Source organism: Pelobates fuscus, chromosome 5 (genome assembly GCF_036172605.1).
Source record: "Pelobates fuscus isolate aPelFus1 chromosome 5, aPelFus1.pri, whole genome shotgun sequence".
Taxonomy (NCBI): domain Eukaryota; kingdom Metazoa; phylum Chordata; class Amphibia; order Anura; family Pelobatidae; genus Pelobates; species Pelobates fuscus.
The window spans coordinates 284,626,978-284,771,156 of NC_086321.1; the positions used below are offsets into that span (position 1 = coordinate 284,626,978).

Below are 144,179 nucleotides of genomic sequence, written 5' to 3' on the forward strand. Positions count from 1 at the left end.
CTCCCTCCCTCCCCTGCCTGCTGCCCGCACGGTGCCTGCAGACGGGGAGGAGAATCTCTGATCTCCCCTCCGGTCCGTGAGGGCACATTGCAGGGCTGGCACTTGCCCGTTGCCCCCTCCTGGATCCGCCACTGGATATAATGTGCATATGAGTTGGAGAATAATTAAGTTAAATGTCATGGAAGAACAGAAAAGTAGCAGTAAATAGATAGACATAGATATTGTCATTCTGTAAGGTACAGCAACGCCCAAGAGATAAATCAGCCTGAACTAATTCATGAAATATTAATGATTTCCCACAAAACACAATTAAGGTTAAATAAAATGGGTATCAAAAATATAGGAGACCTGAGTGGAGTTTTACTGAAGAGCAAGCTATTGAGTGTCTCACATTCTCTGTTTTTGTTGCAATGCATTAACTTGGGTTCTCCCTAAGTTAAAATGGTAATCCAGATGTGGAAACAAGCTCACTGTTCCTAGAGAGGTATTAGCTACAGGTCGCTGATAATGCCGTAAGAAGGCTGAAACGATAGGTTGCTCTATCTCTCATGCAGAGAGAACTTGCCTTATGGGTGGGATCAGTCTGATAAGTTTTTATCTGCCCTCCGGGTTATCATTGTGGCGGAACCCACCTCGCCACTGTGAACTGGAGAAGCCTGGTTGCTAGCCTCCTGCCCTGCGACTATGGCCCCTGGGAGATATTGCCCTTTAAGGGACTGAGTTGGGACTCCTGGACTACTATTATACTGTGCTGACCCTTTAAGAACTGCATTTGGGCTTATGGACTTTTATTGTACAGTGCTGGCCCTTTTAAAAAACAGTGTATGGGGGGGGCGGAGCCTAACTGCGAAGCGGAGAGGTCGCATGGCGCCGAAGCTCCAGAGAAAAAATTATAGTTTTACTCACAACAGACCAGCAAAACCTTCCAAAATTGACACAAATACCGGCAAGAGATAGCAGATCGGTCATGGGTCCAAAATCCAAAAAACCGAAGCCGGACCAGCAAGGACATAACCATGATATCGGGCAATGTGGAGGCAAATGCACGGAGCACCAGGGCCCAAGATGGCCGCCCTAGCCGACACATACTCTGACTTATCCGATGAAACCTCACTGGAGGAGGACGAGCTAGTCATGCCGAAACCACCGGCTGCCATGACCAAGCCCCAAGCCCCAGATGGGGCGCCGATCACAACATCGGTATTAAAGTCCCTGCTGGCTAACCTACAGTCCACGCTACAAGGGGACATAGCCACCCTTCGGGTGGAGCTGCAAGGCATAAACTCAAGGCTGGGCGCCATGGAAGTCACCTCAGCAGCCCACAGCACGAGTATCACCTCCATACAGACGGAAATTGCGCACCTTCAAAAACAAAACGCAGACTTCGAAAGGAGGTTCGCCGCTGTAGAAGATGAGCGCCGAGCAGCCAACATAAAAGTAAGCCCGATGACATACCTACCGAGGAACTACCGCACTGCGCACGCTGGCTACTGGCTGAACTACTCTCACTGAAAGCTGCCAAAGCCATCCAACTAGACGGCACATTCAGGATCCCGAAACCGGCCAGAGACCCAGCGACGGCCACATGCGACATGATCATTCGCTTCCAACACAGAAGGGACAGGGCTGCAACCCTAGCAGCGACCAGAAACCGGACACAACTCACGTTTGAGGGCCACGCCTTGTCTTTCTTCGTGGACCTCACGAGAGGCATGTTGGCCTGGAGGGGGTCGTTAAAACCCTTCACCACGCTACTCAGACAGAGGGACATAGCATACAGATACCTAATCCAGAGGGGCGAAGACAAGCATGTGGTTCACGATCTCCAAGGAGCACGGGACTTACTTCAGGCTTTGGGCCTACCACAGGATTCCATGCACAGCACGGCATCCCAGACGACCACGAGACCTCCACACAGATGGGACCCTGCACGGGCACCAACTTTTGTGCCGCGACGACTCAGGCAGGAACCTTTTGAAGGAGCCGGCACCTAGAGACCCGGAATGACCCACAAACTGTTTCCATGACACTATTGGGACAATGCCTAATACATCGTTTAGTCATAATTGTTTGGCAGTTTGACTCACCATTTTGACTTTACCACTTACTGAGCAGTATTAATGACTTATTTAAGTCTATCTTTCTCAGTTATGGTTCACCAATTTTAAAGATAGAAGTTTGGGTTTTCGTTTTTCCTTTGCTTTATGAGTCAGATTGTCTATTTAGCCTCTAGTTATGCCAATAGTAAATAACAAATATGTTATTTACTATTGCAAAAGCAAATTTGCCACAAACTTGATGGTCTAATACTTATTACTTTGTTTCCACTTTATAAAGCCCTATGCGATGAAACATGTTGTGGATTTTTTAAATCATTTTAATTAAAGTGATTTGGGCTACTTTTATACTGTGATTGTCACGATTGGGAACCTAAGACGCTAACAGGTCACAGAAAGTAAAGGGTGCAATACCGGTCCTTAGAATGGCCGGGTTAAGCACACTAAGAATAGTCAGGAGACAAGCCAAGTAAAGGGAGCCAGAAAACAGGAGAACGAGAAACAAGCCGAGGTCAGAAGAATGGAGAATACGGGAAAATCGGAATAACAAGCCAAATAATCGGTAACCAGAGAGACGCACGAACAGACTGCAATACAGGTATCACAAGACCACAACAGGGCACTGAGAGACAGGAAAGGTAAGTATATAAATCCAATGGTTAATTCTGATTGGATAACTTCCAATCAGAATTAACAATCACACGTGGGAGATATTTACACCTCCCACTGTGATTATGGTACTGTGACTTTAACGCTGGGTCACGTGACCGACCCTGGCGTTCGTAAAAACGTGCGGGCTCCCAGCGTGCAGCGTTATAAATGCTGCTGCTGGGAGGCGAGGAGGAGGACGCAAGCGGCGCCTGGAGCTGAGAGGACGCCGCTCGCTGACAGGTAGGGGAAGGGGAGACCGCGGTGCCCTGACAGTGATTGTACCATTTTCCTTTTTTAATGCTTTTTTTAAAAAAATGTTTGGTCTGGCATCCTGTTTATCATTACAGAGAGAATCTCACGTAAGAATCCTAGGTGGGGATTATACCACTCACGCCTTATTCATTGAGTGGTGTGTCTGCTGAATCAAATGTGAGTACATTTATTTGTATTTATTACTCCTGGTTTAGTGTACACAGTGAGCACTATAGTCATTTTTTTGGTTCATGATCCATATACCTGTGAAAACTGCACGACTTAACTTCACTACTACATGTATCCTACAAGTGGAGATTATACCACTGTACACCCATCAAACTAGAGCTGGTCTTAGCTCTATAAAATGTGAGTAGGAACATATAAGACTTGCACTTTAAAAGAACCATAAATTGGAACATATTGCACTCTTGGCTTACTTCTTTGTTTTATCATTTGTATCTATACGGTTCCCAGAAAACTTTGGATCTGGTATCCCCATAGAAAAGGACAAAAAGACTCCTCTATGGGATTTGGCTATTTGCTTTGCAAGTTTACACACCCACTTTGGACTTTTATATTTGCTACTTGTTCTTTGTTTATTTGTTTTAGTGTTTTAATATTTTTTTGCTCATTTTTGCTCATTTGCTCACAATTGGCACAACCTTTTCCTGATTTGCTGCATTATTCTATTTCTGTTGGGTCTTTGAGGTAGCCACATCTTTTAGTTTTGCTGCCGCTTTTTCTTTTTCTATTTGGTTGTACAGAGATGATCCTTCTGTTTGCTTTCTATCACTTATTACTTACCTATCTGTAGACCTCACACGTTACTTAAGTTTTATTGCAACATCTGCTTAAATCTGCACTATGCTATATTACAGAACTGGCCCTTTATTGGTCCCCAATGTTCTTGCAGTCTACAGATATATTCTTGTTCTACATACATTATAAAAATGTGCTGATCTATATGTACACTTATTATCTTCGACAAACTAATTCTGTGTTATTTCAGTGTATATCATGCAATCTTTGTTTTTTAACATGCACAACAAAAGTAAAGATTTTTTTAAAAAAATGTTACAAACATATGTATCAGTTCATGACTGCTTGGTTTTGAAACTGTAAACGTATTGCTCTGCACTAATAGAAAGGGAAATAACTAAATATTGCATGATAACAAGGGGTACAGTAAAATTCTCTATGACTGAAAATCTTTTAAATCATCGAATCCCCAAAAATAGCATACATATAAAGCACAGATGTGCAAGAAATTGTCTGCTATTTACAGATTAAAATAATACATGAGTGATCTTAAACAGACCTCACTATAAGCTTGAGGTGTCAAAAGCTAAGGTACTCACACCATACAAAGAGTACCTAGGCACCATTAATGAGCATACAAAAGACAGATAATAAAATTATCAGCCTACTGCTGTACCATTGGCCGATTAGGTGAATAGACAGAACATGCCGGTGGAAGAGAAATAAAGCAAAGTCATTGAAAGTCCGGACAATACAAAGATGTGCAGGGGACCATTTATTTCCCTGGAAGTGCATCGATGGTGGTTAAGACACAACATTAATTAGACACCATAGCATTTGGTACATTGAGAAATTCTGCGTTGTAATGTCAAAACTAAACAACTATAGAGAATAATAGTGCTATGTGAAACAAGAAGTGGAAAAATAGGAAGCAGTACAAGAAAGACCACCGCTGATAAGTATAAAAACATCACTTATAGAAGTTGTTAAAGGATAACATTTCGGGGGCGTGGCCTGACTGTATTGACGACTGGATGTGATTCAAAGGAGCTCCTCATGAATTTAGGAATAAACTTAGCAAACTCCTCTTTAGGCTCTCATTCTGGGGCTGTCAACAAAAACTTGGATTTCTGACATTTGCGGCCTAGCAAGTGCTGTGGATGGAAGTGGCAGCTGATCCCTCTGCCAGGCACATAACAATAGCTAACAATAGCCCGGCTGCATAACAATAGTGTCGAGATGGCACCCTGGTTCAGCAGGGGTGATCCCGGTCCCCACCCTAAAGGTACCCAAGCCTTATCGGGGACATGAGGTAGTGCTGCAATCACCAACAATTCTGACAGTAACACACTCAACGTGGCGGATGCCACATTTACCCTGGATCTCTGCAAAGAAATGTCTTCTGCTTTACATAGACTGGATACAATATTCAAAGACTTCTGGGAGAAAATACACTCCAGGCTGATCATAACTGCTCCGCGAACTGTCCAGGCACCTGCAAGTCCCCCCACTGTATCAAATGCCAAACAGTGATCCCCATCGTTAGAAAAGTGTGCCAAAGGCCACATCAGCACGCATGACAAGGCCTACATCGATGCTAAACAGGGCCGCCATGAGGCGGTGACAACCGTAACGGATGTATGTGTATGTATGTATGTCTGTGTATGTATGTATGTCTGTGTATGTATGTATGCATGTATATGCATGTGGTCACTTCCTCCCAGCTCACTCCGCGCAGGAGGAGCGCGCGCGCAAGTGAAGAGGGAGTATGTGTCTGTCTGTCTGTGTCTGTATGTATGTATGTATGTCTGTATGCATGTATGTCTATGCATGTATGTATGTCTGTATGTCTATGTATGTATGTCTATATGCATGCATGTATGTCTATGTATGTATGTATGAATGTGTATGTATGTATGTCTGTGTATGTATGTGTATGTATATATGTATGTCTATGTATTTATGTATGTCTGTATGTCTGTATGTATGTATGTCTATGTATGTGTCTGTCTGTAAGTCTGTGTATGTATGTATGTATGTATGTCTGTGTATGTATGTCTGTGTATGTATGCATGTATGTGTATGTATGTATATCTGTGTATGTATGTATGTATGCATGTCTGTGTATGTATGAATGTGTATGTATGTATGTCTGTGTATGTATGCATGTATGTGTATGTATGTATGTCTGTGTATGTATGTATGTCTGTGTATGTATGTATGCATGTATATGTATGCATGCATGTATATGTATGTATGTATGTGTATGTATGTCTATGTATTTATGTCTGTCTGTATGTATGTGCCTGTCTGTAAGTCTGTGTATGTATGTTTGTATGTCTGTCTGTATGTCTGTATACATCTATGTGTGTGTATGTATGTATGTCTGTCTGTGTATGTATATGTATGTCTGTGTATTTATGTCTGTCTGTATGCATGTATGTCTATGTATGTGTCTGTCTGTAAGTCTGTGTATGTATGCCTGTATGTATGTCTATATGTATGTATGTATGTATGTCTGTATACATGTATGTGTATGTATGCATGTGTCTGTATGTCTGTGCATGTCTGTCTGTATGTATGTATGTCTGTGTATGTCTGTCTGTCTGTATGTATGTGTATGCCTGTCTGTCTGTCTGTATGTATGTATGTCTATGTATGTCTGTCTGGATGCATGCATGTATGTATGTCTATGTCTGTCTGTCTGACTGCATGTATGTCTATGTATGTATGTCTGTCTGTATGTATGTCTGTGTGTATGTATGTCTGTGTGTGTATGTATGTATGTCTGCATGTCAGTATGAATGTATGTCTGCATATCATTATGAACGTATGTCTGTGTGTATGGATGTCTGTATGCATGTATGTCTGTCAGTAGGTCTGTATATATGCATGTATGTCAGTCTGTATGTATGAATGTATGTCTGTATGCCATTATGAATGTATGTGTGTATGGATGTCAGTGTCTGTATGTCTGAATGTGTGTATGTATGTATGTCGGTGTATGTCTGTATGTATGTATGTGTCTTTATGTCTTCATGCATATGTGTCTGTATGTATGTTAGTATGTGTCTGTCTTTTACTATGTATGCCTGTGTGTCTGTATATGTGTGTATGTCTCAGTATGTGTGTGTCAGTATGTATGCCTGTATGCGTGTATGTCTGTTTCAGTATGTGTGTCTGTTAGTATGTATCTGTGTCCTTTTGTATCAGTGTGTGTGTTTGTGTCTGTGTATGTATTCCTGTGGGCAGTATTTGGAGGCGGACTCAGTGGGCGGTATTTGGAGGCGGGCCCAGACCCTGAGCTGAGTTAGGGGCCCCAAAATTTCTGGTGGCGGCCCTGATGCTGAATATACCTGATACAAGCTTGGGGATTCTGCAGCAGGCTGGAGAGAGGAGGGGATACTCCCCTCCTCTATTACCTATTACCAGCAAATGTGATGCGGGGCCTGAAGACCTGTGCCATATTGGCAAATGTGATGTGGGGCCTATTACCAGCAAATGTGATGCGGGGCCTGAAGACCTGTGCCATATTGGGCGACTGTGTCATGCCTATGGCAGGCATAGGCTGACCGGAGTGTTGGGTGTATAGCCGTATCTCTTACAACTTACCTGATATACTGCAATTTTCCTTTATTTTTATTTTCATATCTCTATTTACTTTTCCTATTCTAGACAGCAATTTCTATCCTTACATGTTCTGGATTTTAATATGTTTCCTGTGGAGCTATCCAGGTGGAATACTTATCTGTTTACTATTTCCTAAGCATATTTCTATCTTATTCGGCTCATAACTTGATGTATACTTGTCTGACTTACTTTGTTTTAAAAAAAAAAAGTGCAGCATTCTCGATAGTACATGTTACATATCTATAATGTATACCATTATTTATATATTCTTGTAAAATGGCATTAAAGCCTATGTGCTTGGCCCTGCGCTGCAAAAATAAAGAATACCAAAAAAAGATAACATGTACTGAATACATGAATACAGAAAACAAAGTAAAAATAGAATACAAAATACAGAAAACGCCGGTAGTGCCAAATGTCTTAGAGACATTAATAAATTGAGTAAAATATAACTCTTCATTTAGTCCAATAGGGACATAGTACTAAAAGAATAAATCCACTTAAATTCACACTTAAGAAGGAAATGGTTTACTCTACCCTTCCTGATACCTACGTGCAATTTTTCAAGAGCCTGAAATTGGAAATTCATAGGATCTGGTGCATGGGTCATTCCCACATGTCTTTCAACTGGAGTACTAATATTCAGAACAATAGAAACAGAGCTCACAGTCCCCAAGAAACTAGAGCGTGCTACCTGGTAGTAGATAAAATATAATAACAATGAATAAACTTCCTAACCCCCAAACTGTAAATTGATAGGTAAAAGTAGATAAGAAAAATCAATCAGAAAAACTCAACCGACATCATATAAAAACTACAGTGGTGTAGTGCCTAAATGCAGTCACGAGGTGGAGCCAAATCAAAGGCTTAAATCCCAAGGGCCAAAGCTCCAATTTATAGTACAGTACTAAGTGCGGGAGCAAAGGATTGGCAAGAGTTTCAAATTAAATGGATATAAATGTATCTAATGTTAAAAAATATACTGTTTATAGACAGGAATGAAACATCCTACTCAGACAGAGAAAGGAAATCCTTAATTGAAAATAGTGAACGGATCCTAAAGGTATTGTATCGCCACAAAAACACCAAGTGCAAACCATGCAGATACACTCTCTCAAGTTACTGAGTTAATATAGTGGAGAATACATTCTGGTATGTTTTTTCTAATATAGACCACAACTACAAGTGATAAAATATATCAGATGGGGGGTATTGCAATGACAAAAACATTGATTTCAGCAATGTAATGAAGTGCGCTGGTACAGCAGAGGACGGCCCAGAGGTGGGTTACACGAAGAGTAACACGCACAAACCGCCACAGGAATGGAGAAAAAGTGAGTATATATTTTACATTGAATCCACCATGTATCTTTTTGATTTACGGTGTATTCAATGTACATTGGAACAATTTCGGGTAAGTGAAAATGTGTTTGATAGGCTTACTAAGTTTTTTCCCTTTCTTTGCTTTGGAGTTTCTTTCTATTTATTTATGTTTCCTATGTCTCTGGGACATACACATGTTAATGCAAGCTTCTTGCTTTTCCCACCCTTCCTCTTAAAAAAACTATTCGCACCATAATAACTTGTTTTTGTGCCTGGAGGTCCAGGATGCTGTCTTACCTTAAGGGGGCAAATTGTTTATGAAAGGGTGTATAGATGGTGCCTGTTCGTTTAGCTATCTTTTTCCAGCTAAGTCCTTGGCTTCAACGAGGAAGCCTTGCACTGGGCCATCAATACCTTTTAAGTGACTACCTTTCTCACAGTCAGTTTTTTTTATGTATTTAGTCAATCTAACCACCAGTGACAACTCATAAATAATAATAACATGCCAGCAAATAGTACAGGAACAGCGTAGGCTACAGTTCCAATCTAATTTGCCATCAGAGGCCACACACCACAGAAAGGCCATATACATGTGTAATAGCTACCACAATAGTTCTTCCATCTTAGTGGAAGTGTGGACCACACTGAAGAAAAAACATTTATTGCACTGACTGTGGAAAAAGCTTTAATTCATTCATGGTTGGTCATACCCCATAGGCATCATACAGGAGAAAGGGTTTAATATCTGCACATACAAAATAACATTGAAGTTTCATTTAAATCGTATTGCTCTTAGAGATGTGAATCGTCTTAGAGATGTGAATCGTCTTCATAGAAGGGGTCTTCAATTGCTCTATTCTCAACTGTGCATTCTCTGATCACTGAACATGATTTAATTACACAAATATATTCTGATTGGTTGAAAACTGCAACCTTTGTCAGGTTAATTTTCTTCTTTCTATGTCTCTCTACAGCTCTTACTATAAGACTCAGCAGTTAAAAAAAACATAAGTTGCAAATCTTAAAATTTTATATCCATATCTGAAAATGTCCCAGTATAGTATTTGATGCAGAATCCCTTTTACCATCTCCACCGGAAATGCTAAAAGAAATGGCAGGTGTATGCATGTCACGTTTCCTACAATCTAGTCTCATATTGAAGGTAGGCAGATGTAGTAATGTCTTCTTCATAGTAAACTGTGCGGTTCCTCTGACTCTGTTTTTTCAAAGATGACTTGTTCACTCCTGTATCTAAAAAAAATTAAATACACATTACATATAACTTTTTTCATGCATTATAAGTCCGAAATCCTGTTTTGAGTATGGTTAAAGACAAAAAAGTACAAAAGTAAGTACAGTTAATAATTAGTAATATAATTAAGTAATCTATTATGCGGTACAAGAAAATGATGCACGGTCACATAAATGCGCAGTGATACAAATATATACATTCCATTACTTACAATCAAAGATCACTATAGGCATATCTGTCCTACAGCACTCTTTGGCCATTTTCATGGTACCGTATTGTACTAATTTAGATTTTATATAACATTTAATATAAGCAGTGTTTGTTAGCTTTAAAGTTTTTTTTTAACATTTATTTTTTACATCAATTTTACAGTTAGATTTGTATGTACTACAATTCACTTGTGAAGATCCCCACTTTACCATCATTTTTACTTGCCTATTTAATTACCGTATTTATCGGCGTATAACACGCACTTTTTTCCCCTGAAAATAGGGGGAAAATCGTGGGTGCGTGTTATACGCCGATATCCCATAATTACTTACCTGTCCTGAAGCGTGGGCCGGCTTCACAGCTTGCACCGCGGTACAGGAACTTTAATTTCATGTTCCGGTTTCCGGCGGGACTGAAAGGAAGTGTGCACAATAGTGTGCACACTTCCTTTCAGTCCCGCCGGAAACCGGAACATGAAATTAAAGTTCCTGTACCGCGGTGCAAGCTGTGAAGCCGGCCCACGCTTCAGGACAGGTAAGTAATTATGGGAGGGGAGGGGGGGAGAATACTATGGGAGGGGAGGGGGGGAGAATACTATGGGAGGGGAGGGGGGGAGAATACTATGGGAGGGGGAGAATACTATGGGAGGGGGAGAATACTATGGGAGGGGGAGAATACTATGGGAGGGGGAGAATACTATGGGAGGGGGAGAATACTATGGGAGGGGAGGGGGAGAATACTATGGGAGGGGAGGGGGAGAATACTATGGGAGGGGAGGGGGGAGAATACTATGGGAGGGGAGGGGAGGGGGGAGAATACTATGGGAGGGGAGGGGAGGGGGGAGAATACTATGGGAGGGGAGGGGGAGAATACTATGGGAGGGGAGGGGGAGAATACTATGGGAGGGGAGGGGGGAGAATACTATGGGAGGGGAGGGGGGAGAATACTATGGGAGGGGAGGGGGGGAGAATACTATGGGAGGGGAGGGGGGAGAATACTATGGGAGGGGAGGGGGGAGAATACTATGGGAGGGGAGGGGGGAGAATACTATGGGAGGGGAGGGGGGAGAATACTATGGGAGGGGAGGGGGGGAGAATACTATGGGAGGGGAGGGGGGGAGAATACTATGAGAGGGGAGGGGGGGAGAATACTATGAGAGGGGAGGGGGGAGAATACTATGGGAGGGGAGGGGGGAGAATACTATGGGAGGGGAGGGGGGAGAATACTATGGGAGGGGAGGGGGAGAATACTATGGGAGGGGAGGGGGAGAATACTATGGGAGGGGAGGGGGAGAATACTATGGGAGGGGGGAATACTATGGAAAGGGGGGGACACTATGGGATGAGGGGGGAACACTATGGGATGAGGGGGGAATACTATGGGATGAGGGGGGAATACTATGGGATGAGGGGGGGGGGAATACTATGGGAGGGGGAAATTTCCTGGAATTTCTTTCTAAAAATGAGGTGCGTGTTATACGCCGGTGCGTGTTATACGCCGATAAATACGGTATATGTTTAATGTAATAGCTACCTCTTTCCTTTATTTGTCATCATATAAAATGAAATACATGTGTTATAACCTCTATGCATATTATTCTATAAGGCTTACATATAAGCAAACATCTCTCTCCATGCATCTTCTAGGTTACCCTTATTGTATGAGGGAGGTCATCTGTAACTTCACTTATGTCAGAAGCAATACTAGTGCAGTGCATATTCATGCATCCTAAATATATATATTCATTTATTAATGTTACCTTTTTCAGAGTCCACAGTTCTACCAAAAAGGAATACTGTTCCAGCCATCAATGCAGCCAAGGTTAAAATAATTAATAGAATGGCCCACCAGCGTGCCTAAATAATAAAAGTACATAATTATGTATTGTCTGTATTAACATTAAATTTGGTGATATGTCAAAAAGAAACTTTGCATTTCTTTATTTTTAAATTTCAGTTTAAAGGAACACTCAATTGGGGGGAGAGGTGGTAATTCACTATTTAGTCGATTAAATTGGCATGAGTTTTTTTATGCATGCTTTCTTTGTGATTAACTGAAATGATAGCTCGCAAAAGATGCAGATGCAGCTCTTGCAAGCTCACTCCTTTTCCCTGGGCACATAGACTTAAAGGGACACTGTAGGCCCTATTGCTGCTTCATCTCATTGAAGTGCTTGTAGTGTCTGGAGTCCCCTGGCGCTGTCCTTCTATTTAGCGTTAAACTATTTTTAGATTTGGATGCTAAACAAGAGTTTCCAGTAGCTCATCCCTCTCTGCTGATTAGGCTAATAAGGAAGCATTAGCCTGGCAGGAATGAAATGTCAGCTGATCACAGCACCCATTGCTGGTATGAATCAGTATTATTATTATTATTTTATTATTTATATAGCGCCAACAAATTCCGTAGCTCTGTACAATGGATGTCTTTAAGGAAGTTTGTAATCGCTGCCTGAGCTTCAGCTCCAGTGGAACAGGACTATAGGAAGCCAGGGACACTCATTAAGTGTCAAACTACTCAAAAATGGTATCAAGAGGGGGCGGGGCCTGACTGCCATGGAGGGAAGACGTGCCTGACTAAAGCTCCCTATGAAAATTGATAAAATGGCTAAAAAGGCACTCTTTAACTCACCACACAAGACCCCAAGCGACTTACCACCTCCAAGTTCCCACGGTGAACCGGTAAAGCGGCAGCAGAATATACCCGCGAGGGCATGCGGCCTGGTATGTGCCGGGCGGGAGAGGCGGCTGACCTCCCAACCTGGAGCCATCCGGAGACTAAAAGCTATGAATGGGCACCCAGCAACCCCCCCCTTGGACCGGTGGGGGTGATCCCGGTCCACCCCAGGGGGTCTCTCCCGACACAGTGCTTATGACGGAGAGAACGACCGGAGAGACGAAGAGCTCACCCACAATGGCGGAGACCACGAGTTCCCCAGGCAATCATGGGGCCAGGCCCGTCTCTGAGTCCAACCTGGACCGCATCTTCATGGACGTCTGGTTGAAACTCAAACAAGTACTGCAACTAAACGACACTCGTCCACCCAGCTCAAACCATCCACCTAGACAGTCACCCCCTGATCCTCAACGGCGGGGAGCTGAGCCAGCGAAACACAAAACAACAAAAAATGGCGTCGGAAAGGAAAGCGTGTACCTCACCCATACAGAACAACCCCACGAAGGACACTGCAGAAATCAAGCAAGGGCCCGCTCCGGGCACCCGCAGCCACAGGGACGACCCCACGAGGGCACCAAGGTACCAACCGCCCCCACCCACTCCCGATCACTTACCGCACCCAAGGGGAGATCCAAGGGCATCCACAGCAGGGAAAGACTCTGCCCCAACGAGGCATCGGGTGAATCAGCTAGGGCGCACTGCAAGCCGAGTTCCGCGACCGGGAGACCGAATAGGTCACATGGCACTGCACTGAGGGAAACGATCTTACTAAAGCCGACCCAGCCAAAGAGGGACTCAATCCTGGGGAACCCCAGGGGACTTTATTGTATTACCGTGCCCCGCACTAGACACACACAAGTTTAGCCTGCTTACTCAATTTTCATTTTTTGTATTAATCGTTCCATCAAGCATGCAAAGTGGCATAGTGCTGCACAAATCAACAGCTAGACTACAGACAAGGTAAAGGCTACATATAGGCAGAGAGTAGAACATAACGTTGGCAAACCAGTCTGTTAATGAGACACTGATATACAGAGAGCTCAGGGTCCTACGATGCAAAAGGTCACACTGCAGGCATTACTACACGATTAAAACATCATGACAAGCAACTCAAGGCCACTCTAGTACTCACTCACAGACCCATGCACTCTAACACTGCTCAACAAGATATATTTTAACCTGTTATATGCCTAAGCCTGTTTAACCCTCACAATGATCTTGAATTATACGAGCCCACCTAAACCTTACTAAATTGCTTCATCAGCCTGTTTCACCTATGCTGGACTTATATTATATACATATATAAAAAAAAGTGCAAGATCTAACATATACCCTATGTTACTGAAAAGCATGAGGAACGCCGTTGGGGTACCACATGCTCGCTTGTTATTTTTTCATGCACTGCAAAAATAAAGAATTAAAAAAAAAATAGTATCAAACAGTTGCGAGAGCATAGGTTCGATGCTACCATAGCATAGGTGGCTGCCTTTGGGTGTTCTGGCCCTGGGGGCAGACACGCACCACTCCCTCTACTGCAGGTCACTGCATATAGCGTGGCCCCGTGGACCATGAGTATTTTATTTATCCCCTATCAAATCTGGGAGCAATGTGCAGATAGCTGTCAGACTGTGTAGAGGATAAACAAGGCCTAACTACAAGAAGAGGTAAGCAGGCACAGTGGAGATACACATAAAGTGACTGGGGGAGAAACACACAAAGGAATTGGGGGGTAGACAGAAACACACAAAGGGTTGGGGGAAGAAAACACACAACGGGGCTGTGTGGGGGAAAGAAACACACAAAGAGGCTGGGACTAAGTAAGAGACACAAAAAGGGTTTTGGGGAAGTAAGAGATACACAAAGGGGCTGGGTGGAAGTAAAATACACAAAGGGGAAGAGTAAGAGACGCAAAAGGGGGATAACATACAATGAAGGGGGTGTAAGACACACAAAGTGGCAAAAGGGGGGATAAGATACCCTAAAGGTGTTAAGAAATTCAGAGTGGAAGTGGAAGAAAACCTCTCCAGCGGTCTGATTTATGTTTGGTTTGTCCCATTAAGTAAGAACTTTAAATGTCTCTTTAACGGAACATCGCCATATATGAAATAGAAAACATTATAAATGTGTATACAGAATATTGCCTGCTGTGTGTACAGAATATAAATTAAAATATACATTTGTGCAGACATAAGATAGATAGTCACTCTAAGCACCATCATTATTGCATTAATATTTTTGTTATAGTGCACACACTTGGCTTTGGTCTGAGACAGTCTTTTAGAGCTGTCACTCAGGCAGCCAGAACAGGTAATCCAGTCTGCCAAATGTTGATTTTGTGCAGGTGTTGCATGCACAACATGAGCTGAGCTCTTTCTCCTCCACAGATCTCCACAGATCTCAGACACAGTTTGTCTGCTATCCGTTTACAGAACAATTCCACTCATTCTAGGTGATGAGGTGAATTGTTCTTGGGAATAAACTAATCCCATAATCCTTCCTGCCGTTTATTCCTGGCTAGGTTTTTTTTTTTTTTTTTTGCCTTAACAAATGCAAACCAACCCATGGGTGTTAGAAGCGAGAGGGAAATGTAGTGGGAGGGATAAGAAGATCCCCCCCCCCCCCCCCCCAACCAAGTTATGATGGAGTAGCCCTAACAATCATATGTTTTACTGTTTAATAAAGATTAGGAAAAAAACATACTTTAAAGAACTTGGATAGCTTATTCATATGGATTTTAAAAGAATTACATTTTAACAAGAATATGCAAAATTATCAGTGAAAGACTTGAATAATTGATTATCTTCATGTGAAATGACATATTTATGCCAGCGCGATCAGATAGCTAACATAAGTCTTTATTCCATTCTACTGATATCCTCTACAGTAACAGCTGTAGGGATAATAGTAATTCATGTAACCATATTAATATTCATATTAATATACATAGTGACAATTATTATAACATTTTCATAATTTTTCATACTTTTCACAATTTTTTTTTATATTTTGCCCCACAATTACCTATACACAGTGTAGTCAAGAGTACACGGTCTACATAGAAGATCTCAGTTGCAATTAACAGCACAACTGTTTAATTATTGGTAATTGTGAGTTATATTTAATGTAATTGTGTTTTTGTATGTGCTTGTTCGACAATAAATGTATAGTTTTTTTGTCCTTTACGCTACTTTCTTATTATCAAAAATAAACTTGAGTATGCTCTTCAGTGTTTTGTTTATCTTTTGTCCACTTATTTTTGTCTGCATATACGCGATTACCTTCATCCATGCTGCTACGTCTTCTGATTCAATTAAATGCAAGAAGGAGTTCTTCAGGCGTGCAATAGGCCCATCAGCATCAACATATCGACAGATGAATAACTTGTCACAGTAGCCTTGCCTGTGCCCACACGGTGAGCCAGGAGGAAGATAGATAGGTGTGTTGTTGAATATTGGGTGCAGTTCTGCAGATTTTGTACTTCTACAAGAATATGGATTACCTGTAATTAAATAATACTATGGTTATGTGTAGATGCCCTTAAGAAATACATTGTAATTAATATTGTGCTAAAGATATGATATGCTCAGAAGAAACTTGTTTATATAAATGACTATAAATCACTGGTTCCATAATTAATGTCAGAACTCATATAGGATTATTCTGAATACATATTATACAGGTACATTCTGGAAAAGATTGTCTCTGAATTGAGTCAAAATAGTCACAAACTGGTATGTTTTCAAATGTCCTCTAAATTCCCTCTAAAAGCATCAGAGTATCTCCCTAATATCACCTACTAAATACATACAGTTTTCACAAAACTGTTCCAAAATGCATACCAAAAGATTCCTATAGAAACAATTTGATTAATACATGACATTCTAAAATGAAATTCTCAGGCAGTTGTTGAGTATATCATGGCTTGGGTTGTGGGGAATGATAATAATTTATTGGAAATTATCTTGGGTATAATTCTAATATTTTGGGAATTCTGGTTGGCGGTAGTGCGTCCATAACTAGCATATCCATGGGTTGTGTTTGAATTTTCCCCTTTTTCATAGCGTGCGTTAATGGGCAACAACAAATAAAGCTAGTTGTATATCACAGCCCAAACATGTCCGTATGGCAGGCCTACATAACTCACCACATGCATCTCTGAGGTAAATTAAAAGGCAGTGGTGCTTAATGAATTGTGTAATTGATAAGGAATTGAAACGCTTTGGGAGATATTTTAGCAGAAACAAAATGATATCGAATTAGTAAATACGAGACAATTTCTGAATCTGACTTCAAATAGCCTACACTTAATATCAAAATTACAAAATTGGGGGAATTTTTCCTTAATCGTACAATTTAAAGATAGGTTCACAGCTTGCTGAAAAACCACTCAACTCCCGACTTTGATTTTACTGAATAAAATGAAAAAATTATAAAACTTAAACAAAGCATAGACATGGACAATACGAAGGTGCAGGAATACACTGGTTTAATTAAAGAACATTCTATTCATCATTCTAGACATGTTTATATGCTGGCATCAACATATAGACACATCAGGGCACTATACAATAAAAAAAACAATTTACTTATTGTCATAGGTACTACAATGGTGCGGCTTTGAAACTGAAGTCTCAGATGTGATGCTCTTTAGCCCTGGATCTCTACAACTGATGAAGCGGGCAAGAGGATTATAGTGTTTTTGTTTTCCAATTTTTAATTTTACATTAGGCAGCTTCTTCCCAAATCAGCCACACATTGTAATAAAAAAAGATCAGTAGTGCTCTGCCAGGCTACATAGCGGTGCTCTCTAGGTGACTGTCAGGAAGGGTGCTGGGAAGCAGAACTTTGCTGCACACCCCTCTATAACATTGTAGGACCATATTGAATAACTGGCTCTGCAGCATGTGTTTGATTTTAGTCATACATTCATTGATATTACAGAACGCATCAGCAGCATGCTGTTCATGGGAAGAGAGGATGGAACATAACATAAAAAGACAGGGAAATGTCATGCCATATCCCCACCTCTCTGTTAGTGTAGGAGTCATTGAATTTTCCTTTGTGTTTCTGGAAGCCAGCAATGCCCCTGATTACTAACCCATAATAAAAGCAGCCAAGACATTGAATACTATGGTACAACTTACCTGGAACCTGACAGCATAGCTGGCATTTCTCGTACAGGTCATTACCATCACAATCACACTGTTCTAATCCATATTTCACACAAATTGATTGACGGCACATCTGCAGAATGCAACATAGAAATGTTAACTTTAACGTATATAATTCAGTGACATTGATATATTTTACATATAAAGTATTATAGGTTTCACTAGGCAGTTAAGATAGAGACAATTAGGGATGTGCATGGGCAAAAAATGCAATCTGGTTCAGAAATTGGCATAAGTAAAAAAAATTGTCTGATTCGGCAATTCGGACCAATGGCATTCAGTTCTGTTCTACACTTCCGAAATTCAGGACTTCGGCACTTCGGCAATTCAGCACTTTGGCAATTTGGAACTTTGGTAATTCTGACCCTAACCCTAACCATACCCCTAACCCTAAACCCTAACCCCTAAACGCTAAACCCTAACCCCATAACCCTAACCTTACCCCTACCCCTAACCATAATCCACTTTGGAACTTCAGTAATTCAGAACTTCGGCAATTCAAAACTTCGGCAATTCAGAACTTCGGCAATTCAGAACTTCGGCAATTCAGAACTTCGGCAATTCAGAACTTCGGCAATTCAGAACTTCGGCAATTCAGAACTTCGGCAATTCAGAACTTCGGCAATTCAGAACTTCGGCAATTCAGAACTTCGGCAATTCAGAACTTCGGCAATTCAGAACTTCGGCAATTCAGAACTTCGGCAATTCAGAACTTCGGCAATTCAGAACTTCGGCAATTCAGAACTTCGGCAATTCAGAACTTCGGCAATTCAGAACTTCGGCAATTCGGAACTTCGGCAATTCGGAACTTCGGCAATTCGGAACTTCGGCAATTCGGAACTTCGGCAATTCGGAACTTCGGCAATTTGGAACTTCGGCAATTTGGAACTTCGGCAATTTGGAATTTCGGCAATTTGGAACTTTGGCAATTTGGAACTTCGGCAATTTGGAACTTTGGCAATTCAGTTTGGTTCGCCAATTCGACAATTCAGTTTGGTTCGGCAATTCAAACTTTGGACATTCGTAAGCATCTGAATGTCAGAATTGCATGAAATTTGTCCGAATGTCCATGCAGAACAAAACGATTTGCACATGTCTAGAGACAATCCTCATCAGCAGTGGTTCCCAACCTTTTTTGGTCCTAGGCTCACTACAATAAGAGAAAAAAAGCCAAGGCACTCCTTTATTTATTTATTTTTGTTTTGGTTTTTACCTTAATTTATTAATTTACTTTTGAATTCTTACTAGAGAGATATACATAGTTCTAGCCAACCTGTTTTTAGTTTTAATGAACTGCCACATGGGCATCTTAATTTTAATGTTTTAAAACATATCACAGCTTTTTTTTTTTTTTTTTCCAATACTTCTTTATTCAAATTTTTTTTTCATATTTTATATTACAGTACAATTCGAAAAATACATACATTACAAACATACATATTGCATATTACACCAAATGATATAAATAGTTCCTACTGTATAGAGAGAATGCGTTAATTAAGGTGCAACAGGCCATCCCCCACGCAAACACAAAGAGAAAACATGCCAATAAGAAAAGAAAAAAGAAAAAAAAAAAAAAAAAAAAAATTAACTGAGGAAGTCGTTATTTTATTATATACCCAGAGTCTGTGGAAATATGATAGGGAGTATATCCCTAGAAGATAACCACAAACTAAGAAAGCTATTGTCCATAGAGGTATATCTACTGAGTGGTCAGACCCCCGTCCCCTCTCCCGTCACATGAAAAATTTATAAATTGCCATATAGTAGGGAACAGGTGTTTAACCAAAGTAAATACCAGTCTCTTTTTTTTGAGGCCAGTGACCAGGTATTAAGAATATCATTTTCCATTGTTAATTGAAGTTTAACTTGTTTAATTAGAGAGGCCTTCTGAAAAGGCTCGGAAGATTTCCATTGTCTAGCAATGGTAACTTTGGCTGCAATAAAGCAGTGAGTAGCTAAACATCTGTATTTACTTGATTTGAAAGGCCAATTCAGATGAAGGAGGGCCGAGGCTGGATTTTTGTTTGTATCATTAAACGAAGCCTCATTCATTGATATTTCCGAAAAGATATTGAAGGTCCAGGCCCATAATGGCTTAAGTGCTGGGCAATACCACCAAATATGAATATATGTGCCTGAATAGGTGCCACATCTCCAGCAAGTTGAGTCTTGAGAAGTGTACATTTTAGCCAACCTTGTTGGAGTATAATACCACCTATATAAAAGCTTAAAGTGGCACTCAGTCAGGTTCAATCCATGAACAAATTTGTTTACCCAAATTAAGGAGGAAAACCAGTCGTTTGGGGAGATCACTAGATTAAGTTCCTTTTCCCATGTTTTAACCAGTCTATGCGGGAAGGGATCTAAGCCTTTAAGTAGCGAGTTGGCAACCGAGATAATCTTGGGTACAGTTTGAAAAGAGAATAGAGTTTGCAGCTCTTTAGCGCATGGAAATGTAGATTGAACAACATGTTTCTGAATATAGTGTTTGATACGAAAGTAAGTAAATATTTCTTTAGATGGAATATGCAAATTATCTACTAACTGTTGAAAGGGTAAAATATTATCACCCTGCATAATATCCGCTATAGTTAAAGTGTCCTTATTAGGCCAGTGTCTCAATGATAAATCTTCTACATTAGCTTCTAATATATTTAATTTGCAGGTTCTAAGGATTCGATTGGTTAAACCCAAGATTTTCTTAATTTCTGTCCATATTTCCAAAGTGTGGGCCAGCGATATTGGGGAGTACGGTAGCACTCTCGAGAGCTTACCAGTATCTGACCAGATATAGGAATAAAGGCTAGAAGCGTGTATAGCTTCGGATTCCATTTTATACCAGGGTTCAGTAAAAAATTGTGGTTCTTGTAAAATGTAAATATGTCGTATAATGTTCGCATGATAAAGATTTATGATATTTGGGAAGTTTAGCCCTCCCTGGGACAGTTTTCTTGAGATATTTTTTTGACTTATTCTAGGCTTTTTATTATTCCAGATGAATTTATTGATAGCCGATTGGATCATTAAAAGCCAGCCTTTAGGGATTTTGAGAGGGACCATTGAAAACAGATACAGCCATTTCGGTAAAATATAGGAATTAATAATATTGATTCTACCTGTCCATAAGGTCTCGAGGTTTTTCCATTTTTTTAAATTTTGATTCATATCTTTCATTAAGTGCATTACATTCCTCTCCATTATATGAGAGGCATTTGCTGGAAAACTGAGACCCAGATAATTAATTTCTGTGTCAGTCCAAATAAATTGGTATTTTTGGGATAGTCTTTCAACCTGTGTCGAAGATAAATTGATGGTTAAAGCTGTGGATTTAGATACATTTAACTTGAAATTAGAAATATTAGAAAATGTATCTATTTCTTTCATGAGTGCGGCTAATGATTCCTCCGGAGATATGAGAATAACCAAGGCATCGTCAGCGTATAGTGCAATCTTTATCTCCTGAGTTTTAGTGGGGACCCCCTTAATTAAATGGTTGTTTCTAATGTTAACCGCGAAAGGTTCGAGAGAAAGAATATATAAAATCGGTGACAGGGGACACCCCTGTCTTGTTCCGTTTTTAAGATCGAACCAGGACGAAGTAATATTGGGACCTACAGTTCTGGCCGAGGGGGAAGAGTACAGTACCATAATTGCAGTATATATCCAACCTTTAAAGCCGTATGCCTTAAGGAGTTCTCTAAGGTAGTCCCACCCGACCCTGTCAAACGCTTTTTCTGCGTCCAGGGACAGGGCCAGGAGGGGCTCCTTATGGTCTTTTGCTGAACCGATAATATCTATAAGCTTTCGAGTATTATTTGATGCCCATCTTCCGGGGATGAACCCTATTTGATCTGGGTGGATCAGTTTTGTAATGACCGTTTTCAATCTCTCAGCAATAATGGCGGAATATATTTTCATATCTACATTGATTAATGCGATCGGTCTGTAGTTTCTTGGGTCCCTACTATCTTTTCCAGATTTTAAAATTGGGACGATATTTGATTGTAATAATTCCTTAGGTATGGCCTCATTTTCTGCGAGTTGATTAAACATTTCCATAAGAGGTTTTAAAAGATAGGATTTCATATATTTGTAATATAAGTTTGAAAAACCATCAGGACCAGGGGTTTTATTTGTAGCTAATCTCTCAATTTGAAATTGTACTTCTTCGGTTGAAATCTTTCTATTTAAATTGGTCAAATCCTGGGAAGAAATTCTCGGCAATTGGGAATTTAATAAATATTCCTTGATGTCTTTGGTTTCTGGGGATAGCCTTAGATTGTAAAGGTCTTGGTAAAACTGGTTAAACTTTTGTCCAATCTCAAATGGAGTGGAGTATACAATATGGTCAACCACCAGCTTTTCTACCCTGTTTTTTGCTTGTTGATTGCGTAATCTCCTAGTTAAACCTTTACTCGCTCTATTACCCGAGACATAATGATTTAATTTTAGTTTATATATATTTTGCTTAATTTTTTCCTCTTCTTTTAAGTTAATTTGAGTTTGTAAAACTTTTAATTGGGTTCTCAACTCCGGAGAAGATTTTAATTTATTCTTTTTAGAACATGAGTAGAATTCGATATATAAGTCAGGCAGTATTGTGCCGTTCTTTTTCTTAAGAAAGTGGTCTATTTTAATTAGATAGCCCCTCATTACCGATTTATGAGTGCACCAATTTATTAACGGAGAGGTATCTCCCGGGTCGTTTTCTGCCCAAAAATATTTCAATAATTTGGTAAGGTCCTCCCTATTACTAGGGTCTTTTAAAATGTTATCATTTAGTCTCCAAGTATTACGATGTAGAGGGGGAGAATCCCCAAGATCAAATAGGACGAAACTGTGATCTGACCAAGTGTTTTCCCTTAGATTAATATGGTTAAAGAGCGGAATGGTGTTGGCATTTGTTAAGCAAAAATCTATCCGGGAGTAAGTACCATATACCCCGGATAGATGGGAAAAATCTTTTTCAGAAGGGTGTAATAGTCTCCACATATCGTATAGATTATATTGTTTACAAATATTATTCAATTTTTTTGCTTGTTTGATAGCTCCTTTGTTGTTTGATAAGGAAGATAAAAAAGTTCTATCCATAACTGGATCACTAACACAGTTAAAGTCCCCGGCAATGATCAAATGTCCCCTGCAGATTTTATCGACTTTATCCATTATCAGGGAAAATTTGGTCATTGGATCGACATTAGGTAAATAAACATTAACCAGAGTAAAAACTCTATCTTCAATCTTACATAATAGAATAATGAACCTCGCTTCTAAATCCAATTCAATATGGAGAATATCCAAGTTAATATCTTTTCTGAATATAATTGCCACACCTCTTTTTTTTTTTTTCTGTTAGTGAGGCCTGAATCACCGTTGCAAAATTTTCTCCACCCCAAGTTTGTTTAGTGTCTTTAAGCCAGTGCGTTTCTTGTAGAAACGCTACCTGTATGTTTAGTTTCATCAACGAATCATACAGTCTGTGCCTTTTCTTATTTGTATTAAGCCCCTGGACATTCAGGGATAAAAAGTTCAACATAGAAATACATATAGACAATATTTTTTGACTTCCTGAAAAAAACAAAACCAAAGATAGCTTGGCACGCTATCATTTAAATAAAAAAAAGGAATGCGACACCCAACATGTATACCGTCTGATGGAGGGCACTGAATAAGCCCCCCATCTACATTCAACCATTTAGGTAAAAACCTAATGCTATTGTAGTCATTGAAAGCCATATAGGTACAATGAAAATCGAGTAGCATAGCTACACAAGAGGGGAACCCTGAACCATGCCTGAGTTAGAAACCCGCCCCTGAATTACCCTCCCTTTGTTGTGCTGCTTCTCTCCCATTATATAGCAGGGGGAGAGAGACAATGAGAGGGAAAGAGAGAAAAAAAAAAAAAAAAAAAAAATCCCCAAATTTTTATTTAATTTATAAATATCTTAATTAGTCTATCATTATTTATACATAGTGCACACAATAAGAATATTTAGTGTGTAAACGTTAATTGCTAGTGACTTAAGCTTGTGAAAAAATTGGTGAATTTGTGGTGAATTATCTCACTTGGGACAACTCCCTAATGTTAGCTTTTAAAGTGTTAATTGATTAGCAGCAGTTTTACCTAAGACCTATAAAGTGATAGTGAATTTACTTAGACATGGGTATCCTTCTTATAATACAACACCTATAGGATACCTATGGTGACTAATTTATATTTTTAATACATTATGCAATATGTGAGCGCAAAAAGTGATATCCTATGTTATTTCCCCCTTTTCTTTCCCTTTTTCTTCCCCTTTTCTCTTCCTTCCCCCTTCCGGGTGGTTTTACCCACGAATATAGAATAGGGACAAATTGTCAAGAAAAAAAAAAAAGGCAGAGCATTCTTTTGTCTATCAATACCTTAGTCTTAATGCCTATAATATATATCTAATTTGTTCTTGCAATTGCTATATAATACGTTACATTTGTATATACATTCACAAATATATAATATATTATATACCGCCGCCTAGGGCATTGAGAACAGCATTACCTGTCTTTTTTTTTTGCTTTTTGTTACCCCCTTTTTGACATATTAATTAAATCAAATAGGATTTACTTTAGTACATGTAGAATAATATTGGAGTTATTTACACATGGATATCCATCTAGTGGGGGACACCCAGGCAGTGTCTACATTATCAAAGAGTAAGATAATTAGTATAATTATAGAGACCCAATGAAAACAAGTGAATGTTGCTTTTTCCTATGTTAAATTGTTAAAAAAAAAAAAAAAAAAATTTGCCTTAATTAATATAATTTTCAAATACCCTCCCCTCCCTCTCTCTCTCTCATCACATTTCTCTTATTCCACTTTCTGACCACCCTTAAGGGCGTTTTCCCCCCTATATTATACGATTATAAATCTACAGCAATAATTTATTGTTTTTGAGCCAATCTATTAGAGATGCATTGGTCTCAAATATTTCTCTCTTGCCTTCAAAGGAAAGGCTGAGTTTTAGAGGGAAAAGCCACTTGTATTTTATATTGTGGCTTCTCAGAGATCGAGTGGCAAAGCTGAATGTTTTTCGTTTTGTTCTAGTTTCGAAGGATAAGTCCTGAAATACTTTGACTTTCTGAAAAGGACCTTCAGAGACTGGGTTGGTTCTTGCAAGTTTCAGGATGGTTTCTTTGAAGTCAAATGAAAAAAAACATGCTATAATGTCTCGAGGAGAATCATTTTGAATAGCTTGTGGTTTGAATGTCCTATGGCATCTTTCTATTATCAAATCTGGAGATTTAAAGGGGACACCCAATATGATTAAGTACTCCGACACGGATTGCTTAACATCCTCTTGACTGCCTTTTTCTGGAATATCTCTAAAGCGTAGATTTTTCCGTCTAGAGCGATCTTCTAAATCAGATAATTTGCTTTGAAGATTTAGAATGTCCCGCTGAGTTTTATCGTGATCTTCTGTTAAATTTTTTACTTGGGAGTCTAGTTGTTTGAGATGGTCTTCAAAAGTTTCCATTCTTGCAGCGAGAACTTTTATTTCAGATTTAATATCCAGTTTGATTTCTGCGGCAGTTGAAGCCAATTCTGCTTTGAACTCATCCAGGTTGGTCTTAAAACTAGTTTGGAGCAAGGAAATGGTTATTAACTCTTTATCAGGATTACTTATTGGTCCTGGATCCAAAGTTTCCAAGGTCACATCCATCTCATTTAATCTATGTTTGGAGTTCTTATGTTGCTGGGGGGAAAAATATGTTGTGAGTGATTTATCCTGAGATTTATCTTGGGAGAGGTCTTTTTTGTCTTTCCTAGAAGAGAGTTTGGTTTCATGTGTTTTTTTCGTAGCCATGTTATAGCAATTCACAGCTTATGGAGAGAACAAGCCCACCAATCAATCTTTATTAAGTCTTTGGTCCGACTTGCTTAGATCTTCCTTAAGTCTTTTCCGTTTTCTTTTAGTTTTTCTTTTACTTTCTCTTTCTCCCTGCTACCTACAACCTTCTGTGAACTTTTTTTTTTTTTTCCTTTTTTCCCCCCCTTTTCCAGCACTGCTCCCCTCCTCTCGTCCTTTCTTTTTTTTTTTAAATGTATTGTCGAATTTGCCTGATATCTATACTGTGATCAAGGTTCTTTCAGCCTTTGCCCCTTATTGCACAGTAATTGATGCCTCAGCCATGGCCAGAAAGAAAAAAAAAAAAGAAAAAACAAATACCAAACCTGTGTGCTTATAGCGATATCGTGTCTCTCTTGTTTTTTTTGTTTTGTTTTTTTTTCCCGTATTTTTCCTTTTGCCTTTTTCACTTATTGAGCAGGATTAAGCTCAGAGTATAGAGAGTTCAGGGTATAAATGTCAGCACTTTTGGGTTTACACTCAATATCAGGCAATTAAGGTATGCGTTTGTACTCGCTGCTACGGAGTGCAGAATTTTTTTTAAAGGTTTCAAGTATATAAAGTTCTACTTCACCGTATTATTCCCAGCGTATGTACAATAGGGATACATGGTACACTTCCAGCAGGGCTTCAAAACGTCAACCAAGTGGACACAAAGCGAAGTATGTTTTAGAGAGACAGCACTCCGAGTCTTGAGCTGCGGCTGTTGACACACAGTTTTCGGCGGTTATCGTTGGCACTGTTGTTCGGTTCTGCTTCCGTTCCGACACCAGAGGTCAGCATGGGGACACTCCTTGAGGGGAAAATAAACAGGTTGTATGATCGATCTCTTGCACAGCGCGGGAGAGTTTCAGGCGCGGCTACCTCGGCGAGGCATGGCGGGCATGGCGGGCTCCCCTCCTACTCCGTCATCACGGTGAACGCACGCACTCACGCCCACACGTCATGACGCCTCCTACTGAAAAGTGACACTTACTCTTTAGATGTAAACCCAAAACATATCACAGCTTTGATGTCAAAGTATCAGCAGCACAATTTCAGGCTGAAAACCACTGATCATTAGCATTATTCCTATCTGTCTCAGAGAGCCTTCTTCTCCATTTAGTGCAAAGAAACATGGTCAAAAATACAAAGGGAAATTGCTTCTTTCTTCTTCCAAAATAAATAAATAAAAAAACATATCTATACTAATTTGTGTACATTGTCTTCTACCAGTTCATGGACATTTGTGCAGCTAATTAAACATTTTATAAACTAAATAAATAGATACGAACTAATCAGCAGAGGTGACAGGAAGTCTACCATAGAACATCTAAAGCAACACTGTAGGCACCATAACCATGTAATCTCATTAAAATAGTTACAGTGCCTCTAGTAGTTTAATACTTAGGAAGTAAAGTTCGTTGGAACTCAATTTGATCATTTAAAATAAAAACGTGTTGGCACTTTAAGGATGAATAAAATAGGTGTTTTATTGGTTAGGTCTTGATAGATCAGAACAGCTTTCAGCAGCAATTAATTTTGAATGGATAACTCCAGAAGAGCAGATCCTCTTTTCAATACTTTAAACAATGTTTCAATAAAAACAAAGAAAAGGAATATCAATGATGTATGTTTAAAGTGCTTTTTGGTGATTCTTTGGCACTTGGGAGTTGTTGCACCGCTTGACCTTTAAAAAAAAAAAAAAAAAAGCGCCAATCCACCTATATATTTTCCTGGTTTTCCAGGAAATCTATTCAGTTTTTTCTAGAATGTTCCAATAAAGAAACTATGCAGAGTTTAAGTAGGATGAATAATGCAGGCAGGGTCGGACTGAGAACCCTCAGGGCCCCCGGGCAAAATAAATCAAGGGCCCCCTTACAGGCCCCACCCATACTCCGCAGCAAGCGCCACCCATGTCCCGCCTCCATGCACCGCCTCCAGCCACACCCTACACAATCTTTAGACACAAGGAACAAAAGTGCAATAATCCCTTCGAGGCCCCAGTAGAGACTACAATTGAGGGCTAATGGGCCATGGAGGGGGGTCTTTCTAGCAGAGGCTATCTCAGTGTCCTTTAGAGAGTGTGTTAGAAAGAATCCCCTCCAGGCCCTATTAGAGACTACAATGGAGTCTAATAAGCTTGGAAGGGGGTCTTTCTAACAGAGGCCATCTCAGTGTCCCTACTGGAAACAGTCGCCTCCAGGCCCCAGTAGAGACTACAATTGAGGGCTAATGGGCCATGGAGGGGGGAGCATTCTAGAAGAGGCTATCTCAGTGTCCTTTAGAGAGTGTGTTAGAAAGAATTTCCTCCAGGTCCCATTAGAGACTAAAATGGGGCCTGGAGGGGGGTCTCTCCAACACTCTGGTTCCTATTCACAATATAGCAACACAACATAGCTCACTGATACCTAGGCCAAGTTGGCTCCTCTTACCTTAATTACTGTTGCTGGGTGGCAGTCTGTGGGCTTGCTGGAAGGCTGTGGGCTTACTGGCTGCGGCTGGCAGGCTGTGGGCTTGCTGGCAGGCTGTGGGCTTGCTGGCTACTGCCGGCAGGCTGTGGGCTTGCTGGCTACTGCCGGCAGGCTGTGGGCTTGCTGGCTACTGCCGGCAGGCTGTGGGCTTGCTGGCTACTGCCGGCAGGCTGTGGGCTTGCTGGCTACTGCCGGCAGGCTGTGGGCTTGCTGGCTACTGCCGGCAGGCTGTGGGCTTGCTGGCTACTGCCGGCAGGCTGTGGGCTTGCTGGCTACTGCCGGCAGGCTGTGGGCTTGCTGGCTACTGCCGGCAGGCTGTGGGCTTGCTGGCTACTGCCGGCAGGCTGTGGGCTTGCTGGCTGCGGCTGGCAGGCTGTGGGCTTGCTGGCTGCGGCTGGTAGGCTGTGGGCTTGCTGGCTGTAAGCCTAACTGGTGGCCTGTGGGCTGGCTGGCTACTGGCCAGCCTGTGGGCTGGCTGGCCGGCCTGTGGGCTGGCTGGCTTGCTGGCTACTGGGGCACTTGTAGATTATTTAAAGAAATAATCCATGCACAATAACCACTACTGCTCTGTGTAGTTGTTATGGTGCCAGGAGGGCCGGGCCCCCCTTTCAGAGTAAGTAGTCAAACCGTTTAAGAACAGTTTGACAACTTACCTGGGGTCTGCTGGGATATGAGGCTGTAGTAGGGTATAAGAGCAGTTTATTTCGTAAAGTTAGTGTGTGCTATTCCTGTACAAAACCTAATTTGGTGTTCAGCTACATTTGCTGAGTACAACGATACCCCTATTGTATGTCTTTGGCACTATATCGCCATATAGGAGACCTGTCCATTTCGGTATTTACAGTAGAATTCTGAGAGACGGATTTGATGGGCCTATGTTTCAATTTGGGCCACTATGGCAGTTTGACTGTTGGAAAACCCCCCACAAAGGCCTACCATTTGTAAAAGTAGACGCTCCAGGGTATCTCGTATGGTGCATATTGTGCCTTAACATGCCCCCATTTTTTCACCAATGTATGTCAAGGTTTGTGGTAAAAAAATATTTTGCCCATTTTTAACATCCGCATTACTTTCTTGCTGGGCATTTTGTATATTTTACATGTGCCACCATGATCAAAGCCCCAAAATTATGCTCAGCTAAGTCTTCTGAGTAAAATGACACCCCCATTGTATGTCTTTGGCACTATTTCCTGAAGCTACAGCGCCATATAGGAGACCTGTCCATTTCGGTATTTACAGTAGAATTTTGAGAGACGGATTTGATGTTTCAATTTGGGCCGCTATAGCAGTTTGACTGTTGGAAAACCCCCCACAAAGGCCTACCATTTGTAAAAGTAGACACTACAGGGTATTTCAAATGGCATATTTTAAACCCTAGCGTAGCATCATTTTTTTGTAGTAGGTTGTAGTTGGTGACGTCCAACTGAATTCCGGGACTGCCAGTAAACAGTGGGATGTCAGGCGTGAAATCATTTAGGGGTTCCCAGTCACCAGCGTCATGAGCCAGGTCAGGGGACTTGGCGCTTACAACAGAGGGCCCTGCAGTATCTGGCACAGTCTTATCACCACTCTCAGAGGCAGTGTCTGTGGCGTCAGAGTTGGTTGCTAGTATATCATAAGCCTCCTCAGCAGTGTACCTTCTAGACATTATGAAGGTGTAACTTTAACACATTTTTTGTAAACTGTTTTTTTTACTTTATTTTTTTTTTTTACTTTTTTTCTTTTTTTTATCCTTTTTTCATCTTTTTTATAGTTTTTTTAAACTTTTAAAAACTTTTCAGAACTTTTCTAAACTTTTCTAAACTTTTCGTCTCTAACTAGCCTAACACTCAATTTCCCAAATTCCCACTAAAGTCCACCCACTCCAGCTACCTAAGTAATTAACGTTAAATTAATTAAATAACAAATTACATAAAATTAACCCCTAAGGGTTAAAAAAAAAATCAAAATTAACCCTTGAGGGTACAAAAAAAAATTAGATCACAGTTAAATACTGTGATCAGTAAACTGATCACTGCACGCAGTGATCAAAAGGGCAGGGAAACTGTTTTAAAAGTTATAAAATTACTTTTAAAACACAGATACTCTTTATACTAAATTGACACACAATGTTTCAGCACCGATCCGTCTCTCTCCACTTCTCAAACCACACAGAGGTGGAGGGAGGAGGATCAGGAATCCCAGCAACACTGTGATCGCTGTGACTGGCTGTCACAGCGATCACATGTGCTGGGACAGCTCTATTGGCGGTTGCTGGTCTGCCTCTGACATCGAGGCACCCAGCAACAGCGTTAACCCCACAATCGCCGCGATCGCGGCGATCTGGCGTTAACGTTAGTAAATGACGGAGATTTTCCGTCAGTGGTCCTTAACGCACGGACAAGCTTGACGGAAAATCTCCGTCTTCGGTTCGGGAAAGGGTTAAAGACTAGGGGAGAGTCAGAAGGGTCAAGGCAAACTGTTCCATAGGAGTGGAACTGCTCAAGAGCAGGTTTGTAAGCGTGATTTAGCAATACGAGTACAAGCAGCAGACAAGAGAAGGTCACTGGCAGAGTGGAGTGTACCTTTGAATTATTGAAGAAAAGTGTGTGTGTGGGGGGAGGAGGGGTGGTAGAGTTGTTGAGAACTTTGTAGGTAAGAGTTAATATAGGACACAGGAAGCCAATGTAAAAGGTGACAGAGTGGTGACATGTGAGAGTAACAATGGGAGAGAAAAACCAGCCTGGTAACATTCATTATGGACTGTAAAGAGACAGTATGGTTTCTGGAGAGATCAATTAGGAAATAATTTAGGTAATTAATGCAAGAAATTACAAGAGCATAAACAATTAACCTAGTATCATCTTGGGTCAGAAAGGGGTGAATGCTGGCAATGGTTTTAAGATGGAATTGGTGGGATTTGGCAACAGACTGGATATGAGGTTTAAAGATTAGGCCCATATCATATAATAATTTATATATTGAGAAAATAAATAATATTATTATTATTATTTTATCATTTATATAGCGCCAGTAAAATTCCGTACGGCTGTACAATGGGTGGACTAACAGACACGTAATTGTAACCAGACAAATGGACGCACAGGGACAGAGGGGTTGAGGGCCCTGCTCAATGAGCTTACATGCTAGAGGGAGAGGGGTATAGTGACACAAAGGGTATAAGTAGGGGTAATGAAATAGGTTGCTAGAAAAGTATTCACTGAGAACCTAGTAGGTTATTTTTGACAGTTGCAAGAGAGGAGTCATGGGGGGGAGGAGAATAATAAAACAGATATGAACGTTTCCATTTTAAGACTAAATAATAAGACCAAAGATGTGTTCAAAAGGCAATAACACATCGAAGAGGTTTTGAGAAATAAAGTTAGATGTATTTAGTGAGCAAATAATGTCTAAAACAGATAGAATGGCAATATCGTGCGAGCGTATATACTGTACACCTGGTAATTGTGAAAAATGCCAAATTGTGTAAAACTAAAAGTAGTATCTAGCTGAGTTATTTTTTCCTGTTTTAATATTTTGACCTAAAATTAGCAATTCTCAATTTTGAACAATTCCAATTTAGAGAATAAGCCTAACTACATTCAAATAAAATACATTGCAATACTTTGATTGTAATCAGATGCTTTCCAGTATGAGGACAATCTTAAAAAAATAATTGTTAGTGCTAATACTTTTTCTTTATTTCTCTATAATGGTTCAGCCTGTTATTATTCAAATAGTTCTAAAATTCTAATAAACCCCAAACTTGATGGAAATGTACAGAGGTTGAACAAATTATATATTTCTGTGTAACACGTTACAAAGTAGATAATCTGGATGACTCTTCAATTCAAAATAGAAAAACATAAGAAATGTAAAAATATATTGCAAAGTTGATTTGTTTTCCCTTTGTAGATACTGTGTTTTTTAATTGTGTTATTATTCAGAGTACACTTCTCGTGTTTAGTTCAATTATTAAAACATTACCCCATTCAAGCATATTCGTGATCCAAAGTTGCACAATGTGTAGTTGTTCTTCGCAGGCGGTTTGGGGCATTTGGGTGACATGCCAGTGCAATATGTCTCATATGTGCATTCTGCTTCTTCTTGGCAGCGCTCCTCTGATGATTTGTGAGTACATGCGTGATTGCAGCACAGTCCTTGACTGGGACTACAAGGAGGACATAAAATGAATTAACTGTGATCCCACTTATAAGTCATTGCCAGTAACATGTTGCATATTGTGTGCTGGCAAACTCTTTTAGCTATGGTGATTTCGGGCACACATACAAAATATAAACCCTCTGCAACTGTTATTTTCTGCACCAGTTACATATAACACTTCAGATTCATAGCAATTAATTACACAGAGAAAAAATAGGTTCAGCCACATAATGGTAATAAATTAGGAAGCTATCTACTAAACAGTGCCCTCATTTGGTATTTGAAATAGGCCAATCCCAAATAAAGTTAGCGCATTCGGGAGCTATCTACTAAACAGAACTCTAATTTGGTATCATTCAATAGGGAAATTCCCCATAAGAGTACCAAATTAGGGAGCTATCTACTAAACAGCGGAGAGAGCAAAAATAAGAAAATATATTTTTCCTAAATTTTCTGTTTAATTTGCTTAGCAGAGAAGTGCCTAATCTGGTACCCTTCAATATGGGAGTCCCACATAAGGATACCACTTTACTAGCTACTAAACAGCTGAAAGAGCAAAAAATAAGAAAACGCCAGTTTCTTAACATTGCTGTTTCAGTAGCTTAGCAGATAAGTCCCTAATTTAGTACCATTCATTATGGCAACCACAGGTAAGCATACCAAAACAGGGAGCTATCAACTAAACAGCTGAAATTCAAAATTAAGAAATAAAGCCATTTTCTTCATTTCGATTTTTCAGTTGCTTAATAGATAAGTCCCTAATTTGCTATGCTTATGACAATTATTATTTTATTATTTATATAGCGCCATCAGATTCCGTAGCGCTGTACAATGGGATAAATGTATCCTAAAATTTTCATTTCTATGTGTTTCAAATAGATTCATTTTCATTTCAGATTCTCTCACGTTTGAAGGTTAAAAATTCTTACATTTCATCAAAATGTAAACAGAATTGGATTTGGAATAAAACAAATGCACATGTCTAATCTACACAGAGTACGTATAAGACTGTCCTTTGAATGTTTTTCTATATGCCTTCTAATGTTATATCTTTGGGAGGAACATTTGAAGCGTATAGATTCTTACCTGCATTGTTTACCAGGTCTTAAAGTGCATTGTAATGGATCACCTAGTTTGGCTCCATAGCAACAGGAATCGTTACTCCTAGATCCTACATCGCATTGCTCTCCTTCTTCCACTATCTGATTGCCACAGGTTGGACGACCACTCTCTGAAATAAATCAAAATGACGCTTAGAAATGAGCTGCAGATAACAACTGCTTGTCCTGTTTTAATTTTTAATGTTATCCTTATAAATCAATGCCTTCCCTATTTGCCATTGTATTTACTTGCTTAGAATAGAATAAGCCTCAGTGGTCTACTCTTTAGTTGTTGTTTTTTAGTTCAGCATAGCAAGGGTAAGTCCTAAGTATAAAGTATGGGAACTCACCAAGATGCAGACCCCCTAGTCCCTTTAATGTATCACTAAACCCAACACACCAACAATGAAATATGTTGTATTGATCCCTTACAAGACTAACTTTAGGGACTCAGGCAGCACAGTTAGAAATAGACTCTCTTGGTTAGTTAAGTATGAGCTCACACTCAAGGTCACTGATGGCAGCCATGTGAGATCGAGGTTTAAAATAATCAAGAAATTAACTGCTGAATAAATATATCCTACCTCAGCTGAAATCCATGAAGTAAAAGGGAAGGCCCCTTCTCCACAACAGCTATGCAAACAGAAATCCACTCAGTATACCACCCAACAAACAATTAGTGGGGGAAAGAAAAGAAACACTTCACAGAACACGGCAAGAGAGCGCAAATAATATATGGCACACAAAAATAGGGGAGTGCGTATCCAAACATACAAAAAACACTTGCAAGAATTTCATCCCTTAAAAGGCATTTATTCTGGCCTAAGGCCATGTTAGGCACAAATTGAATTAGGTGGTTCTCCTGTTTTGCACATTTGGGTTTGTCCCTCTTTGTAACTCTGTTCCAGACTGCCTAATGTAAATTTTGTCATCAGTGCGCACAGCATGCTGGTGACAGATGTAATGAGTTTCCCCTATCATCCCTGTCTCCTGTGTCATTCTGGCTCACAATCCTTCCCTCCTCTCCACATTCAGCTTCATTGCTTTATTTCCTCTAGTCCCTCCCTCTAAACTAGAGTAATGGATGAAAAACACTGGGTAAGTGGCGTCCACATGCAAGCTATAACCAAGCACACATTTTTTTTTGTGTGCGACATAGAGTTTTCTTTGTTTGGCCTGTTAGTATCACAGTTACGGTTGCACTGGGTTAATTCACGCTGCCATTGTTTTTTTTTAAAAAATGGTTGTAATCACTATTTTTGTTAGTAAAATTACTTAGATAGTATCACCACTGATTTATTTCTCTATTTTATTGTGCAGTTCAATTCAAAGTGAATTTCAAATTTAAGGTCAAAGCATCAACTGGAAGCATAGCTGAAATAGAGGATTTCTCCAGTTCAGCTTTTTTTAACCTTTCACTTCAAATTCTCTTTGAAATTATTGTTTAACTGAATAACCCTGTTAGTGAAGAATGCAGATTACACCTTTTTGTGCCTGAATAATATTGTTCTCTATTGAGTATGATAACTTTACTGCACTTTAATTTATGGTTTACCTAAGCTTTATTAAGTATATTTTTTATTTTACTCTGTTTTATGTGCTTCATATTAAGCTCATTTGCTACTGTATGTATGTACTGTATTAACCCCTTAAGGACAGAGCTTCAGAAGCTTGACTTACGCTTAATGACACAAGCAATTTTTGCATTTTCTTGCTGTTTGCGTTCAACTGCAATTTGCATCTCTCTCATTTATTGCACCGACACATATTATATACTGTTTTTTAAAGGACAGAAAGGGCTTTAATTTGATATAACATATATATATATATAAATGCTTACTTATTATAAAAAAAATACAGAAAAATGCAAAAAAAAGAAAAATATTGTTTTTTTTTTACAGTTTTTGCAATCATAATGTGTGCATAATTAGTGCAGGTTAAGGAAAGTAATTAAAAATAAATTCATTTATTTGTTCTGATTTACAGAATATATAATGTGTCTGGGATTGTAAGTTTTTTTTGGTAGTTACAGGTCACAAAGCACAAGGAGTAAAATAAAATTTTAATGTGGAGCGATTTTAGAATTTGGTATGTTTGTCTTGTAAGCCTAGTAGCCATAAAATAAAACAAAATTGGCACACAAAAGTATATATTTATATAAAGTAGACATCACAGGCTATTTACCTAAGGTTGTTTTGACACTTTCTACGTAGCCATTTTACCGCCAACCTCTGCTAAATATTGGAGTAAAATTGTGTTTTTTGGGGGTTTTCGCACACAAACGTATAACAAAGAACTTCTCATGTGTATTTTGTAAAGTTGGTGTGTGCTATTCCTGTACAAAGTTTTATTATGTGTTCAGTTACTTCTGCTGAGTACAACGGTACCCCCATTGTATGTCTTTGGCACTATTTCGTGAAGCTACAGTGCCATATAGGAGACCTGTCCTTTTCAGTATTCACAGTAGAATTTTGAGAGACGGATTTAATGAGCCTATGCTTCCATTTGGGGTATTATAACAGTTTGACTGTTCAAAAACCCCCACAAAGGCCTACCATTTGTAAAAGTAGACACTCCACGGTATCTCATAAGGTGCATATTGTGCCTTAACATGCCCCCATTTTTTTACCATTACATGCCAAAGTATGTGGTAAAAAATAATTTTGTGCATTTTTTACATACGGATTGCATTTTTGCTGGGCATTTTGTATATTTCATATGTGCCACTAAGTTCAAACCCCCCAAATTATGCTCAGCTAAGTCTTCTGAGTAAAAGGACACCCCCATTGTATGTCTATGGCACTATTTCGTGAAGCTACAGTGCCATACAGGAGACCTGTCCTTTTCAGTATTCACAGTAGAATTTTGAGAGACGGATTTAATGAGCCTATGCTTCCATTTGGGGTATTATAACAGTTTGACTGTTCAAAACCCCCCACAAAGTCCTACCATTTGTAAAAGTAGACACTCCAGGGTATCTCATAAGGTGCATATTGTGCCTTAACATGCCCCCATTTTTTTACCATTACATGCCAAAGTATGTGGTAAAAAATAATTTTGTGCATTTTTTACATACGGATTGCATTTTTGCTGGGCATTTTGTATATTTCATATGTGCCACTAAGTTCAAACCCCCCAAATTATGCTCAGCTAAGTCTTCTGAGTAAAAGGACACCCCCATTGTATGTCTATGGCACTATTTCGTGAAGCTACAGTGCCATACAGGAGACCTGTCCTTTTCAGTATTCACAGTCGAATTTTGAGAGACGGATTTAATGAGCCTATGCTTCCATTTGGGGTATTATAACAGTTTGAATGTTCAAAAAAAAACCACAAAGGCCTACCATTTGTAAAAGTAGACACTCCAGGGTATATCATAAGGTGCATATTGTGCCTTAGCATGCCCCCATTTTTTCACCAATATATGCCAAAGTATGTGGTAAAAAATAATTTTGTGCATTTTTTGACATACGGATTGCATTTTTTCTGGGCATTTTGTATATTTCATATGTGCCACTAAGTTCAAAACCTCCAAATTATGCTCAGCTAAGTCTTCTGAGTAAAAAGACATCCCCAATGAATGTCTTTGGCACTATTTTGTGAAGCTACAGTGGCATATTGGAGACCAAGCCATATCAGTTTTTACAGAACTTTGAATTTTGACGCTGGGCCTATGTGCAATTTCCAAGCATCTTCGTAAGTTTTGAATTCAAACTACCCCACAAAGGCCTACCATTTCTTAAAGTAGACACCCCAGGGTATTTCAAAAGGCATATTTTGAACCTTAGCGTGGGATAATTTTTCCGCTAGCTTGTACCAGGTGTAGTGGTAATGAGCGTTTTTTCTGCCTTTTTGACACACAAAGTGAGTTTGCACAGTATATTTTGCAAACCTTATGTGTGCTACGACTGTATAATACTTCATATGTTGCTCAGCTATGTCAGCTGAGTATAAAAATACCCCCGTATGTACCTTTGCCAGGTATATGTGGACATCGGAGGGGCACATTTGGGACACAGCCATTCCATTTTTTTTCAAACTTTAAATTTTTACGCTGTGCCCATGTCCCATTTTAGAGTATTTTACCAGGCTATATAATCCAAATACCCCATAAAGCCATACCATTTCTTAAAGAAGACATCCCAGGGTATTTCAAAAGGCATATTTTGAACCTTAGTGTGGGATCATTTTTCCGCTAGCTTGTACCAGGTGTAGTGGTAATAAGCGTTTTTTCTGCCTTTTTGACACACAAAGTGAGTTTGCACAGTATATTTTGCAAACCTTATGTGTACCACCACTCTATAATACTTTATATGTTGCTCAGCTATGTCGGCTGAGTACAAAAATACCCCCGTATGTACCTTTGCCAGGTATATGTGGACATCGGAGGGGCACATTTGGGACACAGCCATTCCATTTTTTTTCAAACTTTAAATTTTTACGCTGTGCCCATGTCCCATTTTAGAGTATTTTACCAGGCTATATAATCCAAATACCCCATAAAGCCATACCATTTCTTAAAGAAGACATCCCAGGGTATTTCAAAAGGCATATTTTGAACCTTAGTGTGGGATCATTTTTCCGCTAGCTTGTACCAGGTGTAGTGGTAATAAGCGTTTTTTCTGCCTTTTTGACACACAAAGTGAGTTTGCACAGTATATTTTGCAAACCTTATGTGTACCACCACTCTATAATACTTTATATGTTGCTCAGCTATGTCGGCTGAGTACAAAAATACCCCCGTATGTACCTTTGCCAGGTATATGTGGACATCGGAGGGGCACATTTGGGACACAGCCATTCCATTTTTTTTCAAACTTTAAATTTTTACGCTGTGCCCATGTCCCATTTTAGAGTATTTTACCAGGCTATATAATCCAAATACCCCATAAAGCCATACCATTTCTTAAAGAAGACATCCCAGGGTATTTCAAAAGGCATATTTTGAACCTTAGTGTGGGATCATTTTTCCGCTAGCTTGTACCAGGTGTAGTGGTAATAAGCGTTTTTTCTGCCTTTTTGACACACAAAGTGAGTTTGCACAGTATATTTTGCAAACCTTATGTGTACCACCACTCTATAATACTTTATATGTTGCTCAGCTATGTCGGCTGAGTACAAAAATACCCCCGTATGTACCTTTGCCAGGTATATGTGGACATCGGAGGGGCACATTTGGGACACAGCCATTCCATTATTTTTCAAACTTTAAATTTTTACGCTGTGCCCATGTCCCATTTTAGAGTATTTTACCAGGCTATATAATCCAAATACCCCATAAAGCCATACCATTTCTTAAAGAAGACATCCCAGGGTATTTCAAAAGGCATATTTTGAACCTTAGCGTGGGATCATTTTTCCGCTAGCTTGTACCAGGTGTAGTGGTAATGAGCATTATTAAATTAATTTTTTAACTTTTTCAAACTTTTTAACTTTTTAAAACTATTTTTTCAACTTTTGTTTTGCTTATTCATTTTTTTAAAGTTTCCTAAACTTTCGTAAAACTTTTTTTTACAGATTTAACATTTTTCTAAGCTTTTTCTTTTACCGTTAACCCCTAACTAGCAGTAAGCAGCACTAACAGTAAATTCCCCATTTTCCCATAACTCCCACCCACCCCAGCTAGCAAAATATTTAATTATACAATATTTAAATTAGTTAATTAAATTAATTTAACCCCTGAGGGTTAAAAAATAAATAAAAGTTAATCGTCAGGGGTTAAAAAAAAATTAGATCACAGTATAATACTGTGATCTGTATTTTGATCACTGTAGGTAGTGATAGACTGGCAGGGAAGGGGTTAATTTTTATTTGGACTGGGTAAAGGGTTTATTTTTTTTTTATTTTTTTACTTAAACGTTATTAAAACTTTTTTTAACTTAATTTTTTAACTTTTTAAAGCTTATTTTAAAACTTTTTTTAACGTTAACCCCTAGTTAGCCTAACACTAAATCCCCCAATTCCCCACTAACTTCCACCCTCCCCAGCTAGCTAAATTTATAATTTTAAAATATTTAAATTAATTAATAAAATAAATTTAACCCCTGAGGGTTAAAAAAAAAAGAATTAACCCTCAGGGGTTAAAAAAAAAATCAGATCATATTAAAATGTAATCCCTGCCAATTGATCACTGTAGTCAGTGATCAATTGGCAGGGAAGGGGTTAATTTTTTATTAAAATGGTAAAGGGGGGGTAAAGGGGGGTGGGATTTTAAATAAACTTTATTTTTTGAACACCAGGGGGCAGGATCAGCACTGATCCGTCTCCCTGCACTTCACACTGAACCCGGAAGTGCAGGGAGGCGGAAGGTAAGTATACAGAGCACATGTGCCCGCTCTGGCATGCTGTCAGAGCGGGCACATGTACTGGGACAGCCCGATCCGGTGCTCCCGGTCTGCCTCTAATGCAGAGGCAGACCGGAGCACCATTAACCCCACGATCGCCGCGATTGCGGCGATCTGGGGTTAATTTTACCGCGTGACGGACGAGGTCCGTCATCCGTCGTTAAGGGTATCCCCTGGATGACGGACCTCGTCCGTCACCCGTCGTGAAGGGGTTAACGTGAACAATGTTTTGAATTAAATGCTCATCTTGTTTACCTTTTTGTACAAAATATGATGGCACTATATATATATATATAATTTTATCACATGACAGGAGGCTTCGTATTTTGCATAACTTTCTTTACTTTATGCCTCCAGCAGCACAAGTCAATCAGAAAACTTTAAACCAATCAGTAACAGGCATCACATCCATATATAAAGCCCTGACAGTCACATGATTTCCTCTTTCTTTGCTGCTTCCAGCCAAGGCACAGGTCAGAGTATTAAGCTCTCAACTGTTTTCTATATATAATGCAAATTTATCTTATGGTCCCTTTAAATTGTTTTGGCATTGTACCTTTTTACTTTCCCCCTGTCTGGGGCCTCCCTTTTTCATCTGCCTCCTCTATTTCCCTCTGCTAGATCCATCCTTCTCCCTGGACTGCTAGGTGGTTTGTTTCCCACAGTTTTTTCCCCTGCTGGGATCTGTTGCTGTCTGTCTGCTTGCCTGTTTGTCCCTCGCGATTCGCGGCATTTTACCGCGATCGCGCGGGACCACCAGGCTTCTCTAAGAGTTCCAGGGTACCGAGGGGTGGGTAGGGGGGCGCGAGGGGGTGCCGACCGAGACCGTCGGACCGCAATCGCGGGCCGCGGTCGCGGACTGCGCGGCGAATTTGCGCGCGAACGGCGGCCATCTTGGATCTCGCGATACCGCGAGATCCTCGGCGGCCATATTAGTTTCGCCAGTTCGTGATTCCCACGAACTGGCACAGAGTTCCTGCTTCTATAAATGTTTATATTTAGGTTTTATGTGCCATTAAAGTATTACATGAATAATTGGTCCTTCCCACAGGACACCTAACCTAGCTTTAAGGTAAAGTGTTTATATTCTTGATACAGTCGGAAATGAAAAGTTTTTGCCACATAATATAATGTGTTAACTACACACACTCCTAATCCCTGCAACTCAGTGTTAAAGGGCCACTGCAGATTACTTACCAGTAGGATGGTATTACACCAAACCAGGAGCAACTCCCATCAGGCTAAGCACACTTCTCACTGTAGTTAACCCCTGCAACTCTGTGCTAAAGGGCCACTGCAGATTACTTACCATTAGGATGGTATTACACCAACCAGGAGCAACTCCCATCAGGCTAAGCACACTCCCACTGTAGTTAACCCTTACAACTCTGTGCTAAAGGGCCACTGCAGATTACTTACCATTAGGATGGTATTGCACCAAACCAGGAACAACTCCCATCAGGCTAAGCACACTTCTCACTGCAGTTAACCCCTGCAACTCTGTGCTAAAGGACCACTGCAGGTATCTTACCATTGGGATTGTATTACACCAAACCAGGAACAACTCCCATCAGGTTCAGGCTGCACTGCCCAATTAGATGAACACTCACAGGAGGCAATGATGATTGTTACAAAGCACTGTAGTACTACCCAGAAATCATTACAAACAAACAAACAACAACAACAAAATCTGGCATTATCCGGAGTGACAATTTGGTCTTACTAAGGGTGACCACCATGCCCAATCAAGGGCTTATAACGAAGTACGCACAATCCACAATGGCAAAAATTTCCACAAAATTATACACAAGGGTGAAAGCGTACTGAGGTCTTCGATACCTCCCATTACCGGGCTTACGTCCCGACCATTACCGGGCTCCGTCCCGACCATTACCGGGCTCCGTCCCGACCATTACCGGGCTCCGTCCCGACCATTACCGGGCTCCGTCCCAACATTAAAGACCGTTCACCCCGGTCGATAAGAGGGTGACCCCTCTTCAGACCACTAGTCAAACTCCTAGTGGTACTGATTACATGGTACCTGGGTGCCCCCCAGTTGTACGTGGAAGCCACTGTGTAGATACATACGCACTGACGTATACTCTGTCTCCCCACAGACGGGAAAAAATCATACTACCATTGTGTCAGACACTCCACAAGATCCTCGTCAGGGGATGAGGATCCATTATCTCCACCGTCCTTAGAAATCATAAACAAATGGAGGGCAGAGGACTCGCTCTCAGAGGAGGAGGTCTGGCAAGACATACCTCAGGAAGTCAGAGAACCCAGCCAAGACCCGGAATGGCTAAGGACATATAGATATTGGGGTCTAATCCCCACGCCCTAGGACGGGCTGATAACCACGGAGTACGATCTGTCACTGTATGCCAGACCGGAACACAATGGATACATGTATGTCGACAGCACCATGAAGGAGAGCTCACGGTGCTGCCAAAACTCCACAGTACTATACCCAATAAGGGTGACCCCTTGGGTAATTTGGAGACTACCGTACATCCCCATACGGGCTTACGTCCTGACATTTCTGACCGTTCAGCCCGGGCTTATTGAGGGCGACCCCCTCCTCAGACCACTCCAGAAAATCTCTAAGTGGTACTGATGGAAACAGTTCTGGGTGAACCCCAGCTGTATGTGGAGACCCACTAGTGGCAATAAGTATATTACCGTACCTGACACCTGTCTCGGTACCCCACAGACCGGAAGAGGGTCCCAACAGGCCATAAGGGACATACATACAGGGGTGACCCCCTAAGCTGGGTGACCCCAGGATAGTCTTACCCCGGTGCTAGTGGCATAGGTACGAAGGGGTGATCCCCGCGCCCTTGTCTAGGGTTTTTTCTACCTTCAGAGTATGCTCTGGCATTGCATGCACAGACCAGGACTCACTACAGGCATGTGTTCCGACGCCTCTATGTGTCAATTGGAGGACCCGTACACCCTTCCCTTAACCGAGAAGGAGAACTCACTATACTGCCAAACTCTACAACTCTAGGACATATAAGGATGAACCATTAGATTATACATAGGGAGACTTTCACGTCTCCCATACCAGGGTACGTCCCGGTCCTACGGAGGGTGTCCTCATTCTCAGACCACTACCCAGATCCTACGGAAGTGGTACCGATTCATCGAAATGCTGGGTGACCCCGGTTATACACAGAGACACACTGAGTGGCAATAAGCATACTGTTGTACGATCCTGACTCCACAGACCGAAAGGGAGTGAACCAACAGGTCGGATTTCCCTCAATTCACAGACCAATTTCCAGGTGAGGATTAAGCTGCCAGGGCAGCTCCAGGGGAAGAAGCCCTCTCCAAGAGGCTGGCTAACAAGTCGGGCACCTTACCACCTAAGCACCATGGGAAGGACCCAACGCGACTTCCCCAAAGGGGAAAGAGAACACTCGACTTAGCGGAACCGTCTCTCAGAACGTCCTGCTCATTGAACATCTCAGACCCTTCATCAGGGGACGAGGACTCCATTCTCTCCTTTCTCTGGAGATCATAAGAGAATGGAGAGTCTCCATCGGAAGAGGAAAAGTGACAGAACCCACTGGAAAACTCGCGTACCACCAGACACCCAGGATCATCCAAAAGGGGTTTGCCGAAGCACCGGGCACACCTTGCAAACCTCCGGCTTCGGGGAAAAGAAGTACGAAACAAGCTCAGGATGGAATGCCCACGTCATCTAGGAACGAACAAGATAGTCCTCAACAGGGAGCTCGGTGTCACTACAGGGATATCTATGCCCCGATCAGACCGAGGTCCACGTAAAGTAGTAAAGAAGAAGACAGGAGACTCTCACCGTCATCAACATAGACCAACCCAATGGTTTTGGGACGTACCGACATCTCAAGAAGGAAGGTATACATCTATTAGGAGACCTACTCCTCGAAAAGGTTTTTGCAAGGTTAGATTTGAAAGGACGCTTACCTATTGGCACACATAGTACCTCAAGAAGTTTTGGAAGCTGGTCAGGACACATTGAAGAGCAAAGGGTATCCGCTGTAACTTACTGACCCTTTGCAAGCCCAATTCCTAACTGCGTAGACAAACGAGATTTATTGTCACAGTTCCTGGAATTGTTGGGATTCATAGTGAACAGAGCGGAGTCGGTTCGATTCCAGTCCTGAGTAACTACGTACCTCTACTTCGGAATAGATTCCACATTGGACGGATTGCACCTTCCCCACATCAACGATAGCGACTTTCGTAAGGAAATTCGACGGATATGACGGAAAGGCTCCATAGTACCTTGACTACTTCCCAGGACCACTCCACTGACGGGCCAGACATCGGCTGAAAGCTCACTGCCTGAGATCCGGGCACACCTACGAAATTGGGATCAGAATGGCAAGGACTTCGATAATACTCGTTACAGAGGTAAAGGAGCTAAGCGTGACTTCTGGAATGATTGTTTTAGTTGGGATCATCCTCTGCTTCTTCAGTTTTAACTTGCCTTCGGGCAGATCAAAGGGAGAACATCATCGATTGTTAACGCAGGAGCGGCTAGAGTTGGTGGATTGGTGTCTTCCAAGGGAGACTGGTATGTCAAGGGACTATCGCAACCAACTAGAGTCATGGGACTCATGGACAACAGGTATTCCCCGAAATAATTTATCCACACTTGGAAGTCACTGGGGTATGGAAAGGGACTACGATTTTTTATTACCCCTATCTACCTCGATGTTGAATCTTGCTCATAATTTTTCACGACGGGCCGATCGGAACGATCCGACCGCTCCATTAACGGGATACTTTCCGTTATTTCTACAGCGCATAGTACGATTCACGACACTCCGGTCGATCAAGAACCTTTGATAGGCCGTTTTTACGCGGGGTAACGTACGGTCCCGAACCATGAGTTAAAGTATCACGGTTGTGAGACTTTGATTGGGGTTTTTTCGGAACTAGTCAGATAACACGATCCTATCCCTCCGTCAGTCATATCACGTTAGATTTTTTTCGTCGGTTATCAGATATTCTGGAGTTCGACGTATATGATTTTTCGGTATCACCAGAAGGAAGGACCTCTACGTGTCTCGTAGAACTAAATCCTTTCCGCGTCCGTGTTTTACCCTGTTCCCGGCGGTTTTCCCAGTCTTTGTACAGTTATAGCGGTGTTTGGTTAGATGGAGATCCCGACAACACTTAGATTGACACATTAAGGAATCGGCGGGGTTATAACAGCCATACAAGCCAGTTCCCATGAACACTCCATCTAGATGGGTTCACGGGTTGTTATCGTTAACGGGGGAGGAGACGTGCTTTAGGTACTCATTCGGTACGAGGCACGGCTGCTTCTCAGGCCTTCACGAGGGGCCTCTATATTTTTTACAGGCGGCGAATTGGACACGGCGAGACATCTTCCGTATATTTATTTTCGTCAACCACACACGCATCCTTTCGATCATACCACAGCTTTAAAAATGCAAAATACGAAGCCTCCTGTCATGTGATAAAATTGTAGATTATGCTAACGTAGTGTACCTATAATCTTAATTTTAATAATGACAGGAGGCGAGTATTTTCCCTCCCTGTTTCCCTCCCTATACTCTGGGAAATTCTAATTTTCTGGTTTTCATTCTCAGTCTAATTATAAGATTTTGGATATTTCAGTATATTTATGGGATGCTTATTTGGTTGACGGGTGTTACAGCCGTGGCGATTATTTAAGTATACTATGGTTGTTTAATGTTGCAATTTGTTAACGTAATATAAATATAGATGCATATAGTACTGGTTTTTATGTGGACATCAGTTGGGTTCCATCACCTTTCACGTATTTCTGTTCTTTTCAGAGTAACCATCATAAAGATAAAAATCAAGATAAAGCTGGAAGGTTTTTCAAGTCATGTTCCAAATTATGTTCTACACGTTACTCAAGACTGTTATTCGAATTCCCTGACGCTATAATGGACTGTTTTCGCATCAAAGAAAGAGGAAATCATGTGACTGTCAGGGCTTTATATATGGATGTGATGCCTGTTACTGATTGGTTTAAAGTTTTCTGATTGACTTGTGCTGCTGGAGGCATAAAGTAAAGAAAGTTATGCAAAATACTCGCCTCCTGTCATTATTAAAATTAAGATTATAGGTACACTACGTTAGCATAATCTACAATTGCAATTGTTTGTTTGTGACAAAAATTGAAAGAGAGACACTTTCTCAAGATACAGAGGAGTTTATTCACTAACACCAGAGTGAAGTAATTTGAAACTGAATTGCACAATATTGCCAAAACAGCTGACTTAGGCTGATTAATTTAGCCTACATTTGAAATTTGTTTTTCAGTTTACTACAATCCATTGTTTAGTAAATTAACCCTTAAAGTGACACTCTACTGCCCAAATACAAAATAAATAAAAATTACCATTTAGTAAAAATACACCAAAGAAAACTTGCATGCATTTAATTATGCATTTTTTCATTGGGGTTATATCTAAAAACAGCTTGCAAAACCTGAAGATCTATTGTCTGATGCCTTTGCAAACCCTCCCCTTCTAACCCCACCCAGACTTTCTGTAACTGTCCAATCACAGAGTTCCCAATGCAGATCAATGAGAAGTGTTTGCAGGGCAGGTGCTCTGGGCAATTGCTGCCTCATAGGTTTATATCCACAGAGCTAAACAAACCAGGAAGTAACTGGACAGATTATCTGATAAGCAGCCAGGGAGCTGTAACAAGGTTAATTTATAAATGTGACAATTTCAACTAAAATCAAAACTTTTTGTAAAATAAAAGCAACAGGACAAACAATTCACACATAAAGGTTTTCAGCAAGATAAACCGCTTTAAGGATCTGGTGTGTCACTTAAATTTCTATTCACTTGATCAACTAATTCTCATACATTGTTTTTAAAAGAGAGACGGTATATATGCTCACTCACTCATTCATTCGTCCAGGAAGAATTACTGAACATGTGTAATATCGCACACATGTGAAGGTTCTCCCAGTAGGAAAGATTGAACTACAGTCATAAGCTGATAGATCTCAGTCACATTCTGGTTGAAGTTGGGTGCAGAGGAGTTGGGTGAAGTTTTTTTTGTGTTTTTTTTATTCGCTATTTTGAAATACACCTATGTAATGTGCTAAAATGATTTCAAAACACCTCTTTAGTATCCCTCTAATGAGTTACTCACATACTAAGCATCATTGCTTACCAACAAAACATATGTCCATTTTGACCTGTAGAATATTTGAGATGTAATGGATTGAACATGTGGAGAATTTATCATTATTGTACTGATTTCCATCCATAGCATATGGGAACATCAAAAAATTCCCATTATCATTATTATTGCTGATAAAATTTGCACAATTTGGACTTTCGTCATGCTAAAAAGAAGAACAAAATGCAGGTGAATATTCTAATATAAATTACATATAAAGATAATCATTTAAAAACATAAAATGTAAACCAATTAAAAAGCAGATCTCTCCCGTAGAGATGATCTTAATAAAAACATACCTAACCCTCTTTATATATATATATATATCAATGTATTTTTTTGAAATTTTAATATTTTGAATATTTTAAAAAACTCTACCTAAAAATATTAAATCATTTGAAAAGTTTATTCAAAGTCATTAAATCGAGGCCATAATTATGTTTAATGGAAGCACTGCTTCAGGAAATATTATTGTCACTGCCAAAGTGATGGCACTCCACTTTCCTGTATAGAAGTGAAGAGTAAAAACAGCTCGCCATCAGGTTCAAATGGACTGAAGTAGTTGTAATCCGGTTTGGCCTTAGAATCATGGGCTTTCTCTGATCCTTTTTGGTGGCTTCTACACCACCATCAACTCAAGGGGTAGATTGTTATATCAAAGCATTTAACTGGTCCTTGGTTAGTATTTCCCTCCACCTCACCAAACTATAGAGGGATTCCTTTATATATTTCACTTTTTGGGGGGCTGGAGAGCGGAGTAAGAAATATCATCATCTTCTCCCTTAATTACTAGGGAATCATAAAGATTTCCATTATTATTTAATGCAGGGGTTCTCAACCCAGTCCTCAGAACCCCCTACCAGTCCAGGATTTGGGGATTACCTGGGTGTGTCTAGGGTGTTTAGAAAAAGGGAAAAAAAAAACACCTTAGACTCTAAGGTGTTTTTTTTTTCTTTTTCTAAACACCTTAGACACACCCAGGTAATCCCTAAACTCTGGACTGGTAGGGGGTCCTTGAGGACAAGGTTGATAACCCCTGATTTAATGGGAACTTTTTGCTGCCGAATGAAATGCATTATTTTGTATATAGGCAGGTCAGAAAGTTTTTGCAGTCAAATGCCCTATAGGTATTGGAAGTCATTTCCCATTGATGCTGTTTCAATACACACTTTCTGCAAATGTCCTAACAGAGAAGGAGAGTTTCATAGCTATGTAAAATGGAAAATCTAACTGCTTAGCATGTGTCTTAAAACCTTGTCTTACAACTGTACAAATAAATAAACCCCTAGGATGGTTAGTTTTCCTACCGTAGAATTTAGTTTTCTAGTGGATATTTTACATGTTTACACTCACCGGAGATCCCAGGCTGTGGCCAAACTCATGAGCCAGTGTAATGTGAATAAGTCTAGCAGGTAAATACTGGCCATACTTTTGGATTGTTACTATCCCAGTATTCAAGGTTACATCCGTGTCAGGGACTTTATCATACTTCGCAAATTTGGAACATATACCAAATTCGTTACCTTAAACAAAAGAAATGGTAAAGTTTGCCTGTTATGATTACTGGTTCAATGTTGATCTGTCACAATAAATTGGTCATAATGTCTGTTTGCTGACATTAAATTTACTGTAACAGAAGTTTTGTAAATTGAAAAATATAATCTAAAGGAATGTGATATAAGATAAAAAAAATGTATATAAATAAAATATGCAATTTGGAGTTTCAAATAAAAAAATCTTATTTACAGCACTAAATCAATTACCCATATCTATTGGAGCACATGTATTATTAAATATTAATGAATAATAAAAAGGTTGTGTAGACCATGAGATGAGTACATGGCTCTTCTTGTTCACTTGAACCATGATTGTGCCTTTTAATATTCTAAATTGGTGCCCTCTCAGCTATCCACTTGTTCTTCTCACCATCCGCTGGTTTGTGAGTTGGGAATGAATAATAAAAGCATGTACGCTCATTATCCCACAACATTAAACCTTACATCACACCATCACACATGTAATCAGAGGTATGGGGATATCTGAACAGATCGATATAGGCAGTCCTCTAGATCCAAATATCGAAACTATGGGACCAATTTCTTGGAATATTAACCCTACAATCTGTACCTGATCTAAGGGTTCATATTAGAGGCAACACTGCTGAGACTTTCCAGGTGACCCCTTTTTATTTCATAATTGGTTTTATTTAAATTTATGCTCAGTAGTTGCAAATTCACGACTATTCAGTGCTCACACTTTATATGGATTTCTGACCTTTGTAGGGCCATTTTTAACCTTTGATGTTGCTCGTGTAAATCATGTCATTCACAATCTTAAGTACCTCATTTACAACTGCAGTAATGCTCTTGTATTTATATTTACAAATTTTACCTGAGTTTCCATTCCAAGCAAGTCCAAGTACCCCATTGTAATCTCTATTTGTTAACATATATGAGAGGCAGTAACTGTTCCAGTTAGATTGTGAATGTAACATTAGAAGTTTTTCTGGTCCAATATAGGCTGAATTCATAGGACTAGATGGATCTTTCTCTTGTATTACCTGTCAGATGCAATTAGATTAAATTAAAGCAACAACTATTTTATTCAGTGAAATTCCAACAGTCAACGTGAGTATTTCATAAAGATGTTATGTTTATTAAACGCATTTTTGGGGGGGAGGAGGTTGTCAGCAATGCCACTTTATTATATTTAACAAGCAAAGTGCAGATTTTATAACTGTGATTGACAGACAGCCAAGACAGAGGCACTCAGTTGCAGAATAGTATTAAAGTTAATTTATCAGAACATAAAAACTCATATTTGGGAAGTTTCAGTTCCCCTTATTACTATATAAATTAAGGTCAAGCCTATACAAAAACAATGTACATGCTAACTGGTTGGTCACAGGGCCGGCCTTAGGCAAATAGGCGCCCTGTGCGAAAAGTCTTCATGGCGCCCCCCCACCACCCACCAAGTTGCCTGAATACAGTAACACACACAGGCACCAGGGACGTGTATATCGTAAGGCAAACAAGGCATCTGCCTTAGGTGGCACTTTGCAGGGGGTGGCAAAAAAAGCCGCCCCCAAACCCCCAGGCAGATCCCTTGCTTGCCTCACGTCCTGGGGTGCTCAAGAGATGGACGGCTGGCCATGTTTGAGCGCCCCCCCCCCCCCCCCACCGAGGCTGGCAGCGGGCAGCGAAGGAGCATACTCACCTGAGCTCTTCCTGCTCAGCTCCCTCTGCGCCGCTTAATGAAGCTGGGAGCCGGAATATGACGTCAGTCCGGCTCCCGGCATCACTAAGAGCCGCCTACTCAGTCTGTGCGCCCCCTGCCTGCCCGCCCAGCAGCCACACTGGACTGCAGGCAAGAAATCCACTCCAGCTCTCCCATGGAGGCTGGGTGGATTTAAAATAAAATTACAAAAATACTAGTTTGTGAGTGTTAGTGGAAATGTCTGTGTGTATGTCTAAGTGAATGTGTGTGTGTGTGTGTGTGTCTGTCTGTCTGTAGGTGTCTGTAAGTGTGTGTGTAAGTGTTTATGTGTGTGTGTATGTGTCAGTCAGTGGGGGGCGTGCGTCTTTCAGTGAGTGCATGCATCTGTCAGTGAGAGTGTGCATCTGTCAGTGTGTGTCCAAGTAATAGTGTGTGTATGTCATTGTTTGTCAGTGTATATGAGAGTGTGCGTCTGTCAGTGAGTGAGCGTCTGTCAGTCAAAGTGCGGCCTTGAAAGGAAGGGGTGGGGGGAATTTAAACTTGGTTACAGGCATGTACACACACACACACTCAGTTAAAGGCAGTCACACATACAGGCACAGGCACACACAATGGCACAGCTACAGCGACACACACAGACAGTCACACACACACACAGACAGACAGTTATACACACACACAGGCAGTCACACACAGACAGTTACAAACAGACAGACATACACAGGCAGGCAGACAGTCACACACAGGCAGTCACACACACACACACACACACACACGCAGGCAGGCAGTCACACATGCAGGCAGTCACACACAGACAGGCAGTTAGACAGACAGTCACATACACACACACAGGCAGTCACACACAGTCACACAGACAGACAGTCACACACACACACACACACACACACACACACACATAGGCAGTCACACACAGACAGACAGTCACACACAGGCAGTCAGGCAGACAGACAGTCACACACACAGTCACACAGCCACATGGGACATGTGGGGGGGGCTATAGGGACACATGGGGCTATAAGGACACATGAAGGGCTGAGAGGGGGTACAGGGACACATGGAGGGCTGGGGGGGCTATAGGGACACATGAAGGGCTGGAGGGGGTATAGGAGCATATGAAGGGCTGGGAGGGGGGGAATAGTGGGACACATAGAGGGCTGGAAAAGAGGGCTGACAGGCAAACAGTCACACTTACCTCTAGCCAGTGGATGCAGCTGGCTGATGGGGAAGCAGGGACTCCTTCCCTCTTCCTGTGCAGCAGGGGCTTCGGGAGGTATTAGCCCTGCCTCGCGATAAGCCCCGCCCCTGCAGCTCGGTAAGCCCCGCCCCCTCTGCCGCAATTTTTTTTTTTTTTTTAAATAGACCCTGACATCGTCCATGTGCAGGCTGTGTCGGCTGTCAGGGCGCCCCCTGCTCCATGGCGCCCTGTGCGGCCGCACAGCTCGCACACCCCTAAGGCCGGCCCTGGTTGGTCAAATAATTAGTAGTTCTCAATAATAGAAGGTAATTAATGTAGTTTGGTGAATCAGTGTATAAAACATGCTAGAATGAATTTAAACATGATTTGATTTTATATAACATATTTATAGAAATAGAATTGTCATAAACTCTCACAGATTATAGACAGAGGCGTGTGCAAAGGGTGTTCCCAAGCGTACCTTAATGCAGTGACAAATTGTTCTCCGTGTCACGTGTGGAGGTCTCTATGTGTACATTTTCATGAGTTTTGTTAAGCTTGATATCTCTGTATACACATTATCAGAAGAGTAAAACTCACCGATATCTTTTTAATATTTAAATCAGTATGTTTAAGTTAAAGGAATACTATGGTGTCAGAAATACAAACATGTATTCTTGACACTATAGTACCTGTGTGGCTGTTAACATCCCTGGCTGCTCTGAAAACATGATTTTACTCACTTTTTTCCCTTCGCCCCTAATTGTGATCATCTCACCCAATCCAATGCTAGTTGTTGAGCATGCAATCAAAAAACGCTAAGTTGCGTCAATCAGCATCTCCTCATATCGATGAGTTGAATCAGTTGCATCTCTATGGGAAACATTCAGCGCCTCCATGCAAAGTGTGGAGATGCTGAACATAGATGCTGCACCCTGTGCAGCACTGAGATAGGAAGCACCTCTAGTGGCCATCTGAGTGACTGCCACTGGAGGTGTCCCTAGGGAGCAATGTAAACACTGCCTTTTCTCTAATGCTGGTGATAATAGTGTCCCTTTAAGTTCAGGATGTAATTTTCTCTGGACACACACCCTAATGTTCAGTGCTACACACGCCTATGCTTTTTCAGACATGCATGGATATGAATCAACATGTCATAAGACTGTATTTAAATAAAAAATACCTTTAAAATACTTACATTTTTATGAGCTAATCCTTTAAGAATCTACAATAAAAATGCCTAGAATGTCGTAGACTGACTAATGAATAATTCATAGATTTAGAAAAGTATTTCATTAAAGTGTCATACTTACATTTAACAGTTTCACTTTAAAGTTGATGTGTTTGATGCCATTAAAGTTTACATATTCATATATTGAATTTACTGATACCAAATATGAAGAAATCTGGAGAGAAAAAAACATGAATTATTATCTTTAGAAAACATTGCAGATTAAAGAATACTCTGTATTTTATCAGGGCTCTGAGTGAGTTCAAAGCAGGAAAAACTTCCAAAATGTGTAAGTAAAACATGGAATGCATTTAAAGGAACCATAACCACTACAATGCACAGAGTAGTCTCATTGCAGTACTATTAAAAATGGAGGCTTTTAAAATGCCACCTCAACAGTAAGGTTAAGTTCGGGTTGGGTTAGTAAGAGTGTTTAAGATTAGGGTTAAGGTTATTAGTATTAGGGGGAATTTAGAATTATGAGTAGATTTAACAAGAGACTTAGGGGGCTTACTGTTAAGGAGAACTTGGGATCAGAGAAAATAGAGCTCAAAAGATGTCCATGGGGAAGTGGGGGTTGCCTATTTAATTACTGGCACATTGCTTGTGGGGGTGCCAAGTGGCAAGTGCCTGCTCTTTCGCTGTCCTCCCAGGTACCAAGGGAGCTCCTTGGCTCTCTCTGAATTGATCTCCCAATGTCAAAATATGTTTCTGATATTTCAAGATGCCATATACAAGTCCGATTAGGGTTAAGGGGGAATTTGGGGTTAGAGGATACCAGGTGTTCTGTCCAAAGTCTTCCCAGTTTGGTGACATAATTTTAAAACACATATTTAGCATTATAGATCCTTAATGTCTTACCTGTGAAATCACTTTCTCCACACTTTTAAATCTTGAGAAGAAAAAGTAATCTGCCTTTAAATAAAGCAGACACGTTGTACGTGATAACTCCATACTTCTTTTCTTTCTGGTGGGAGATTCTCCCTTAATAAATATGAAAATATTATAACAATAGCAAAAAACTGTGAGTAATGACTGGATTTAAATACGCATTACACAGCATCAATATCACAACACATTTTATAAATGTATTTATTCATTTTTCCTTTTCATAAAACTTTGTTTCAAATTCTACACAGAACAACGCTGCATTCTGCCAACACTAATAGTGGAAGATCATTGACAAAGACATCAGGCAATAATGAGGGAGGAATACAAAGCATTATAAGGACATCACAAATAATAAGAATAGTGTTCTTACAACAGTGTTGTTAGTAAAATGACAATTAAAGGGACCCCATAGTCACCAAAACAACTTTAGCTTAATGAAGCAGTTTTTGTGTGTAGATCATGCCTCTGAAGTTTCACTGCTCAGTTCACTGCTATTTAGGAGATAAACCACTTTCTTTCTGTTTATGCAGCTCTAGCCACACCGCCCCTGGCTGTGACTAACACAGCCTGCATGAAAACAAAATGGTTTCCTTTTCAATCAGATATAACTTACTTTAAAAGTTTTTTATCTCTTGTTCTGTAAATTGAACTTTAATTACAAACAGGATGTTCCTGTAGGGTCCTGTAGGTGCAAACATAATTAGCAGTAAAGGAAGTGCAAACATTAAACAACTCTTTACAAGAAGTGTTTAGGAAGGATGTGTAAGTCACATGCAGAAAGGTGTGCCTAAGCCTGCATAAATAAAGTATAGTGGGTGGCACACACTGTGAAAACACTTACAAAGTATGTAAAGTGACTGAGTGAATCAAAAAAATATTATAATAGATAAATACACTGTATAAATTCCTCTATAGATATTGCTGAAAGAGATAATTGCTGATATAGGGTGTCAAGATAATGTTTAATGGAATCTTGTAGTTGTTAAGTGAATATCGTTAATCTTGGGAGTGGATCGTAGATGTGACTGTCTAGGGCAATATTTTAAACAAACTCTCTAGAATGAACATGTTATGTTTACAGTTAGTCACCTAATGTGCTTCCATCTGAGCACTCGTTAATATAGATGGCTAACCCAAGCCTTTACATTTTTTTCCTAACCTCCATGGCATGCATCTCAGATAATTGTAGATTATGCTAGCTTTAGTGTACCTATAATCTTAATTTTATTAATGACAGGAAGCGAATATTTGCTTAAGTCTCTCTTTACTAGAACTCCACAGCAGCAAAACACCAGAGAGTAAACAACCAATCAGAAAACAGTAAGGAGCCCATATAACTCCCTTCCCAACATTCCATTTCCTCTTTCGAGCTGTGATAACAGAACACAGTCAAAAGAAAAGGCAAACATAACAAAACAATAATAGTCTGATTGTGACAGAAACAACGACTCTCTTAGGAATCTTCAACCGAATCGAAAACTTGGACGTGAGCTCAGTCTGGGACCTTTATACTGAAACGAGATAAACAGAATCGAAAATTGTGATTAGCCAACGAAAGGTACGCAGAAAAACATGCAGCCACCCAGTGCAAAATCATAGTGAACACCACCAAGTCTACAGATCCCGCCCAAGTAGAAGAGAAACGCATCGAACAAAATAACCACAATGAACACTGACCAGAGACATATTCCTTTATTAATATAAAACTATCATACAATAAACACACAAGGGTTGGGAATACAAAGGGTGGGAAATATTCGCCTCCTGTCATTAATAAAATTAAGATTATAGGTACACTAAAGCTAGCATAATCTACAATTTTATAACATGACAGGAGGCTTCATATTTGCAGTTTCAACGCTCAGCCAGCAAGGCAAAAGCTGCATGTTCCGTTGGTCTGAAGTAAAACTGTTGAAATGTGTCTTCTCGAAACCAGTCTGCCGAACGTAGAATATCGGCCAGGGAAGCACCCGCTACCAGGGCTCCCGAAGCCGCCGCGCCCCTCACTGAATGAGCGCCAAAGGAGGAGTCCACGCCGGCCAACGACAAAAGCCATCTGATCCAACGAGCCAAGGTAATGGCAGAAACCGGCTTATATGGCCGTACATAAGATATCAACAGTTGTCCAGATTGAGAAACTCGAAGTGGGGCCGTAACCGCCACATATCAAGACAAAGCAGAAACCACACAGAGTTTAGGAGCTTCTCGAAAAAAGGGGTAGAAAACGGCAGAGGAGTCGGATTTGGTACGTCTCGACACCGAAAAGGTCACCCCCTCTGGAGAAAAGGTGAAAGCGTTAAAATCAAAAGCCCGGACGTCGGAAACCCTACGAAAGGATACCAGGCATAAGAGAAGTGTGAACTTGGCCGACAACTGACGTAGAGAAAGTTCCTGATTCTCCGGCCATGCTTGAATAAAATCGAAAACCCGGTGTACATCCCAGAGTGATGTATACTTAGGAGTCGGTGGACGTGCCAGTCTGATTCCTCGCAATAGTCTACAAACCAATGGATCTTGTCCAACTGGCGTCCCCTGAAGGGGCACATGAGCCACTAAAATGGCCGATCTGGCAACGTTAACGGAGCGATATGACCTCCCTTGATCGAAGAGGTGGGAAAGGAAATTCAGCACGCTGGATACAGGTGCCGTAAAGGGATCGATACTCCTTTCCATGCACCAACGACACCAAATGTTCCAGGCGGACAGATAACATCTCCTCGTTCCCTGGGCCCACGAGTCCCAGAGGAGGTTTCTAGCCGATCTCGATAACTCATTGACATTCCAGGTACCCCGGAAAGAGTCCAAGCCACCAAGTGAAGATGGCCCTCCAGTACGAGGGAGTGATGGTTGCCCCGAGGATCCGACAGGAGAAAATGCGGGGACGGGAGAAGAAGCGGGTCCTGATATGGCAGCTCCAGTAATTCCGGGAACCAAGCTTGGCCCTGCCACAGAGGTGTCAGTAACACCAACGATATCTGTTGACGTCGCAATTGTAGAAGGGTCCTGGAGATCATAGTGAATGGCGGAAATGCATAGGCTCCCTGCGCCGGCCAGTCTTGAAGAAAAGCATCCACTGCTGCGCACATCGGATCCGGAAGCCAGCTGAAGTAATTCGAGATCTGGAAATTCGTCCAGGAAGCGAACAGATCCACCGTGAAAGGGCCCCTCTGACGTGCCACTTCGAGAAAGAATGGTCGATGTAGACGTCAATCGCTGGCATCCCTCCAGTGTCTGGAAAACCAGTCCGCCGTCAGATTCGACACACCCGGAAGATATTCTGCCTGGAGAGTGATATTGCGTTGAAGGCAGAAGTTGTAAATCTCCTTCGTCACCTCCGTCAGCACCCGTGACCGTGCTCCTCCCAGGCGGTTGATATACTGCACCGCTGACACATTGTCCATTCTCAGCAGGATCCGACATGTGACCCGCCAGGCTCCGTATCGCAAAGGAGCCGGCAATCATTTCCAGGCAGTTGATGTGATACGCAGGGGCCTCCCGTGGATGCGGTCACGCAGGTCGCTCCCCAGCCCCATAGGCTCGCATCCGATTCCAGGACAAAGTCCGGGGTCGGACCGAAAATTGCCTTGCCGTTCCAGGCTGACATATGTAACAGCCACCAACGAAGTTCGGTCTTGACTTCCTGTGTGATGGGAATCAGTTGGTCGTATGAGGGCTTCCTGCGTAGGAAGCGTGCCTTCAGGCGTTGCATGGCTCTGTAAGGAAGGGGACCTGGGTAGATGGCTTGGATTGAAGCGGACAATAGGCCTACCACTCGTGCTAGGACCCTGAGCGGAATCTTCTCTTGACGTAAGATCCGGCGAATCTCTTTCCGAATGGCCGAAACTTTGGCCTGAGGGAGGCGTAGGATGCATTGAGTCGCATCGATTTCGAACCCCAAGAATTGAACCACTTGTGTCGGTGTGAGGGCCGACTTCTCTCGGTTGACTACAAAGGGATTCGAACAAGGAGACCACATAGAGCGTCTGAGATTTCAGCCTGGAGGCGTCCTCGCAGAAAAGAAGCAAATCGTCCAGGTATATCAGGCACCGAATGCCCCTGGAGCGCAGGCATGCTGTTACAGGTTTCAGCAGTTTGGTGAAACACCAAGGCGCCGAGCTGAGGCCGAAGGGTAGGCAGGTGAATTGGCATGGCTTCCCTTTCCAGTTGAAGCGGAGGAAACGTCGACATCCTGTTGCCACCCGCACCGAAAGGTAAGCGTCTTTCAGGTCCAAACGAGTGAACCAATCCCCTGGGCGCAATAAGTCTCGTAGAAGATGGATGCCCTCCATCTTGAAGTGTTGGTAGGAGATGAAGGCGTTCAGGTTCCTCAGATTTATGACCGGGCGAAAATCTCCCATCTTTTTCCTGACTAGGAAAATCAAGCTGAAGAAACCTCCCACTGAACTGCCCCTTTGTCGAAAAGGGCCTGAAATTCGGCGTCTATCAAGGTCTGCATTGCTCTCGACGACACTGGAGTCGAGGGGGGCACCTCCTGGACAGGGGGTGAATGGAAGTCTATGACGTAACCTTTGGTCATTTGGAGCACCCAAGCATCCGAAGAAATGTCCCGCCACCTGTCGAGACAAAAACGCAACCTGCCGGCATGCAAAAAACTGGGAGGAAACTGTGTTGTAACATGTCGCACCTGCGGGAAGTCTGCCTCTACCGCGTGACTGGTTCCCTCTGCCACGGTACGACCTCTGGGAGCTGAAGGACCCAGGATGGTAGCTGGGAAAGAAGGACGGTGTCCGGGATCCTCGTTGGCTCGATGGCCAGAAGCGGCTGGAGGCACGACCCCGCTGCCTTCCAGCCCTGCCAAAAACCCGAGAGGTGTGAGAGCGGAACACCCTCTTCATGGAGGATTGTGCCTTATTCAGGGTGGCATAGAGGTTGACGTGCCTCTGGTGCTCTTTGATGAAGGGCTCTCCAAATAGTAGCCCTTTGGCCGACGGTCCCAGTTCTTTGGACCCTAGGTCAGATAACTTGGCGTCCATGCGCATAAGGACCGACTTCCTCCGTTCCATGCACAATGCCACGTTAGAGTTGCCCAGCAGGCAAATGGAGTGCAACGCCCATTCTCTAATGGCTGCAGCATCCAGGGGGGAACCCTGCAAAACAGCCTCGTCCGCCAAGGAAAGGATCCGTGCCAGCGGCCCCAACATGTCAAGCACCTTATCTTGTGCCAGGCGGAGACTGCGTTCGATCCCTTTCTTGGGATCGCGCCCGGTACGTGTCAAATTGGTGGAGACCATCGTGTCGAATTCGGGCGTCATAGCGACCTTATCCGGTAAGGTGGGCCTAGGGCACTCAGCTCTCAATCTCTTCCGAACTGCCCCATCGAGGGGTCTACGGACCCAATAGTGAACAAACTGGGCCAGATGTTCAGGCAGGGACCACTCAGGAGACCTGGGGTGTCGGATGGTGCGCGGGTCGAACAGGGGTTCACCCGTTGAGTCCAGGAACACGTCCTCCCCAACAGAGGATTGCAGGTGTAATGAGGTATCCCCACCCGCGTCCTGTTGATAACCTGACCCCTCCGGGTCCTCCTCGCCCCAACCCCCTTCGTCCTCTAAGGGGGATTGATCCTCCCGCCATTCCTCCAGTACAGATAGGGGTGCAGGTAGGGTGAACTCTTCATCCTCCTCGGGGAAGTAGCGTGCACGTGTCGGAGATGCAGTGTTTGTCCGCCTGGGTCTCTTTGCGGGAGCCTTACCCTTTTGGGTATTCGGCTCAGGGCCTTCACCCTTCCAGCAGCGCTTGGAAGCGCGTGCTTGGTCTCTGTCCGGTGAGTCGGAACCAGAATCTATCAGCGCGCGCTGATTCTCTGATACTTCCCTATCTTGGGACGACCGAGGTAGTGTGCGCAAAAGCGCTTTCTCCACCGAAGCGGCCACGGCCGCGTTAATCATGGCCTGCAGGCTCTCTTGGGTTGGAGCGTCCATATCGTGACCGTAGTGTGACCCTGGGGGTAGAAATGACATGTGTCACCCAGTTATAACGGCAGCAAAGTGTACGGAGACAATGTAATAGTGGACCCCAGAATAAAATTCCCCTGTGTAATAGCTTAGGGGTACTGTCAGAGCAGGCCCGACAGAGGGCACAGACAGCGCAGGCCAATCTTATGGGCACAGACAAAGCAGGCCAATCTTATGGGCACAGACAAAGCAGGCCAATCTTAGGGGCACAGACAAAGCAGGCCAATCATAGGGGCACAGACAAAGCAGGCCAGTCATAGGTCACATACAGCGCAGGCCGGTATAGGGGTACATAGAAAGCAGGCCAGTGATAGGGCCCATGCAGCGCAGGTCAGTGACAGGGCACATGCAGCGCAGTCCAGTGATAGGGCACATGCAGCGCAGTCCAGTGATAGGGTACATGCAGCGCAGGACAGTGATAGGGCTCATGCAGCGCAGGCCAGTGATAGGGCACATGCAGCGCAGTCCAGGCATAGGGTACACATAAAGCAGGCCAGTGACAAGGGCACAGACAGCGCAGGCCAGGTCACCACAGTAAGTGTAAGGTGTATAAAAAGGGGGTCACTTTATTGGAATGGATCTCCATATAGTCAAATAGGCATAAGTGTGTTATATGGGGCTAATGCAAGCACATATAATCTAGTTTGTACCCCAGCATACAGAAACCGTGCTGAACATGAAAGGGTTACACAGAAGAAAAAAGAAGTGCCAACACAGGTACTTTCATGTAGGGGGGAAGGGGTGTTCCCAGACCGGCAGAAACCTTCTTAGGCAGGTCTCAGACCGCGGTCTAACTGAGGCAGGGAACCCCTTAGTGCGTCCCCCTTTATGAGGCACTCGAGCAGCACAAAAACCCCAAGTACAAACGGGGAAAAACAGACAGAGGGGACAGTAAAAGGGATAGAGCCCCCAAAGGGAGAAGGATAAAGAGGTCTTACAAGTAGAAAAAGTTGGAAAATATAGATATATCCCCTAAGGGAAAAAAACAGTCCCCAAGGCAATTAAAGCAATATAGACAAATATCAAACATATAACAATGAAATCCAAAGCCACCAACTAATATTAGCAGGAGGCAGTGGTACTCTGACCTGTTACTGATGCGGAGCAGCAAAGAAAGAGGAAATGGAATGTTGGGAAGGGAGTTATATGGGCTCCTTACTGTTTTCTGATTGGTTGTTTACTCTCTGGTGTTTTGCTGCTGTGGAGTTCTAGTAAAGAGAGACTTAAGCAAATATGAAGCCTCCTGTCATGTTATAAAATTTTGAGCATTTTCTATTTTCTGGCAACTCATTTCCTGAAATCTAGGATGGTGCTTAGACTATTATTGCTTAGTCCATTAATGTACAAATCGAACAAAGTAGAAAAAAATATCAAGTTTGATGTTCGTATTAATAAAACACAAGGTGTTCTTTGATTCTTCTCTTTATGCTAGCCCTATTCTCAATTTATGGGTTTACCTATTATGTGTATCTTTTTTACTGGTCATCCTTGCACCTTTTGTCCCTTCATGGCCCTTATCCGGCCACCCTGGTCAGTCTTTTTGCTCTCATTGCCCATTTGCCCTATCTGTTTATTGTCTGTCTCCTTCCCTCTGGGCATTTCCTTTCATTCTACGTTCACCTTGTAATCTGTCTGTGTGCAATTTGCTTTCATGTTGTTGCCCTGTCTTTCTGACTGCCACTAAAAGATGCTTTTGCTGCAATAATCGAGCCAGACTTAGTTGTTAAATCAATGTTTCTCATAAAGGTAATTTGATTGGATGAGCGTGGCATTTTGACACTCATATGTTTCTCATCCCCAATGCTTCTGTAGGACAAACATTAGAATTGATGAGAGCACAGAAGACGTCAGCATATAACAATGGTGTATCAGCACTGGAAGTGAGATGAGTAAAAGAGATATAACATACATTTTTAAAACAGAAAAGGAGGGAGGACAAGAGGTCACTATAAAGGAATTATAGTTCTGAAAAAGAGATTATTAGCTAAGCACATATGCTGTCTCCTAGATATGGACCTCTACTGTGACATTGGAAAAGAAAAAGCTACACTTATAAATCCATTGCCCAGAAAGCCACACCATATCTCCCTCACTGTGATATGGAATTACACACTGATATAGAATTACACAGTCTTACTGAAAATCAATTAAACAAGTACCACAATGTTGAAGTCAAGTATAAATATCAAGAAAAAGTCGAACTTGATAAGAGAACTTATTTTCCATGTCTCATGTCACAGTGCAAAGCCAATGCTGCAAGCCGCAGTGATGGACAAACTCCAGAATTCCAGTCGGTCTATTCTAATTAATGATATCCTCATTTACCTGCACTTGTAACGCAAACACTATTTTCCAAACAGAATTTTGAAACCCTTCTACTTTCATTGTTTTAACTCCAATCATGAACATTGTTTCAAGATGAAGATAATAAGCAATGTTCTGCTCTATAAAACCTTATGTATATTTTCCAGTGACGTAATCAGAAAATTATGGTGAGAAAAGTGTGGCTATTAGAAAACAAAATGTTCTGCAACAATCTAGACCAGTGGTTCCAAACCCAGTCCTCAAGTACCCCCTACCAGCCCTGGATTTAGGGATTACCCTGTTGTGTCTAAAGTGTTTTTTGTTTTCTTTTTCTTAAAACACCTTAGACATAACCATGTAATCCCTAAATCCTGAAACTATTAGGGGGTAGTTGAGGACTGGGTTGGGAGCCACTGATCAAGACAGAAGATATAGCCACACAATTTGACAAAAAATATATATTTTTTTTACTGATAATGTGTGGTTGCTGCTCTTAATTTATATTCGGCCAAAATAATTTTTCAGTGCCTTTATATTCACTTTCTTTGTATTATATTGTTGACAAGTTGACAAGTAACAGGTTATACGTTTCTGAGTTATCATACCTTGACTTTCAATGACATTTGCTCCAACAGCTGATATTTCTTTAGAGTTAATTCATACGACTCTGCATCTTTCATAAGAGAGTAATCTGAAAATGTACAGAAATACTAATATTATATATATGTACACAAATAATAGATAAAAATGAAAGGTATCTGGATAGCTAGGTAGACAGCTAAATTGATATTCATATTTAACATTTTCATGTTATGAGATTCTGTATTAAGTACAAAAGACAGGGGGCGTGGCTTGGCAGCCGAAGAAAATGGCAGCATAAACTTTCCCTCCACCGGGGTCCCAACACGAAAGCCCGCAATCGATAGCCTGCCTTGCTGACATGGGGAGAACACACCGAGCCCCACAAACCGGGAAGACCCCGAATACCAAGAAGGGACAGCTCACCTCGTCCCTGCGCCAGTTCCTGGTGACTCCCGCGGACTTCACAACACAGCCACATGGCGCCGATGGCTTAATGGCGTCGGAGGATTCCGCACCTTCCTCTCCGGCATCCGGCCTGCAAATGGGAGGCACTGAAATGCCCCCATGGCTAGATCTCCTGAGGGCCTTGCTTACAAAAGAGGACCTCTGCTCTGCCACCTCTGAGCTGGGGGCCACGATCCGGCAGGACATCCAGGCACTGAGAGCAGATATGCAGGGCCTGTCTGACCGTGTGAGCCATGTGGAGGTTGCCCGTGACAGCCTGAGAGCAGCCCAGACTACCTTGACAGAAGCTGTAGACACCTGCTCTGAACAGGTACGTGGCATGGCCCTACACATAGAGGATTTAGACAACAGGGGGCGCCGCAATAACATTAGGCTGCGTGGCCTCCCTGAACCTGAAGACTCCCCCCTCCAACTGCGGGAATGCCTCCTTGAAATTTTTAATGGGCTGCTGGGCCGTGACCTCAGGGCGCCAATAGACTTTGTGAGAGCGCATAGAGCCCTCCGTCCAAAGGGCACACCGGATAGTCCACCCAGGGATGTTATTTGCTGCTTGGCAAACTTTGCCTTAAAGGAGACCATCCTTAAACAAGCAAGGGAACAGCATACGCTCACTTACCAGAACCAAGACCTGCAACTCTTCCCGGACCTGTCGCCGGCTACCCTGACCTACCGACATGCCCTGAAACTGCTCACGAGAGTACTGGTTACCCAACAGATCCGGTATAGATGGCACATGCCCACGGGATTGCTGGTTCACACCGAGAGGTCCATTCCTGGTCCGCACACTCAGCGACTACATAGCCTGGGCACGGAGCTCCAACTGCCCGCTATCAACATGAGGTGGTCAGACCCATTGGACATCTACAACGCCGCAAGAAACCCCTACCCAAGACCGGCGCTATCGCAGCACACCCGGTGGGGTCGCCAGGAGGCCACTAGACCCTCAGGTGCCGCCCGCTAGTGGGCACTCCTTCCCCCTCCCCCCCCGGTGCTGGCCCGCTCTGGCGCAGGAAGGGCCTCAGCCTGACTTGGACACCGTCCCCACCCTCAGGCACAAACTTGGGCAACCGCCATATTGGACATCTCACACTTGCACCTAAAAAATAATACATGTATTATCTCCACCCCCCCCTCCTTTTTTTTTTTCTTTCTCCTTCTTCCCCACTCTCTCTCCTTCTCCTCCCGTAAGCATTGCCGGAATAAGTGCTGGTATTTGCATTACTTAGAACTGTATACTGCATTGTCTAGGACTTTGTATATCTGCCTGCACACACAACTTGGTGACCTGCTAACACCGGAGCTACGCGGTCCAGCAACACACTGATAGGGGAAGCCCAATAGGGGATTACCTACTCTTGATACTCCCTGTAGCGGAGAGCTGGTTTCTCGCAGCTATTCTCCACTTTAGATCCAAGGAAGGCTCAGGAACAAGTCATTAGTAAATCCACAGCAGAGTTTCCAGCAGGTAAAAAGGTACAGCAAAATCCCCACAGCACTCCCAATAACTGGACGACACACAGTTTCAGGAGTAGAACTGACAATCGTTTATTCCAAGGTTTCTTATAAAGCCTGCTCCCATGCAAGGGAGGGGACTACAGTAATTAGGACAGTAACCAATACAGTGCTTGTTACCTCCCACACCTCTCCTCCCCTCAGAGTGAGTCATAATCCCCTTAACTTGTACAGTACTTTACCCCAAACCTGGATGTACCCCTAAACCATCACATATCCTTAATATTAGGGTGCCGCTAGGTAGCCCTGATCTGAGTGAATATAATATCCAAAATTCACCCAGATCGGACCAGTGGTTCGGTAGTTACAGGAAGGTGAAGTTTGACCGACCGCACACGAGTTGGTATCCGAAAAGGGTTCCATGAGAATGGGCCCTGCGGTCGGTCTCCGTTCGGCAGTTAAAACAGACATTTATAATTGCCATCTATACTTAAATTCACCTAGATAGTGATTCCCTCATTCGGTACTTTGTTACTACCGAATGGGGATTCGTTAGGTCTCTCTGTTCGGCAGTTACGGAGCTCTGGAGGTCTCAGCGGTGTTTGGTTGTTTGAGTGTCCGATTTGAGTTCCAGACACTCGACGACCAAACACCGCTGAGATTTTCATGCGTAAGATGTCCGCCGCCACGTGTACGCATGCCGAATGGCGGCCACCCAGATACAATGTTAATGAGCCGGTTAACTTGCGGTTTGGAAAGAATGTGAACCTTAATTGCTGGCACACTTCTCTCCGGGGTGGTCTCTCCGTTCGGTAGTTTCCATAAGTATATAGTACGGATGGAAACTACCGAATAACATACAATTCACATATTAAATAGACGAATAGCAATTTCAACATAGGTAAAAATATAACGAATACAGTCACACAGGCATTTTGCAGGACAGGCTTACTGCATTCCGCTACACTGCTCCCCCTTGCCCACAAGCCGGCATACACAGTCTGATCCCACACGGATCGGCTTGGGGATGACCGGGGTGCTCACGGATCATTTCTCCAGATCAGTTTGTCGTGACAACCCGACAATATTTTGCTGTGTAAAGGTCATCCGATCTGGGTGATGACCTGGGAGGCTGTCTCATTTGAAATACTGAGATAAGTATATATTCTGTCACTTATATATTATTTATTGTAGTGATTTTTTATATTTATATACTTGTCTATAGATTCTACTGTCGTGACAACCCGTCGGCGTTTCCATTTTGCTTACCCGGGCGGTATTGAATGTTAAAGTCAAAAGGTTGCAGCGCCAAACTCCAGCGCAGCAGCCTGGCATTGTCCCCAGCCACCCGGTTCAGCCAGACTAACGGGTTGTGATCCGTGAGCAGAGAAAAAGCCTGTCCATACAAATAGGGTTGCAATTTCTTCAAGGCCCACACCACAGCCAGGCATTCCTTCTCGATGGCGGCGTAGCTTACTTCCCGGGGTAAAAGTTTGCGACTGATGTAAGCCACTGGATGTTCTCCGCCATCGGCCCCGACTTGGCTCAATACTGCCCCCAATCCAAACATAGAAGCGTCTGTGTGAACAAGAAAACGTTTAGTTGGATTGGGAGCGGCCAAGACAGGGGCATTAACAAGTGCATCTTTCAAGTGTTGGAATGCCTGCTCACACTCCGGGGTCCAGGTTACTTGGCGGGGAAGGTTTTTACAGGTCAGGTCAGTGAGGGGTTTGGCCAGGGCACTATAATTGGGAACAAACTTCCGGTAATACCCTGCTGTCCCTAGGAAGGCTAACACCTGGGTTTTAGTTTTCGGGGTAGGCCACTGTGATACCGCCTCTACTTTGGCTGGTTCCGGCTTTTGCTTACCACAGCCCACTCTGTGGCCCAGGTACTGTACCTCGGCCATCCCAATACTACATTTAGCTGGTTTTAGGGTCAAACCAGCCTCCCTGATCCTGTCTAGAACCGCTCCTACATGGGCCAAGTGTTCCTGCCAGGTATCGCTAAATATGGCAATATCATCGAGATATGCGCAGGTATAGTCTTGGAGCCCATCTAGGAGGCGGTCCACCATCCGCTGGAAGGTAGCCGGCGCATTTTTCATCCCAAACGGCATGACCTTAAATTGGTACAAGCCGAATGGGGTGACAAAGGCGGACTTAGGGATGGCGTCTGGGGCCAAGGGAATCTGCCAATACCCTTTACACAAATCAATAGTGGTATGGTATTGACCCCTGGCCATCCGGTCCAGTAACTCATCTATCCTAGGCATCGGGTATGCGTCGGATACGGGCTTCTCATTCAATCGCCTGTCGTCCACGCAAAAGCGGGTCGTGCCGTCCCGCTTTGGTACGAGGACCACTGGAGAGGCCCAGGGACTATCTGAGGGCTCAATTACTCCTAACTGTATCATCTCCTCAATCTCTTTGCGCATATTCTCCCGGACCGCTTCAGGAATGCGGTACGGGGTCTGGCGCATGGGAAGTTGACCTGGGGTGTCTACTCGGTGGGTAGCCAGAGGGGTGTATCCAGGTACATTAGAAAAGGTCTCCTGCTTTTCTTGCAGTAGTTGTTGTACCTCGATACGCTCCTGTGGGCTCAACCGATCCCCCAATACAACTGCTCCTAAATCCCCAGCCAGCTGTCCGTCCTCTAACAGATCGGGGAGGGGTAGGCTGTCGCCTTCTTCAGAGGTGGGGGCGCAGATAGCTGTCACCTCCTCTGAACGTTCCTGGTAAGGCTTCAGCATGTTCACGTGGATCATGCGTCGCCCCCCATTCCCTGTGCAGTGGCCAATTATATAAGTGGTGTCACATCGTTGTTCTACCACTTTATAAGGGCCTTGCCAGGCGGCCTGTAGCTTATCGTGTCGGACAGGTTTTAAAATTAAAACTTTCTGTCCGACCTGAAAGCTGCGGTCCCTGGTGCCCCTATCGTACCAGGTGCGCTGACGCGTCTGAGCTGCCTGTAGGTTTTCCTTTACCGTCTTGGTGAGTGCTTCCAGGCGATTTCGGAGGGCCAGCACATATGGTACAATAGGGGTACCATCACCGCTACGGTCTCCCTCCCAGTGTTCCCTAATCAAGTCTAGGGGTCCCCTTACTCTCCTCCCGAATAGCAGTTCAAAGGGGGAGAATCCCGTAGATTCCTGCGGCACCTCCCTGTAAGCAAACAGTAAGTGCGGCAGGAATTTTTCCCAGTCTCGGTGAGTCTCTGCGAAGGTTCGGAGCATCTGTTTTAAGGTGCCATTGAACCGTTCGCAGAGCCCATTAGTCTGGGGGTGGTACGGAGCACTAATTATGGGCTTAATTTTACAGAACTTCCAGAGCTGTTGGGTGACCTCTGCCGTGAACTGAGTGCCCTGATCCGAGATGATCTCCCTGGGTAACCCCATCCGGGAGAAAATCTGCATCAGCGCCTCAGCCACCGTCTCTGCATGTATATTAGTTAAGGCTACCGCCTCGGGGTAGCGAGTGGCGTAGTCCACTACGGTCAAGATGTACCGTTTGCCCGATGGGCTAGGCTTCCGGAAGGGGCCTACAATATCTACGGCAACCCTATGAAATGGTTCCTCAATTATGGGTAGGGGGTGCAGCTTCGCCTTACGCTTATCCCCCCTCTTTCCTACCCTCTGGCATGTATCGCAGGTATTACAATACCTGCGCACCTCCTGGCTTATCCCTGGCCAGAAGAAACTTTGGGTCAGCCGATATCTGGTACGGCTGACCCCCAAATGTCCGGATAGCGGAATATCGTGCGCTATCCGGAGTAATTCGGTTCGGTACCTCTGAGGTACCACCAGCTGTCTTGCAGTAATGGGGTCTGACCCAGCTATCTCTTTACTCGTTTCCCGGTATAATAACTGTCTGTCCCATACAAATCTTTCCCCCTCCGCCCCTGGTTGGATAGAGGTGACCTTGTCTCGGTATACTTGTAAGGTAGGGTCAGTGATCACCTCGGCTACAAACTCGTCAGGAGGGGCCCAAGGGATACAGTCTAGGGAAGGGGAGGAATCTCTTACCTGGACCTCCGGCAGTGCGTTGTTGTGTTGGGTGCGGGCCTGTTGCCTGGTGACTACTGGGTGCGCTTCCTCAGTAGTTTGGGGTTCAAATGCGGAGGTGAGTTTGCCCAGATCATTCCCCAGGACCACCTCAGCAGGTAATTGCGGCATTAGTCCCACTTCCACATTCCCGAACCCCGCACCCCAATGCAAGTGTACCCTGGCTGTGTCTAGCCGATACACGGCTCCCCCTGCAACCCTGACAGCCACAGTCTTATTCAGTTTGGCCTTGTCAGAAACCAAATGACTTTGCACCAGGGTGATGGTGGCTCCCGAGTCTCTGAGCCCCTGCATAGGCTTCCCTTCCAGATACACGGTCTGCCTATGGTGCTGTCGATTATCCGCCTGTGCTTGTAAGGGGTTGGCCTCATGCAGCACTTCCCACTGTTCCACAGTTGTGACTGGGACGGCAGAGCTGTAGGGAAGTGGTACCTCGTCCTGGTAGTGATGCGCTGCTGCTCTCGGTGGTGGTGGTGGAGGCCCTGGTCGGATCCAGGTGTTGCGGTCTCTAGACTGTGGACACTCTCGCTGGAAATGTCCCCACTTCTGGCATCGGTGGCATTTCACAGAAGCAGGGGTGTGGTATCTCTGCTGCGCTGCTGCTGGTGCTGGTGGAGGAAGTTGTCTTGGTGGGGGTTGAGGGTTAGGAGAGAAGGAATTTCCCCCTAGTGGCCGCATGGCCGGTTTGGTACTCACTGCCTTGGTTTGTCTGCGAGCATCCATAAAGTCATCTGCCTTTTTGGCAGCCTCGGTGAGGGTGGTGGGGTTACGATCCCTCACCCATTCCTGTATTTCTTAGGATATCCCCTCATAAAACTGCTCCAACAGCAGCATTTGTAACAAGTCCTCCATGGACCGCGCTTTACTCGACTGCATCCACCCAAGAGCTGCCCTTTCTAGTCGGCAAGCCCACTCTGCGTGCGAATCTTTGTCCGCCTTTTTCAATTCCCTGAAGCGCCTCCGGTATGCCTCTGGTGTTATTGCATACCGGGCCAGGATAATCTCTTTTACCCGGCTATAGTTCCTAATTTCAACATCTGGTACAGTGCGGTAGGCTTCAGCTGCCCTTCCTGACAGCCGTCCTGCTAATATGGGTACCCACTCTTCCCTTGGTATGTTATGCAGTGTACACAGTCTCTCAAAGTCTTGGAGGAAGGCATCTATATCCTCCTCTGCTTCTACATATGTTTTAAACGCTTGATAGGGAATTTTGGGCTTACCCTCTTGTGTCACAGCTCCTGCTGCACTTCTTTCCGGTGTTTGTGGTCTCCTGTTTCTCATCACAAACTCCTGCACCTCTGTCATTGTTTTAGAGATGATCTCTGTTGGTGGGTTTTCCCCATAAAAGGCCAGTCTGAATTGTAAATGCCTTTGGAACTCCTCCTGTTCTGTTTCAGGTCTTTGTTCCGTGGCCTGGACCTCTTCTGCTCTGTACTCTGCCATTACTTCGGTGATAAGCGTTGCTTTGGATTTGCTGCTGGCAGAAACACCTTTCGCTTCCAAAAGGTCTTTCAATGTGGTTCTCTTTAGCGTAGAAAGGTCAATCTCCATTAATCCTTGTTCCTCTGTGAGTCTGGATCCCAGCGCTGCCAACCAATGTAGCGGAGAGCTGGTTTCTCGCAGCTATTCTCCACTTTAGATCCAAGGAAGGCTCAGGAACAAGTCATTAGTAAATCCACAGCAGAGTTTCCAGCAGGTAAAAAGGTACAGCAAAATCCCCACAGCACTCCCAATAACTGGACGACACACAGTTTCAGGAGTAGAACTGACAATCGTTTATTCCAAGGTTTCTTATAAAGCCTGCTCCCATGCAAGGGAGGGGACTACAGTAATTAGGACAGTAACCAATACAGTGCTTGTTACCTCCCACACCTCTCCTCCCCTCAGAGTGAGTCATAATCCCCTTAACTTGTACAGTACTTTACCCCAAACCTGGATGTACCCCTAAACCATCACATATCCTTAATATTAGGGTACCGCTAGGTAGCCCTGATCTGAGTGAATATAATATCCAAAATTCACCCAGATCGGACCAGTGGTTCGGTAGTTACAGGAAGGTGAAGTTTGACCGACCGCACACGAGTTGGTATCCGAAAAGGGTTCCATGAGAATGGGCCCTGCGGTCGGTCTCCGTTCGGCAGTTAAAACAGACATTTATAATTGCCATCTATACTTAAATTCACCTAGATAGTGATTCCCTCATTCGGTACTTTGTTACTACCGAATGGGGATTCGTTAGGTCTCTCTGTTCGGCAGTTACGGAGCTCTGGAGGTCTCAGCGGTGTTTGGTTGTTTGAGTGTCCGATTTGAGTTCCAGACACTCGACGACCAAACACCGCTGAGATTTTCATGCGTAAGATGTCCGCCGCCACGTGTACGCATGCCGAATGGCGGCCACCCAGATACAATGTTAATGAGCCGGTTAACTTGCGGTTTGGAAAGAATGTGAACCTTAATTGCTGGCACACTTCTCTCCGGGGTGGTCTCTCCGTTCGGTAGTTTCCATAAGTATATAGTACGGATGGAAACTACCGAATAACATACAATTCACATATTAAATAGACGAATAGCAATTTCAACATAGGTAAAAATATAACGAATACAGTCACACAGGCATTTTGCAGGACAGGCTTACTGCATTCCGCTACACTCCCATGGGCTTCATAGAGCGCACCCAGAGGGGGAGGGACCACCCTATGGGGCTACACTATAGCACAGGGGTGCCGCTTGGGGGGGGGGGCGCGTGTCTCCCCTCCTCCCGCTCGCGGGGGTAGAGTCCGGCGCGTGCATGTGGGGAACTTGATAAGAGAACAGTGGACGTATCCAGAGGCACATTGGGGAGGCGGACCGGGGGGTTTGGGCGGGTTCGGGGGATGGAGGGGGATCCTGGGGGGGAGGGCTTATTTCTAACACAGGCCTACAAGCTGTAAAAAGGGGACTAGGTACTGGTTCGGTTAAGGCATTCTTTTATTAGATTAGACAGTGTCGGGACCCGGGGGTGTGTTTTCACAGGTACACAACAGTAGCACTGAGAAGTTATAGTACCCGTTGAGACTTGACCATACTCCCGGGGACTCACCCCGAGGTGGTGACCTGTTCGCCCGCCATGAGGGTGACAGGAAGAAGCCACGTTTTTTTGAGTTAAAACAGTTATCGTTTATTGTTCATTGTGATCCACAGTCATCTCAGCCGGCTGGTTGACAAGGCGCCTTCCACTACCCGAGAGGTTGGTGTCTTCTGTATGGGGGGGGCATCGTCCGTTCCAGTCTCTGGGTCGGGAGATCCCTACCCACCTGACACCGGTGCCTCCGCTCCCCTCCGGGGGCGACCCCTTCCGTGCCCACGACACCAGGTGGGGCTCTATACCACCGCACGGAGCTACCCGCTGCCCTGCTCTGCTCCCCCTATCCCAGGCCCTACCCTCCTGAGTCGCTCCCCGCCTTCACAGACCGGGGCAACACAGACACTTGTGGGACCTGATAACATGGCCCCGCACACACCCAAATATGCACCAGCCCCACTCAACTTCCTATCCCTAAACGCCAAGGGTCTCAATTCCCCCGAGAAGAGGTCACATGCCCTACGCCTCTGTCAGAAAGCTAGAGCCCATGTGGTCTATTTCCAAGAAACCCACTTTAAACTTGACTCCGCACCGAAACTCTGTAACCACATATAAACACAGACGGAAAATCCAAGGGGGCAGCAATAGTCATGCATAAATCCATACCCTTTGTGGCTGACTCGACCATGACAGACCACGCGGGCCGATATGTGTTCGTCAGAGGTCGAAGACTGGACGAAACCTATACTTTTGCCAACATTTACGCTCCAAATACGCGAAAGGACAAATTCCTGCGGGACGCACTCCGCGCCCTCCACGACTTCACGACGGGCTGTCTGGTTCTAGAGGGGGACCTCAATATTGCCCTGCACCCGACAGTGGACGTATCCAGAGGCCACTCATCGACACCTCTTCCCACGTTGCTCAAAATACGCAAACTCTTCCACCAGTACAGACTTACGGACTGCTGGAGGGCGACACATCCGACAGACAGGGACAACACTTTCTATTCGGCCCCAAATGACTGTTACACAATTTTTTCCTTCCATACTATTACCTACCCAGACTACGGGACTCCGCCATAGGGGGGACGATGTGGTCAGACCACGCACCACTCACGATACAACTAACATCACCACTATACAAGCCTAAAACCACGACATGGCGGCTCCACGAAAACCTCCAATCCAACCCGCAGGTGGCCCAAGACGTCCAACAAACCTTGACAAACTACTTCGCCGAGAAACGCTCCATGACATATCGGGGCAGCTATGCCACATGCCAGACCAAATAGCCACAGCAGTAACACGCTTTTATACAGACTTATATGCACTCCCCTCACACACACCCCGAACTGACTTGAAACCGAGGGCATCGCGCATAAGTTCATACCTTACTAAATACACACCACTGACGGAGCCTTGTCCCCCCAATTTATCTCGGCCTTCAACTCCATACCAGAGGGAAAGGCAATCCCTCAGCAGACATTGGCAGCCAACATCACCCTGTTACCAAAGGAGGGGGGAGATACCGAACGGTGCACCGGCTACCGGCCCATCTCGTTGCTTAATTGCGACTTACGCTTGTTCGCCAAAATACTGGCAGCGAGGTTGGGTCCGCACATACCAGACTTGATGTCCCCTGATCAGGTAGGATTCGTCCCACACAGAGAAGCCAGGGACAACATGGTACGAGCCCTGTCCCTGATACACCATGCGCAACGCACCTCTGAGGGTCTCCTCCTCCTCTCCACCGATGCGGAGAAGGCCTTCGACAGGGTGGCGTGGGACTACCTCTTCTCGGTCCTGGAGCACATTGGCCTAGGGAACCATATGCGTCAGTGGATAGAGTTTCTTTACTCATCCCCCACAGCTAGGGTGTTCATAAACGGGGTCTATACGGACACATTCCCGGTCAGAAACGGAACCAGGCAGGGCTGCCCCCTATCACCGCTCTTATTCATCCTGGCCCTCGAACCCTTCCTACAAGCAGTTAGGGACATCCCAGACATCACAGGGGTAGTGGTGGGGGCAGATCACCATAAAATAGCGGCATATGCGGACGATATGGTATTTTTCGTCTCCAACCCAGAAATCTCCCTCCCAAACCTCATGGCAGAATTTAAGACATATGGCCAAATCGCCAACCTCAAGATCAATTATGCAAAATCCTCTATCCTCAACATTGGCACCCCCCGGAGGAGGGCAGACCAGATCAGACGAAATTTCCCCTTTTAATGGCAGGATACCGCTATTAAATACTTGGGAGTGAGGCTCACGGCCGACCTGTCCAAACTATACCACACAAATTTTACCCCATTGCTGGGAGCTATACGCAAGAATCTGACAGAATGGACCACACCCCACTTTTCCTGGCACAGTAGGACGGCCATTGTTAAAATGAACATCCTTCCACGGGTACTTTACCTGTTTCAAACCCTACCAATCCCACTCCCCGCTGCCTTCTTCTCGTCAATCCGTACCCTCCTCATCAAATTTATCTGGAAAGGCACTAAACCCAGACTTAAATACACACAACTTACACTCCCCAAAACAGCAGGAGGCCTGGCCGTCCCAGACCTCAAACTGTATTACCAAGCATGCCACATGCAACGGGCCCTGGAATGGGCAAAGGAGGGGATATGCAAACCCTGGAAGGCCATCGAAGCCCATCACGCGGGCCGGCCCCTCTCAGCCCTCCTGTGGCTTGACCCCACCATCGGCAGACGGCTAGTTTCCCAACAACCGTTCGTTACAGCCACTCTCTCTATATGGCACTCACAAGCCAGGAAACTCTGTCTCTCCTCCTTCCCATCCCCACTACTGCCCCTGGCGTACAACCCTGATTTCGAACCTGGGATGAGACCGGGTAACCTCGGCTGCGTTCTCCCCCAAGACATACCCAGACTCCGAGACATAACCCCTAACGGGAAAATCCTGCCACTACAGACACTCACGGGCACATCCAACCACACCTTCATGACGGGCTTCAGATACACCCAAATTCAGAACTACATTGCTGCTATACCCCAACGCCCTGACATCCATAGGGACCTCACGCCATTTGAACAACTGTGCCAGGACCCGGACCCTATGCCCCACAGCATCTCCTACCTCTACTCAATGCTACAACGACAACAGGGGCACCCCCCGCCCCCTTTCATGTCCAAATGGGAAACCGCCATAGGGGAAACACTCACCGAGAACCAGTGGCACAAGATCTGTGATCTGGTGCACCATTGCGCAATTGCTAGTAAAACCAAGGAACCGGCCTATAAGGTTCTCACGCAATGGTACCTGACACCGGAACGCCTACAGAGAATGCACATAGACACAGATGGCCTCTGCTGGAGGTGCGGGGGAGGGGTGGGATCCTTCCTCCACATATGGTGGGAATGCCCACTCATAGTACCCTTCTGGGAAAAAATAGCCTCCATAGTGGCCCTGTTCACTGACAACACACCACCCTTTAAGCCAGCCCCCTACCTCCTACACCACATGACAACCCCTACACCACGATACAAACGCTCCCTGACCATTCGAATTCTGAATGTTGCAAAACACCTAATACCCCTGTACTGGAAAAAGGACACAATCCCAACACTTTCCCTCTGGTTTACTAAAATGGAGGAGTTGCGAGTTACAGAGGAGCTCTGGTACACGGCCCAGGACTGAGCACAGACACACATAGACACATGGACGCCCTGGCTAGTGCGAGTTGGCACAGAGACGTTTCGGACCACGTATCTGACCATGGGGGGAGGGACTGCCAACCACCAGCAGGGGACACAGGGAGCCTAACTGGACGACCCATACCCGCTTCCAGTGTACGGCGCCCCACTCCGCCCTCTTACCCCACCTCCCCCCATCCCCGACAGGTCCTGTGCGGAGCGTGTGCCCTGGAGCCCGGGGCGTGGCCCAGAAACTGACCCCACGGGGGTATACCGGGGTGCACAAGAGGCAGAGCGCATACCCGACCAGACTGCTGGGGTTACACCACTATACCCATCAGGGTGTAGTCACCTGCAAATGGCTTATGGCCACATGCACTCACATTATCGGAGTGGGGACTGGCGCATACCCTCCTGAACATGCAGGGCACTGCGAGTCCCCAGTTCTTCCCCCTGACCGGGGAGATGGCCCGGTCAGGGGACAGGAACCTAAACGGCACCGCAAATTGGGCAGAAACCCATCAGTTTAATTTGTTACGAAGTTTATTAGTTAATATAGGATCGGAAGACGTTTCCCTATGGTAGCTTCATCAACACTGTACGTAGCGCAAGGCAGATTCTGATAAAATTGTGATGAGGAGGCAATACCTCACTGCACTGTCACATAGGACACTAGGCACGATACCACTGGGGACCTGCGTGTTTACAGGGGATCCTGAACAAAGGGGAGATCTGCAAGTCTCTCTAACGCTTAACGGTCCCGAGGTGGGTGCTGGAAAAGGGAAAAGAAAGGTACAGAAGGGATCCTTCGGGATCTAAAGCCCAACCCAATGTAAATATGGTACCCATCAGAAGTAAAATAGTACTGCTTATATATGCCTATGTACCACCGGACCTGCGAGTCCATTGTGCACGTTATACATCGCATAAAGCGACCTGCGAGCCGCTACCACATACCTACAGGATTATACCTTACAGTGTATATGCGAGTACAAGTAAACAAGGGGACCTGCGCGTCCACGTTGAAATACTATGTGTTGAAAAATATCCAATAAAAACAACAACAACAAAAAAGACAATCATATCTATACACCTTTGAACAAGGTAGACTTTTATAATTTGTACTGGGCTCATCCTCATGAATACAATTATGGTGCTAATGACAATGTAAAGTATCATGACATTGTATGTAAAACTTAAAAATCTGTATAAAAAATGCCATACATCCATGTCCAAAGTCCGATTCATGAATCCCCAGCTGACCCTGTCAAGTGCCTTCTCAGCATCAAGTGACGGCACCAGCTGGGGAGTCTTATCTCTAGTAGCACAATCTAATATATCTATCAACCTGCGAGTGTTGTTGTTTTTGACACCCTCCCTCTAACAAATCCTATTTGATCATAATGTACAAGGAAGGGTATTATTGTTTTTTTTTTTTTAATTTTTATTTTTAGTTGTGCATATAGACATAAATGAGATTACAATGTAAATGGTTGCAAGAAAAATGACATGGTAGAACAGCATAGCATTCTCCTGACGTGCACAGGTTTTTGTGTTGTTAAGGGTCAGGTCAGGAGTACATTGAAGTAAGGAATCAGAAACACAACAGTTGCTGCTCGCTCTAAAGCATTCATAAGGACTCTGCATGGTGTAAAGCTGTATATAGCAGTACCCAGGGCCCATCTCTGCTGAACTCTAGCGTGGCTAAATTAAGTGTGTGTTAGGTACCGGATGTCAAGCTTAGGCACAGGTGTACATTATTACCGACACGATAGGACCGGCTATGCATCAGTTTAGGCACAATGATCATAAGCATGTCCTTAGATGTCAGAGACTGTCTAAAGTACATTGTGTGAGTCAACAGGTGTTATGGTGAGGTACTCAAAATTGCAAGTAGAAAGAGGGGCTTAATGGGTCCAGTGCCCTACAGCTGTGTAATTAGGCTTTTGGTATTCACCATGGATCCATGGTGTCGTGCCCCCTGCCCATATGGTGTCCGCGTCAGTGTCGAGGGAATGGTACGTCATGTGTGGAGAGCACTGTGTCCGTCCTTGCAGGGGAAGAGTAAGAGAGGGAGGGAGGGGAGGAATGGAAGGGCAGGGGGGTGGAAGCTGGGCTGGGAGGGGGAGGGGTGAGGTTGGGTCAAAGGAAGGTGTAGGAAGAGGTCACCGCGCCAAGGCCTGTGGGGCACGCTGAGCGAATGGGACTGAACGCCAGTCAACTAGCCTTCTATGCCACCCGCTCTGCGGATTTGCAAGCCATGTATTCAATCCAAGGAGCCCATAATCGTGTGCAGCATTCTGCGGTACCCCATAGGTCCACCATGAGGGTCTCCATGCTGTAGATCTCGTCCACTTTCTCTATCCAGTTTATTATGGTAGGGACATTCTGTGACTTCTATCAGGCTGGGATCAGGCTTTTGGCAGAGCTTAGAAAGTATTGTGTGAGGGGCTTCTTGTACGCCCCAATCGGCATCTTGGTGTGATGGAGCAACATTGGGAGGGGTTGCAACTGAATGTCCGAATGCAGAATGTCAGCATTCTATGTATTTGTTGCCAAAAGACAGCTATTGGTGGGCACGACCACCAAATGTGCAGATTCGTACCTTCAGCCGTGCCGCACCTCCAACATTGGGCAATCGTTGTTATGCCCACGCGGAACAGCCATGCAGGCAGCCTGTACCAGCATGTCAGGAGTTTATAGTTAAGTTCCTGTGTTTTGGAGCTGATCGTCCCCTGGTGTGTTAGGATATGGATTTTCTCGCATTGTGGGTCATATAGTGTGGACCCCGTGGCTTGTTCCCACTTTGATTGGTACTTCGCCGTCGGACTCTGCATGGCCGTAAGCAGCATGGCATAAAGAACAGTGATTCCCTGCTGTAGGTGCACCCTGTCCGAACACAGTGCCTCAAATTGGGTTAGGTGTCTATGTACGAGATGCTTTCCAGGTAGCATGTGGTAGTAACGCTGGATATGGTGGTATCTAAAACTGAGCAGTCCTGTCATGCGATTCTGTGTCAGTAGAGTTTCCAAGGGTTTCAGTTGCTTGTTAGTGCACCAGCCCCCCAGATGTAGCCTGTCTGGGCTTCCGAGCCCTGCCACGTCCCGTGTTGCCAACTTCCCCGCTATCGCTGGGTGTCAAAGGAGCTGGGTTTGTCGAAAGCTTCAGCTAGTATTGTATTCTGGACCAGACTCTCAGGGTCGCTCCAATGAGCGGATGTTCACATATTTCCCTGGTCTGCAGAGTTTTTTTTTTCTTTTTCAATTCTTTATGTTTGCAGTGCATTCGATAACAGTAATGCAATTTGGCCAAGCAAAGGTAAACAAAAATAATTGTAAAGCATTAGGTTACAGGTGCTTGGCATTTGCGAACAGCGCACTTTTTTTTTTATAAAACAATCATAACAGACAGTTACATGTCAGTGGTGCGTGTTTGTGGGCATACATGTGAGGGTTGTAGGACTTGACATGTGGTTTGGAGTAATGTGCTTAGTGCAGCAGGAGGTGTGTCAGGAGGGTTCGTGTCGGTCATCTCGGTTTCTTTATGACACCGGTTATTGTGGGCGTCGTGCCCATCTAACATAGGTGTCTAAGCTTGCGCCGGGGCTTAATTTGTGTGCTAGTTACGTGTGATATGTACAGATAGTGGGTACCCCTAACTAAGGGGGCTGCGGGGGGGAGGGGGAGTTAGTGGACTCATGGCGTACCGTCACTCTGGTTTGCTGTTGTAGCTGTGTAAGAGCTGGTGTGCCATCTCCCAGGGGAGCTGCCTTCTGTTGGGCTTACCCATTAGTGTGCAGCAATGTCTATGGGCCTTTGTGCGCGATGTTTAAAAATAGGAGGAGAAACTATAACGATAACTTATTGGGGAGGAAAGAAAACATTTGTTGCATAGGACGAACTTGGTGTGGGAACAGTATCAGGGAACGTGAGAGCCTCTGTCAGCTGTTACAGTTCAGGTCACGTGAGAGTTCGAGGTGCCTGCTCTTGGGGTGAATGGTTTTACCATCGCCGGGTCCCAAGTTGTCGTGCCGGTTGCGGCTGGTTGAGCTGGTGTCTGCGATGTGAGGCCCATGGTTGTCAATATTGCAGGGATTTCTTCTTGGGATCGTATTACATGGTTCGTCCCGTTCCTGGTTACTTGCAGGGTGCCCAGGGGTCCCCATCTATAGGGTATTCCGGCAGTTCGTAGTTGAGTTGTAAGGTGAGTCATGGTCTTGCGCCACTGCAGTGTAGTTTTAGATAAATCTTGGTAAAACGAGAGGTGGGAGTTCTCAAATTGTACCGGAGCTTTTCCCCGCAGGGTTGACAGAATGCGGTTTCGGTCTGCGTATGATATGCATTTCACGATGACATCCCGTGGCGTCACATTGGTACTTTGTGGGCTCCTGACAATTTGGTAGACCCCATCTAGAGTCATCTTCTTGGCGGTCCTGGGTGGCAGTATGGTTGCCAATAGCCTCCGGATATAATGGGGCAATTCCTCCGCCGTTATCTCTGCGGGTACTTCACGGACTTTAACGTGGGTGCGGCGGTGGCGGTCCTCCAGTGCCGTCAGTTGCATGAGCATAGAGTGCTGAGTACTTTGGAGCTGGTGGACCGTATCTCCAAGCGTAGTGACCGCTGCTTGTACCTCACGTATAGTGCCTTCTGTGGCCTGTACCCTGGTGGCGACTGACTGGATCTCCCTTTGTGCTAGGGCACTGTCAGCTGCAATCATGCTGTGCAGGTCTGTTAATAAGGCCTTGAGGCCATCCTTTGTGGCTGGTGTTGATCCTCCTGTGAGCACCTGGGTAGGCTGTGTCATAGCCTCAGGTGTCTGGGCCTGGGCCTCCTGTGGTTGCTAGGATGAGGCTGCGTCTGGATTTTCCCCTGTCTGGCCTGCTTTGCCTTGCAAACCTGCTTTGCGGTTTTTGGAGCATAGCTCCGATGTCCCTACCTTCAGGCTTCTGGGAACGTCGGCCCATGGTGTATTCTAAAGGTGAAGGAGGTGTGTATTGAGTATTCCCGGTTGTTCTGTATGCTAGTGGGCCGCCCAGGAGTGTCTCCAGGGAGAAGCGTGGCGGCTGAAGGTAGGCCGCGGCATTGCGTTTCAGCGTGGGTCGCCCTGTGGGATACCGGAACGGCATCAATCGGTACAGCGTTTCACCCTGGGTGGGATGGGGAGGTGCTCGTTATTGTGCGGCATCTGTTTTGTACGGTATGTGCCGTTTAAGTTATAAGATGTCGGGAGCTGACAGATATGGCGTTCGTCTCGTCCCGTTAGCAAGCTCCGCCCCAGAGTTTTTTTTTAACCACGTTACTAGCGGTACTCGTCCCAGTCAAATGCCTTTTTGGCATCCGTGGAAAGGAGGAGGCCTCCATGGAGATGTTCCGGGTTTTATGCGTGATGTTGAGAGCCCTTATGATGTTATACTTAGCCTCCCAGCCCGGTATGAAGCCAGTCTGCTTGGGATGCACCAAGGACCTTAGTGAACAGTTTAAGATCCGCATTGAGTTGCGAGATGGATATATAGCTGGTGCAAGCAGTTGGATCCTTTCCCTCCTTCGGTATAACTGCTATGGTTGCCATGAGGGTGTCATCCGGGAACCGTCCGCCTGCTAATATGGAATTTAGGCCCGCCATCACCTTTGGGCGAAGAATCTCCTCGAAACTCATAAGGTATCGGGCAGGAAGACCGTCTGGGGCCTTGTTCATTTTGGCGTTCTTTAGGGCCCCAGCGAGTTCCTCCAGCATAATGGGGGAGTCCAAGTCCTCCAATTGGGCTTGTGTCAGTGTCTGGTGCACGTGTTGCTCCAGGTACTCTCGCATCTGTGTCAGTCTCTGTTGGGTCACCCCCACCCGTGTGTCCACTGGCAAATTATAAAGTTTTGTGTAGAAGTCCTGGTACTCTGCAATGATTTTGTCTGGTTGTTGTATAAGGGATGCGCCGGCTGTCGTGATTTTAGTGTTCTGGGACATCTTTTGTAGCATTCTGGCTAGCATCCGGCCGCATTTGTTTGAGTGCTCGTAGAAGTATCTTTGTGATTTGCAGAGTGTATGCACCACTTTTTGGGACAGCAGTTGCCTCAGTCCCATTCGGGCTTCCAGGAGGGTCCGGTAGGTGTCCTCCATAGCTGTGGTCCTATGCTCTTGTTCAAGTTGCGTGGTCCGTGTGTAGAGGTCCGACAGGTGACTGCTGAGCTCCTTTTTGAGCTTGGTGCAGATCTTAATGAAGTGGCCCCTTATTACGTATTTATGGGCTTCCCACCGCGACAATGGTGTGATCTAGGGGGTGTTGTTGACTTCAAAGTAGTGCCTCAGTACCTCTCGGGCTTCTTCAACGGCATGCGAAATTCCCAGGATCTGTTCATTGAGCTTCCATTGCCTGCCCCTGGGCTTGAAGAAGGGGAGCTTTATATGGCCAGGACCGGAGAGTGGTCTGACCATTCAGCAGTCCGAATGTGGCAGGCCTGAAGGAGGTTCAAGTATTCCTGTTAGATAAGGATATAGTCGAGGCAGTAGTAGGAGAAATACTTATCCTCCGGGTGGAGGACCCGCCAAGTGTCTGGCAGGCCTGCGGGCTTCTTAGTACAAACCATTTTGGCTTGGAATTCAGCTAAATTATCGCTGTTTTGTGGCCAAACAACACAACCTGTCTCATGCTCGGTCCGGCCACACTCCTTAGGAAGGATATTATGGACTTTAATCTGTTAGCAATTACTGATGAATATATTTTCATATCAGTGTTCATTAAAGATATGGATCTATAACTTGCAGGACTTGTTGGGTCTTTATCATTCTTCAGTATTGGTGAGATAGAAGCTTGTAAAAGTTCTTTTGATTGAGCTCCCTGCTGACCTATCTCAAAATCTTAAATAGTACAACTAGATGTTGTATAAATCAGTTTTTGAATTTCTTACAAAGTAGATTTGTATAACCGTTGGGACCTGGGACTTTATTCAACTTAAGTTTATTAATTACATCTTCCAACTCCTGAGCCACAAAAGGTACATTTAATTCTCGCAATTGTTCTTCTGTTAGTATATTTTTGGATACATTTGGATTTAGGGGTCAAATAAAAAATGCTATAATGGCAATTTATATGGAACACACGGCTAAAACAGTGGGTCCTGGAATCTCTGCGAACTGGTTTTCAATAAAAAATGGAACTAGGCAGGGATGTCCCCTTGCCCCCCTTCTATATATATTGACCTTGGAACCTCTTGCCGAAATAATAAGATTTAACCCTCAAATTAAAGGTTTTAAAATGGATCATCTCAAAATAAAAATTAGCATGTACGAGGACGATATAATTCTAACTGTGACAAAGCCACAGTTATCCCTGGAGGCATTAATCCTAGAGATAAGAAACTATAGCTTATTTTCAAATTATAAATAAAAAAATGAAATATAAGTAATTAATTAATTTAGAATACAATATGATCTCATACTTATCAGCCAAATGCCCCTTTATATGGACCCGGCAAGGATTTACATACTTAGGAATCCATTTCTCTTCAAAGATGAATGACATAGTGGAAAAAACTTTGATATGTTTTATAAAGAGACAAGTTATAAATTATTAAATACCTGGAAACATATAGGTATATCTTGGCTTGGTAAAATTAATATAATTAAATCTTGTTCTACCTAGGTGGTCATACCTTTTCAAAATTATCCATTTAACTATACCACGATGGAAACTTAAACAAATACATAGTCTCCTCATGAGTTTTATTTGGGGGCAAAAGAGACCAAGAATTGCAGCTTCCTACATAATGAAGAGAGCAAATAGGGGGGTCTCGGGGTTCCTAATATCATAAAATATTATGATTACAGCAGAATGTATCAGTTGCGGAGATGACATTACCCTAGTTCTAGAGAAGACCCCTGGGTATAAGATTGAAGCATCGATATGCAATAAACGATATCTTGCTGCGTTATTTGGCTAAAAAACAAGGCTGGGTATAGCTTTGTTACAAAAAATTAAATTCCCACATTTAAAATAATTATATTCTAAGTGGATAAACTATAAAAAAAAAAAAAAATAAACTTCAGGATAAAATCTCTAAATATAGTCCTAATACAACAATTAAAGAAAATATTGGGGATCTCCAGCTGAAGTATTGGTTAAGATCTGTCCCACTTAAAATAATAGATATTTTAGAGGAAATACAATACAATCTTCCCCACAATTACAGCAGTCTTTAACCCTCCCTCCAAACAAGATATTTAATTACCTAAGAGTAAAAAATTATCTGGCTTCACATCTGATAATGGGCGAGAAAAGTGTATTAAGTAAAAAAAAATGATGATTTATTTAAAAATTAAATAAAATTTCGATCAATAGCATATTGCTATGAGATAATAAACCTTGAGGAGGTTGAACTTAAGTCTAGAGTCTGGAAAGATTAGGACCAAGAAATTGGACATATTACACAGCCCGATATGTGGTTTACATTCATACGAGAGATGAAAAAATCAATTCACTATCTAAATATTGTTGAACTCCACTACAAGATAATGCATCAATGGCACCTGGTTCCAATATTTTAAATAAAATGAATTCTAACAATTTAAAGTTATGTTGGAGATGTTATTGTGCAGAGGGTAGTTCTAAAAATATCTGGTGGGACTGTGCGTTGATAAGACATTTGTGGTTATGGTAATAAAATTAATTTCCTGTTTGGTTCTGGAACACTGGGATCTTGATTTTATGACAGCTCTGTTTCATTTCAATATATCCAGATTCCCACTACCAACAAGATATCTAATAATACAGCTACTCATGGCCACAAACGTAGTCCTATCAAGGCATTGGTTACAACAAACTGTCCCTAGTTGGTCTCAGGTCCTCTCCCAACTTAAATATCATTATAATATGGAAAGGGGCATTTATTTTCAATTAGGTGAAAGTTCAGTCTTTGATAAAAGGTGGGTCCCCGGATTAGGACCTTAATTGAATAGCCTTCACACTTTAACTTGCATTCTGTATATACGGCATTCCAGGACAACTGATTAAATATAGTACTCCCCCTACAAACTACCCCACAACTTAGGTTGAGAGTTGGTGTAGCAAGGAAGTAAGCTCTTAAAATTGTGCCCTCTGATCTCTGCTGAACCATTGGTGGCCCGCACCCAAATTGTCTAGTCTATATTCTACGTTCTTGTCAAATTCTGTATAACACAGCTGATATAAGAATTATATGCGTTGTCTGTAGACATGTTTTGTTAATATGTCTCCTTTTGGGTTTTTTATGTGATGTCTTATTGTGAAAAACGAATATTAAACTAATGAAGAATATATTTACAAAAAAAAATGCAATATATCTACAGATATCTACATTTACATGGGACATGCTAGAATAGAAATGATTGTCCCCTTTCGAGTTCAGTTACAAAAGCACCATGTTTTGATGGTATTTCTTTATGCAATATACATTTATAAATTAAATTAAGTGCAATATTCATTTAAAAGAAAATGTGTAGTTTTGTGCATTTGTGTATTGGTTTTTTTTAATTACTGTGTGGGTTTATGAGTGTTGCACACACTTATAGACTGAGTACTTACCAATGTCTGATTCATGATACATGAATGTATCTACTGTTCCATTACTATGAGTCTTCTCATATTCTACATAAAAAGTGCCATTTTGTGTTCTGATAAATCCTTCAAAATGACCATTGATGATAGACCCGTGACAAAATGACCCATTTTCGTCTGTGTAAAAAAAGAAATGAACAAAAACTTTGTTTATTAGACTTGATTAGATGAGTGTGATTGGATTGCCAGAGATGGACTAAAAGCTATAAACTACACCAGAAAGAGACAGAGCTAGCAAATACGTAATAATTAAGTATATACAATATCGTTACAAACTTTTAAATCAGACGCCATGTTACAGGAGGTAGTGGCTGTACTTGTTGCTACCCTGTCCATTTCCAGAGATCACACAGAAGAAGGACTTTTGCAGCGGCAATTTAACTTGTAGACCTGGCAAGCAACATGGAATTTCCCATTTTAAATCCTGGGGCAATATAAATGATAAGACTTTATGCTAAATCTTGTATTATACATTAACCCCTTAAGGACCAAACTTCTGGAATAAAAGGGAATCATGACGTGTCACACACGTCATGTGTCCTTAAGGGGTTAAACAAAAGTAAAATGTTTTAAAATTAATCTTGGAGTGAATGGGGTTAAAGAGCACAGAGAAGCACACATCTACATTTTAAGAAAAACTGACAGTATTTATTATTGTGTGTGTTTTTTTCCTCGGGATATTTATTACTGAGATTTTATTACATAAATAGAAACTCAAAAAATGAAGGAAACAGGGGAGAGGAGGGAGAACGGTTATAGTTGCTTTTGTGGCAAATATTCACATAGCTATGTAAAGCTAAAATACAAACCAGTATAATTTAACTGATAAATTGGATAAACTTGCTGTCTGGTAATAGAAGGGTTAATAGCCAAAAGGGTATGCTCATCAGTTTAAGTTTTCATTTTTACTTGTTGCCTCTCAAAGACAACAGATGTTACTGCTTCCTGTATCTCAACCCCTCTGCCAGATAAGCGCTAACAAAGTGTATGTATCATTCATTGTGAGAAATTGCAGGAAGGGGATAATAACGAAACATTCCTTTGCAACTGATAACCTGTCTATATACTTTTATTAATTAGCAGTTCTTGTTTGAACACAATATGCAAAACATTACTCAACTGGCATAAACTGGGCTATACATACAGGGGAGGGCCTGCAGCCTTAGGCCTGGGGGGCAAAACCAGTCAAGTGGCCCATTGCGCCACCAAATCAGTTCACCGTCCATGCCCACCTTTTTCTGGTTTTATAACGGATATTGATGTTATGCTAATCAGTAGCTCTTTGCCATACCCGCTCCTTCACGGCTCTGACTTTCAATGTTGTCAGAGCACAGGCTGAGAATCTCTGAGCCTGTGCTCTGACTCACTAACTGAGCGCCGGAACCACGAGGGAGAGGATATGATCTGACTGCACCTACTGCTGGTGCACACCAGTGGACCACCAGCGAATCGTTTAAATTAAATATGCTGGTGTACCCAACTTGTGAGCTGTGTTGGCCGCCGGGCGACTCTGTTGTCATGGCACCCTGCGTGACCGCACAGCTTGCCCACCCTAACGGCTGGCCCTGCTGACACACACTGATGTTACTACTTAGACATCCCTCAATATTAATACAGAGATGAGAGTAAACACCAATAAACTGTGGAAACAGAGCTGATCCCCCCCAAATTTATAAAGGTTTGCTTAGAGGATTTATTCAAGATTAAATAATGCCTCCTCCTCTCTCCCCCATGCGCTGCTCTGTAGGCTGGGAGGAAGTGAAGAGTAATCACAGTCTCCCAGCACAACGCCACCTGTGGCTGCATGGGGAACAGCTGTTTAATGTAATGCTTGCAGGACGGCCAGCTGCCGCAGAACCTCTTTGTTTCCGTCTCTGCAAAGGGCTCTAGGCACTGCTTGTTGTGAGTGTGAGCCACTGTAAATTAGGGGCAGAGGGCACTTGCACTGCGGTCAAGACGGGTCTGGGCAGGAGGAGAGTGCAGTGCAATCAGTGCACTCCCTTCCTGTGGGTCACCAGTAGACTGGTGCACCTGCCCAGGATCAGAGCCGGTGCAAGGATTTTTGCCGCCCTAGACAAAATATAAATTTGCCCCCCCCCCCCCCCGTGTGACATCACAATGCCCCACCCATATGATCTGCCATATGAACTAACGACAGTGCTGCACACAGTGTGTGTTTACATTAAAAAACCTGCAGGGACCAGCTATAGACACCAGAACCACTTCATTAAGCTATAGTGTCCCTTTAATGTGAGGTAAATTATAGATTAGTGTCACTAATAATATACTAGATTGCCTACTTACAATTAGATGAGGATGATGATGGGCTGCAGTTTGGCTCCACTGGTCTGGTGTAGAACAGGACCTCTGGAGGCTGTTTGCAACTGTGGTCACAAAATTCAACGTTCTGGGAGAATTGGAAGCAGCTCCATTTTTTGGGGGCCTCTTACACAGCTCAAGGTCTGGGCCCCAGTGCCTGACGGTGAGTATGCCCATAAGGCCCACTCATAAGTCCACTTATATGTTCCACCAACCCATGAGCTCGCTCACAGAGAGTGGAGTGTGTAGGGGATGTGTTATGTGTTATCTCATATGTGTGCTTATGGTATGTAGTGTATAGGGATACCAGTTTGTGCAGGTGATGCAGTGTGTTTGTGTGTAGTGAAAGCAATGTGTATTTGTGTATAAGGGATGTATTATGTGTTTCTGGTTGTGTGTGAGGGATGCATTGTGTGAATCTGTGTTTGTATGCATAAGGGATGCAAGGTGTGTGTCTGTATGTGTGTGCATTGAGTGTAAGAGATGCATTGTGTTTCTGTGTGTATGTAAGAAAAACAGTGTGTGTGTTTTCATGTGTGTGTAAGGGTTTGCATTGTATGTTTCTGTGTATGTGTGCAAATGATGCATTGTCTTTGTGTGTAAGGGTTGCATTGTGTGTGTGTGTAATGGATGCATTGTGTGTTTCTCTGTGTGTAAGGGGGAAGCATGTTCTGTTTCTGTGTATGTATAGGGATGCATTGTGTGTTTCTGTGTATGTATAGGGATGCATTGTGTGTGTGTGTGTGTGTGCGCGTAGTGTTAAAGAGCTCCCTGTCTTGCCCCCTGTCCTATAGAGCTGTCCCTTCTGTTCCTTAGAGCTCTCCCCTGCCCCTTAGTGGTCTCTCCTCTCCCCCACCCTCCCCTAGCGGTCTCTTCTCACACTCACCCACCCTCCCTGTGCTCTTCTCATCCCCCCTCCACCCTCCCTGTGTTCTTCTCACTCCTCCCTCTGTGTGTTCTCACCCCACCTGTGTTCTTCTTACCCCCCCTCCTCCCTGTGTTCTTCTTACTCCCCCCCTGTTCTTCTTACACCCTTCTTCTTATTACTCCCCCCTTCTTCTTCTTAACCCTCCTACTTCTTCTTACCCCCTCTCCTTCTTCTTACCCCCTCCTTCTTCTTCTTACCCCTTCCTTCTTCTTCTTCTTACCCCTTCCTTCTTCTTCTTACCCCCCTTCTTCTTCTTACCCCCCTTCTTCTTACTCCCCCCTCTTCTTCTTACTCCCCCCTATTCTTCTTACTCCCCCCTCTTCTTCTTACTCACCCTTCTTCTTCTTACCCCCCTCTTCTTCTTACCCCCTTCTTCTAATTACTCCCCACTCTTGTTCTTACTCCCCCTTCTTCTTCTTACCCCCCTCTTTCTCTTATCTCCCCTCCTTCTTACTTCCCCCTTCTTCTTACTCCCCCCCTCTTATTATCCCCCCTCCCCTCTTCTTACTCCCTCTCTTCCCTCTTCTTACTCCCTCTCTTCCCTCTTCTTACTCCCCCCTCCCCTCTTACTCCCCCCTCTTCTTACTCCCCCCTCCCCTCTTCTTACTCCCCCCTCCCCTCTTCTTACTCTCCCCCCTCCCCTCTTCTTACTCTCCCCCCTCTTCTTACTCTCCCCCCCTCTTCTTACTCTCCCCCTCCCCTCTTCTTACTCTCCCCCCTCTTCTTACTCTCCCCCCTCCCCTCTTCTTACTCTCCCCCCTCTTCTTACTCTCCCCCTTCTTACTGTCACCCCCCCTCTTCTTACTCTCCCCCCCTCCCCTCTTCTTACTCTCCTCCCTCCCCTCTTTTTACTCTCCCCCCTCCCCTCTTTTTACTCCCCCCCTCCCCTCTTTTTACTCTCCCCCTCCCCTCTTCTTACTCTCCCCCCTCCCCTCTTCTTACTCTCCCCCCTCCCCTCTTCTTACTCTCCCCCTCCCCTTTTCTTACTCTCCCCCTCCCCTCTTCTTACTCTCCCCCCCTCTTCTTACTCTCCCCCCCCTCTTCTTACTCTCCCCCTCCCCTCGTTTTACTCTCTCCCCCTCTTTTTACTCTCCCCCTACCCTCTTCTTACTCTCCCCCCTCTTCTTACTCTCCCCCCTCCCCTCTTCTTACTCTCCCCCCCTCTTCTTACTCTCCCCCTCCCCTCTTCTTACTCTCCCCCTCCCCTCTTTTTACTCTCTCCCTCCCCTCTTTTTACTCTCTCCCCCTCTCCTCTTCTTACTCTCCCCCCTCTTCTTACTCTCCCCCCTCTTCTTACTCTCCCCCCTCCCCTCTTCTTACTCTCCCCTCCTCTTCTTACTCTCCCCTCCTCTTCTTACTCTCCCCCCTCCCTCTTCTTACTCTCCCCCCCTCTTCTTACTCTCCCCCCTCCCCTCTTCTTACTCTCCTCCCCCTCCCCTCTTCTTACTCTCCCCCCCTCTTCTTACTCTCCCCCCTCCCCTCTTCTTACTCTCCCCCCTCTTTTTACTCTCCCCCCTCCCCTCTTTATACTCTCCCCCCCCTTCTTCTTACCCCCTCCCCTGTAGGTGGCCGAGCTGCACTCCGGTCCGCGGTCCCGGCCGGAGTGATAGGAAGGTGCTCAGTGTGCACCTTCATGTCAGTCCGGCCGGGTACAGGAAACAGAAACTCCTGTTCCGCGCGGAACAGGAGTTTCTGTTTCCTGTACCCGGCCGGACTGACAGGAAGTGCACACTCAGTGTGCACCTTCCCATCACTCCGGCCGGGACCGCGGACCGGAGTGCAGCTCGGCCACCTACAGGGGAGGGGAGGGAGGGAAAAGCAGCTGCAGCCGTCTGAGCGCTCTTTACAGAGCGCTCGGCGGCTGCAGCATTTAAAGGGCAGGCCCGCCGCGGCCGGTCCTAAAATAATTTCGGGCGGCCTGGGGGGCAATTGCCTCCCTGCCCCCTGGCCCAGCCCGCCCCTGTATACATAGGACACGAGGTCACGCATTTAGGCTGGAAAAAAGGAGATTGATTTAGTCTAAGGCAAAGACAAGTTTTTTTACAGTAAGAACAATAAGGATGTGGAATTCTCTACCTGAAGAGGTGGTTTTATCAGAGTCCGTACAGATGTCAAAACAGCAATTGGATAAATACTTGCAAAAACATAACATACAGGGATATAATTTCTAATTAGTGGGGTAATAGCTGCTTGATCCAAGGAGATCTCTGACTGCTATTTTGGGTTCAAGAAGGAATTTTCTCCTAGTTTGTTGAAAAATTTGAAGTGCTTCAGACTGGGTTTTTTGCCTTCTTTAGGATCAACAGCAAAAACATATGTGAGAAAGGCTGAACTTGAGGGACATAAGTATATTTTAACAATGCTCTGAGATACATTGGGTGAAACTCATTTTAGTATTAAACAATCTATTGAAAATGTGTCTACCAAATGTAATTATTCTTGACTTACTTCTCAGTTCACCATTATATATAAATGAGATGTCAGTGGGCACTGATCTAGTACCAGAGACAACCTCAAAATCATCAGCAAAAATGCCAGCATCCCTTCTTAAAATCAGTTCAAATTTTCTGAAAAAAAAAAAAAATAGTTTAAAAATACTTTGCTTTGGTTTTCAGAATAGCATTACGTTATTATCAGTACAGTGTTTGTTTTTATCACTAACTTTGGAAATGTGAGGATTTAGAAAGTATATTTACATATTGTATGCCAAAATAACAGAGCTAAAAAAAAATCTGGGGGGCGGAGCCTGACCGGGGAGCTGAGCAGACATGCTTTCGCTGAGCTCCCGAGCCTGGACCGGATTCCTGACAAATATCGGGGGTACAGCACCTGACCCAGAACCCCTACCTGCCTCAACGTATTCTACACAGTCTAGGGAACTGGGGGACACCTCGCAAGCCCGAAGGATGTCGGAATCCGCGGCACAAGGACTCGCGGCCTACTCTACACAGGGCAGGGGAGAGACGGCCGCTCTCCCGGCCCACCTAAACAAGCGGCACCCGCAGTATCGGACTTCCCCCCCCCCCTTGGACCGGTGGGGGTTATCCCGGGCCCAACCAGCATGTACCACAAACCAAACTGGAAAACACTAGACGACAACAGCCAGAACCGAGCAGCTAACGACCAAACTGCCACCGACAAAATGGCGGCTTCGGGCCATGCGTCAGACCATGCACCCTCCCGGCCCCTCCATGAGCGCCTGGAGACCCTGCTCCAACAATTCTGGGCAAAATTGGAGCACAGAGAGGCCCAACAAAACCCCGCTCGACACAAGGAGGAGGTATGGCCTAAAGTCCAGAAGCAGACGGAGTGGACCCCGGGCAAAGCTGCCCCACCACGGAAGGCAGTATGCCCATCCAGACGGGGGGTCGCTAGGAGACTACCTCCAAAACGCCAACCACACCGCGGGAAGGCCTCCCACCGCCGGCGGTGGAATACCACCAGGACCTTCCACAGCGCCCACAAAGGGAAAGACCCGGTCCCGAGAGGTAACCGAGCCTGTGGCCACATGGCGATGACCCCAAGCACGGTCTGGAGCAGGGGGGACACTCCCCACCATACACGCACCCCCTCCTCACCTCAAGCCCACCGAAAGACCACCACCACAATGCCTAGACTGAGCCACGAACCCCCCGACCGGAGAAAGAAGACCTACAGACCAGGGGCAAGGGCCTCCCTCACAACTCGGAGATCCAGGGCCTCGGAAATGCCGGGCTGCAACACGCTGACAGCATTATCTCCCTGGGACCTTACGACATATACCCTACCAATGCCGACTACAGGGGTAGGCTGACTCTCATTATCTACCACTGCCGCGCGGCGGCCTGGACTGTGGCCACACCACCGCAGCTATGCAGTCACAATGGCCTACATCCCAGCAAAAACCCAAGCCTGAACTCCCTGAGGAAGACAACCGATGCCGATGTAAACAGAGGAATAGGCAGAACAGGCCCCACTAACTGCCAGTCCAACCACCATCACTCTGAGCCAACGGCTGCCGTGACCTAGCCTGCCTTCCTCACATGGACTCCCCTTGCTGGACTTTTGTTTGTAGCTATACTTACCGCGTTGCCTACTAGTATAACCTTACGTTATTATTGTATTTTATTCTCTATATATGCACCTCTCACATGCCCAGTGAATTGTACATGTAAGCTCCTAGTGAATTCACACAGCCATATATGGTTAGCCTTGAGTACAGCCTACACTGTATGCTCGTTTAACATAGTTGTCTCCCTGCAAATTGTTCTTCCTACTGATTAGTGTCCAGATTGTAGTCTAACTTACAGTACTCTTGAATGTTTTAGCCTGACGATTTAATCATATAATGAGGGTCTGTGATGTTGCATAGCCTACTGACTCCATATTTTGATAGTTTACCTAGATGGGCACCGTTTATGGTTATACTCTGTTCCTGCTGCACAGACATTACCTTCAGACACTCGTGCACCTCACCATGGGGCCCAACAGTAATACAATATCAATATCGCTACCTGTCTTGTACCTGTATCTGTTCTGACTTTTGTGTTTCTCTCAATTGTGAGTATACCGTCTAATCTTGGGTCACCTGAGTTCTGATTATCATAATGACTTAGCTAGTTACTAACCGGATCTTACGGTCCATAGCCTGTATTTACAAACTACAGATTAACATTAAAAATTAAAAAATGAGGCATCGCAACTCTGGAAACGTACTCTGATATCGCTGATTGTTGTATCAACCCTATGCTGTAACCCTCTTGAATGTTTCCCCCAATTTCTCTTCTGTACCCCATACTACATGCCTTAATAAAAGAAAGATTGACAAAAAAAAAAAAAAAAAAAAAAAATCTGAATTTGCAACTATGGTTGAAATAGTCTAAAATTAGAAATTAGGCGGCCGCCTAGGGTGCTGCTTAACAGGGGGGGGGGGGGGGGGCCTGGCTTTATGATTGTTTGTGTTGCAGCCCCCCTTCCATCAAGTTTGATTATTTCGAGCATGCCGCCGGCCATGTTACCGGGCACACTTACATTGCTGCTCCAGTAGAACACCAGTCCGGCGGCAATCACCTGAGAGCCAGAGCCCCCTCCCAGACATCCATTGCGGGGATGGCAGCGCGAGGGTACTTAAATTCCTCGCTTCCGCCCCTTCTCCTGTACCTGGGGAGAAGTGGGCGCGAGCATAGGAGGGGCGGGGCTGAGACAGGGAGTGATGGGCCACCAGGCACAGGCAAAATGAAGATAGAAACAGCAATGAAGGTAAGGGGTGTGTCAGAGAATGTGTGTTAGTCTGCTTCAATCAGTATGTTTGTGTATGTCAGTCTGTATGGGTCAGTGTGTGTGTCTGTCATGTGTGTAATGTCTGTCTGTATGGGTCAGTGTGTGTGTATGTCTGTGTGTAATGTCTGTCTGTAGGAGTCATTGTGTATGTCTGTATGTCATTGTGTATGTCTGTATGTCATTGTGTGTCTGTATCGGTTATTGTGTGTCTGTATGGGTCAGTGTGTGTGTCTGTATGGGTCATTAAGTGTCTGTATGTCTATATGTGTGTATCTGCAGGGGTCAGTTTGTGTCTATATGTGTGTGTCTGCATGGATCAGTGTGTGTATATGGGTCAGTGTGCGTCAGTCTACATGGGTTAGTGCGTGTGTGTCAGTTTGCATGGGTCAATGTGTGTCTACTTGAGTCAGTGTGTGTGTTAGTCTGCATGATTGGGTGGAGCGAATGGGGCGGCAAATTTGTTTTTGCCTAGGGCGGCAAAAACGCTTGCACTAAAAACAAGCAACTCTACTATTGCTGACCAGTCACTGACAAAGGCCCCCTACTGGGAGGGCCCTTGCACAGGCACCGTGGCCACTGAGTGGGGACATAAAATTAAATAATGGGTGTGGAGACAGGTCTTCTAAGCCAAACCAGAGTGCTCTGACAGATTGAGTCACAAGACTTGCATGGGAATATCCCCACGCAGGCCTCGTGAGACAACACTTGCCAGCCAGAGCACTCTGATTGGTTGACTTACAAGCCAATCAATCAGTGAGCTCTGATTGAGATTTCAAAGTATGGGAAGGCTTTCATAAAAATGTTTCCTGCAAGCTCGGTCTGCATATTCCTGCCAAAGGACTGTGATGTGGCATACAACGGGAACAGTGCTATAAACAGTGAAGCAGGTCCACCTCAGTTTGATTGCATTTACCACATTTACATTCTGGGGACAATACTGCTTTAAAATGTAATAAGGGGGTAAAAGAAGCCTATGTAAGATTTTGAATAACATCTCAAAATAAGAGGTGGAGGGGATACAAGTGTCAGTGGTCTGCATGGCAAAAATAAGGACAACAGAAGTAAGGTCCCTCCGCTGAGAGTTCTAGTCAATAACATTTTTACAAATGTTGTATACAGTAGAAGCAAAATGAGAGGGGGGCCTTGAGGGACATAAGGTAAACTAACCACTCTGTTTACGAAGTTAGAAAGGGTAAGAGAAGTCAGGACCTTTTACAAGTAAGTCGTCAGTTGCATGTAACACAGGATGACAGTTGTATGTAACGACAGTTAACATGTAACATCAAGGATTAAAATGATGTAACTAAACGTTTAAAGAAAAAGCTGGATATGCATATGGATGAGATGATTCTGAGTCTATAAACTCTTGAATTGAATTGGAATGTAGTTCTTTGAGAGTGTAGAATATTAGATGTTATATTCTGAAGAGCAAAGATAAATATAAAAATGTTCTAGAAGTGATCTTTAGTCATCTTCATAATTGATGCCAAGCTTCACAGTCAACAAACAATATGGGTTTCTCTCAATACTCACTATTGTCTCATAACTCTCATGGTGAATATGCAATGATGTTTTATGATTAAACATCTGATCTAACTCTGGGCATGCATTGATAGGCTGCTGTTTGGACCCAATCAATCTCAATACCAATTGAACTTTTGAAAAGAGTTTAGTTATGAGCTTGATATCTCGTCTCTTTTAAACAATAGGTAGCATTTGCATATGATAAAGAAGCCATTGAAAGTAGGTGTTTCAATTGGCATTGTAGGGCTAGCTCATTGGCAGAAAGTATCAGCTGATTTATCTTGGCCAATGAACTAAGCCCTGTACCACTGGTGGTTATGACACTTTGTCTGAAATAGTGGAGGCACAAAGTAATGACCAGTAGACCCCAAGCAAAAAGTTAAACCACTCTTAAATGGATTGACTAATAGTACGTACAATGGAGGGGCTACAGGGCACTCCAGGTACCATAACCACTATAGTGCACTGTTGTGGTTATGATGCTTGGAGTGTTTCTTTAAGTTCAATTCTGGATACATCATACATATTTCATACAAATCACCCTCTTACATTTCAAATACCCATCAAACTGCATGTGGTTATTTTGCAAAAAATGTCACAACAAATTATACACACATCTTTGCATCTAGTATGATACTTTGCAAAGCTTTACAGCGTATTTACTTGATATATATATACCTTTCAATTTACCACAAATTGCTACACAGTTATAAAAAAAAAAAGATACCAGATGTAAAGGTATCATAGGTACCTTTGGTATGCAAAAAGTTCCAGCGGTATTAATCTTTCCTCTTCATTTGTGGCTCGCTTTAATCGCTGGTGATGCTGATGCAGGGCATTGTTGTCATACGAAATCGTCTCATAATATTTCAGAAATGGTCTTTTCTTGTCAAAGTCAACTAGAAGGTTAGGAGGATGGGAGATTTATTTGAAAACTTCCATTAAAGTATCCAGCGTCTTGAGTGTCAAGCAGCATTTACATTAAAAATTTCAGTACGTTTAATTTTGTAGCATAACTAGGCTAACATGGTTAGCTTTGGCCTTTATGTAACATTTACACTGATCAGACACAACATCAAAACCACTGATTACATAGTTACAATGGGACCTATGAAGGGGTGGGATATATTAGGCAGCAAGTGAACAGTAAGTTCTTGAATTTTACATGTTGGAAGCAGGAAAAATGGGCAAGTAGGAAGATCTGAGTTACTCTGACAAGGGACAAATAGTGAAGTTGAGACCAATGGGTCAGAGCAATCTCAAAAACTACATATATTGTGGGCTGTTCCTGGTATGCAGTTGTTAGGACCTACCAAAAGTGGTGCAAGGAAGAAAAACTGGTAAACCAGCATGTGGTCATCTGTGCCCAATGCATGTGAGGAGTGAATGCCAGCCTGTCTGCTCCTATAACACAGAAAAAGCTACTGTAGCTCAATTTACTGAAAAGCTTTATGCTGGCCATGATAGAAAGGTGTCAGAAGATACCGTGCATGTAAGGTTTAAATGGAAGAAGACCAAAATGCAGCGGCTAGCTAATAAAATGTTACCAAATATAGAATAAATAGGGAATGAGCAGAGGTGTGATCGCTGTAGCCAAGGATCTAGACAGGCAATACGGGGTCACGTGAAGATATGCACTTGTTCTGTTTGTGTTAGTGTGTTAGTGTCTGTTATATCATTGTGTGTGTGCGCTGAAGTCATATTTCACTACTTGTCTGAGAGCCATTTGTGAATATATAACATACAAATGCATTAAATTGGCGACGAGATGGGATGTCAGTAAGTGGACACTGCAGAAGGTATATATAAAGGAAATAAAATAGCCTTCATGAGGAAGTAAAACTTTTCGTTTGGAAATCATATCTCCAGCATGGCTTCTCTGGGACACATGGAGGAATTTGATTTGGCTAATCCAACCTCATGGGACTCATATGCTGACAGGTTGGAATCATTGCAGCATACATTGCAGAACTGCACAGGCTGTCTAACATTACAATTTTGGTACAAGTTTAGAATCCTTGTTAAGGGACAGGCTTGTGTGTGGGGTGCAAGATGAAGCACTGCAGAGGAGACTTCTTGCAAGACAGAATTTAACTTTTACTATTGCACAAGATGAAGCGCTCGCAAATGAGGCTGCATATGTCCATTCAAAAGAGATACAATCCTCCTCCAGCAAAGATAAGTCACCTGAAATAAATCTAGTGAAGAAGACTGATGTTAAATCAAATAACTTTTCACAACGCACGGATGTCACAGCTCCATTTAAAGGAACTTGTTATAGTTACAGTTGGCAATACGGGCGTAATACATGTCGTTTTCGAAATGCAGTTTGCCACACATGTAAACGTACAGGTCACATAAAGACAGTTTGCCAAAGACAAACCAGTGGAATTTAAACCCAATATAAGAATGCGAATACAATACCAAACGCAGCCCACTCTGTTAATACTCCACATACCGTTTCAGATAGTGAAATGACTACAGGTGTTTACTCAAATGTCTATGTGAATAAAGTGGAAAATTCACCATCAGGACTGAAGATTTACACTGAGATTGTGCTGCAAAATGTTACGTGCAAAATGGAAGTTGATTCCGGGTGTGTATATTCTTTGATTTCAGAAGAGACATTTACCTTGTTATGGCCTCATAATGGCCCTTCAATATTGCCTTGTGATATTCATCTGGATCTGTGGATGTTAAGGGGGCTTGTTTTATACCAGTAAAATATGGTAAATTCAGAGGACACTTACATTTAATAATTACTAAGGGACAAAGAGCAAGTTTGCTAGGTAGAGAGTGGTTTGTTTCCCTAGGAATTTCATTAACTCTAGTTAATAATGTATCCACAGATATTTTACAGAATGTGATTGATAAATGTAGTGCAGTTTTTGAAGAAGGTCTTGGCATTTTTAAAGGCCCTCCTGTTTCTTTTGTGTTAGATTCAACAGTACCCCCAATTCATATGAAGCCTCACAGAATTACATTAGCTCTCAGACCAAAAATAGATGCTGAGATTACACGTCTTGTGGAACAAGGTATACTTGAACTCGTAATACACCATAAGTGGTGTACACTAGTGATGTCCCGAACGGTTTGCTGGTGAATAGTTCCTGGCGAACATAGCTTGTTCGCGTTCGCCACGGACGGCGAACATATGCGATGTTCAGTCCGCCCCCTATTCGTCATCATTGAGTAAACTTTGACCCTGTACCTCACAGTCAGCAGACACATTCCAGCCAATCAGCAGCAGACCCTCCCTCCCAGACCCTCCCACCTCCTATACAATTTAGATTAATTCTGAAGCTGCATTCTTTTTTTTTTGTATTATTATTTTTTTGTGTTTATTATACATTATCCTCCATAGCTAGTAACCTGTGTTTAGTATACATTATCCCCCATAGCCAGTAACCTGTGTTTATTATACATTATCCCCCCCATAGCCAGTAACCTGTGTTTATTATACATTATCCTCCCATAGCCAGTAACCTGTGTTTAGTATACATTATCCTCCCATAGCCAGTAACCTGTGTTTATTATACATTATCCCCCCATAGCCAGTAACCTGTGTTTATTATACATTATCCCCCTATAGCCAGTAACCTGTGTTTATAATACATTATCCTCCCCATAGCCAGTAACCTGTGTTTATTATACATTATCCTTCCATAGCCAGTAACCTGTGCTTATTATACATTATCCCCCATAGCCAGTAACCTGTGTTTATTTTACATTATCCCTCCCATAGCCAGTAACCTGTGTTTATTATACATTATCCCCCCATAGCAAGTAACCTGTGTTTATTATACATTATCCTCCCATAGCCAGTAACCTGTGTTTATTATACATTATCCCCCCCATAGCCAGTAACCTGTGTTTATTATACATTATCCTCCCATAGCCAGTAACCTGTGTTTAGTATACATTATCCTCCCATAGCCAGTAACCTGTGTTTATTATACATTATCCCCCCATAGCCAGTAACCTGTGTTTATTATACATTATCCCCCTATAGCCAGTAACCTGTGTTTATAATACATTATCCTCCCCATAGCCAGTAACCTGTGTTTATTATACATTATCCCCCATAGCCAGTAACCTGTGTTTATTATACATTATCCTCCCATAGCCAGTAACCTGTGTTTATTATACATTATCCTTCCATAGCCAGTAACCTGTGGTTATTATACATTATCCCCCTATAGCCAGTAACCTGTGTTTATTATACATTATCCCTCCCATAGCCAGTAACCTGTGTTTATTATACATTATCCCCCATATCCAGTAACCTGTGTTTATTATACATTATCCCTCCCATAGCCAGTAACCTGTGTTTATTATACATTATCCTTCCATAGCCAGTAACCTGTGCTTATTATACATTATCCCCCATAGCCAGTAACCTGTGTTTATTATACATTATCCTCCCATAGCCAGTAACCTGTGTTTATTATACATTATCCCCCCATAGCCAGTAACCTGTGCTTATTATACATTATCCTCCCATAGCCAGTAACCTGTGTTTATTATACATTATCCTTCCATAGCCAGTAACCTGTGCTTATTATACATTATCCCCCATAGCCAGTAACCTGTGTTTATTATACATTATCCTCCCATAGCCAGTAACCTGTGTTTATTATACATTATCCCCCCATAGCCAGTAACCTGTGCTTATTATACATTATCCTCCCATAGCCAGTAACCTGTGTTTATTATACATTATCCTTCCATAGCCAGTAACCTGTGTTTATTATACATTATCCCCCTATAGCCAGTAACCTGTGTTTATTATACATTATCCCTCCCATAGCCAGTAACCTGTGTTTATTATACATTATCCCCCATATCCAGTAACCTGTGTTTATTATACATTATCCCTCCCATAGCCAGTAACCTGTGTTTATTATACATTATCCTTCCATAGCCAGTAACCTGTGCTTATTATACATTATCCCCCATAGCCAGTAACCTGTGTTTATTTTACATTATCCCTCCCATAGCCAGTAACCTGTGTTTATTATACATTATCCCCCCATAGCAAGTAACCTGTGTTTATTATACATTATCCTCCCATAGCCAGTAACCTGTGTTTATTATACATTATCCCCCCATAGCCAGTAACCTGTGCTTATTATACATTATCCTCCCATAGCCAGTAACCTGTGTTTATTATACATTATCCCTCCCATAGCCAGTAACCTGTGTTTATTATACATTATCCCCCCATAGCAAGTAACCTGTGTTTATTATACATTATCCCCCCATAGCAAGTAACCTGTGCTTATTATACATTATCCTCCCATAGCCAGTAACCTGTGTTTATTATACATTATCCCCCTATAGCCAGTAACCTGTGTTTATTATACATTATCCCTCCCATAGCCAGTAACCTGTGTTTATTATACATTATCCCCCATATCCAGTAACCTGTGTTTATTATACATTATCCCTCCCATAGCCAGTAACCTGTGTTTATTATACATTATCCTTCCATAGCCAGTAACCTGTGCTTATTATACATTATCCCCCATAGCCAGTAACCTGTGTTTATTTTACATTATCCCTCCCATAGCCAGTAACCTGTGTTTATTATACATTATCCCCCCAAAGCAAGTAACCTGTGTTTATTATACATTATCCTCCCATAGCCAGTAACCTGTGTTTATTATACATTATCCCCCCATAGCCAGTAACCTGTGTTTATTATACATTATCCCTCCCATAGCCAGTAACCTGTGTTTATTATACATTATCCCCCATAGCAAGTAACCTGTGTTTATTATACATTATCCTCCCATAGCCAGTAACCTGTGTTTATTATACATTATCCCCCCATAGCCAGTAACCTGTGCTTATTATACATTATCCTCCCATAGCCAGTAACCTGTGTTTATTATACATTATCCTTCCATAGCCAGTAACCTGTGTTTATTATACATTATCCCCCTATAGCCAGTAACCTGTGTTTATTATACATTATCCCTCCCATAGCCAGTAACCTGTGTTTATTATACATTATCCCCCATATCCAGTAACCTGTGTTTATTATACATTATCCCTCCCATAGCCAGTAACCTGTGTTTATTATACATTATCCTTCCATAGCCAGTAACCTGTGCTTATTATACATTATCCCCCATAGCCAGTAACCTGTGTTTATTTTACATTATCCCTCCCATAGCCAGTAACCTGTGTTTATTATACATTATCCCCCCATAGCAAGTAACCTGTGTTTATTATACATTATCCTCCCATAGCCAGTAACCTGTGTTTATTATACATTATCCCCCCATAGCCAGTAACCTGTGCTTATTATACATTATCCTCCCATAGCCAGTAACCTGTGTTTATTATACATTATCCCTCCCATAGCCAGTAACCTGTGTTTATTATACATTATCCCCCCATAGCAAGTAACCTGTGTTTATTATACATTATCCCCCCATAGCCAGTAACCTGTGCTTATTATACATTATCCTCCCATAGCCAGTAACCTGTGTTTATTATACATTATCCCTCCCATAGCCAGTAACCTGTGTTTATTATACATTATCCCCCCCCATAGCCAGTAACCTGTGTTTATTATACATCATCCCCCATAGTCATTTATCGTTGGACCTAGGCAGCATGATGTCTTAGGCCGGCACAGAGAGTGAGTGAGTGAGTGAGTGAATAATATAATATATATGTTCAGAAACATATTAGTAATATATGTAAATCGGGTTCATGCAAAAAGGGTGAAAAGGTATTAAAGAAAAACACACTTATTGCATCAAATTTACAAAGCCAAACTTTTAAAAGCTTTCCTCATTTCTTTCTCGGGATGAGGAATATATCGGTTGTAGACTGAGGATTTCCATCTGCCCAATCTTTTAATAATATGCACTGGAGTGTCAGTGTTGAAGGAGACCAAAGCTGCCCCTATTCTAAATGAAAGACCCGAGACATGGATACAACCCAATCTTAGGAATAGTGTTCTGATGTAGAAGATGAATTTAGCCGTAGTTAGAGGGATTCAGTGAGAGTAGTGGTGAAATGTGTGTGGCATGACTGAGTGTGGGTAAGTAAGAGTCAAGTGTTTTAACTGGGCACTAGTTCTAGGTGGGATAAAGTGGTATAGCAGATGGATGAGTAGTTTGGTTCATTTTAGAGGTTTGTAGAGAAAGTATATAGTGATCATGATTTTTAGCGATATCCAATATTTTTAAGGTGGTCTCAAACAAACATAAAATGCTATATAAAATTTGTGGGAATATCGAATAGTCATGTACAGTAAATCAGAGAAGGCTCAGAATATCGAACCATCGATCGGTAACCTGGATGAAGTAGGGGGTCTATCTGTTTTATCTGTTTTATATGCTTTTAATGGGATAGGACGTTAGGAAAGGTGTGTGATTGGGATAAGTGGTTGTGGCTGTATTTACCTTATCCTGGGACCGACCTGGCTCCTAAGCTTGAGCCGCGTGTGGCTGGATCACTCCTGCCTCCACACGAGCCGCATGCGGCTTGATCTCCTCTTCTGACTTAGCCGCGTGCACTGACCGCAGTGATCGGTCCCGTGGCCCGCCTGGCACTAGGAGCACGGCTCGAGTCACAAACTCGCTCTTAACCCCTTAAGGACACATGACATGTGTGACATGTCATGATTCCTTTTTATTCTAGAAGTTTGGTCCTTAAGGGGTTAATTAAAGGGGCAGTGGAAGCCAAAAGTTGATTCAGGCTCCCATTGGCCCACGTTATTCCAGCACCCCCACGTGGGCCAATCAAATGTTAAAGGATATTTAAACTTCCCTAGCCCTATCCACTTTGTCCTATCGTGGTTTCTGTGTCAGTACCTTTTAGTGCGTTCCTTGATCTATTTTGTTTATTTTGGTATTGACCATGGCTTTGTTCTTGACTCTGAATTTATCTTTAACCCTTTCGTGTCTTGTTTGCCCGTGTGACTGATTACCATCTACCTGACTCTGGCTTGTTCTCGTTTTCGTAGTCTCTCTGTTACCATGACCTCGTCTCGTTTCTGATTACGCTTTATCTCTGTCTGACATTTAGTCTGGCCATTCTAAGTCCGGGTAATACCTTATATCCTAGTCTTGTCCCTTGCTATCCTAAACTCTGCGTGTTGGGGTATTACATTCTGACATTATGATAGGACCATGGGCCCTGCAGGTTTAGGACAGCAAATGGCCTCCTATGAGGCAAGATTTTAAGAACAGGATCACCGTATGGACCAGATTGCCCAGGCCCATCAGACACTTTTGTCCAGAAATGCTTATTTGGCCCCTGAGACACTGGTATGCGTACCATCTCAACCAGTACCTCCCATTCCAGAGGCATCTATCCTGACTAGAGATGTCCCGAATAGTTCGCTGGCGAATAGTTCCTGGCGAACATAGCTTGTTCGCGTTCGCCACGGATGGCGAACATATGCGATGTTCGGTCCACCCCCTATTCATCATCATTGAGTAAACTTTGAACCTGTACCTCACAGTCAGCAGACACATTCCAGCCAATCAGCAGCATACCCTCCCTCCCAGACCCTTCCACCTCCTGGACAGCATCCATTTTAGATTAATTCGGAAGCTGCATTCTTTTTTTTTTTTATTATTTGTATTTTATTTTATTTTTTTAGACAGAAGTGTGTTATATTTGAGCATGCTAGGCTGAACGTGCGCATATCATGGCTAGTTGCACTGAGGGTATGAGTATATAGCAGTACATTGTTGTGAAAGATGGCTGTCATGTTTAGGGTGTAGCTTGCACGTTATCAACTGTGTATTTATATCAGCAGCTCCACCACTAGTTATAAATCAAGTGTGAATCGCCCCATGAGATGAGACTAGTGAATGACATAATACATGAACGTTTAAGGTAAAGGCATGTAAGGAACTACAACAATAAACTCTTTAGGAGGTGAAATAATGACATGTTTAAACGTTTGCTACTTTACGATTAGTTAATGTGCAGAGAGCAGTTCATGTGATCAAAGGCATGGTGTGGAGGATCGGCTATAGTGGGACATGCTTGGCAGGCTGCTGTTTACTGCTTGTGCTCATCCGATCCCTTCTGAGCGCCAGGTGCAGACCCTGGGAGTCCCTGATACCTGGAACAACAAAGGCAAGTTGAGGGCTGAGTGCCGGGTTTGCGGCTTGAGGTGGTGGAAGCTTGTTTTGTCGGGTGGTCGGATCTGTCCCGGTGGTGCTTCACGTACGGTGCGGGATTGTTGTGGCTTAATGTGGAGGCGAGTGCTTGACAGGGCCGGACTGGCCCACCGGGATACCGGGAAATTTCCCGGTGGGCCGCGGCACCTGGGGGGCTGGAGATGGAGCCCTGCTCCCTGTATTTTAATAATATCGCGGCCGCCGGCCGCATGTTGGTGCCGCCGGGTGGCCGGTCCGGCGGCACACTATGAGGTGATTACTCACCTTGCGGCCGGCGGCCCCATCTCCTGTGCTGACAGCTATGCTGCTGTCAGTATCAGTGAGTGTGCCGGGCGGCCGCCTAAGCGATCCGGCGGCACACTCACTGATACTGACAGCAGTACAGCTGTCAGCACAGGAGGACTGAGGGAGGGGGCGGAGCTAACTACCAAGCTCCCTCGCGGTTCCCATGATTCCTAGCATCTACACATCATAGAGTAGGGATTACTCTATGATGTGTAGATGCTGGGAATTATGGGAACCGGGAGGGAGCATGGTAGTTAGCTCCGCCCCCTCCCTCAGTCCTCCTGTTGCAGCAGGTTCAGAGAAAAATAGGGGAAGGGGAAGGGGACAAAAAGAGGGGAAGGGGGGACAAATAGAGGGGAAGGGGGACAAATAGAGGGGAAGGGGGGACAAAAAGAGGGGAAGGGGGGACAAAAAGAGGGGAAGGGGGGACAAATAGAGGGTAAGGGGGATAAATAGAGGGGTAATAGAAACACAGGGGAAGGGGGACACAGAGACTGAGGGGTAATAGAGAGACAGGGAATGGGGGGGCAAAGAGAGGGGTAATAGAGAGACACCAGGGAAGGGGGGGACAAAGAGACAGAGGGGTAATAGAGAGACACCAGGGAAGGGGGGGGACAAAGAGACAGATGGGTAATAGAGAGACAGGGGATGGGGGGATAAAGAGAGGGGTAATAGAGAGACACCAGGGAAGGGGGGGGCAAAGAGACTGAGGGGTAATTGAGAGACAGGGGATGGGGGGCAAAGAGATGGGGTATTAAAGAGACACCAGGGAAGGGGGGGCAAAGAGACAGAGGGGTAATAGAGAGACACAGGGGATGGGGGTACAAAGAGAGAGGGGTAAGAGAGAGACACAGGGAGGAGATGGGGAAGAGAGACTCAGGGAGGAGAGGGGGAAGAGAGACAGGGAGGAGAGGGGAGAAAGAGACACAGAAGGTTTGTTGGCTGGGGCTAAGAACAACGCAAAAGGGGCTAGGGAAAGAGAAATACAGAGGCTGGAGAAGGGTAAAAAGAAACGGGGGGCGGGGCCGGGCGGCCACGCTAGCAGGCTGCAAGTCACTACGGCTCCTGGGGAATCCAGCTAATATTGGGCGTAAGCCCACTTAACTCAGCCTGAAAACACCCGGGAACTCGTGACACAAGATCCTGGAGTGTCCCTGTGCAGCTAGATCACCTGATATCGGGTGGTACTGGGTCCCGGTGAGATGCTTTGGGGCTTGGGGACTGAGGCCTACCCGGGAGGGGAGTGGAGCAGACGGCCGCTGCCTCGCTTTCCATCCCGGCTGAAATGAATCACAACGCTGCTGGGGCCCTCCCGGACCCGTTCACCCCCCCCTCTGGATCGGTGGGGGTTATCCCGGTCCTCACCAGGCAGGCAAACTCCTCTAAGGCGCACCTGGGTCACTCTGCGCTGACTGCCAATGACTATCACGCGGCCTCAACAAAATGGCCGAACGAGATAAGACTTCCCCACAGGCCGCTGGAGGTGGGCTGTGCAGGCCGTGCCAATGACCCCACACACCACACAGCTGAATCTGTGAACACCCTCAGCATGCAACTGAGGTGGGGATGAGAAGATGGCAGCCTACAACTCTACTGCCTACTCGTACTGCAAACTCAGCACATGCCCCAAGCGAGAACACCTTACCCCGGCCTCCTATCAACGAGACCGTAGCAGGGGGAAGGCCCGGAAAAGATACCACCTTGTAACAGCTCATTCACACCGCTACTCATACCTGGACATTGTGAACTGGACAGCACAACACCCGTACTTACCCTCTGATCGGGTAACACGACCATGCCTGTGAAAAGGTTGCCTATCAACACCTCGCACGACACAAGCAACGACGACTGCCCTAACTCCTCACGACGGAAGACATGAAAGGCACTCACCGCAGACAGCCTCGCCAAGAGACACTCTGGCGGCATGCACCGCCACACGGACATAAACGCTAGTAAAGGTACAGCCCAACCGGCTTTACATAGAGGTCTTTTCCACCCTGATTACCGCAGATGACGACCCAGTGTACCGCGATCTGCCTGGTGGCATTTCATCTCATTTACATTTCGTGACATTTTATTTCATTTTATTTTATTTTATCTTCTTCAAAGCTACTCACCAAGATCCAGCCTGATTATCTTATATTATCTAATACTGTACTTTTCTGTTTTTATAAGCTTATACAGCACTCACTAGGCATATGATCAGATAGCCTGTTCCCAATTACTTTAACATTGACTCATATGTTTGCCTAATGCTTTACTCGTTTAATAACTAACTCTGCTGACACTCATGCTTCACCGGCTTGTCTCACACTCACTCATGTATACGTAGCTTATATAGATCACATGATATGTTATGTTATATACGCTATAGACGTGTCTGATTCCCCTATGACCTAGCTACCTAATTTCAAAAATGTGTGCAGTGACCCTCTATGCCTTAAAAGTGTTCATATGTGTACTTTACCTATCTTGTATCTGCTGTTGAGGCATGGCAAAAGCTTGTGTTATATATTTGCACCACAAAAATAAAGAATTAAAAAAAAAAAAAGAAACACACAGGGACTGGGATGAAGTAAAAGATGCACAAGGGTCGCTGTAAGTGAAAAAAAGGAGACAATTGGAGACAAGATACACTAAACGAGGTAAAAGTAATAGACGTAAATTGATGTGATCCTGATAGTAATACACACACACACACACACATATATATATATATATATATATTTATATATATATATATATATTGATGTGTGTATTAGTAACATATAATTATGCCTATAATATTTACACATATAGTAATATACATTTATATATGCATAATACACACATAAATGTCATTAATATATATATATATATATATATATATATATATATATGTAATGAACACGTATTGGCCCAGTCTTGTTGCTAGTTGCATACTCATGCACCATAACATATTTAAAGTTTAGAGCGCACCCATAGAACTTCAAAATAAACAAGCTAACTTAATTTTTGTTTAGTTGTGCAATTGCAGACATTCAGCATTTCAGTATCATTACTAAAATGTCCTTAATAGGCCAAAGTAGGTGTACTGAAACATTGATTACATGCAAATGTACGTCTACTTAAAATAAAGGCACTCTTTTGTTTATTTTGAAGTCCTATATGCGTTCTTTCGTTGGAGTAAGAGTTTTCAATTTCAAGTTATTTTTTCACCCTCTATATCAGCACACTATGCTGGCGCAACGCATTATTGGGCTGGTATAGAATTTTTTTCCAGGGCTGCTTTTAGTTTCCAGTCCGGCCCTGGTGCTTGACGTGGGGCAGGCTCTGCATTTCTGTTTGTGCCTCCGGTCCCGTCTTCGACGCCTTTTGCGTTGGTGGATTTTAATGGGGACTGCTTTGCTTAGCTGTGGTGGAGCTTGTTGGGGCTGTGGTGGAGCTTGTTGGGGCTTCCTGCTTGTTTTTTGCTTCCAAAATTGATTAAAGAGTCTGTCCAGCTTAGACTCAATATCCTGCCATGCTTTGCTGGTACCAGGAGGACACGCGGCTGCCGCCATATTGGGAGAGTCGCAGATGAGTATGTCAGCCTGGGTGGCTGTGCTCTGTGCGTCCATTAGTTCCAGACAGCCTCTCAGGGGTGAACCGGGATAACCCCCACCGGTCCAAGGGGGGGTAACGGAGCTCCTGCCGGGAAGTAGCTGCTCCTGGGCATCCCAGGATCGGAAGATCGACCGCCTCTCCCGCCCGGTGAGCACCAGGCCACACTTGCCACGCGGAGGTAAGTAAGACTCTGTCGAGTTGCTGACCGCTATTAAGCAGTCATTAAGATCCTTTGCTGTCCCGTGTGCTCAACTGGGTTTTGAGGGGTGACGAAAATCAAAAGTGGAAGACAAGTTCAAACCATTTGTAGTGCGCCAACATGAAATATCCGCCTATAAAGCGTGAATATGATGGAGAAACATGTGGTAATTCCAAATGTAGGACAAGCTCGAGTATTAATTGCGCTCCATTAGGGACATCCTGGAATAGTTCGCATGAAAGCTTTAGCCAGAAGTTGATGTTGATGTTTGATGGCCTAAAATGGATGAAGTTATTGAGAAGTGGGTGAAGAACTGTGCACTATGTCAATCAACTCGTCATGCTCCACCTAAAGCCTCAGTACATCCTTGGAAAGTGACTAGGTCACCTTGGTCCCGTTTACATATAGATTTAGATGGCCCTTTTCATGGACAGATTTTTTTTTATAATTCTTGACATTTCACACTTTAGAGAGTAACCATTCTAGTGGTTAGAAGTTGTTCCAGATACATCTGCTACATCTGATACATCATAAAGATTCTAAGGAGGCTGTTTGCTACACATGAGTTGCTGGATACAGTTGTGTCTGATAATGGAACGCAATTTACATAATCAGAATTCAAATTTTTCATGGTGCATTGAAAAAGGGTTGTACCCGAAACGTCTGTTTAATATTCTGTCCTCCAATAAATTTTGGTAGCACTTTGTTTGTGCACATAGCAACATTTTGCGCAGCCTCTATTTGTTTGATTTGTACTGTCAAATTTTTCATGGCAAGTAATCTTATTTGACATGTTATTATTGCACCATTTCACCCATCATCAAATGGTCAAGCTGAGCGTATGGTTCACACCACCAAAGACTCATTAAAGAGAATTATTGAAGGTGATTGGAATTGTAGACTTGCAAACTTCCTTCTGCAACAACATGTGACACCATGCTCAAGCACTGGTGGCAGTCCAGCAGAGCTCCTTATGAACCAGCGTATTAAAACTTGTCTGGATCATTTACAAGAGTTACAAGAGAAGCAAGAATTGTGATTCAATAAAAACTATAATGCATCTACTGTGAGAGTATTCACACTTGACAGTGCTGTCTATGTCGGAAACTGTTTCTGTGCCTAAATGGATACCTGCAAAAGTACTTGTGGCCACAGGATCTTTGTCATACAAAGTACAAATTCCTGATGGTAGGGTAGAATATTACGAAGGCATGTCGATCAGATCTAGGAACGGAGTGATGAGATTGTGCCTGCTGCCGGTCCTAGTCATACTGGGTTTTCTATGATGCCAGATGATGGTGAAACACTGGATAATACAGGTGTCAGTTCTTCAGGAGTTGTTGTTGCAGAACCAGTTCCATGTAGTCCATCTGACAGAGCACAGGAAGAAGGTATGGGCACAACTGAAGGTCCAGGTGAAGCAGCTCCAAACGTGATTTTTGGGGCGCCCAAGAAGAAATATTCACCCTCCCAGTTATCTCAAAGACTTCTAAGGGGGGAGGAGTGTTATTTATTGGGGTGTTATGCAGTCCACCTTCCAGCAGATGGCAGCATAGTAAGGATATGCACTTGTTCTATTTGTGCCAATGTGTCTTGTGTTATTTCATTATGTGTATGTGCTGAAGTAAAGAGAAGTCATATTTCACTACTGAGAGCCATTTGTTAATATATAACATGCAAATACACTAAAATTATGTTTTCTTTTTTTTTAGTGTGTTGTTTAACTGGAGACAAGATGGCAGCAGGATGCACTATGGGAAGATGGCATGCCGGCGGAGGCAGTGTTATGTTTTTGGCAATGTTCTGCTGGGAAACCATGTGTCCTGGCATGTGGAAGTTACTTTGACACGTACCACCTACCTAGATATTGTTGCAGACCACGGACAACTCTTCATGGCAATGGTGTTCCTTTATGACAGTGGCCTCTTTCAGCAGGATAATGCACCCTGCCACACTGCAAAAATGGTTCCGGAATGGTTTGAGGAACATGGCAAAGAGTTCAAGGTGTTGCCTTGGTCTCCAAATTCTCCAAAACCACTCAATCCGATTGAGCATCTTTGGGATGTGATAAAACAACAGATCTGATTCATGGAGGCTGCACTTGCAGGACTTATCGTTTTTTCTAAGTTGCTAATGTCTTGGTGCCTGATAACACAGGACACGTTCAGAGGTCTTGTGGAGTTCATACCTTAACGCATCAGAACTGTTTTGGTAGCATGACGGGGACATACACAATATTAGACAGGTGGTTTTAATGTTGTGGCTGATCAGTGTAAATGTATTAAAGGGTTCCTTGTAGCCCCCTATGTTGTGGGCAATTTGCATTATCCCGATTGCATCACACTACAGGCATGATACACACATAGGACACACACACACATTTCAGGTCTATGACAACCGGCTGTGCTCAAGCACGGTGATTCCCATTGAGCATGATGGAACATAAGATCTCTAGCACTAGAATGGTTACTCTCTAAAGTGTGAAATGTCAAGCCTTCAAATTGAATTCAAACTGAATTTAAAATGTTAGGTCAATATAGCAGAACTGAAAGGTTAAATTTACTTTGAACTCTAGATGAGTAAAACTACTGTAAATAACCCTTTCAAGGAATTAAAATTTCCCTTGTATTAGGCATAGGCTTATTGACTACCATATGATACACTTAAATACAAGCAAGAAAACTGATTGAGCCCATTAAATCAGTAAAAAGTATCTTGCAGCAGGGTAATCACATTGTAAAGCTTGTGTTACATTGCAATCCGACATAGCACCACCTATGATTGTATGACCCTATGAGATAAGGAACCTTTGCCGTTTTAAATAATTACTGCAAACATGGCTGATGCCAGAATTGATGGGCAATCCTACATAACGCAATCCCACAATACCAGCCCAGTTTAAGTATCATGCCAGTATCTTTGACTTCCTTAAAACAAAACAAAAAAATCCCCTCAAAACATAGATCAGGTATATGTTACATTAGATACAACCTTTATCCATTTTTCCCCAAATTATTGAGGTTTAGCTTACCTGAGTTGGCGGCTATTGCAAATATGATTTCAGTTATTAGAAAAACAGTAAAATACTGTACGGAGAGCATTGCTGTGGCTTACTGTCCTTTTGCAGTGTACTTTTTGTGAGTTTGACTGCAGGGAATAAATACGTCAATTGCCCAGCCCATGTCTGCACATGTCTAAACACATTTACTATTAGATTTTTAGCATGATACAGAGAAGTGTTTCTCTGTGAAATATTTTCATTTGTGAAGTATATTATGTACTATTTATCATTGCTTTTTATTTTTTATGACTCCAAAAGTAGATTTATTGGTTAAGCAGTGATTTGTAAACCAAACTGAAAAATGTAGAAACTTACATGATTATTTACTAAAATACATAGTGAAGTTCAAATTTAAGATCAAGCTAGTCAAACTAAAAACATAGCTGGCTTTGGAGAATAGTTATGGCTATCATGACCTAAAACAAGGATAGGCAACCATTGGCACTCCAGATGTTGTGGACTACATCCCCCATAATGCTCTTACACCCGTGATGTTGGTAAAGCATCATGGGAGGTGTAGTCCAAAACATCTGGAGTGCCGAATGTTGCCTATGCCTGGCCTAAAACTTTAATAAAAAAAAAAATACTATAATTTCTGACAGTTTATTTTAGTAAATAAGTATTGATTTGGAAACATTTTTTTCTGGCTCAACTCTAGTGTAAGCTTGACTATTATTTCCTAATTTGTGCAGTCCAGTTACAGTGTCAATCCCAACACCTGTCAGTGCCAAGAGGACCAGCTGGAACAAGATGGGCGTGCACGTGAGGAACAGGATTACGTAAGTAAATCTCAGCTTTACCTGACCCACCGGACCCTGAGCGGCGATGTCACCATCAGGGGTCTTTGTGAATTAATTTGTCAACTTTCTTACTGACAACACCTCCCCGTTAGATGTACTCAGTTTTGTTTTCTCAGAGTTTAGGGATGCAACTTTCTGTGCACTACAAGAGTATGAAACTTGTTGTTATTGGATGTGTTCTAAGTTGTTGGAGCACTGAATATGGAGAACTCTGGGTGCTACTGGGAAAATATTGGGATTCCATGAAGATCAAATTCCGCACTGAAGAAATCATATTGATACGATGTTATTCAGGGAGAAAATACCTGTATGTTTTGTCCAAGAGAATCACTTGGATAATGAAGGAGAGTCACTTTGGAGATTTAAAGGGACTCTCCAGTGCCAGGAAAACAAACTGTTTTCCTGGCACTGCAGGTCCCCTCTCCCTCCCTCCCACCCTCCATCCCAGGTTGCTGAAAGGGTTAAAACCCCTTCAGTGACTTACCTGTATCCAGCGCCGATGTACCTCGGCGCTGGTTCAGGGTTCGCCCACACTCCTACCCCGCTGACGTCATCCCGCGGGGGGTATTGCGCATGTGCGGCACGCGCGTTAGACCTCACCATAGGAAAGCAATGAAAAATGCTTTCCTATGGGGATTTCAGCGACGCTGGAGGTCCTCACATAGCGTGTGTGCTATAATCATGGAAGTGCCCTCTAGTGGCTGTCTAGTAGACAGCCACTAGAGGAGGAGTTAAACCTGCAATGTAAATATTGCAGTTTATGAAAACTGCAATATTTACAGTTGCAGGGTTAAGGATAGTGGGAGTTGGCACCCAAAGCATTCCAATGGGCAGAAGTGGTCTGGGTGCCTGGAGTGTCCCTTTAAGGAATTCCAGGTGATATACACTGGTGGCCTAATAGATGAGGGGAAAAAGGAGTAGCTGTAATAGGATCCAAATATGTACATTTTAGTATAGTTTTCATGAATCGGATTCCAATGTGTTATACTTACTGATCAGCGATTCGAACGGAGACGCTTTATGCTCCGCCCACACCGGTCATGCTCTACCCATGTGTCTGACGTCAGATGCAGCCGCAATATAGGGAAGCCGCAGCAGCTTTTAAATCGTTTAGTTAATTTGTAACTAAGTATTACAAAGTTGCCATCTGAGATCCCTGCAATACCTGCACGTGTACCGAACCTTACCTTTTGGAAAAGCGACTTTGCTGACTTCTCTGACCCCAGATAACGGAACGCACTCTGACTACTCTTTTGCCTACTCCTACAAAGATACGTTAATTCAATATATCTACACTACAAGTTTTCCTGCTAAAACTTTAACCTTAAACTTGCCTGCAATATACAGCTCTCCTCTGATTAACTAGCTATTGCTGCTTTCTAACAATCAGCCAGCCAATTTTGTCCTCTACAAATCAACCATTCCTTTTTTGCATTGTTCTGCCTGCCTCATTTATTTCTTCACTATAAATTGTGCTTCTTTTGGAGAAGGAATTAATTAAGAAGGAACTTCAACTATTCAGTTTGTGTTGTTTCTACTTCAAGTTACTCTGAAAAGTCTCCTACAAGACTTTAACAAAGTAAGTTTTGTTTTTCAATTTAATTGTACTTAAAGAGACAGCACATCTTTATTTCTATTCTGCATTTGTGTTATATGAAATAGAAATTCCATAATATTACAAAATGTAAGATATAATATTCTTATTTGTAAATTGAACAATATAGTCTATACAATGGTCAACGTTTGCACTCCAAATAACTTCCTTGTTAAATTTCTGGAGTCTTTGAGCAAACAGAGAGAGTCTCAAATGGTATCTTACTATTGGGAGGTGACACTCATTGCATAACTGATACTGTATAAGATAAAAAAGAAAGTTGACAGTGGGTAATGAGGTTGGCTGACAGGGACTGGCAGGAAAGGTGTTAACAGTGGGTAGTGAAGTTGGCTGACAGGAACTTGCAGGAAGTGCGTTAACATTGGGTAGGGGGGTTGGCTGACAGGGAAGAGCTTAACAGTGGGTATCGAGGTTGGCTAATAGGGGCTTGAGGAGAATTTATAACTTGCAATACAGGGAGGGAGAGCAGCACATATTGGTTTTAGCCTTGTCTGTGGTGCAGTCAATGCTGTGAGCATTCCTTACACTAGAGAATACATGCCTCTATTTTCATTAGCTGCAAAAGGTATGTTTCTTTCAGATACTGGTAATCAGGAACATGTTGAAATGTGAGAGAGGGAGTGGCTAAGAAGGCTGGGTTACACTGCTGTAAACAGCAAAACATTTTACAGCACTGCATAAAAACTACACAGAATGGACAGAAGAGAAACTAACCAGAGGTATTTTGAGCTTATCACCATATATACTTGTGTATAAGCTGACTTTTTCAGCACATTCTTTATGCTGAAAAAGCCCCCCTCGGCCTATACTCGAGTGAGGGTCTGGAAGAGTTTTGCCTGAGTGTGATCTCAAGGTGTGTGGACAAAGTCCCGCCTGAGGCGCCCCTTGAGTGTCCGGCCCAGATAGTGAGGGACTGGTCATTATGTCTCCCATGGAGACGAGTGTTTCCTGTTCGTTGCTGCTTGATGTGCTCTTTCGTCTACGTTCTGCCAGAACCGAGAGCAGCCGGTGTCCCAAGATGCAAGGAAGGTTTCTCTCACTGCTTCCTTCAGTGAGGAATGTGGATGTGCACTGGCCGCTACCATTTTGAGGCACTAAATACCCAGAACCACCTCAGGACATTGGAGCCCTCAAATTGGTGGTAGGTATTCGGGACTGCAGTGGTGATGACCATTCTCGGGGGGAGAAGCCGAGCGCTCAATCCAGCCTGCAGGGTCCAGCCAGAGAGATCAGCCACAGCTCCCAGCCGGTCCAGTAACACTTGGACACCTCCAGGCATCAGTTCAGCCTGGATTGTCAGCACAGGTATCGTGATTGACGGTATTTAAGCAGATAATCTATATTCAAAAACCTTTAACCTACTGATGGCTCAATTAATGTAATTTTATTTTTGGAATTTACTAGTAGTAGCTGCATTTCCCACCCTAGGCTCATACTCGAGTCAATAAGTTTTTCCAGTTTTTTGTGATAAAATTAGGCTTATAAGCAAGTATATACGGTAACTTTAACATACGCTTAACTTGTTTAGCTGCCTGGAGTGTCCCTTTAACAAAATATATATTTTAGAGATTTGGGGCATTTAGCGCTCCCGGGTTATTAAGCTGAATATAATAGCTAAGTGCCCCGAATGACCTGAGTCCTCATTACCTTTTACCTCTAAGACACGATCACTGATTCTCTACCTAAGACCCATAGGGTCAAACAGCAATTGAGTAAATCAAATCCTCATTAATAAGGTCAAGGCAAAATACACAGAATTAAAAAGCTCATAGTCAATAATAAACTTAAATTATACCCTTTATGTTGCAGAGTCCTTCAGCCATTATTATAGCTCGCTGTAGAATATGATACCTGTGACAGAACACCTAGTAGTCACGAACCATTGCTGGCAGTTCCTGTGGGAAAGCATTGGATTGGCTTGAAATCGACCATTTTGATGATGTCACAAAGGGGGCGGAGCAGGCGCTGGCAGACCCCTGCGGCGCTGGAAATAAGGTGAGTTTTAAACTTTTATAGGGGGCTAAAGGGGGCAAGCCACCTAAATGGTGGGTTAAACACTATAGGGTCAGGAATACATGTATGTATTCCTGACCCTATTGTGATCCTTTAAAAAGGTTTATTTAAAAAATGTCCACACTCAATTCATAAAGATGATTAAATAATCATAGGACACATTTTGATTCCCTCCATATGTTCTTTACCCCAACATTGGAAATCACCTGCTTTACCATCTGTAACAAACTTGACCGACTGTTAGCACTGATTTCCCTGGAACTGTTTTGGGCATAGGACCATGTGCACCGTCAGTCAAAACTATGACTTCCAGGAAATTCCTGAACCGATCTGGGTGATTTTTGGATATGTTGTTCACCCAGATTGGGGCTATCGGGGGATGTAACTTTTATGTGGTTTTAAGGTAATTTTTGGGGTTTCATAAAATTGTATGTTTTTCTGTGCTTGGAGATAATTGGGTTAGATTAGTACAGTTCCTGATTCAATTATCTCCCAAACACAGAGGAGGGATTCTATTGCTTGTGTGTGGGAGTGTCTCACTGTATGACTGTTTTTATTGGTTTATTCACTTTGTGTCCCTGTGCCCAACAAGGTCCACCTGGGTGTCACCCTTGTTGGGAAACTTGCATAAAAGGCCAGTGTGCCTCCATTAAAATTATGTTCCAGCTTACACTCCAAAATTGTGTGTCGTCCTGTTAATGGAGAGGAACAAGATTTACTCCTGTGTCTGCTGTTCCAGCTTGCAGGGGATTCAACAGGGAAAGTCCTTGTAAGGACTAGAGCTAATTGCCCATTCGGTTCCAGGAAGGAGCGGTTCCAGGGCCCCAGTCAAGCCACGGCGACTGTGGTAAGAAGTGCTGCAGTTTGTCTCCTGTTTCAGCTTGGAAGCGGTCCTTGGCGGAGGTACCCAGCCGGGGTACAGGGAGCTCCTTTACACCATCTATTAAAGAAGTTTTGCGATTTAACGGTAGAAAATAAAACATACGAAATGGTCCTCAGACAATTGTCTCCTTTATTAGACAAATTAGAATACTATTGGACTTAATAAAAGAAAATATGAAAATAATGTATAGTTTATTCTATAAATGTACTATTATTTACCTGTTATGTTAATGTAAAGTTAATCTTAACCCCTTAAGGACAGAGCTTCGGAAGCTTGTCTTTCACTTAATGACAACGGCATTTTTTGCATTTTTTGCTGTTTGCGTTCAACTGCAATTTGCATTTGACTAATTTATTGCACCGACGCATATTATATAGCGTTTCTTAAAGGACAGAAAGGGCTTTAATTTGATGTAACATATATATATATATATATAGTGTTGTCGCGAACCCGAAATTTTCGGTTCGCGAACGGCGAACGCGAACTTCCGCAAATGTTCGCGAACGGGCGAACCGTGCGAACCGCCATAGACTTCAATGGACAGGCGAATTTTAAAACACACAGGGACTCTTTCTGGCCACAATAGTGATGGAAAAGTTGTTTCAAGGGGACTAACACCTGGACTGTGGCATGCCGGAGGGGGATCCATGGCAAAACTCCCATGGAAAATTACATAGTTGATGCAGAGTCTGGTTTTAATCCATAAAGGGCAGAAATCACCTAACATTCCTAAATTGTTTGGAATAACGTGCTTTAAAACATCAGGTATGATGTTGTATCGATCAGGTAGTGTAAGGGTTACGCCCGCTTCACAGTGACAGACCAAACTCCCCGTTTAACGCACCGCAAACAGTCCTCTATATACAGAGTAAACATGGCTCCCTCTATATACAGAGTAACATGGCTCCCTCTGTATACTGTGTAAACATGGCTCCCCTCTATATACAGTGTAAACATGGCTCCCTCTATATACAGAGTAACATGGCTCCCTCTATATACAGTGTAACATGGCTCCCCTCTATATACAGAGTAACATGGCTCCCCTCTATATACAGTGTAAACATGGCTCCTCTCTATATACAGAGTAACATGGCTCCCCTCTATATACAGAGTAACATGGCTCCCCTCTATATACAGTGTAAACATGGCTCCTCTCTATATACAGAGTAACATGGCTCCCCTCTATATACAGAGTAACATGGCTCCCCTCTATATACAGTGTAAACATGGCTCCTCTCTATATACAGAGTAACATGGCTCCCCTCTATACAGGGGCGTACCTGGAGCATTTGGCACCCGGGGCGGATCCTTTATTTGGCACCCCCCCTCCCCAACTTTGAAATGTAAAAAACAGCTGCAATTTTTTTTAAAATGTATGTTTATGCAGTGTGTGTATAGTGTGTAAAGTGTGTGTATATTGTGTGTATAGTGAGTGTGTATAGTGTGTACAGTGTGTGTATATTGTGTGTATAGTGAGTGTGTATAGTGTGTGCAGTGTGTGTATAGAGTGTGTATAGTGTGTGTATGCAGTGTGTGTATAGTGTGTGTGTATAGTGTGTGCATAGTGTATGCAGTGTGTGCAGTGTGTGCATAGTGTGTACAGTGTGTGTGTATATTGTGTGTATAGTGTGTGTAGTGTGTGTATAATGTGTGCAGTGTGTATGTAGTGTGTGTGTATAGTGTGTGTACAGTGTGTGTGTGTAGTGTGTGTATAGTGTGTATAGTGTGTGCAGTGTGTGCAGTGTGTATGCAGTGTGTGTATGCAGTGTGTGTAGTGTGTGTGTGCATAGTGTGTACAGTGTGTGTATAGTGTGTACAGTGTGTGTGTATATTGTGTGTATAGTGTGTGTATATTGTGTGTAGTGTGTGTATAGTGTGTGCAGTGTGTGTATAGTGTGTATGCAGTGTGTGTCCCCAAGCCCCTAGTCACACAACCAAATAAAAAAGCCCCAACCTACCCCCCTCACCATAAAAAATAGTGAAGGGGGAATAAAATTACTACCCTGTAAAGTAAAATTCAACTTACTATTCAACGTCTTCTTCTTCTAAAATCTTCATTTTTTTAGCCCCAAAAAAGGCCAAATAAAAAGCCATCATACCCGTCGAACTTAAAAATAAAATAAAAAACCCGAGCTCAAAAAAAATTAATCCATCTTCACCCATGGAGGGCTCCGTGTCAGTGTTTATCAGGGATCCTTAGGATAGGTGTCAATCCATATCTGCCAAGTGACCCTATGTAGGGGGAACAGTCCCTATTCTGCTCTGTGTCAGTGTCTGGAGGGAGTATCTGCAGTAACACAGAGTGTCTGGGGGGAGTATCTGCAGTAACACAGGGTGTCTGGAGGGAGTATCTGCAGTAACACAGAGTGTCTGGGGATAGTATCTACTTGTAACATTTATATGCACAAAAATAAATAAATAATAAATTGAAAAAAAAATAAAAAATGGTTGCAGCTTCCGAATTAATCTAAAATGGATGCTGTCCAGTAGGTGGGAGGGTCTGCTAGGGAGGGTGTGCTGCTGATTGGCTGTAATGTGTCTGCTGACTGTGAGGTACAGGGTCAAAGTTTACTCAATGATGACGAATAGGGGGCGGACCGAACACCGCATGTGTTCGCCCGCGGTGGCGGACGCGAACATGCTATGTTCGCCGGGAACTATTCGCCGGCGAACAGTTCGGTACATCACTATATATATATATATATATATATATATATATATATATTGTGATAAAGTGAAGGCAGAGAGGCCTTTTAACCCCAGGGGAAGTATGTGTAGTTTTTGTGTTGCACAACACAAAGCTTTGTTTAGTTATGGGCCCCTGGGGTGGAGTATTTGGAGAAGGGTGGGCCAATGCTCCACTCCACAGTTTAGTGGTTTTCTTGGGAGACAAAGATCCAGGCCAGGGTTTTTGGACAGTCTCCAACCCACTATTCAGCTGCAGATGATCAGCTGTAGCAGTGGGAATAAACCACTCCCTGCTAGGCAGGTACAGGGGGATTGCTGGCTTCCTCTCAGGAAGCAGGTAGGAGAGAGGGTGTTCTCTCCAGTAAGAGAATCAAGGAGACCAGGCACTGGGAGTGCTGGCTTGGAGCACTAGGAGTGCTGGCTTGGAGCACTAGGAGTGCTGGCTTGGAGCACTAGGAGTGCTGGCTTGGAGCACTAGGAGTGCTGGCTTGAGGCACTGGGAGTGCTGGCTTGGAGCACTAGGAGTGCTGAGAAGAAGCAGTCAAGGCTGGCTTGGAGCACTGGAGTGCTGAGAGCAGACAAATACACTAGGTTGGTGAAACCCACAAATTTTGTTATAGTTTAACCCCTGATAGATAGGGAATCTGATGTGAGTTAGTGCTCAGACGAGCTAGGCTTTTTGTTGTAGGGATTTGTGTTACATCATTGCATTTATGTTTCGTTTGCTGCTGCCTGATGTGTAAATTTACAAATAAAGTTGCCGGGATTATAAGAAAACAAAAGGACTGTGCATATTTTGCCCTAGAGGACCGTGCTATCTACTAACAAGGATCACAATATATATACATAAATGCTTATTTATTATAAAAAAATACAGAAAAATGCAAAAAAAAGAGAAAAATTGTGTTTTTTTTTTACAGTTTTTGCAATAATAATGTGTGCACAATTAGTGCAGGTTAAGGAAAGTAATTAAAAATAAATTAATTTAGTTGTTCTGATTTACAGAATATATAATGTGTCTGGGATTTTAAGTCTTTTTTGGTAGTTACAGGTCACAAATCACAAGGAGTAAAATAAACTTTTTAATGTGGAGCGATTTTAGAATTTGGTATGTTTGTCTTGTAAGCTTAATAGCCATAAAAGAAAACAAAATTGCCACACAAAAGTATATATTTATATAAAGTAGACACCACAGGCTATTTACCTAAGGTTGTTTTGACACTTTCTACGTAGCCATTTCACCGCCAATCTCTGCTAAATATTGGAGTAAAGTTGTGTTTTTGGGGGGTTTTGGCACACAAACTTATAACAATGAACTTCTCATTTTTATTTTTTAATCCTCAGGGGTTCAATTTTATTTTTTATTTTGTTTATTTTGTAAAGTTGGTGTGTGCTATTCCTGTACAAAGATTTATTTTGTGAAGCTACAGTGCCATATAGGAGACCTGTCCTTTTCAGTATTCACAGTCGAATTTTGAGAAACTGATTTAATGAGCCTATGCTTCCATTCCATTCGATCCGCCCCCTATTCGTCATCATTGAGTAAACTTTGACCCTGTACCTCATAGTCAGCAGACACATTCCAGCCAATCAGCAGCACACCCTCCCTAGCAGACCCTCCCACCTCCTGGACATTATCCATTTTAGATTCATTTGGAAGCTGCATAAATTTTTTTTTTTATTATTTATTTATTTTTATTTTTTTATTTTTTTACATTCTTTATTTTTGTAGTGCATGGAGGTATAACAAATGAGCATGCGGTACCCCAACGGCATTCCTCATGCTTTTCAAGTAACAATTGTAACAAAAGGGTATATGTTCATACCCTAGTCTGCGCGGAGCCCTCCATGGGTGAAGATGGATTAATTTTTTTTTGCGCTCAGGTTTTTTATTTAGTTTTTAAGTTCGACGGGTATGATGGCTTTTTTGTTTGCCCTTTTTGGGGCTGAAAAATGAAGATTTTAGAAAAAAGAAGACGTTGAATTTTACTTTACAGGGTAGTAATTTTATTCCCCCCTCACTATTTTTTAGGGTGAGGGGGGTAGGTAGGGGCTTTTTATTTGGGTATGTGACTAGGGGCTTGGGGACCCCTAGTCACCTTTGATGGGGGAGGGGGGATTTTCATTTAGGGCCCCCACCCGCCGCTCAGGGGTGGGGGCCGGGGGGGACAGTAGGTCGTCGTCCCCCCCTTATTGTTGTTTAGAGCCTCGAATTTTGAGAAACGGATTTAATGAGCCAATGCTTCCATTTGGGGTATTATAACAGTTTGACTGTTCAAAAAACCCCACAAAGGCCTACCATTTGTAAAAGTAGACACTCCAGGGTATATCATAAGGTGCATATTGTGCCTGAGCATGCCCCCATTTTTTCACCAATATATGCCAAAGTATGTGGTAAAAAATAATTTGGGGCATTTTTTTTTTACATATGGATTGCATTTTTGCTGGGCATTTTGTATATTTCATATGTGCCACTAAGTTCAAAACCCCCAAATTATGCTCAGCTAAGTCTTCTGAGTAAAAAGACATCCCCAATGAATGTCTTTGGCACTATTTTTTGAAGCTACAGTGCCATATAGGAGACCAAGCCATTTCAGTTTTTACAGAACTTTGAATTTTGACGCTGGGCCTATGTGCAATTTCCAAGCATCTTCGCAGGTTTTAAATTCAAACTACCCTACAAAGGCCTACCCCAGGGTATTTCAAAAGGCATATTTTGAACCTTAGCGTGGGATAATTTTTCCACTAGCTCGTACCAAGTGTTTTCTGCCTTTTTGACACACAAAGTGAGTTTGCACAGTATATTTTGCAAACCTTATGTGTACCACCACTCTATAATACTTCATATGTTGCTCAGCTATGTCGGCTGAGTACAAAAATACCCCCGTATGTACCTTTGCCAGGTATATGTGGACATCGGAGGGGCACATTTGGGACACAGCCATTCCAGTATTTTTTCAAACTTTAAATTTTTACGCTGTGCCCATGTCCCATTTTAGAGTATTTTACCAGGCTATATGATCCAAATACCCCATAAAGCCATACCATTTCTTAAAGAAGACATCCCAGGGTATTTCAAAAGGCATATTTTGAACCTTAGCGTGGGATCATTTTTCCGCTAGCTTGTACCAGGTGTAGTGGTAATGAGCGTTTTTAAATGTATTTTTTAACTTTTTAAAACTATTTTTTAAACTTTTGTTTTGCTTATTAATTTTTTTAAAACTTTCCTAAACTTTCTTAAAACTTTACAGATTTAACATTTTTCTAAGCTTTTTTTTTACCGTTAACGCCTAACTAGCAGTAAGCAGCACTAACCGTAAATTCCCCATTTTCCTATAACTCCCACCCACCCCTGCTAGAAAAAAATATTTAATTATACAATATTTAAATTGGTTAATTAAATAAATTGAACCCCTGAGGATTAAAAAATAAATAAAAGTTAATCGTCAGGGGATAACAAAAATTAGATCACAGTATAATACTGTAATCTGTGTTTTGATCACTGTAGGCAATGATCGACTGGCAGGGAAGGGGTTAATTTTTATTTGGACTGGGTAAAGGGGGGTGTTTTTTTTTTTTGTTTTTTTTTACTTAAACGTTATTAAAACTTTTTTAACTTAATTTTTAACTTTTTAAAGCTTATTTTAAAACTTTTTTTTAACGTTAACCCCTAGTTAGCCTAACACCAAATCCCCCAATTCCCCACTAACTTCCACCCTCCCCAGCTAGCTAAATATATCATTTTAAAATACTTAAATTAATTAATAAAATAAATGTAACCCCTGAGGGGTAAAAAAAAAAAAAAAAAAGAATTAACCCTCAGGGGTTAAAAAAATATTCAGATCATAGTAAAATGCAATCCCTGCCAATTGATCACTGTAGTCAGTGATCAATTGGCAGTGAAGGGGTTAATTTTTTTATTAAAATGGTAAAGGGGGGTGGGATTTTAAATAAACTTTATTTATTTTTTTTACACAGGGAAGCAGATCAGCACTGATCCGTCTCCCTGCACTTTACAGTGAACCCGGAAGTGCAGGGAGGCGGAAGGTGAGTATACACAGCACATGTGCTCACTCTGACATGCTGTCAGAGTGGGCACATGTGCTGGGACAGCCCGATCCGGTGCTCCCGGTCTGCCTCTAATACAGAGGCAGATGGGAGCACCATTAACCCCGCGATCGCCACGATTGCGGCGATCTGGGGTTAATTTTACGTTAAGGGTTTCCCCTAAGTGACGGACCTCGTCCGTCACTCGTCGTTAAGGGGTTAATAGACACTAATTACATTTTTAATCCATGATTTAATAAACAAATATATCTCATATATAAATATATATATATATATATATATATATATATATATATATATACACACTGAACAAAATTATAAACACAACACTTTTGTTTTTGCCCCCATTTTTCATGAGCTGAACTGAAAGATCCAAGACTTTTTCTATGTGCACATTTCAGAGTGGGCTTTTATTGGGGCCAGCCTAAGGCACACCTTTGCAATAATCATGTCTAATCAGCATCTTGATATGCCACACCTGTGAGGTGGATGGATTATCTCCGCAAAGGAGAAGTGCTCACTAACACAGATTAAGACAGATTTGTGAACAATATTTGAGAGAAATAGCCTTTTGTGTACATGGAAAAAGTCTTGGATCTTTGAGTTCAGCTCATGAAAAATGGGGGCAAAAACAAAAAGTGTTGCGTTTAAAATTTTGTTCAGTGTATGAATGGATACCCCTTATCCCAGCTTCCCTTTCCTATTATTATTTATTATTGTTATTATAATTTATTGTTTGTTAAAATATATGAAAACATATTTCAATAAAACATATTTGACAAAATACAAAAGAATTAGCCACAAGTAAGTCTAATATTCTAAATTGCCTGATACTCAAAGAGATATATGCCAAGTATTATTCTGAACATCCGCTCTGGTGAACATTTAAAGCACCCAATGTTTCCCTATTCAATTCTATCATCATTGTAGGTGGGTATTTTAACATTGTCTGTGTAGTGGACCACGGGTAACCCGACTGGTTACCACCGCTAATTCCTTCAGCCTCTCTGGAACCATTAAAGCATACAGACATCCATTCCTCCAGTAACCAGATGAAACATAGTTCTGGGAGTCAACTGAGGTTTATTGGAACGGACATGGCTTTTATGCATAGACCCCTACATGGGGTCTCCAATACATTAATACAATAATACAGGGCTTTTCCTCCCAGGATCCTCTACAGAAAAATATACAATATTCTAAAACACTCATTTTCAAAAGGGGCTAATTTGATTACATGGGAGGTCAGAACTTACAATCCAAATTACTCTTTGGAATTAAAACTTTTTAAAACTCTTTAAACTAACTCTCTCACTTGTCCATATCAAAGGATTCCCTCCTAGATACGGAGTCCTTTGATATAGACAAGCCCTGTGTTCCAATATCATATCCAAAAGGAGACAGAAATACCCACCCACAGATCAATACTCAAGCCTCATTTTTATCATGTTTAGAATGGGACAAGCACAATCTTCTACTGAAGCCCAAACATGATTTGCGAACAAAGGGAATAAAAGTGTAATTAGGTTCTCTATCACAAATAGATGAATGAGTATTAGTTCTGCCACACAAGTCGACATACACAGTCTGATCCAAACAGATCGGCTTGGGGATGTCTGGGGGAGTACTCACAGATCACTTCTCCAGTTCTGTCTGTTGTGATAACCCATCGGCATTCCCATTTTGCTTCCCGGGTCTATAATGAATGGAAAGGTTGTATGGTTGTAGGGCCAGGCTCCACTGCAGTAAACTGGCATTAGACATTTGCAATTTGTTTCAGTCCGAATTTAAATTCGGACGAATTTCTACAATTCAGACGTTCGGGACCGTTTGTCTCCTCTTCTTGCAGGGTGCACTGCCGCTGGGGAGTGAGACCAGTTGGCTCCACTCCCTGTGCCTCCTGCTTCCACTGGCGAGTGAGACCGACTCTCTTCTCCCTGGACCCCACACTGCTGCTGGGGAGTGGGACCGACTGTCTCCACTACCAATAACTAACCCTGCCACTGGGGAGGAAGGATAATACACTTATATCCCTGGACTACACACTGCCGTTGGGGAGTGAGACCAGTTGTCTCCACTCCCCGGTACTCCTGCTGCCGCTGGGGAGTGCGACCGACTGTCTCCACTCCCAATAATATTGCTCTGCTGCTGGTGAGGAAGGCCGATATGCTTTTTTCCCTGGACCATATTCTGCTGCTGGGGAGAGAGACTGACTGTCTCTTCTCCCTGGACCCCATACTGCCACTGGGGAGTGAAACCAGTTGTCTCCACTCCCAATAACTTGAGCTGCCCATGGGGAGTAAGGATGATACGCTTCTATCTCTGGACCATACTCTGTCGCTGGGGAGAGAGACTGACTGTCTCTTCTCCCTGGATCCCACACTGCTGCTGGGGAATGGGACCGACTGTCTCCACTCCCAATAACTCGCCCTGCCACTGGGGAGGAAGGATAATACACTTATATCCCTGGATTGCACACTGCAGCTGGGGAGGACAGACGATACACTTCTCTCGCTGGACTGCACACTCCTGCTGGGGAGGGAGGACGACATGCTTCTCTCCCTGGACTGCACACTGCTGCTGGGGCGGGGGTTTCCCCCACCGTGCCCACTCGCATGCCTGTTCGGCTGTGCACTGCAGGTACTCGGACACTATTTTCCTTGTGTGCTGTACGTATTTCTCAGCGGGGTTGGGTCCATAGCAAGCCAGCAGCTCCTTCAGCATCTTGTCAAACTCTGCCTCAGTGTAGCTGGGCACCATGTTTGTTCAGCTCTGATGACAGTTAGTTCCTCTCCAGAAGATGTGCAGGAGTCCCAGGGGTGTTCTGGATGTTTCCCCCAAGGCTAGGAAGCCATCCCACCGCTTGCCACCAATTGTTGCGGTCCACGGGTAACCCAACTGGTTACCTCCAATAATTCCTTCCTTCAGCCACTCTGGAACCACTAAAGCATGCAGACATCCATCCTCCACTAATCAGATGAAACATAGTTCTGGGAGTCAACTGATGCTTATTGGAACACACATGGCTTTTATGCACAGACCCCTACATGGGGTCTCCCATACAATAATACAGGGCTTTTCCTCACAGGATCCTCTACAGAAAAATATACAGTATTCTAAAACACTCCAAAAATACATTTTCAAAAGGGGCTAATTTGATTGCATGGGAGGTCAGAGCTTACAATCCAAATTCCTCTTTGAAGCTGGGATCCCAACTAAGCCACACTTCATGGTGTGAGAAGTCACACACAAGTGGCTTCAGTATAAACTAACTCTCTCACTTGTCCATATCAAAGGATTCCCTCCTAGATAAGGAGTCCCTTGATATGGACAAGTCTTGTGTTCCAATATCATATCCAAAAGGAGACACCAATACCCACCCACAGATCAATACTCAAGCCTGATGTTTATCATATTTAGAATGTTACAAGCACAATCTTCTACTGTAGCCCAAACATGATTTGCGAACAAAGGGAATAAAAGTGTACTTAGGTCCTCTATCCTGCTCCACAAATATTATTATTATTATTGCCATTTATATAGCGCCAACAGATTCCGCAGCGCTTTATACGAATGAGTAGTAGTTCTGCCACACAGCTCCTCCTTAACCACAAGCTGGCATACACAGTCTGATCCCAATGGAACAGCTTGGGGATGTCTGGGGGAGTACTCACAGATTACGTTTCCAGTTCTGTCTGTCGTGATAGCCCGTCGGCATTCCCATTTTGCATGAATGTATGAATGAATGTAAAAGTCGTATGGTTGTAGGGCCAGGCTCAACCACAGTAACCTGGCATTGTCTTTTACATGGCCCATAGTCTGTTTAGTACAGTGCCCACCAATGGCTGATCTAATGTAGCGAGGACCATGGTGCACGAATTTTGTTGTGTCCCTCTTAGTGCAAGAGTGCCAGCTGGGGATCTACCATGTGTCCATCCTTGCAGTATTGTATTTGTGAGCAGTGTTTGTGCGTTTGAATGTAATCATGCTTTCTTATGCAGTATGTATGTTTGCATTCAGGGGTGTATTTGTATGCAAGTGCCAAGTGAATGCAGTGGTGTACTTTGTAAAATAATTGCGATTGAATGCAGGAGTGTGTTTTTATGTAGTGTAAGCTTTTAAATGCAGGTGTACTTTTGTGTGTAGTGTTGGTGTTTGAATTGGTGTTTTTTCGTATATAATTTTTGCATTTTAACCGAGGTGTGTGTTTGTAATGCTTGTGTTTAAATGTAGAGGTGTGTTTGTATGTAGTGCTGGCTTTTAAATGTGCTGTATGTTTATGTGTTTTATTTACATATATTAACACACTGACAAACACACACACATTCACACTGACGCATACACACACTCATAGAGACACTGACATACATACACAAATAAGCACACATAGAGACACATACTGACACACACACAGACAGAAACAATCAAATACACACAGATACACATACTGAAACACAGATTCACACATATATACTCTCTGCCACACACAAAGATACACATACGTGGGGGCGGGGCCTGGACTTCATGGCGGCTGGACGTGCCTCGTTTGAGCTCCGAGCTCAATCTACCCACAAAGCCTGATTAATTGCACACCAGCCAGCCAGGACCCATATAAACGCCTGATATAACACATACCTACCTCAGGAGCCAGCCGAGGTGCCCCGGGTCTGCCGCCCGCGGGTGCACGGAGCGTCCGTCGAGAGTGTCGGGAGTGCGGCCTAGCAGCATCGCCGGACGGGTGAGGCGGCCGATCCCCCGCTCTGTGCGACCTAGTGCCCTCCCAAGCTTGCAACACAGCCCTGTTCCCCCACGCTCTGTGCGACCTAGTGCCCTCCCAAGCTTGCAACACAGCCCTGTCCCCCCCCCCCCACTGGACCGGCGGGGGTTATCCCGGTCCTTCCTAGCCTGAACCTGGCACCAAGCGACTCTAACTGACTAAGATACCGCCACAGCAGAATCAAACAAAATGGCGGCCCATCTTACCATGCAAGGAGCAAACTCCCAGCACTCCGAGCCGGAACCTCTAAACTCGGCACAGACCACCCAAAGGAGGCTGGAAGAACTCTTCACCCGCTTCTGGGCCAAGCTGGAGACACGACAAGAAGCAGTAAAGCCCCCACATCAAGAGGCCGACCGTGAGGCTGAGGACTGGATGGTGAGTGGGCCCCCTTTGATCATTCATGTCTCCAAATCACACGCACTTCCTCACACTAAGAGATCACCTAGGCCGAGGGCCACCAGGGGCAGAACCCCACGGCACCGTCCACAAAGGCGGAGGTCCACCCGCCACGTGCGGCCACCATCCTCCACAACCTCCTGCCTACCCCCCAGAGGGGAGGACTGGGACCTTAGGAGCCCCCATGTCCGTGGCACGAAGGTGCTGGCCTATCAACCGGCCTGGGGCTGGAAGGACGCCCAACAGAACCATCCAAGTGCTATAGCCACCTTTGCCCTCAACACACGGGACTCACACTTCCCAGCCTTGGGAATAGGCTGAACTTAAGCCCGCTGCCTAAAGCTGTGCCGCCATTACGGGACTAACCACGGACTACAGTTGCCAATACTGGGACTTCCAAACATGACCCACACAGGCCAACCTAACGGGGTTATACATACACACGTATACTGCAGCTGCCTAACCTATGTTTTTTAGGCACTTTTTTGCACTAGCTGGACTTTCTCACCTTCCCTTATATCGCAAGAACTGCCTTCTACACCCTGGCTCAACGTAATGTGACAACAAATGATATGCCGTTGCTCTCACCCCTTGCGAAGCTTTCTCTTTTCTGGCAATGACACCTTGTGTGTGTGTTTACCGCACCCGCATCTGTATTACTTCACTGGCTAGTCCTATTTAACGCGGTACTACAACCAGGATTAAAACTGGCGGTGAAACTGTTGGTTTATCTCTACACTTAAACACGTGCAGCTGGTGCCTTAAGCATAAAAGTTGCTAACCTCACTAATGCACACAGGGCTGTCTTTAATATTGATTGGACCCGGGGCAAGCATTTGCTTGGGCCCCCTGGACCCCGCTATCTTAAAGGGGTTACTGTGCTAGGGTGGTGTGAATGAGACAAAGTTGGGCAGTGAGTGTGACAGGCTTGGGGGCATTAAATTGACGCGGTGGTGTGGTATGGTTGATGGGTGAGTGTTACAGGGCTGGGGTGAATGTGGCATGATTAGAGGAGGAAGTGTGACACGATTAGGGATTGATTCATGTGACAGGGTGTGTACAGCATGATTGGGGGGATGAGTGTGACAGAGTTGGAGGGGTTAATGTGATTGGGTGAGTGTGCCAGGGTGAAAGGGGGTGAGTCTGACAGAGTGATGGAGGATGAGTGTGAAAGCATGGAAGGGTATTTGTGACAGTGCGAGAGAAGGTGAGTGTGACAGCATTGGGGGAGTTAAAGGATCACTATAGTGTCAGGAAAACAAAGCGGTTTTCCTGACACTATAGTGCCCGGAGGGTGCCCCCACACTCAGGGTCCCCTTCCCGTGGCGCTGAAGGGGTTAAAACCCCTTCAGTTACTTACCTTAATCCAGCGCTGGGCTCCCTCTGCGCTGGTGACCTCTCCTCCCCCGCCGACGTCAGCTCCCATGTCCGACATCAGCGGAGCCAAATGCGCATGCGCGGCAAGTGCCGCGCGCGCGCATTCAAAGTGTCCATAGGAAAGCATTTCTCAATTCTTTCCTAGGGACGCTCTGCGTAATGGAGGCATAATATGCCTCCAGTGTTGCAGATGCGCCGCTAGTGGCTGTCCGGAAGACACCACTAGAGGCTGGATTAACCCCAAATGTAAACATAGCAGTTTCTCTGAAACTGCTATGTTTGCATCAGAAGGGTTACAACCTGAGCTGAAGTGGACATTGAGCTGAAGTGGTCTGGGTGACTATAGTGTCCCTTTAATGTGAGTTTTGTTGAGTGAAAGGGGTGGCATTTTGTGGAGGGTGACATGAGTGTATGTGTGCAGTGTTGAACATGCAGGGGTGTATTTGTGTGCAGTGTTGGCATTAAAATACTGGGATGTATGCACTGCCACATGCACAGGTATGCACACACACTCAGAAACACACAAATACACAGGAGCAAAAAAACACTGACACATAAATACAGATGCAAAAGCAAATATACTGACACACAGGTACACATACATACAGGTATATAAACACACATGTACACATACATACACAGATACAAAGACATACATATACACACTGACACACAAGTACATACAAACATGGACACATAGGTACATACAAACACAGGTACACATATACTCTGACACACAGGTAAACATACACTATGACACACGTACACAGACACTCTGACACACAGATACACATACACCGACAGAGATACACAGATACAGACACACAGATATACACACACACACACAGATACAGATACACACACACACAGATACAGATACACACACACACAGATACACACACACACACACACACAGATACACACAGATACACACACAGATACACACACACACACAGATACACACACAGATACACACACACACACACACACACACAGATACACACACACACACACACACACACAGATACACACACACACACAGATACACACACACACACACACACAGATACACACACACACACACACAGATACACGGGTACACAAACACAGACACACGGGTACACAAACACAGACACACGGGTACACAAACAGACACACGGGTACACAAACACAGACACACAGATACAGACACACAGGTACACATGTACTCTGACACACAATTACATACAAATACACTCTGACACACAGGTACACATACATTCTGACACACAAATACATACAAACACAGACACATAGGTACACATACACTGTGACACACAGACACACAAACACACATACACCATAACAGACAGATACACATACACTCTGACACACAAACACACATACACTCTGGCACATGGGTACACAAACACACAGGTACACATACACACACAGATATGCACAATCTCACATACACATGTACATATATAAATAGTAATTTATGTTTTCTTACTTTTGCTGCAGTGCACTGGGTTCCAGGGGGAGCTGGCTGACCTAAGGTGATGGGTGTCAGCCTTCTTTAGAATACCTCGTGTCTGCCACCTCCTCCTCTTCCTCCTCCTTCCCACCGGGCTCTCTATTAGCTGGCCGGGAGGAAGTGACCTGTACTCACTCCTCACAGCCGGCAATGCGATCCCAGCCATGATCCGCAAGGGAGAGGGGCCCGGCCGCGGGGAAACACATTGTTAGGGGCCCGGCCGCGGCCCTCATGATTAAAGGGCTCACGGGAAATATAATGATAGGAGTCTGGCCGCGGTTTGTCTGGGAAGGGGTCCGGTGAAAAATTAAAGGGCCCGCGGGGCTCAAGGGGCAGATGCTTTGGGCCCCCCAGGAATAAATGGGCCCGGGGCAGCTGCCCCTTTTGCCCCGCGTTAAAGACGGCCCTGAATGCACAGCTTTACACCTATAACCTAAAGCGCAACTAGCCTGGCTATGCGCATATATAGTATAACATGTTACACTACACACTACTGTTGCATACTAGCCTATATTTGACTAAGCTTGTTATTAATAGTGGCACTCAATATAAGTGCCTATGAGGTAATCGCTATAACAAACCTTGTTTTATTATCATTCATAGGCACTGTACAGTTTTCATCATTGTTTTTCCATGTTACCTTAAAAAACAAAAAGTGCTGAACTGTTGACATTTTACAACAATCTTGCTCTCAACATCAATGTATATTTTTGTTTAAAAATGTCACTGTGAGCTTGTTAACTAAACTATGCACTACAAAAATAAAGAATTAAAAAAAAAAGATACACATACGTAATTTTTTATATTTGCAGCCATCCCCTGTTAACATACCTTTTATATGCATGAAAGTGGCTTGCTAAGGGTCATGCTGCTGGATGAAGCTGATAGGAGTATGGTGGCTCTCTCCCCCCCACCCCCCTTGTTCTTTCCCCCCTGCTAGATGTGCCGCCTCCTCGTCCTCTCTTCTCCTCTCCATGCGGCACTCTGTGTCTATCAGGGAGAAAATTACCTGCACTCACTTCCTCCCTCTGCTGCCAGTATTAGAGGGGTTCAATCATACTTTTAAAAACACCTACTCACCAATACCAATCGCCCCCTAGTGTGCAGGCCCTGGTGCAGCCTCACCAGCAGCACCAGTAATAGTTCTGCCACTGATGCCCACCAACCCTCTATCTGCAGCAACAGATTTCTCTCTTCAATTTCTCTGCCATAAAATCACGTTTGAAGCAACCTTCCCTTCTATCATTTATTATGCTCCCTTCTATCATTTATTAAACAATTGTTATAGTAATATGGGATATTAAGTTTGTGACATTTGTTACCTTAGCTTTCTAGAAAATAAAGTATTAAAAAATATAAGAGCCCTGAAATACAAAAGACTTATGGTTTATTTAGTAAAATGAATTTAAAGAGAATTTCAAATCTATGGGTCAAATTAGCCAAAGTGGAAAATATCTCTAAGCCATCAATGCTTTTGGTTAAGATACTCTGGCCTTAAATTTGAAATTCACTAAATTTTAATGTTAGTAAATAACCCTGAGTATATTAATAGATGCAGAGTGCGAGTTTAACGTAGAATATAAATATATATGGCACTGTAAACAGAGTTTAGTGTATTACAAATAGCGATAATGAGTTTTGGAGAAATGTGTGTTGATGTTTTCATGGACAGAGATTTAGGATTTAAGTGGACCAAAGTGGGAATTAATAAAATATCACTGACATTGCAATTTTGTGTTTACATGCCACAAATGAATTAGTTTTCTTGTCGATTGAATGACTTCCCGATTCCTTAAGCTATATATTAAAGGGTTAAGGAAAGGAATGATCACTGTGTAAAACAGAGCCACCACTTTGTCTTGTTCTGGACTATAAGCAGAAGAAGGCCTCAGGTACATAAAAATTATAGTTCCATAAAATAACAACACCACCACCAGATGAGATGCACAGGTAGAGAATGCTTTCTTACGTCCCTCAGAGGAATGGATCTTAAGAACAGCAACAATGATGTACAAGTAGGAGAGCAAGATAACAACTAAAGACATAAGTTCAATAAAACCAACTAAGGAGAAAAGGATCACTTCATTCAAGCTAGTATTACCGCAAGAAATCTCGATCAATGCTATCACATCACAGAAGAAACTGCGAATGTATTGTTGAGGTCCACAGAATTTTAGGTGGAAGAAAGAGAATCCAGTCTGGACAAAGCCATCGATAAAGCCACCAAGATATGAGACCAGAACCATCGCTGTAATTGTTTGCCTGTTTATAATTTGCAAGTATGTTAGTGGATGACATATTGCCACATATCTGTCATATGACATGGTAGCCAGAAGCAGACATTCAGTGCCACCAAATCCAGCATAGGAGAGCATCTGCAGACTGCATCCAATCAATGAGATGGACCGTTTCTCCGATACAAAGTCAACCAACATTCTGATTGTAACGGAGGATGAATAACATATGTCAATGATTGATAACTGACGCAAGAAAATGTACATTGGAGAATAGAGTTGCGTATTGCTGCTGATGACTGCTATAAGCACTGCGTTTTCAGATAAGGTCAAAGAATAAACAACCAAAAATAAAAAAAATAATGCAGTGTTCAGTTGAGGATTGTCTGTTAACCCAGCCAGGATAAATTCCTTTAAAGCAGTTCTATTCTCATGCTCCATATTTTGAAGAAGCCTATGTGAAGTTTGTAGATGTTATGATCCTCCATAAGATTGTTTCGTTATTCCAGACAAATAACCTGTTAGTGCTTGGGCAGAGATAATCAAATAAATGGATTCATATTTATATATGAATTAAAAAGTTTTAATGCTAATTATTAGGTAGCAAAACCATTCTACAGAAGTTTAAAAAAAACAATTATCATAGTTTTAAGAACTCTATCACAGTTTCTATGTGTTTTGTATGTGTCGCCATTCATGATCCTGTTTAAAAAGTACAGGTAAGCAGAATCTGAAAAAATATTTACTGGACTATTTACTAAAGTGAGAATTCAAAGTTAATACAAGTGAATTCCAAATTTAAGGTCTGAGTAGCTGGACAGCAAGCATAGATGGCACTTCCAGTTCAGCTGAAAGTGTTACTCAAAGCACAATGACCACTTCAGTGATTTTAAGTGGTTATAGTGCCTGTAGTATGTATGTGCAGCGGTCTGCTTGGAAACCCAGTAAATACCAACTTTAATCCCTTTCTTGCTGGAGATACCAGCTGGCTAATGTCAATGTTGTGTATATCTTCATGCACTGTGTTACATTCATTGGCTGACATTCCCAGTCTTTGAATGGTGACTGGATGGACAACTCTAGCAGCAGCCAGCTGTGCATCATGCAGCAAAAGAGGAACCCCGAAGCCTGTTACTAAACAGTTTTCCTCATTACCGGGAAACCAGGCCACGATACTCCTGGCATCTTAACCAAGGCTCCTCCGGCATCATTGCCTACAAATTTGAAATTTGCTTTGAGTTCTAACTTTAGTGAATAACTCCATTAAGGGGTTTTCTTTGCTGAGTGTAAAGAACTCGTACTAGAGTAGGCATGATACTGTGAATTATTGTAATTCAATATGATCTCAAAGTGAATTTAAAATGCTAGGCCAAAACAGTACATTTGGAAATAAACTCCAAGTCAGTTATGTTTTCAGTACAACTGTATTAGCCTAAAATTTGAAATTCACACTGAAACCATCTGGGGTTTCTGCTTGATTTGAAAAGACCCCCAAAGGTCACTGCTCCACTGGCAGTATGGGGGCCGAGGAGTGCATGAGCAAGAGTACAACACTGAGGTCAATGGAGGATACCTATATAGACAGAACATTTTCCCCTCAGCCATCACTAATTATGGCAGAGGGCTTGTCAACGTCAAGGCTTGACAAACAGGGAGTGTGTGAGAGAGGGGTTGAGAGTCTCTTTAACTGTGACATAACAAGATTAGGTACAAGCAAAACATATCTGTAACAAAAAATATTTTTAAAGGACCACTATAGTGCCAGGAAAACATACTCGTTTTCCTGGCACTATAGTGCCCTGAGGGTGCCCCCACCCTCATGGACCCCCTCCCGCCGGGCTCTGGGGAGAGGAAAGGGGTTAAAACTGCTCTCCTCCTCTGATCCTCCTCCTCTCCTCCCATTCGCCTGAATGCGCACGCGCGGCAAGAGCTGCGCACGCATTCAGCCGGTCTCATTGGAAAGCATTATCAATGCTTTCCTATGGACGCTTGCGTGCTCTCACTGTGATTTTCTATAAGCTATGTTTATAAAAAAAATGTGTTAACCCTAGCTAGACCTGGCACCCAGACCACTTCATTAAGCTGAAGTGGTCTGGGTGCCTATAGTGGTCCTTTAAGAAGTTTTGAAAACAAAAACCTCACTTTAGTGTTTTCTGACATTATGGATAAATCATATGAATTCTTAACCATTTATTAATTTTATATTCAGCTTTCGATAACACTGGTTAATTACATGAATTTACTTTTTTAATATCCATAGAAGTAAATACAAATATACAATACCAAAGTAGTCAAAAATGCAACATACACATGTGTGCTTATTATCACATACACAGAGATTAAACCATGCAGTGAATCACAGTGATTCAACAAATTAATGAATGTGTGTTGTGTAAATATTATAAAGTAGAAATATAATTTGACATATATAATAATAGTAATAATAATCTGTTTTTGTAATCCTGGAGTACGAAGACGAGCATTGCACTTTATATACTGTAGTAATGGACATTGATTTATAAAATGCAGTATCATTTACATCTGTGAATAACAATACATTTTTTTTTACACCTGCTTAGTAATGTTTTTAGCAGAGGTTGATAAACCAAATGTTAGAAAACTCTTAAATTGTATCAATAACTTAATCAAAATACACAGAAGATCTCATCAGAATCAGATTGAATACAGGCCTACATATTACCCAGAATAAAATATTCATTCCATTTTCTCGTGTATACATGAGACATAAAAATACTATTCTCCATCAGCATAATTACATCATTATATTGACACTGAAAGAAACCGGAATTGAAAAAATTATATTAAAAATGAAAATGTGATATTCTGATGTTTTGCTTTGCTTTGCTTTTTATAGATCATTCCCTATTATGTTTCATTAGTATCTGTTTGTATATGATATGTTAATACAGCACTTACCTGCACTTGTGTGTAGTTTGTTTATACACGTACAGGTCAATTGATCTCCATAAGAGTAACAGCCTCAGGAAATTCACAATATGACTTATATGAGTATTATATTGCCAGGGGAATAACTAGGTTAACACATAGGCTTGTACCATAGCTTTGTTACATAAGGGAACATTGCTTATTTTTACCTTACTTATAATAAGCATGCCTTGCTTATTATTTTTCAATAATATACTTAAATGGTTACTCCAAGCAACATGATCACATGAGTTTTAAAGTAGTGATGGTGCCTAGGGTTCCTATGTGCAGTCTTTGCTCTGAAACATGGCATATATAGAGTTTAACCTCTTTGCTGTCGGAGGTGTGGCTCCACCTCTACAGTGTCTTTGGGGTTCAGTAGCCAGGTTGGAACACGTTTTCTGGACTGGCTAATGTCTGTTCTGTGCATATTCTTTACACACATGGGTATTTGTTTTTTTTCTGACAGCACACAGCTAACGCACAGCCAAAAAACAGCTGATAAGGTCAGCATCTGGCTTCTGCAGCTCTGCAATAGTCAGATGCATGTCACCAGCAATTGGTGGACCCATGGCACTTTATTATTTTTCCCATTACTGAGGAACAGAGCCAGTATACTATTTGGATCACAACCACTACAGTGGGCTCTAGTGATTATGATGCTTGGAGTGACTATTTAAAGTTTTTATAATAAAAGGGTGCTCAACAAAGGTTCATGCATAATTATACAGTATGTGAAATAAATGGTTTTGAAAGAGTTTAGATAAGGTAAAATAGTTCAACATATATCCCAAAATAACCAATTTGTGTAAATCTATTCTAAATTTAACATGTATTTGCAATTTTGGACGTACATTCAGAGATTATTCTAGTTTAGTGATGTCGCGAAAATAAAATTTTCGGTTTGCGAACAGCGAACGCGAACTTCCGCAAATGTTCACGAACCGGGCGAACCGCCATAGACTTCAATGGGCAGGCGAATTTTAAAACCCACAGGGACTCTTTCTGGCCACAATAGTGATGGAAAAGTTGTTTCAATGGGACTAACACCTGGACTGTGGCATGCCGGAGGGGGATCCATGGCAAAACTCCCATGGAAAATTACACAGTTGATGCAGAGTCTGGTTTTAATCCATAAAGGGCATACATCACCTAACATTCCTAAATTGTTTGGAATAACATGCTTTAAAACATCAGGTATGATGTTGTATCGATCAGGTAGTGTAAGGGTTACGCCCGCTTAACAGTGACAGACCAAACTCCCCATTTAACGCACCGCAAACAACCGCAAACAGTCCATTTGCACAACCGCAAACTCCCCATTTGCACAAGGTTGGATACCAAGCTAGCCATGTCCCGTTCCTTGTCCTCACTGATGTAATTGAAGGTCTCTCTTCCCAGGAAGCGGGAGATGGAAAAAGATGCTTGGTCGGTCCTCCTTCTTCAAATTTGGGGCACTGCGCGTGCAATCTAATGTGCCACCAGATAGGAGTGGTGTGTTAAGTAGTACTATTCCTATCAGTTTAATCCCTGTTACGTCCCATATCAGGGGACGTGTATATAAGGCATCGATTTTAGGAAGCGTGAGATGGAAAAAGATGCTTGGTCGGTCCTCCTACTTCAAATTTGGGGCACTGCGCGTGCAATCTAATGTGCCACCAGATAGGAGTGGTGTGTTAAGCAGTAATATTCTTATCAGTTTAATCCCCGTTACGTCCCCTATCAGAGGACGTGTATATAAGGCATCGATTTTAGGAACCGGGAGATGGAAAAAGATGCTTGGTCGGTCCTCCTACTTCAAATTTGGGGCACTGCACGTGCAATCTAATGTGCCACCAGATAGGAGTAGTGTGTTAAGTAGTACTATTCTTATCAGCTTAACCCTTTAAGTCCGGCGGGCGTATATTTACGTCCTTTTAAAAGCGGCTCTAAACGCCGCAGGGCGTAAATATACGCCCGCCGTTTTTTTTAAACTTACCCGGTCGCCGGTGGTCCCACGCCGGCGATCGCGGTTGGGGGGACTCCCAGGGAGCCCCCCCGCGGCAGATCTTCCTCCTCCGGTCCCTCCCGGTCATGTGAGAGTGAGGTCCTTGCGAGGACCTCACAATCACATGGCCGGTATAGCTGGCTGCTGTATTGCCAGCAGGGGGACCAACTGTAATGACAGTTAGTCCCCCTGCTGGCTGAAAATCAAATTAAAATTAATTAAATAAGTGTAAAAAAAAAAATATATATATATACTTAGATCATATATATATTATATATATATGATCTAAGTATATATATATACACATATACACACACACACATACACCGTCTAGGTGTATTTTAATATTAATATATATATATAATTATATATATATATATTAATATCAAATTACACGTAGACTGATACTGATTAAATATATATAATTATTGTTATATATATATATTTATAAATAATATTTAAAAAAATATGTAAATACGTAAAAAAATTTAATAAAAAAATAATTAAAAATAAAATATTAAAAAATATATAGATGTGTTTTATTTCGTTCTAACTGTATTGTGATATTAATATATATATTTATATCAAAATACACGTAGAACGAAATAATATATATATCTATATACATAAATATATACGTATATATCACTATATATATATACCTATATATAAATAAAAATATTTAAAAAATATATATATATATATATATATATACGTATATATACACATATGTATATATATATATACATATATTAATTCTACACATATATTTATGTAATAATTTTACATAATTAGGTATCCTAATTAATTACAATTAGCGGGACCTGCCTGACAACCCATGCCGAAAGTATAAGGAATTTAATTTGCTAGAACTATATTTAACCCTATAACTTTCCAAGACACCATAAAACCTGTACATGGGGGGTACTGTTTTACTCGGGAGACTTCGCTGAAAACAAATATTAGTGTTTCAAAACAGTAAAATGTATTACAACGATGATATCGCCAGTAAAAGTTACGTTTTTTGCATTTTTCACGCACAAACAGCACTTACGTGGACGATATTACTGCTGCAATACTTTTTACTGTTTTGAAACACAAATATTTGTGTTCAGCGAAGTCTCCCGAGTACAACAGTACCCCTCATGTACAGGTTTTATGGTGTTTACAAAAATTACAGCGTCAAATATAAGGCTTGTGTTTCATTTTTTTCACATTAAAATTCGCCAGATTGCTTACGTTGCCTTTATGACCCTATGGTAGCCCAAGAATGAAAATTACCCCTATGATGGCATACTATTTGCAATAGTAGACAACCCAAGGTATTGCAAATGGGGTATGTCCAGTCTTTTGTAGTAGCCACTTAGTCACAAACACTGGACAAAATTGGTCGGTCCTCCTACTTCAAATTTGGGGCACTGCGCGTGCAATCTAATGTGCCACCAGATAGGAGTGGTGTGTTAAGTAATACTATTCTTATCAGTTTAATCCCTGTTACATCCCCTATCCGGGGACGTGTATATAAGGCATCGATTTTAGGAAGCGGGAGATGGAAAAAGATGCTTGGTTGGTCCTCCTACTTCAAATTTGGGACACTGCTGGACGCTCATGCGCAATGCCTGTAGGCTCATGCGTCCTTTTGAGGAGGTGACAAACCTAGTCAGTCGCACCGAAGGCACCATCAGCGACATCATACCATTTGTTTTCTTCCTGGAGCGTGCCCTGCGAAGAGTGCTGGATCAGGCCGTAGATGAGCGTGAAGAGGAAGAGTTGTGGTCACCATCACCACCAGAAACAGCCTTATCAGCATCGCTTGCTGGACCTGCGGCAACGCTGGAAGAGGATTGTGAGGAAGAGGATTCAGAGGAGGAATGTGGCTTTGAGGAGGAGGAGGAAGACCAACCACAACAGGCATCCCAGGGTGCTCGTTGTCACCTATCTGGTACCCGTGGTGTTGTACGTGGCTGGGGGGAAGAACATACCTTCAGAGAGATCACTGAGGATGAGGAAAAGGACATGAGTAGCTCGGCATCCAACCTTGTGCAAATGGGGTCTTTCATGCTGTCGTGCCTGTTGAGGGACCCTCGTATAAAAAGGCTGAAGGAGAACGACTTTCCCCCTGTTTTTCTTCTCTTTCTAGCGGGCACCCACGTGACATCCACAGATGCATCGTCATCATAAACCGCTTCACTTGTATCTGACAACTCAGCAAAGGAAGCAGCAGCGGGTACAACAACATCATCATCATCATCACACCGTACGTGTATAATGCTGCCTGACTGAGACATATCCCTGTTATCTACATCCTCTGGCAATAATGGTTGCGCATCACTCATTTCTTCCAACTGATGTGTAAATAACTCCTCTGACAGATCAAGTGAAGCGGCTGTGGTGCTAGTGTTGGTGGTGGTGGCAGGTGGGCGAGTGGTAACTTGAGAGGTGCCCGAAGCTAAGCTGGAGGAGGATGGTGCATCAAGGTTCCGAGCGGAAGCTGTAGAAGATTGGGTGTCCTGTGTTAGCCAGTCAACTATGTCCTCAGAACTTTTCAAGTTCAGGGTACGTGGCCTCTGAACACTGGGCATTATTCTAGGGCCAAAGGGAATCACAGCACCACGACCACGACGGCCCCTGCGGGGTGGCCTGCCTCTGCCTGTCATTTTTTTTTTTTTGATTAGTGGTACTATGCGTGCAAGCTACTGTGACAACAGATATGAGTGGCGCTGGTGTGACACTGTGCCCTGGCAGGCCCTGAAATGCACACTCGTGAAGGAAACTGACTGCTATTATATTACAGTCCAAAAAGTTTAGTTTTTTTTAAATGCAAGCTATTGTGACACCAGATATGAGTAGTGGCACTGGGCAAGTGGGCACAGTATACGCTGTGAGCCTGACACAGATGCTGGCAGACAACTAACTGCTATTCAATCTATTACAGTAAAAATTGGATTTTTTTTTTTTTTAAATGTACACTACTGTTACACCAGATATGAGTTGCACTGGTGTGACACTGTGCCCTGGCAGGCCCTGAAACGCACACTCGTGAAGGAAACTGACTGCTATTATCTTACAGTCCAAAAAGTTTTTTTTTGTTAAATGCAAGTGAGTGAGTGGTGGCACTGGGCAGGCCCTGAAACGCACACTAGTGAAGGAAACTGACTGCTATTATATTACAGTCAAAAAAGTTTTTGTTTTTTTTAAATGCAAGCTGTTGTGACACCAGTGAGTGAGTGGTGGCACTGGGCAAGTGGGCACAGTATATGCTGTGAGCCTGACACACAGGCTGGCTGGCAGACACCTGCAATTACATTACACAGAAAAAAAAAGCAGACTGATGTTCTAGCCCTAAAAAGGGCTTTTTGGGGTGCTGTCCTTACAGCAGAGATCGGATGAGTCCTTCAGGACTGTAGTTGACACTGAATACACTAGCCTAGCTATCAATTTCCCTTTCAAATCATCAGCAGCTACACTTTCCCTCCTCTATCTAAGAATGCAGCTTCAGAATGAATCTAAAATGGATGCTGTACAGGAGGTGGGTCTGGAAGGGAGGGTCTTCTGCTGATTGGCTGAAATGTGTCTGCTGACTGTGAGGTACAGGCAGGGTCAAAGTTTACTCAATGATGACGAATAGGGGGCGGACCGAACAGCCCATGTGTGCGCCATCCGTGGCGCCAGCGAACAGTTCGGGACATCACTATTCTAGTTTAGTTCTACCCAACATGTTTGGGGAGGGGATATACTTTCAATAAATTTCCTTCTCCTCTCCAAAGTCATTCTCCCACTTCCTTCTTCATTCTTTTTATTCTTAATATTTACTCTTCACTTTGACCTTGATTTCACTCCTTATTTTATCTGCCCTGTTTATTTCCCTACCCTCTTCTTCCATCTACCCTGTTAATTCACCACATCATCATTTTGCCTGCCAACAAACAACCAATTGGCAATTGAATCTCTTTAATTAGTTTCATTAATTTCCCTGATACAGACCAAGGAAAGTGCACCCATAACCCAAAGCCCCCTGAAACGTAAGTCATCTTATTGATACCCCAAATTTCCTCTTCATGCTGTAAAGATTCCATACTCTTACCTCTGCAGCATCTTTTCTTTTTCTTTTCTTATTGCAAAGACATTCAGCAACTTTTCTGGTATACTTCACTTAAAATGTAGTTGCATTGGATTGCATGAGATTGCCATTCATATAAATATATATATATATATATATATATATATAAATATATATATATATATATATATATATAAATATATATATATATATATAAAACAAAAGTAATCTTGCACTCCTCCTGTAGGAAACCTATGTGCCTGGTGCTTGTCAGCCAAAAATATAGAGAAAATATCCAAGATAGCACTCCAAGGACTTGATAAAAATTAACTTTTATTACCTTAAACTAAAACAGCGAAAATCAACGTTTCAGCTTGATTCCCTCAAGCTTTCGTCAGGATACACTGTGCAAACAAATAACCCCACATATATAGCATAAAATAAGATATTTACTCACCACACCTGTGTTACATCCGACTCCATGGACGCACGGACCGGGACTGCCGCGGGCTACCCGAAAACGTCAGCAGCCGCACGGCGTCACGTTCAATGACGCGGCCAGGGGTCGTCACCATGGCGACCTATGAACACAGGGACGTAATGTGAATATACAAGTTTAAAAGCAATTTCACCATAGCGTGCTCAGTGGATGTAGACAGAACATAGACAGTAAAGGGCTGAGCAAATAACACAGTATCAACCAGACTGTAATCAAATGTTTGACTCACAAAACCGGATGTGTTAAATTAGACAGACATAAAGCCTAAGAAGAAGGGGCAAAGAATACCTATCAAGCTTATGCATAGATCCAGCAAAAATTAGGAAATACATAATATAGGGTACTTAATGTGTATAAAGATACTACTATGTATCAAGATATTATACAATTTAGTGACCAATCTCTAAATACTTCTTATAGATAAACACAAGTCCTGAAAAGATGCAAGCCATATCTTAATACTTGGCAATTAGCCTATTTCACAAACAAAAAAGGTCACATCTATACAGATTCTATCCATGTGAATTATCATGTCATGACCCATATACAGGGAGTGCAGAATTATTAGGCAAGTTGTATTTTTGAGGATTAATTTTATTATTGAACAACAACCATGTTCTCAATGAACCCAAAAAACTCATTAATATCAAAGCTGAATATTTTTGGAAGTAGTTTTTGGTTTGTTTTTAGTTTTAGCTATTTTAGGGGGATATCTGTGTGTGCAGGTGACTATTACTGTGCATAATTATTAGGCAACTTAACAAAAAACAAATATATACCCATTTCAATTATTTATTTTTACCAGTGAAACCAATATAACATCTCAACATTCACAAATATACATTTCTGACATTCAAAAACAAAACAAAAACAAATCAGTGACCAATATAGCCACCTTTCTTTGCAAGGACACTCAAAAGCCTGCCATCCATGGATTCTGTCAGTGTTTTGATCTGTTCACCATCAACATTGCGTGCAGAAGCAACCATAGCCTCCCAGACACTGTTCAGAGAGGTGTACTGTTTTCCCTCCTTGTAAATCTCACATTTGATGATGGACCACAGGTTCTCAATGGGGTTCAGATCAGGTGAACAAGGAGGCCATGTCATTAGATTTTCTTATTTTATACCCTTTCTTGCCAGCAACGCTGTGTAGTACTTGGACGCGTGTGATGGAGCATTGTCCTGCATGAAAATCATGT

General features: G+C 43.1%; 2 protein-coding genes across 2 annotated transcripts; both read right to left on the reverse strand.

The window, feature by feature from the left end:
- Window positions 1–9,767: 9,767 nt before the first annotated feature.
- Window positions 9,768–111,173, reverse strand: LOC134612853 (disintegrin and metalloproteinase domain-containing protein 10-like). The gene is made up of 16 exons (XM_063457302.1): window positions 111,087–111,173; window positions 95,580–95,727; window positions 90,494–90,612; window positions 84,766–84,915; window positions 62,525–62,610; window positions 53,611–53,733; window positions 52,832–52,924; window positions 49,499–49,667; window positions 48,461–48,630; window positions 47,099–47,273; window positions 33,556–33,700; window positions 32,293–32,476; window positions 17,955–18,054; window positions 16,089–16,309; window positions 11,897–11,993; window positions 9,768–9,926 (listed from the first exon to the last, which is right to left on the reverse strand). Exons 1-16 carry the CDS (start codon window positions 111,154–111,156, stop codon window positions 9,814–9,816), a joined length of 2,163 nt encoding a protein of 720 aa, XP_063313372.1. The 5' UTR covers window positions 111,157–111,173; the 3' UTR covers window positions 9,768–9,813.
- A 21,794-nt stretch (window positions 111,174–132,967) lies between these two features.
- LOC134612204 (olfactory receptor 5AP2-like) lies at window positions 132,968–133,927 on the reverse strand. The gene has a single exon (XM_063456557.1). It carries the CDS (start codon window positions 133,925–133,927, stop codon window positions 132,968–132,970), a length of 960 nt encoding a protein of 319 aa, XP_063312627.1.
- Window positions 133,928–144,179: the final 10,252 nt, after the last annotated feature.

Coding starts and splice junctions, on each gene's coding strand:
- LOC134612204 (XM_063456557.1), bottom strand. CDS start 133,927: ATGGAGCATGAGAATAGAACTGCTTTAAAGGAATTTATCCTGGCTGGG.
- LOC134612853 (XM_063457302.1), bottom strand. CDS start 111,156: ATGCTCTCCGTACAGTATTTTACTGTTTTTCTAATAACTGAAATCATA. Junction 49,668..52,831: donor TTAAAGTGAAACTGTTAAAT/GTAAGTATGACA, acceptor TGCATCTGACAG/GTAATACAAGAGAAAGATCC. Junction 48,631..49,498: donor TGCTTGGAATGGAAACTCAG/GTAAAATTTGTA, acceptor CTTTTGTTTAAG/GTAACGAATTTGGTATATGT.